We start from the raw sequence: 144,179 nt of genomic DNA, 5'->3' as shown, positions 1-144,179 counted from the left end.
AATTGCCTGTAATGGTGATGTCACCCCCTAGGGAGTCGACACCAGGATGGATGGCTTTGTTTATGGAATTACGGGATAGTGTCAGCACGCTACAAAAGTCGGTTGACGACATGAGACAGCCGGCAAACCAGTTAGTACCTGTCCAGGCGTCTCAGACACCGTCAGGGGCTGTAAAACGCCCTTTACCTCAGTCGGTCGACACAGACCCAGACACTGACACTGAATCCAGTGTCGACGGTGAAGAAACAAACGTATTTTCCAGTAGGGCCACACGTTATATGATCACGGCAATGAAGGAGGCTTTGCATATCTCTGATACTGCAAGTACCACAAAAAGGGGTATTATGTGGGGTGTGAAAAAACTACCGATAGTTTTTCCTGAATCAGAGGAACTGAATGAAGTGTGTGATGAAGCGTGGGTTACCCCAGATAGAAAACTGCTAATTTCAAAGAAGTTATTGGCATTATACCCTTTCCCGCCAGAGGTTAGGGCGCGCTGGGAAACACCTCCTAGGGTGGATAAGGCGCTCACACGCTTATCAAAGCAAGTGGCGTTACCGTCTCCTGATACGGCCGCCCTCAAGGATCCAGCTGATAGGAGGCTGGAGAATACATTAAAAAGTATATACACACATACGGGTGTTGTACTGAGACCAGCAATCGCCTCAGCCTGGATGTGCAGTGCTGGCGTGGCTTGGTCGGAGCCACTGTCTGAAAATATTGATACCCTGGATAGGGACAGTATTTTACTGACTATAGAGCAGTTAAAGGATGCATTTCTTTATATGCGAGATGCACAGAGAGATATTTGCACTCTGGCATCAAGAGTAAGTGCGATGTCCATATCTGCCAGAGCAGAAGCCCTCCCCGGCTTCTACAAAGGCGTCAGCATGACGCTGGGACCTTACAAGCAGACTCAGGGGCGGTGGGGGGTCGCCTCAAACATTTCAGCGCACAGTGGGCTCACTCGCAGGTGGACCCCTGGATCCTGCAGGTAGTATCTCAGGGTTACAGGTTGGAATTCGAGAAGTCTCCTCCTCGCCGTTTCCTAAAGTCTGCTTTGCCAACGTCTCCCTCCGACAGGGCGACGGTATTGGAGGCCATTCACAAGCTGTATTCTCAGCAGGTGATAGTCAAGGTACCCCTCCTACAACAGGGACAGGGGTATTACTCCACGCTATTTGTGGTACCGAAGCCGGACGGCTCGGTAAGACCGATTCTAAATCTAAAATCTCTGAACCTGTACATACAAAAATTCAAGTTCAAGATGGAGTCACTCAGAGCAGTGATAGCGAATCTGGAAGAAGGGAATTTTATGGTGTCCTTGGACATCAAGGATGCTTACCTTCATGTTCCAATTTGTCCTTCACACCAAGGGTACCTCAGGTTCGTGGTCCAAAACTGTCATTATCAGTTTCAGACGCTGCCGTTTGGATTGTCCACGGCACCCCGGGTCTTTACCAAGGTAATGGCCGAAATGATGATCCTTCTTCGAAGAGAAGGCGTCTTAATTATCCCTTACTTGGACGATCTCCTGATAAGGGCAAGATCCAGAGAACAGCTGGAGGTCGGAGTAGCACTAACCCAAGTAGTGCTCCAACAACACGGGTGGATTCTGAATTTTCCAAAATCCCAACTGATCCCGACGACACGTCTGTTGTTCCTAGGGATGATTCTGGACACTGTTCAGAAAAAGGTATTTCTTCCGGAGGAGAAAGCCAGGGAGTTATCCGATCTAGTCAGGAACCTCCTAAAACCAGGAAAAGTATCTGTGCATCAATGCACAAGAGTCCTGGGAAAAATGGTAGCTTCTTACGAAGCGATTCCATTCGGCAGATTCCATGCACGAACTTTTCAGTGGGATCTGCTGGACAAATGGTCCGGATCGCATCTGCAGATGCATCAGCGGATAAAATTGTCCACAAGGACAAGAGTGTCTCTGCTATGGTGGTTGCAGAGTGCTCATCTGTTAGAGGGCCGCAGATTCGGGATACAGAACTGGGTCCTAGTGACCACGGATGCCAGCCTGAGAGGCTGGGGAGCGGTCACACAGGGAAGAAACTTCCAGGGCGTGTGGTCAAGCCTGGAGACGTCTCTTCACATAAATATACTGGAGCTAAGAGCAATCTACAATGCTCTAAGCCTGGCAAAACCTCTGCTTCAGGGTCAGCCGGTGTTGATTCAGTCGGACAACATCACGGCAGTCGCCCACGTAAACAGACAGGGCGGCACAAGAAGCAGGAGGGCAATGGCAGAAGCTGCAAGGATTCTCCGCTGGGCAGAAAATCATGTGTTAGCACTGTCAGCTGTGTTCATCCCGGGAGTGGACAACTGGGAAGCAGACTTCCTCAGCAGACACGATCTGCACCCGGGAGAGTGGGGACTTCATCCAGAAGTCTTCCACATGATTGTGGTCCATTGGGAAAGACCAATGGTGGACATGATGGCGTCCCGCCTCAACAAAAAACTGGACAGGTATTGCGCCAGGTCAAGAGACCCTCAGGCAATAGCTGTAGACGCTCTGGTAACACCATGGGTGTACCAGTCAGTGTATGTGTTTCCTCCTCTGCCTCTCATACCAAAAGTACTGAGAATTATACGGCAAAGGGGAGTAAGAACGATACTCGTGGCTCCGGATTGGCCAAGAAGAACTTGGTACCCGGAACTTCAGGAGATGCTCACGGAAGATCCGTGGCCTCTACCTCTAAGACGGGACCTGCTTCAGCAGGGACCGTGTCTATTCCAAGACTTACCGCGGCTGCGTTTGATGGCATGGCGGTTGAACGCCGAATCCTAAGGGAAAAAGGCATTCCGGAAGAGGTCATCCCTACCCTGGTAAAAGCCAGGAAGGAGGTGACTGCACAACATTATCACCGCATTTGGAGAAAATATGTTGCGTGGTGTGAGGCCAGGAAGGCCCCGACGGAGGAATTTCAACTGGGTCGATTCCTACATTTCCTGCAAACAGGATTGTCTATGGGCCTCAAATTAGGGTCCATTAAGGTTCAAATTTCGGCCCTGTCAATTTTCTTCCAGAAAGAATTGGCTTCAGTTCCTGAAGTCCAGACTTTTGCAAAAGGAGTACTACATATACAGCCCCCGGTTGTGCCCCCAGTGGCTCCGTGGGATCTTAATGTAGTTTTGGATTTTCTCAAATCCCATTGGTTTGAGCCACTCAAATCGGTGGATTTGAAATATCTTACATGGAAAGTAACCATGCTACTGGCCCTGGCTTCAGCCAGGAGAGTGTCAGAATTGGCGGCTTTATCGTATAAAAGCCCATATCTGATTTTCCATTCGGACAGGGCAGAACTGCGGACGCGTCCTCAGTTTCTGCCTAAGGTGGTTTCAGCGTTTCACCTGAACCAGCCTATTGTGGTGCCTGCGGCTACTAGCGATTTGGAGGATTCCAAGTTGCTGGACGTTGTCAGGGCATTGAAAATATATATTTCAAGGACGGCTGGAGTCAGAAAATCTGACTCGCTGTTTATACTGTATGCACCCAACAAGCTGGGTGCTCCTGCTTCTAAGCAGACGATTGCTCGTTGGATTTGTAGCACAATTCAACTTGCACATTCTGTGGCAGGCCTGCCACAGCCTAAATCTATCAAGGCCCATTCCACAAGGAAGGTGGGCTCATCTTGGGCGGCTGCCCGAGGGGTCTCGGTATTACAACTCTGCCGAGCAGCTACGTGGTCGGGGGAGAACACGTTTGTAAAATTCTACAAATTTGATACCCTGGCTAAAGAGGACCTGGAGTTCTCTCATTCGGTGCTGCAGAGTCATCCGCACTCTCCCGCCCGTTTGGGAGCTTTGGTATAATCCCCATGGTCCTGACGGAGTCCCAGCATCCACTAGGACGTCAGAGAAAATAAGATTTTACTTACCGATAAATCTATTTCTCGTAGTCCGTAGTGGATGCTGGGCGCCCATCCCAAGTGCGGATTGTCTGCAATACTTGTACATAGTTATTGTTACAAAAAAATCGGGTTGTTATTGTTGTGAGCCGTCTGTTCAGAGGCTCCAACGTTTGTCATACTGTTAACTGGGTTCAGATCACAGGTTGTACGGTGTGATTGGTGTGGCTGGTATGAGTCTTACCCGGGATTCAAAATCCTTCCTTATTGTGTACGCTCGTCCGGGCACAGTATCCTAACTGAGGCTTGGAGGAGGGTCATAGGGGGAGGAGCCAGTGCACACCACCTAGTCCTAAAGCTTTTATTTTTGTGCCCTGTCTCCTGCGGAGCCGCTAATCCCCATGGTCCTGACGGAGTCCCAGCATCCACTACGGACTACGAGAAATAGATTTATCGGTAAGTAAAATCTCATTTTTTTCTACTTTTGCGGTAAATAAAAATACCTGAGGCTAAATGCACTAAACACCCTGGACTGCAGTGTCACTCTTTGGGCCCCTTTATTTCTAAGTTATACAGAGTAGTACAAAACTAAGTATGACATTAGAAAAATAAAATATCGGGGGGCGTGGCCTGGCAGCCATTACGAGTGGCAGCACGGAGAAGGAGCTCTCCCCAGCAAATCTATTTACCTGCTCCCTGCAGCCTCCCTGGTGGCCCTATTTACCTGCTCCACCGCCCCTGGTGCATCTAGACGGCCCGACAGCTGCTTGTACTCCTGGGACGTAACGCCTGTCCCCCCGCGGGCTGTGGCCTTGTGCGCGGGCCGGAGCCGGGGCCTTGATTTTCCCGGAAGTCCCCTCCGTCTACCTGCCGCTGTGAGAACGCCCGGTGGCTGTTCTTCTCCCCATCGCGGGTGCTGTGCGGCGCCGGGGGCCCCCTGCCTTCCTGCATTCTCACTGGCTCCGGATCCTCGTCCCGCCGGAAGCTGCCACTTGTCTCTCTCCTCATCTGGCCCTGGTGCAGTGCGGCCGGCGGCGCGGGGACCGGCAGGCGGTCTGCGGGCAGCTTTACCTCTGCCTGCCTGCCTCCCTATCTGAGTGGCGCTGGTTCCCCCTGTAAGGGGCTGGATCCGTACTGCCACACAGTTGTTACTTATATATAATCTCATCTGGCGCTGTGGATGTTAAAAGTAGAGATGAGCGCCTGAAATTTTTCGGGTTTTGTGTTTTGGTTTTGGGTTCGGTTCCGCGGCCGTGTTTTGGGTTCGAACGCGTTTTGGCAAAACCTCACCGAATTTTTTTTGTCGGATTCGGGTGTGTTTTGGATTCGGGTGTTTTTTTCAAAAAACACTAAAAAACAGCTTAAATCATAGAATTTGGTGGTCATTTTGATCCCAAAGTATTATTAACCTCAAAAACCATAATTTACACTCATTTTCAGTCTATTCTGAATACCTCACACCTCGCAATATTATTTTTAGTCCTAAAATTTGCACCGAGGTCGCTGTGTGAGTAAGATAAGCGACCCTAGTGGCCGACACAAACACCGGGCCCATCTAGGAGTGGCACTGCAGTGTCACGCAGGATGTCCCTTCCAAAAAACCCTCCCCAAACAGCACATGACGCAAAGAAAAAAAGAGGCGCAATGAGGTAGCTGTGTGAGTAAGATTAGCGACCCTAGTGGCCGACACAAACACCGGGCCCATCTAGGAGTGGCACTGCAGTGTCACGCAGGATGGCCCTTCCAAAAAACCCTCCCCAAACAGCACATGACGCAAAGAAAAAAAGAGGCGCAATGAGGTAGCTGTGTGAGTAAGATTAGCGACCCTAGTGGCCGACACAAACACCGGGCCCATCTAGGAGTGGCACTGCAGTGTCACGCAGGATGTCCCTTCCAAAAAACCCTCCCCAAACAGCACATGACGCAAAGAAAAAAAGAGGCGCAATGAGGTAGCTGTGTGAGTAAGATTAGCGACCCTAGTGTCCGACACAAACACCGGGCCCATCTAGGAGTGGCACTGCAGTGTCACGCAGGATGTCCCTTCCAAAAAACCCTCCCCAATCAGCACATGATGCAAAGAAAAAGAAAAGAAAAAAGAGGTGCAAGATGGAATTGTCCTTGGGCCCTCCCACCCACCCTTATGTTGTATAAACAAAACAGGACATGCACACTTTAACCAACCCATCATTTCAGTGACAGGGTCTGCCACACGACTGTGACTGATATGACGGGTTGGTTTGGACCCCCCCCAAAAAAGAAGCAATTAATCTCTCCTTGCACAAACTGGCTCTACAGAGGCAAGATGTCCACCTCATCTTCACCCTCCGATATATCACCGTGTACATCCCCCTCCTCACAGATTATCAATTCGTCCCCACTGGAATCCACCATCTCAGCTCCCTGTGTACTTTGTGGAGGCAATTGCTGCTGGTCAATGTCTCCGCGGAGGAATTGATTATAATTCATTTTAATGAACATCATCTTCTCCACATTTTCTGGATGTAACCTCGTACGCCGATTGCTGACAAGGTGAGCGGCGGCACTAAACACTCTTTCGGAGTACACACTTGTGGGAGGGCAACTTAGGTAGAATAAAGCCAGTTTGTGCAAGGGCCTCCAAATTGCCTCTTTTTCCTGCCAGTATAAGTACGGACTGTGTGACGTGCCTACTTGGATGCGGTCACTCATATAATCCTCCACCATTCTATCAATGTTGAGAGAATCATATGCAGTGACAGTAGACGACATGTCCGTAATCGTTGTCAGATCCTTCAGTCCGGACCAGATGTCAGCATCAGCAGTCGCTCCAGACTGCCCTGCATCACCGCCAGCGGGTGGGCTCGGAATTCTGAGCCTTTTCCTCGCACCCCCAGTTGCGGGAGAATGTGAAGGAGGAGATGTTGACAGGTCGCGTTCCGCTTGACTTGACAATTTTGTCACCAGCAGGTCTTTCAACCCCAGCAGACCTGTGTCTGCCGGAAAGAGAGATCCAAGGTAGGCTTTAAATCTAGGATCGAGCACGGTGGCCAAAATGTAGTGCTCTGATTTCAACAGATTGACCACCCGTGAATCCTTGTTAAGCGAATTAAGGGCTGCATCCACAAGTCCCACATGCCTAGCGGAATCGCTCCCTTTTAGCTCCTTCTTCAATGCCTCCAGCTTCTTCTGCAAAAGCCTGATGAGGGGAATGACCTGACTCAGGCTGGCAGTGTCTGAACTGACTTCACGTGTGGCAAGTTCAAAGGGCATCAGAACCTTGCACAACGTTGAAATCATTCTCCACTGCACTTGAGACAGGTGCATTCCACCTCCTATATCGTGCTCAATTGTATAGGCTTGAATGGCCTTTTGCTGCTCCTCCAACCTCTGAAGCATATAGAGGGTTGAATTCCACCTCGTTACCACTTCTTGCTTCAGATGATGGCAGGGCAGGTTCAGTAGTTTTTGGTGGTGCTCCAGTCTTCTGTACGTGGTGCCTGTACGCCGAAAGTGTCCCGCAATTTTTCTGGCCACCGACAGCATCTCTTGCACGCCCCTGTCGTTTTTTAAAAAATTCTGCACCACCAAATTCAAGGTATGTGCAAAACATGGGACGTGCTGGAATTTGCCCATATTTAATGCACACACAATATTGCTGGCGTTGTCCGATGCCACAAATCCACAGGAGAGTCCAATTGGGGTAAGCCATTCCGCGATGATCTTCCTCAGTTGCCGTAAGAGGTTTTCAGCTGTGTGCGTATTCTGGAAAGCGGTGATACAAAGCGTAGCCTGCCTAGGAAAGAGTTGGCGTTTGCGAGATGCTGCTACTGGTGCCGCCGCTGCTGTTCTTGCGGCGGGAGTCCATACATCTACCCAGTGGGCTGTCACAGTCATATAGTCCTGACCCTGCCCTGCTCCACTTGTCCACATGTCCGTGGTTAAGTGGACATTGGGTACAACTGCATTTTTTAGGACACTGGTGAGTCTTTTTCTGACGTCCGTGTACATTCTCGGTATCGCCTGCCTAGAGAAGTGGAACCTAGATGGTATTTGGTAACGGGGGCACACTGCCTCAATAAATTGTCTAGTTCCCTGTGAACTAACGGCGGATACCGGACGCACGTCTAACACCAACATAGTTGTCAAGGACTCAGTTATCCGCTTTGCAGTAGGATGACTGCTGTGATATTTCATCTTCCTCGCAAAGGACTGTTGAACAGTCAATTGCTTACTGGAAGTAGTACAAGTGGGCTTACGACTTCCCCTCTGGGATGACCATCGACTCCCAGCGGCAACAACAGCAGCGCCAGCAGCAGTAGGCGTTACACGCAAGGATGCATCGGAGGAATCCCAGGCAGGAGAGGACTCGTCAGAATTGCCAGTGACATGGCCTGCAGGACTATTGGCATTCCTGGGGAAGGAGGAAATTGACACTGAGGGAGTTGGTGGGGTGGTTTGCGTGAGCTTGGTTACAAGAGGAAGGGATTTACTGGTCAGTGGACTGCTTCCGCTGTCACCCAAAGTTTTTGAACTTGTCACTGACTTATTATGAATGCGCTGCAGGTGACGTATAAGGGAGGATGTTCCGAGGTGGTTAACGTCCTTACCCCTACTTATTACAGCTTGACAAAGGGAACACACGGCTTGACACCTGTTGTCCGCATTTCTGGTGAAATACCTCTACACCGAAGAGCTGATTTTTTTGGTATTTTCACCTGGCATGTCAACGGCCATATTCCTCCCACGGACAACAGGTGTCTCCCCGGGTGCCTGACTTAAACAAACCACCTCACCATCAGAATCCTCCTGGTCAATTTCCTCCCCAGCGCCAGCAACACCCATATCCTCCTCATCCTGGTGTACTTCAACACTGACATCTTCAATCTGACTATCAGGAACTGGACTGCGGGTGCTCCTTCCAGCACTTGCAGGGGGCGTGCAAATGGTGGAAGGCGCATGCTCTTCACGTCCAGTGTTGGGAAGGTCAGGCATCGCAACCGACACAATTGGACTCTCCTTGTGGATTTGGGATTTCGAAGAATGCACAGTTCTTTGCTGTGCTGCTTTTGCCAGCTTGAGTCTTTTCATTTTTCTAGCGAGAGGCTGAGTGCTTCCATCCTCATGTGAAGCTGAACCACTAGCCATGAACATAGGCCAGGGCCTCAGCCGTTCCTTGCCACTCCGTGTGGTAAATGGCATATTGGCAAGTTTACGCTTCTCCTCCGACAATTTTATTTTAGGTTTTGGAGTCCTTTTTTTACTGATATTTGGTGTTTTGGATTTGACATGCTCTGTACTATGACATTGGGCATCGGCCTTGGCAGACGACGTTGCTGGCATTTCATCGTCTCGGCCATGACTAGTGGCAGCAGCTTCAGCACGAGGTGGAAGTGGATCTTGATCTTTCCCTAATTTTGGAACCTCAACATTTTTGTTCTCCATATTTTAATAGGCACAACTAAAAGGCACCTCAGGTAAACAATGGAGATGGATGGATTGGATACTAGTATACAATTATGGACGGGCTGCCGAGTGCCGACACAGAGGTAGCCACAGCCGTGAACTACCGCACTGTACTGTGTCTGCTGCTAATATATAGACTGGTTGATAAAGAGATAGTATACTCGTAACTAGTATGTATGTATAAAGAAAGAAAAAAAAACCACGGTTAGGTGGTATATACAATTATGGACGGGCTGCCGAGTGCCGACACAGAGGTAGCCACAGCCGTGAACTACCGCACTGTACTGTGTCTGCTGCTAATATATAGACTGGTTGATAAAGAGATAGTATACTCGTAACTAGTATGTATGTATAAAGAAAGAAAAAAAAACCACGGTTAGGTGGTATATACAATTATGGACGGGCTGCCGAGTGCCGACACAGAGGTAGCCACAGCCGTGAACTACCGCACTGTACTGTGTCTGCTGCTAATATATAGACTGGTTGATAAAGAGATAGTATACTCGTAACTAGTATGTATGTATAAAGAAAGAAAAAAAAACCACGGTTAGGTGGTATATACAATTATGGACGGGCTGCCGAGTTCCGACACAGAGGTAGCCACAGCCGTGAACTACCGCACTGTACTGTGTCTGCTGCTAATATATAGACTGGTTGATAAAGAGATAGTATACTCGTAACTAGTATGTATGTATAAAGAAAGAAAAAAAAACCACGGTTAGGTGGTATATACAATTATGGACGGGCTGCCGAGTGCCGACACAGAGGTAGCCACAGCCGTGAACTACCGCACTGTACTGTGTCTGCTGCTAATATAGACTGGTTGATAAAGAGATAGTATACTCGTAACTAGTATGTATGTATAAAGAAAGAAAAAAAAACCACGGTTAGGTGGTATATACAATTATGGACGGGCTGCCGAGTGCCGACACAGAGGTAGCCACAGCCGTGAACTACCGCACTGTACTGTGTCTGCTGCTAATATATAGACTGGTTGATAAAGAGATAGTATACTCGTAACTAGTATGTATGTATAAAGAAAGAAAAAAAAACCACGGTTAGGTGGTATATACAATTATGGACGGGCTGCCGAGTGCCGACACAGAGGTAGCCACAGCCGTGAACTACCGCACTGTACTGTGTCTGCTGCTAATATAGACTGGTTGATAAAGAGATAGTATACTCGTAACTAGTATGTATGTATAAAGAAAGAAAAAAAAACCACGGTTAGGTGGCATATACAATTATGGACGGGCTGCCGAGTGCCGACACAGAGGTAGCCACAGCCGTGAACTACCGCACTGTACTGTGTCTGCTGCTAATATATAGACTGGTTGATAAAGAGATAGTATACTCGTAACTAGTATGTATGTATAAAGAAAGAAAAAAAAAACCACGGTTAGGTGGTATATACAATTATGGACGGGCTGCCGAGTGCCGACACAGAGGTAGCCACAGCCGTGAACTACCGCACTGTACTGTGTCTGCTGCTAATATAGACTGGTTGATAAAGAGATAGTATACTCGTAACTAGTATGTATGTATAAAGAAAGAAAAAAAAACCACGGTTAGGTGGTATATACAATTATGGACGGGCTGCCGAGTGCCGACACAGAGGTAGCCACAGCCGTGAACTACCGCACTGTACTGTGTCTGCTGCTAATATATAGACTGGTTGATAAAGAGATAGTATACTCGTAACTAGTATGTATGTATAAAGAAAAAAAAAAAACCACGGTTAGGTGGTATATACAATTATGGACGGGCTGCCGAGTGCCGACACAGAGGTAGCCACAGCCGTGAACTACCGCACTGTACTGTGTCTGCTGCTAATATAGACTGGTTGATAAAGAGATAGTATACTCGTAACTAGTATGTATGTATAAAGAAAGAAAAAAAAACCACGGTTAGGTGGTATATACAATTATGGACGGGCTGCCGAGTGCCGACACAGGGGTAGCCACAGCCGTGAACTACCGCACTGTACTGTGTCTGCTGCTAATATATAGACTGGTTGATAAAGAGATAGTATACTCGTAACTAGTATGTATGTATAAAGAAAGAAAAAAAAACCACGGTTAGGTGGTATATACAATTATGGACGGGCTGCCGAGTGCCGACACAGAGGTAGCCACAGCCGTGAACTACCGCACTGTACTGTGTCTGCTGCTAATATAGACTGGTTGATAAAGAGATAGTATACTCGTAACTAGTATGTATGTATAAAGAAAGAAAAAAAAACCACGGTTAGGTGGTATATACAATTATGGACGGGCTGCCGAGTGCCGACACAGAGGTAGCCACAGCCGTGAACTACCGCACTGTACTGTGTCTGCTGCTAATATATAGACTGGTTGATAAAGAGATAGTATACTCGTAACTAGTATGTATGTATAAAGCATGGGTCTTCAACCTGCGACCCTCCAGCTGCTGTGGAACTACACATCCCAGCATGCCCTGCCTCAGTTTTAGCATACCTTAATAGCAAAACTGTGGCAGGGCATGCTGGGATGTGTAGTTTCACAGCAGCTGGAGGGCCACAGGATGAAGACCCATGGTATAAAGAAAGAAAAAAAAACCACGGTTAGGTGGTATATACAATTATGGACGGGCTGCCGAGTGCCGACACAGAGGTAGCCACAGCCGTGAACTACCGCACTGTACTGTGTCTGCTGCTAATATAGACTGGTTGATAAAGAGATAGTATACTCGTAACTAGTATGTATGTATAAAGAAAGAAAAAAAAACCACGGTTAGGTGGTATATACAATTATGGACGGGCTGCCGAGTGCCGACACAGAGGTAGCCACAGCCGTGAACTACCGCACTGTACTGTGTCTGCTGCTAATATATAGACTGGTTGATAAAGAGATAGTATACTCGTAACTAGTATGTATGTATAAAGAAAGAAAAAAAAACCACGGTTAGGTGGTATATACAATTATGGACGGGCTGCCGAGTGCCGACACAGAGGTAGCCACAGCCGTGAACTACCGCACTGTACTGTGTCTGCTGCTAATATAGACTGGTTGATAAAGAGATAGTATACTCGTAACTAGTATATATGTATAAAGAAAGAAAAAAAAACCACGGTTAGGTGGTATATACAATTATGGACGGGCTGCCGAGTGCCGACACAGAGGTAGCCACAGCCGTGAACTACCGCACTGTACTGTGTCTGCTGCTAATATAGACTGGTTGATAAAGAGATAGTATACTACTAATATTATATATACTGGTGGTCAGGTCACTGGTCACTAGTCACACTGGCAGTGGCACTCCTGCAGCAAAAGTGTGCACTGTTTAATTTTAATATAATATTATGTACTCCTGGCTCCTGCTATAACCTATAACTGGCACTGCAGTAGTGCTCCCCAGTCTCCCCCACAATTATAAGCTGTGTGAGCTGAGCAGTCAGACAGATATATAATATATATAGATGATGCAGCACACTGGCCTGAGCCTGAGCAGTGCACACAGATATGGTATGTGACTGACTGAGTCACTGTGTGTATCGCTTTTTTCAGGCCGAGAACGGATATATTAAATAAACTGCACTGTGTGTCTGGTGGTCACTCACTATATAATATATTATGTACTCCTGGCTCCTGCTATAACCTATAACTGGCACTGCAGTAGTGCTCCCCAGTCTCCCCCACAATTATAAGCTGTGTGAGCTGAGAGTGAGCAGTCAGACAGATATATATAATATTATATATAGATAATAGATGATGCAGCACACTGGCCTGAGCCTGAGCAGTGCACACAGATATGGTATGTGACTGAGTCACTGTGTGCTGTGTATCGCTTTTTTCAGGCAGAGAACGGATTATAAAGTAAACTGCACTGTCCTCACTAGTAAACTCTCTCCACTCAGTCTCTACACTTCTACAGTAACAGTACTCCTCCTAGTCAGCTCCAGTAAATCTCTCTCAGTCTCTTATAATCTAAATGGAGAGGACGCCAGCCACGTCCTCTCCCTATCAATCTCAATGCACGTGTGAAAATGGCGGCGACGCGCGGCTCCTTATATAGAATCCGAGTCTCGCGATAGAATCCGAGCCTCGCGAGAATCCGACAGCGTCATGATGACGTTCGGGCGCGCTCGGGTTAACCGAGCAAGGCGGGAAGATCCGAGTCGCTCGGACCCGTGAAAAAAAACATGAAGTTCTGGCGGGTTCGGATTCAGAGAAACCGAACCCGCTCATCTCTAGTTAAAAGCAGCTCATTTGGAGGGAATTTCCTGAATCTAGTTGTAGAAAAACAGCTTAAACATTATACAATCCTTTTACACAGTTGTTAATACCCACTACTACTTACTGAGTGGTGCCACTGCACTGGCGCCTATCCCCCCTGTGCCCCGTTTCTCCACTTGGGCACCTTATTATACACTGGCCCCCTCTTCAGTGTAGCACCTGAGGGCTCACCTGGCTGTGAGGGGCGTCTGCACTCCTAGACGGCTGAAACCTACGGCTCTACACTGGTTACTCCGCTGTTGTGTGGACGCCTGCTACTCTGGACTCCCGGTGCTGCAGTTTGGTCCTACATGCATTGCACTCTCATGCAACTCTCGTTGTTTGGCCTGCTCTCTGCCTCTATGCTGCCCATGTGACGTCTCTCCTATGCACCCATGGAACCGCTAACGCTCCTCCTTGTCTGAAATAGAACCACAAACCTTTGCCATTTTGACATTTTTATTGCTGTTTATTATCACACTCCTCAGATGAGCAACATGCCTCCTAAAAGATCCAAAATATCCGCCCTTGCACCTCCTATTAAATTTGTCTCTAATCGTACCACTGATCCGGTGCCAAAGCGGAAGTCCAGTGCGATCTCCGCATCCACCGCTACACACTCTCCGCTTCCCGCTTCTGGATCGGACCTTGCCTCAGATGCGCCTCTTACAGTCCGTACGCTTCACCAGATGCTTCAGGCCTTATGAACGGACATCACCACTGACCTCCAGTCTTCTATTGCTCAACTCGCGGGCGAAGTGACCGATATCGACATCCGCACTAATAACTTAGAGGATAAAGTACAGGAGTTGGTCTCTTCCCACAACAAGCTTCTTACCTCTCACAACTCAGCCTTGGCGGAACTGTCGGCTGTTAAAGACAAGCTAGCCGTTCTCGAGGACAGATCCCGTAGAAACAACGTTAAAATCAGGGGGGTTCTGGAAACAGTATCGACCAACGACCTCCAAGATTTTGCCCTCTCCCTCTTTAAAAAATTACTACCCTCCGCTGACGCCCGAGATCTGCTGATTGACAGGATACATTGCTTGCCGAAGCCTCGTTCCGCTCCCAGTAGCTCTCCTCGAGACGTCCTCCTGCGTCTCCATTTTTTTCACATCAAAGACGACATTCTCAAGGCCACCCGTATGGCAGAGGACTTGGATGTCTTGGATAACTTACAAATATTTCCGGATCTGTCGCTCCACACTATAAATAAATGCAGATCCTTCCAACCTATCACGAAGGCCCTCCTCGACCAGGAGATACAGTATAGATTGGGCTCCCGGTTAAACTGCTGGTTCGAAGGGATGGCTCCACCTTCGTCATCTCATCGTTGGAAGCTGGTGTCAAAATCTTGACTGACTGGAACATCCCTGTCTCGGTCCCTCTGTCTTCTCAAGGCCCTCCGGTGCAATCGGACTGGTCCAAAGTGGGCTGACATTCTGCCGACTTGATTCCTCTACCGTTTCTAGTTCTTGCTGATTGGATTCAAAACACCTGACGCTGGGACAATTTTTGCTCTTTGGTCCTGATGTCCCTCTATGTTGCTATGGACTGTCCCTGACATGGGTTTTCGTTTTTGAAGGGACTTTTGTTGCTGTATTTTCTGGACTGGCGCTGGGTCCTGATGTTGCACTCGCAAGTATTATTTATTTCTAGTATCTGTATATGATATCTGACGTATTCTCTATGCTCCCATGCTTAGTTTATATGCATATCCTTTGTGTTCTTACATGTGTTATGTATAAGGTTCCATGGGTGGGGCTCGCAATGGCCTCCCCCCACAAGTTAACTATGTTGCCACCTCTTTTTTTGCGGCACCTACTGTGGCCCGATATACTGGGCCTTTTGGGTTCTTTTTGTGTTTTTCTGATTTTTCTCACCCTTTTTTTTCTCTCCCTTTTGTTCCTTTCCCCTTTTTCATGTTCCCCTGACAGGTACCTCCATGGCATCCATATGTGCTTTTGCTTTTCTGTTCAGTGATGGTTAAGGTTATTTTGTCTCAATGTCAAAGGCCTCAACTCCCCTCATAAGCGTAGACTGGCTCTTTCTACATTTCATAACTATAGAGCTGACATTGTGGCCATACAAGAGACACATTTTTCTTCTTCACCCCCTCCCCCTGTTTTTCGAGACCATAGGTACCCCACCTTTTATACTGCTAATGGCCCCACTAAACGCAACGGAGTGGCTATTCTGTTCCATAGACACACTCCTTTTATCCTACAGCAACAGATCCAGGATAAGAACGGCCGTTATCTTATCCTTATTGGTACTATCGACAACACCTTAGTGAGCCTTGTATCTCTATATGCCCCTAACTCCCGTCAAATCCCGTTCCTGCGGGAACTCCTTGAGGAATTATATAAGATTAGGCAGGGGGCGCTTATACTATTAGGAGATTTTAATCTAGTCCTAGATCCTAAGGTGGATAGGTCTTCCCCGCAAGGTCCTAGCCCCTCTCCCCGAGATGTGGGCCCATCCCTTGCTTTTAAGAAGCTACTCACCGAGTTCGACTTGTATGATGCCTGGCGCGTCTTTTACCCTATAGAGAGAGATTATACTTTCTCTGACGTCCTAGTGGATGCTGGGACTCCGTCAGGACCATGGGGAATAGCGGCTCCGCAGGAGACAGGGCACAAAATTTAAAAGTTTGACCACTAGGTGGTGTGTACTGGCTCCTCCCCCTATGACCCTCCTCCAAGCCTCAGTTAGGTTTTTGTGCCCGTCCGAGCAGGGTGCAATCTAGGTGGCTCTCCTAAAGAGCTGCTTAGAAAAAGTTTGTTAGGTTTTTTATTTTCAGTGAGTCCTGCTGGCAACAGGCTCACTGCAACGAGGGACTTAGGGGAGAAGAAGTGAACTCACCTGCGTGCAGGATGGATTTGCTTCTTAGGCTACTGGACACTAGCTCCAGAGGGACGATCACAGGTACAGCCTGGATGGGTCACCGGAGCCGCGCCGCCGACCCCCTTGCAGATGCCGAATAGAGAAGAGGTCCAGAAACCGGCGGCAGAAGACGTCTCAGTCTTCATGAGGTAGCGCACAGCACTGCAGCTGTGCGCCATTGCTCTCCGCACACTTCACACCAGCGGTCACTGAGGGTGCAGGGCGCTGGGGGGGGCGCCCTGGGCAGCAATGTAATATACCTATTCTGGCTAAAATATATCACATATAGCCCCTGGGGCTATATGGATGTATTTAACCCCTGCCAGGTTCCAAAAAAAACGGGAGAAGAAGCCCGCCGAAAAGGGGGCGGGGCCTATTCTCCTCAGCACACAGCGCCATTTTCCTGCCCAGCTCCGCTGCGAGGAAGGCTCCCAGGACTCTCCCCTGCACTGCACTACAGAAACAGGGTAAAAACAGAGAGGGGGGGCACTTATTGGCGATATTTATAATATTTGAGCTGCTATAAAGGGAACACACTTATTAAGGTTGTCCCTATATATATTTATAGCGCTTGGGTGTGTGCTGGCAAACTCTCCCTCTGTCTCCCCAAAGGGCTAGTGGGGTCCTGTCTTCTATCAGAGCATTCCCTGTGTGTCTGCTGTGTGTCGGTACGTGTGTGTCGACATGTATGAGGACGATGTTGGCGTGGAGGCGGAGCAATTGCCTGTAATGGTGATGTCACCCCCTAGGGAGTCGACACCAGAATGGATGGCTTTGTTTATGGAATTACGGGATAGTGTCAGCACGCTACAAAAGTCGGTTGACGACATGAGACAGCCGGCAAACCAGTTAGTACCTGTCCAGGCGTCTCAGACACCGTCAGGGGCTGTAAAACGCCCTTTACCTCAGTCGGTCGACACAGACCCAGACACTGACACTGAATCCAGTGTCGACGGTGAAGAAACAAACGTATTTTCCAGTAGGGCCACACGTTATATGATCACGGCAATGAAGGAGGCTTTGCATATCTCTGATACTGCAAGTACCACAAAAAGGGGTATTATGTGGGGTGTGAAAAAACTACCGATAGTTTTTCCTGAATCAGAGGAACTGAATGAAGTGTGTGATGAAGCGTGGGTTACCCCAGATAGAAAACTGCTAATTTCAAAGAAGTTATTGGCATTATACCCTTTCCCGCCAGAGGTTAGGGCGCGCTGGGAAACACCTCCTAGGGTGGATAAGGCGCTCACACGCTTATCAAAGCAAGTAACGTTACCGTCTCCTGATACGGCCGCCCTCAAGGATCCAGCTGATAGGAGGCTGGAGAATACATTAAAAAGTATATACACACATACGGGTGTTGTACTGAGACCAGCAATCGCCTCAGCCTGGATGTGCAGTGCTGGCGTGGCTTGGTCGGAGCCACTGTCTGAAAATATTGATACCCTGGATAGGGACAGTATTTTACTGACTATAGAGCAGTTAAAGGATGCATTTCTTTATATGCGAGATGCACAGAGAGATATTTGCACTCTGGCATCAAGAGTAAGTGCGATGTCCATATCTGCCAGAGCAGAAGCCCTCCCCGGCTTCTACAAAGGCGTCAGCATGACGCTGGGACCTTACAAGCAGACTCAGGGGCGGTGGGGGGTCGCCTCAAACATTTCAGCGCACAGTGGGCTCACTCGCAGGTGGACCCCTGGATCCTGCAGGTAGTATCTCAGGGTTACAGGTTGGAATTCGAGAAGTCTCCTCCTCGCCGTTTCCTAAAGTCTGCTTTGCCAACGTCTCCCTCCGACAGGGCGACGGTATTGGAGGCCATTCACAAGCTGTATTCTCAGCAGGTGATAGTCAAGGTACCCCTCCTACAACAGGGACAGGGGTATTACTCCACGCTATTTGTGGTACCGAAGCCGGACGGCTCGGTAAGACCGATTCTAAATCTAAAATCTCTGAACCTGTACATACAAAAATTCAAGTTCAAGATGGAGTCACTCAGAGCAGTGATAGCGAATCTGGAAGAAGGGGATTTTATGGTGTCCGTGGACATCAAGGATGCTTACCTTCATGTTCCAATTTGTCCTTCACACCAAGGGTACCTCAGGTTCGTGGTCCAAAACTGTCATTATCAGTTTCAGACGCTGCCGTTTGGATTGTCCACGGCACCCCGGGTCTTTACCAAGGTAATGGCCGAAATGATGATCCTTCTTCGAAGAGAAGGCGTCTTAATTATCCCTTACTTGGACGATCTCCTGATAAGGGCAAGATCCAGAGAACAGCTGGAGGTCGGAGTAGCACTAACCCAAGTAGTGCTCCAACAACACGGGTGGATTCTGAATTTTCCAAAATCCCAACTGATCCCGACGACACGTCTGTTGTTCCTAGGGATGATTCTGGACACTGTTCAGAAAAAGGTATTTCTTCCGGAGGAGAAAGCCAGGGAGTTATCCGATCTAGTCAGGAACCTCCTAAAACCAGGAAAAGTATCTGTGCATCAATGCACAAGAGTCCTGGGAAAAATGGTGGCTTCTTACGAAGCGATTCCATTCGGCAGATTCCATGCACGAACTTTTCAGCGGGATCTGCTGGACAAATGGTCCGGATCGCATCTGCAGATGCATCAGCGGATAAAATTGTCCACAAGGACAAGAGTGTCTCTGCTATGGTGGTTGCAGAGTGCTCATCTGTTAGAGGGCCGCAGATTCGGCATACAGAACTGGGTCCTAGTGACCACGGATGCCAGCCTGAGAGGCTGGGGAGCGGTCACACAGGGAAGAAACTTCCAGGGCGTGTGGTCAAGCCTGGAGACGTCTCTTCACATAAATATACTGGAGCTAAGAGCAATCTACAATGCTCTAAGCCTGGCAAAACCTCTGCTTCAGGGTCAGCCGGTGTTGATTCAGTCGGACAACATCACGGCAGTCGCCCACGTAAACAGACAGGGCGGCACAAGAAGCAGGAGGGCAATGGCAGAAGCTGCAAGGATTCTCCGTTGGGCAGAAAATCATGTGTTAGCACTGTCAGCTGTGTTCATCCCGGGAGTGGACAACTGGGAAGCAGACTTCCTCAGCAGACACGATCTGCACCCGGGAGAGTGGGGACTTCATCCAGAAGTCTTCCACATGATTGTGGTCCATTGGGAAAGACCAATGGTGGACATGATGGCGTCCCGCCTCAACAAAAAACTGGACAGGTATTGCGCCAGGTCAAGAGACCCTCAGGCAATAGCTGTAGACGCTCTGGTAACACCATGGGTGTACCAGTCAGTGTATGTGTTTCCTCCTCTGCCTCTCATACCAAAAGTACTGAGAATTATACGGCAAAGGGGAGTAAGAACGATACTCGTGGCTCCGGATTGGCCAAGAAGAACTTGGTACCCGGAACTTCAGGAGATGCTCACGGAAGATCCGTGGCCTCTACCTCTAAGACGGGACCTGCTTCAGCAGGGACCGTGTCTATTCCAAGACTTACCGCGGCTGCGTTTGACGGCATGGCGGTTGAACGCCGAATCCTAAGGGAAAAAGGCATTCCGGAAGAGGTCATCCCTACCCTGGTAAAAGCCAGGAAGGAGGTGACTGCACAACATTATCACCGCATTTGGAGAAAATATGTTGCGTGGTGTGAGGCCAGGAAGGCCCCGACGGAGGAATTTCAACTGGGTCGATTCCTACATTTCCTGCAAACAGGATTGTCTATGGGCCTCAAATTAGGGTCCATTAAGGTTCAAATTTCGGCCCTGTCGATTTTCTTCCAGAAAGAATTGGCTTCAGTTCCTGAAGTCCAGACTTTTGTAAAAGGAGTACTACATATACAGCCCCCGGTTGTGCCCCCAGTGGCACCGTGGGATCTTAATGTAGTTTTGGATTTTCTCAAATCCCATTGGTTTGAGCCACTCAAATCGGTGGATTTGAAATATCTTACATGGAAAGTAACCATGCTACTGGCCCTGGCTTCAGCCAGGAGAGTGTCAGAATTGGCGGCTTTATCGTATAAAAGCCCATATCTGATTTTCCATTCGGACAGGGCAGAACTGCGGACGCGTCCTCACTTTCTGCCTAAGGTGGTTTCAGCGTTTCACCTGAACCAGCCTATTGTGGTGCCTGCGGCTACTAGCGATTTGGAGGATTCCAAGTTGCTGGACGTTGTCAGAGCATTGAAAATATATATTTCAAGGACGGCTGGAGTCAGAAAATCTGACTCGCTGTTTATACTGTATGCACCCAACAAGCTGGGTGCTCCTGCTTCTAAGCAGACGATTGCTCGTTGGATTTGTAGCACAATTCAACTTGCACATTCTGTGGCAGGCCTGCCACAGCTTAAATCTGTCAAGGCCCATTCCACAAGGAAGGTGGGCTCATCTTGGGCGGCTGCCCGAGGGGTCTCGGCATTACAACTCTGCCGAGCAGCTACGTGGTCAGGGGAGAACACGTTTGTAAAATTCTACAAATTTGATACCCTGGCTAAGGAGGACCTGGAGTTCTCTCATTCGGTGCTGCAGAGTCATCCGCACTCTCCCGCCCGTTTGGGAGCTTTGGTATAATCCCCATGGTCCTGACGGAGTCCCAGCATCCACTAGGACGTCAGAGAAAATAAGATTTTACTTACCGATAAATCTATTTCTCGTAGTCCGTAGTGGATGCTGGGCGCCCATCCCAAGTGCGGATTGTCTGCAATACTTGTACATAGTTATTGTTACAAAAAAATCGGGTTGTTATTGTTGTGAGCCGTCTGTTCAGAGGCTCCTACGTTTGTCATACTGTTAACTGGGTTCAGATCACAAGTTGTACGGTGTGATTGGTGTGGCTGGTATGAGTCTTACCCGGGATTCAAAATCCTTCCTTATTGTGTACGCTCGTCCGGGCACAGTATCCTAACTGAGGCTTGGAGGAGGGTCATAGGGGGAGGAGCCAGTACACACCACCTAGTGGTCAAACTTTTAAATTTTGTGCCCTGTCTCCTGCGGAGCCGCTATTCCCCATGGTCCTGACGGAGTCCCAGCATCCACTACGGACTACGAGAAATAGATTTATCGGTAAGTAAAATCTTATTTTTTTTTCTGCTGTTCATAACAGTTACTCTAGGATCGACCTTATTCTTCTAGACAAGACTACTAGACATTACTTGGTCGGATCACGCCCCTATACTGTGGTCCTGGGACATAGGTTCGCCTCTCCCCCCCGCCCTAGTGACTCCCAGAATATCAATTGACGAATCCTGAGACTCTGAAGGCCCTTACTGACTCTCTGTCAATGTATATGCAGACCAATGCCCCTGAGGATACTTCTATCTTCACGTATTGGTGTGCTCTGAAAGCCGTGCTCCATGGCACGTCCATCCAAAAAGGGGCTCAGCTCAAGGCTCACTCTAAGAAAACGCAGGCCGACTTGGAGTTGTCTCTACGGTCTTTGGAGTCCCAGAATCAAACACACCCTACTCGGGCTTTACGTAAACAACTTCAAGAGGTGCAAACCCAACTCCAGAAGCTTTTCATGCTTCGTATGCACGGCCCTAGCTCACTTTCGCAGCAACTTCTATATGGCTGGAAACAAGGCCACCCGTTTGTTAGCGCGTAAACTTCGTAGCCACCAGGCCCGTAATCGTATCAAATGCCTCATTGCCCCTTCAGGCAAGCCATGTCTTAATCCCCTTGATATTGCTAATTTATTCTCTAACTTTTATGCCAAATTATATAGCCTGCGTGAAGATTTTACTATACCTCAGCCCTCTGCAGCTTCTATCTCCGCCTTTTTAGATGGCCATCGTCCCCCCTCATTAGATGACGACACCCTGACATCCCTGAATGCCCCTTGGTCTCTGGAAGAGATACAACTTGTAATTCGGCAATTGCCAAAAGACAAAGCCCCCAGGCCTGATGGCTTTATTAACTCCTTTTACTCCACGTTCAGTGAGGTACTCTCCCCTCTCCTCCTGCAGCTCTACTCCCAGGTCTCCAATACAGGGTCCTTCCCGGCGGAAATGGTTGAAGCTCAAATCGTAACCATCCCGAAGCCAGGTAAAGACCCTTCTGACTGTGAGAACTACCGACCTATTGCTCTTCTTAACACCGATTTAAAAATATATGCTAAGCTAATAGCCAATTGCTTGAATCCTTTACTCCCATGTCTCATACACCCAGACCAAGTTGGTTTTGTCCTTGGCCATCAGGCCCCCGACAACACCCGGAGAGTCCTCGATCTGGTTGAGTGGTCTTCCCGCACTAAATTGTTTCTCTTACTCTCTCTCGATGCCGAAAAGGCGTTTGATCGCCTCCATTGGGGTTATATGCGTCAGGTGTTATCCAGGTTTGGTCTCCACGGGGACATCCTCCGCTCTATTTTAGCTCTTTATGATGGCCCTTCTGGTAGAATATTTAGTAATGGTTTTCTTTCCTCCCCGTTTCATATTTCCAATGATACCAGACAGGGGTACCCACTTTCCCCGCTGATATTCGTGCTAGCTATTGAACCCCTCACCCAAATGATTTGACTATCTCCGAAATTCCCAGGTCTTACTGTATGTGACACTTCTCATAAGCTCTGCCTTTTCGCAGATGATTTTATTTTTCCTTAATTATCAATATTTCCTAAAAACACATTATATATTTATAGTGCCGGCCGGCAATACACAAAATCAATAAAATATCCCAATAAAATCAATACTTATTCTCTAAATGATTAATTTCATATGCACATGTGAGTTATAACTATCCACACAAAATGAAATTCCCTTATTTACTAAGCAACTCTGGCTTATAATATCTCTCTAGTGAGACAGATATTATGTACATAACATGTATCAAACTATGTAACTCTTATACTCAAATACATTGTAAATAAGTTTCCCAAATTCACAGTGGACCATGTACCTTTGTAGCAATGTTATATAGTACTTATGTCCATATGTCCGTTAATATGATTAGTAGAACACGCGTTAGTGGCAATGAGTTGAGCAGTCTTACTATCAGCTTATTAGTAGTATTTAAAGCAGTTCATGCAAAAGCTGATTGTAAATGATAGTCACTGTCCCGCAGTGATATATAATAGATTTGTGTACCGTACAATAGCCTCTGTTCAGTCACAATGCATGTGACGATCCTCCTAGCTGGTCTTTCACGGGTAGCCTTTTAACGGAGTGGAACATGCATCTGCTTTCTCCACGGTGTGATGCCTTTTTCCTCCCGGCCGGTGCAAGTACCCTCGACCTTATCCGGAGTCCGTGGGCAAGTGATTGAAGAGGCGTCTCCCTGCTACGGGAGTAAAACTCAGCTAGTCGGCTGATAGAAATTTTCCGCTGTAGTATGTAACCGGAGGTGATGACAGACGCGTTTCCCCGCCTACTCGCAAGCATCGGCGGCTTCCTCAGTGTCATGACACTGTACATGTATGTTTAATAAAATGTTACTATCAAGGTGTGTGTGTTTTGTTTTTATTTGGGTATTTTTTTTGTAATAGAACTACAGGTACCAGCGGGTCTGTTTCCCCCCGCATGCTGGTACTTGTGGTTCTCCAAGTACCAGCTTGCGGGGGAGGCTTGCTGGGACTTGTAGTACTGCTACAAAAAACAATATTATTTTTTTACACAAAAGGCTATCAGCCCCACATCCGCCACCCTTGGATGGGGGGGGACAGCATCGGGCTTCACCCCTGGCCCTTGGGTGGCTGGAGGGGGGACCCCTTGATTTAAGGGGACCCCACTCCTCCAGGGTACCCCAGCCAGGGGTGACTAGTTGATGATTTAATGCCAGGGCTGCAGGGACCAATATAAAAGTGTCCCCCGGCTGTGGCATTATCTCTCTGACTAGTGGAGCCCGGTGCTGGTGTTAAAAATATGGGGGACCCCTACGTCTTTTGTCCCCCATATTTTTTGCACCAGGACCAGGCGCAGAGCCCGGTGCTGGTTGTTGAAATATGGGGGAACCCCTGTCAATTTTTTCCCTGTATTTTTACAACCAGGACCGGCTCAAAGAGCCCGAGGCTGGTTGTGCTTAGGAGGGGAGACCCCACGCAATTTTTTTTATCTGATTTGTAACTCTTTCCCACCCCTTCCCACTGATAAACATGTACGGATCTCACAGATCCATGCATGCCTATCAGAACACGGTAAAAAAAGCAGGTCTATTTGAAAACTGCTTTTTTTTACGATTTGTTTTTTGTCACGCCAGTGTTTGGCTATTGCCGTCAGTGATTGGGAATACGAATTTTTAGTAAATTACAGAGTTGTATAAAATAACAGGCATATTTGACTGATGGTGTATTCAGTCGTATTTTTTTCGTGGACTTCCAAAAAAATACGAATGCCCTCATCACTGCCAAGATTTCAGTTTAGTAAATTCCCGAGATGACACTTTGATGAAAAAACACCAAATCGGTCAAAATCGGGAGCTTAGTAAATATACCCCAGTGTTGGGTGAATATCATCTTTAGAATGACTCATAGAGGAGAATTCAATTGTTTGAAAAGTCGGTTGTGTGTCTGTTCTTTCCTGTCTATTAGATCGGAACAGACACCCAACTGACTTTTCAAACAACTGAATACCCCCTTGTACTGTAGGGACATGGTATCAGGGAAGTACAAGTCCCAAATATAGGGGGGTATTCAATTGTTTGAAAAGTCAGTTGGGTGTCTGTTTTTTTCCGATCTAATAGACAGGAAAAAACAGACACCCAACCAACTCATTTTTTTTCAGGATCCTCAGTCAGACGTTCTGCTATGCAAGAATTTAAAGTGATGTCCAAGTAGGCACCAACGTGTTTCGGCTAAACATCATGTTTCATCAAGGGGGAAGTCTGATGTCTAAATGAAACACAAAGGACCATTTTCTTACTTATACTTCTTTTTATACTTTGCATAGAGTCAATTGACAGTGTTATTGGATAAAAAAGATAACCACATACATTCAAGTAGTCCCCCCGATTTTTATAATGTCAAACATACAAGTCGTCAGTCTTTTGATTTGTAAATTCGCTTGTAAACTCACACAATTAAATATGTGCCTCCGGCCAGTGAAATTTCTCAAACTGCATGCATTTTATGCTATCTGTCCATTCAGAAAATAACAAAGAGCTACATTAAACATACAGATGAGTCCTAGCTCATCTTTGCCGCTAACAGGAGCACATGGGTGCATACGCTCCCGCAAACAGGTCGCACGCGGGCGTGGCAAGTTGCAATCGCGATGCAGATGCACCAGTGTCCCATTCTGAACAATCACCAGCAAGGGCACATCTGTATGCATTACGTTTGTCAATACTGAATGGGGCTGTAACTTGGGTGGTGCAGCCAGTGCCATCGCACAGAGCGCAGATGCCCTGTGGCCCCAACCAGCAGCCGCCGCAGTCTGTTATGTTTATTACTAATATACATCTCAGTTCACCATCCTGGCTGAAGCTGAGCTGAATGAGTTCTGCATCCCCGACTCCTACAGTCAAAGGGAGAGACGTCATGACATTGAGACATCTCTCAAGAGTGACTGCTACCAGGCACGATGAACAGAGGAACTGTTCCTTGGCTGGATGCAACAAAAAGGTAAGCAGGAGAGGGGGGGGGTGATAATGAGGAGGAATGATGAGTAGGAGGAATGATGATGATGAGGATGATGATGATGAGGAGGAAGAATTATGATGATGATGAGGGTCTACTCTTTACTGTGGTGTAATGTGTATAAGGGGCTCTAATGTGTTGTGTAATGTGTATAAGGTGCTATTCTGTGTGGCTTTTAACGTGTATAAGGGGCTCTACTGTGTGGCGTAACATGTATAACGGGCTTTACTGTGGCATAATGTGTATAAGGGGCTCTACTGCGTAGCATAACAAGTATAAGTGGTACTACTGTGGAGTAACATGTATAAGGGACTCTCATACTTTGGCATAATGTGTATACATGTCTTTACTGTGTGTCATAATGTGCATACGTGGCTGTACTTTGTGGCATAATGTGTAACGGGCACTGCTGTGTGGTAATGTGTATTAGGGCCTCTCATGTATGGCATAACATGTTTAAGGGGTATTACAGTGTGGCGTGTATAAGGGTTACTTCTGTGTAGTGTAACAGGTATAAGGTGCACTACAGTGTGGCGTAATATCTACATGGGGGTACTACTGTGTGGTGTAATGTGAATAACAAGCACTACAGTGCAGTCTAATGTGAATTGTAATTATTCTGTGGGAACTCTCTTCCCCCACAATGCCACGCCCATTGATTTTTGCTGCCATCCCTATTTCAAATATGGGGGGAAGGGAGGGGGGGCACCCATTCTCTTTCTGGAACAGGGCACCAAAATGTCTAATTATGGCTGTGATACTTAAAGGGCCCCAGAAAATAATACTGTAGATATCTTGATGGGTCATACTTATTTAATAATTTATTTTTGAGGCAATATTGTTAAAAAATAAGAACATTTTAAATATGAAGACATTACGATTTGTATGTCAATAGTGGCCATCATAATTAATAATATAAGTAGATCCATGTTGGCACTTGTAGTGCCACAAGTGTGTAATCCAATTGGTAGTTTTATAATGAATGGATTCATTATTAATGTGTGTCAATTTTAAACTTTATAATTTTTACACTTTATTGCACCCATTAATAACATATTTAAATACTTATGGATCATCAATCATTTGAGTATTAATGAGTACAAATGAATACATATGTTTAATGTGGCTCTTTATTAGGTTCTGTCCAGACAGATAGCTCAGAATGCATGTACTGTCGTTTGATCAATCTCTCTGGCCAGAGGCATTTTTGGTGAGTTTTCAGTGAGTTTCTGGCAGGTTTGTCCTTTATATCTGCCAAAAATTGCTGAAACTTGCTGTCGATTTTCATTCTAAGCCACAAAATTGCCTTCCATTACGTCTGTTGACTTTGAGGACAAAGTCGTTGAAATCTCAATGCACGTTCTGGTGACTTCAAACTCATCAATATACCACAATCTATTACATTTGGCCCAATGTGCGAATTTCTTATGAAGAGCATTGAAAGGACAAAACTGCGATTGGTCAAGTGCAGGGATAACACAAAACTAAAGATTAACACATGTGCAAACATAGGGCCTAATTCAGACTCGTCGCTGATGAGCGTAAATCTATATGCGCCGGTACGCACATGTGCAAGGTCCTAAACTGGGTTCTCTGCAGAACGCAGTTTAAGACCTGGAGGGGGGTGGGAATGGGGTGTTGCCGCCAAGTTTTGTGGGCGCTGACGCTCCATTTAAGGGGCACGGTCCGGGCAACACAGACGGTCCGGACCATTGCTGGGGCTGGTAACGGTGGCTGCATGACATCATTGCGATCCAAAACATGGCGGGTAGCCATCTGACTTCGCAGCTAGACTGCGTAGGCAGAGGGCTACTCAACCCATGCAAAAGTATCGCCGCTGTGCGATGCTTTTGCATGTCTAGGAGGGGGCTGCAGGACTTGGCATGCGGAGCGGACTTGCCCTGTGCTGGGCGTCCCTACTCATGTCAGAGAAAATGGTTGTACAGTGCATCCGGAAAGTATTCACAGCGCTTCACTTTTTCCACATTTTGTTATGTTACAGCCTTATTCAAAAATTTAATAAATTCATTTTTGTCCTCAAAATTCTACACACAATGCCCCATAATGACAATGTGAAAAAAATATTTTTTTAGATTTTTGCTAATTTATTAAAAATAAAAGACTAAGAAATCACATGTAGATAATGTAAGTCTTTTCACAGCCTTTGCCATGAAGCTCATAATTGAGCTCAGGTGCATCCTGTTTCCACTGATCATTCTCAAGATGTTACTACAGCTTAATTGGAGTCCACCTGTGGTAAATTATGTTGATTGGTCATGATTTGGAAAGGTACACATTTGTCTGTATAAGGTCCCACACTTGACAGTGCATGTCTGAGCACAAACCAAGCATGAAGTCAAATGAATTGCCTGTAGACCTCCAAGACCGGATTGTCTCTGGGCACAAATCTGGGGAAGGATACAGGATGCTGCTTTGAACGTCCCAATGAGCACAGTGGCCTCCATCATTCGTAAATGGAAGAAATTCGGAACCACCAGGACTCTTCCTAGAGTTGGCCGGCCATCTAAACTGAGCGATCGGGGGACAAGGGCCTGAGTCATGGAGGTGACCAAGAACCCGAAGGTCACTCTGTCAGAGCTACAGCATTCCTCTGTGGAGAGAGGAGAAACTTCCAGAAGGACAACCATCTCTGCAGCAATCCACCAATCAGGCCTGTATAGTCGAGTGGCCAGACGGAAGCCACTCCTTAGTAAAAAGCACATGGTAGCCCACCTGGAGTTTGCCAAAATGCACCTGAAGGACTCTCAGACCATGAGAAACAAAAGTCTCTGGTCTGATGAGACAAAGATTGAACTCTTTGGCGTGAATGGCTGGCGTCATGTTTGGAGTAAACCAGGCACCGCTCATCACCAGGTCAATACCATCCCTACAGTGAAGCATGATGGTGGCAGCATCATATTGTGGGGATGATTTTCAGCGGCAGGGACTGGGAGACTAGTCAGGATAGAGGGAAAGATGAATGCAGCAATGTACAGAGACATCCTGGATGAAAACCTGCTCCAGACCGTTCTTGACCTCAGACTGGGGCGACGGTTTATCTTTCAGTGGGACAAAAAAACCCTAAGCACACATCCAAGATATCAAAGGACTGGCTTCAGGATAACTCTGTGAATGTCCTTGAGTGGCCCAGCCAGAGCCCAGTCTTGAATCCGATTGAACATCTCTGGAGAGATCAGAAAATGGCTGTGCACCGATGCTTCCCATCCAACCTGATGGAGCTTGAGAGGTGCTGCAAAGAGGAATGGGCGAAACTGCCCAAAGATAGGTGTGCCAAGCTTGTGGCATCATATTCAAAAATACTTGAGGCTATAATTGCTGCCAAAGGTGCATCAACAAAGTATTGAGCAAAGACTGTGAATACTTATGTACATGTGATTTCTTAGTTTTTTTATTTTTAATACATTTGCAAAATTGTCAAAAAACTTTTTTCACATTGTCATTATGGAGGATTATATGTAGAATTTTAGGGAAAAAAATTAATGTATTCTATTTTGGAATAACGCTGTAACATAACAAAATGTGGAAAAAGTCAAGCGTTATGAATACTTTCCGATTGCACTGTATATGTGCGTTTGTTTATAGAGAATGTAGATGCGGTCTGCGGGTGATGTGTAGAGATGGGCAAATCAATCTGTACAATTCTCACATTCAGTGGGTCTACATTCTCTAATCAGTTTTCATAGTGAAGACAATCAGCAATGATATGTTGCCTAGGCAGCTGCAGAACTAGATAGAGTAATAATATACAGTATACAAGACATGCGAAACATCAGGTTTATCAAATACTGTTTACATAAGTACCGAGCACTTTGTTATGTCAGACACTGAAGTGGTCATTCCGAGTTGATCGCAGCCAGCAACTTTTTGCTGCTGCTGCTGCGATCAACTAGTCCACACCTATGGGGGAGTGTATTTTAGCTTAGCAGGGCTGCGATCGCTTGTGCAGCCCTGCTAAGCTAAAAATATTTAATGCAGAACAAGACTAGCCCTGGACATACTTAACCTGTGCGACGATCTTAGCGATGCTGAGGCCGGCTTTGACGTCAGACATCCGCCCTTCGTTCTCCTGGACACGCCTGCGTTTTCTTCTCCGCTCCCGGAAAACGTCAGGCAACAGTCTGGTGACACCCAGGAACACCTTCTTTCTGTCAATCTTCTTGCGGTCGTCTCTGCGACCGCTTTCTTCGTTGTCAGTGCCGTAACCCGGCGACCCCTGTCACCGGGCAACGGCGCGTGTGCGCAGTACGGCCGCCGCGCATGCGCATTCCAGACCCGTTCGCACTGCAGTGACAAACCGCTGCGTGCGAACGGGTCGGAATGACCCCCTGTGATCCAAGAAACTGTTTACACACCACACACAATATAAAAGTAACTTTATAGCAGTTCTTCCTCGATAATGTTTTTGGAAAGGGAAACTGAGCAAAGTCATGGAAGACTAACCGACAAGTAACTGGAGAATGAATGTGAATTGTTGCTGACTTCAGGAGCAACACACAGAACTCAAAGCACCAGAGTAGAAGGTGGAGATGAGTAAGAATACAGAAAATCATATGGGTCAATTCAATTACGCGTGACTAAGTCGCTCCCGCGAGTAAGGCTGCATAGAAAAATCTAAGAGTCCGGGGCGAGAACGGGCTGTGAGGGGTCGAGTCTTTCTACGCCCCCCTCATTCCTAAGTGACTTGACCTCATCATTTGAGAAATCCCTGTAGGCTATCAAAAACATCCAGAGTCAAATCCAGAGTGTCAGGGGCAGATACTGCAATACGTAAAGTGAGCACTTAATTAGAAGCACAGAGTCTCCCAATAACTGTTTGTATATTCTATTGGGATGCTGTTCTATCACAGCAAAAACTACGATCGTTCTACTCACATGCTGGGGGCCACTCAGCACAGGGCAAAGGTCGCACAGTATGTGTTGCACCTCCCCGCGATACGATCGCAATCGACCGCAAAAACCTCAAATAGAGGTTAACCTCTGCTCACTCAGCACGGCTGCAAAGGCATGGGCACCGTCGGCATGTTTCCCCTTGCAGGAAACACACACGACGTCATGGGCTGGCCCCGAAAACTGCCATGACACTCTTGCGTTTCCTGCTCTCACCTCCTCCCCCCCCCCCAATGCCACGTTGCAGCCCTCAGACGCCAATTCCCTGTCAATCAATATGCAATCGCATGCTTCAGGCATGCAATCACATAGTGAAGGGTCCCGGAGGCGCACTACAGCTGCTGCGCATGCACAGACCCTTTGGATGTGGCCTTGCGTGCAAACACATCGACTGTGTCCAGGTCTGAATAAGGTCCTAAGCCTGGAGAAGTGATAAAGCGTAAAGGTGATAACGCATCAGCCAATCGGCTCCTAACTGTCATTTTTCAAACCCAGCCTGTAATTTAACAGGAGCTGATTGGCTGGTGCGTTATCACCTTCCACTTTATCACTTCTCCAGGCTTAAGACATCTGCCTCCAAGTGTGGTATAAAAGATCTACCATGTCTAGGTCGACAGTCATTAGGTCAACACTGACAAAAAGGTCGACATGATAGGTCAACAGTGACAAAAGGTCAACACAGGAAAGGTTAACAGGTACAAAAGGGCAACACAGGAAAAGGATAACACTGTAAATGGTTGATGCAAGGTTGACAGAGCCGTTTCTTGTGGCGAGCGAGGTGTGCCGTCGCACGTGGTGTCTGCTGCGGCTCTTGGTGGCTCTGTTGGTGCTCCCACTCCTCCCCGTCATTACCAGTCCGCTCCAGGGGCGGAGTTTCGTGTAATGACGACGCAAACGCGTCATTGCACAAAACTCTGCTCCCAGATCAGAGTAGTAATGACGTGGAGGTGTGGGAGCCAGGACACTCACAAACGGACGGACGGGCGGGAACAAATGTGTGGGTGGCACAAAGTAATTCTCTTTGCATTTACTGGCACATAGGGGGTCATTCCGAGTTGTTCGCTCGCAAGGCGATTTTAGCAGAGTTGCTCACGCTAAGCCGCCGCCTACTGGGAGTGAATCTTAGCATCTTAAAATTGCGAACGAAGTAATCGCAATATTGCGATTACACACCTCGTAGCAGTTTCTGAGTAGCTTCAGACTTACTCGGCATCTGCGATCAGTTCAGTGCTTGTCGTCCCTGGTTTGACGTCACAAACACACCCAGCGTTCGCCCAGACACTCCTCCGTTTCTCCGGCCACTCCTGCGTTTTTTCCGGAAACGGTAGCGTTTTTTCCCACACGCCCATAAAACGGCCTGTTTCCGCCCAGTAACAGCCATTTCCTGTCAATCACATTACGATCGCCAGAACGATGAAAAAGCCGTGAGTAAAATTACTAAGTGCATAGCAAATTTACTTGGCGCAGTCGCAGTGCGGACATTGCGCATGCGCATTAAGCGGAAAATCGCTGCGATGCGAAGATTTTTACCGAGCGAACAACTCGGAATGAGGGCCATAGTTTTGTAAATTCCCAGAAACGAACTGGGGGGTAATCTAACATGAAAAAATCATCTCCTTTGAAATATGTGGCAGTGATGAGAAGAACAAAAAAAATAAAAATAAAGTATAACCCCCCCAAAATCTGCTTGCTTGTCGTCACCGGTCTACAGTCCTTGTTTTTTTTATTGGCTGCCACCATATGTGAAAACAAGGTCAGCTCGCTGCGAGTTTCAAGGTTACAATAAGGCAACTTTTTGTACTGTTTGCTTTATCATTTCCTAGTATAACGTTAAAGGGAAAGTCAACAAGCATGACACCCGTCCCAGAGCATGAAACCTCTGGAAACCAGCATGAATTCCAGAGCATGAAACCCCTGGCAACCAGCATGGATCACAGAACATGAAACCCCTGGCTGTGATGTTAGTGTATTAGAATGCTTAATATTTGTAGACACTCCCTTACTAATCTGTGTAAGCCTGAATCTTCAGTGATGGTCCCTGGGACCAGGGGGATGCTGGGAAGTGGGTGGTCCAGTGTGCAGTGTGCCTGGAGTTGGCGATGGAATAAACAGCACAGCAGTGAACTCACATGTCTCTGTGTCCTGATGACTGGATTTACAAACAACAAGTCGAGCCACTGAGTCCTCACACAATGCCAGAGAGACCGTACCAGAAAGTTGGCGCAGATTTGTTTGATTGTAATGGGAAAACGTACATTGGCATGACTGATTATTACTCTAACTACCCTGAGGTGAAGACACTACATACAAATACTAGTAAAGCCGTAATCAATTGCATGAAGTCAATCTTTGCAAGGCATGGTGTTCCTATGGAAGTGTTCACTGACAATGGTCCTCAGTTTTCCAGTGCTGAATTTAGACAATTTGCTGATGAGTGGGAATTTGTCCATACTACGTCAAGTCCCCACTATCCACGCTCAAATGGGTTGGTGGAAAGTTCAGTAAAAACTGTAAAGAGTCTCATGAAAAAAGCTCAAGAAGGTAAAGAAGATTTCTACAAAAGTATTTTAATCTACCGCAGTACACCTTTACAGAATGGACTTTCTCCTGCACAAATGCTGATGGGAAGGAGGATTAGAGCAAATCTCCCGATACATGATGAACTGCTTAATACACATAACTCAGCGTTGATCAGACTGAGTAAGGAACGTCAACAGGCGAAACAGAAACTGTTCCATGACAGGCGAACAAAAAGCTTATCTGATCTAAAATCGGGTGACCAAGTCCGTCTCAGAGATCACGAGAAAGGTATTTGGGTGCAGAAAGTTATTGTGCAAGCACAAGTAGCACCAAGATCTTATACTATACGTACAGAGCGTGGAACGGAAGTAAGAAGAAATCGGGTGGATTTAAGATCTCAACCTAACCATAATGAAGACAACTTGACTGAAAAATACCCTTCATCTGACATGTATGATGATCCTGATAATGGTGAACAAACCAAGATTCTAGAAAGGTCCAACATGGTCGATGAAACACAGACTGTGTATGAAAGACCCAAAAGGGAAATACGCAGACCTGAGAGACTCATTGAAACGTGTTAGATGATGTTCTTAATATGACGTTGTTAATTGTTGCATTGAAGTGTACTGGGCTTATCTTTAAAGAAAAGAGGATCTGATGTTAGTGTATTAGAATGCTTAATATTTGTAGACACTCCCTTACTAATCTGTGTAAGCCTGAATCTTCAGTGATGGTCCCTGGGACCAAGGGGATGCTGGGAGGTGGGTGGTCCAGTGTGCAGTATGTCTGGAGTTGGTGATAGAATAAACAGCACAGCAGTGAACTCGAATGTTTCTGTGTCCTGATGACTGGATTTACAAACATATGAACAAAACACTGGCAACTAGCATGGATTCCAGAGCATGAAACCCCTGCCAACCAGCATGGATCCCTGAGCATGAATCCCCTGGCAACCAGCATGACACCCAGTGCGTGCAACCCTTGGCAACAAGCAGGTAATTTAAAAGTAATTAGAAGCTTTACTGTAGGGAATAATGTATCACGGCATTGTGGTGTGTGACATAATATGGTGTAGGGGGCATTACTGTGGTTGGCTTATAATATGGTGGATTTTTTTTTCTACTGTGTTGGCTGTGATCTGTTGGTGCAGGGTCAAAAACTGGAGTGTAAGGTGGTCTTTTCAGGCAAAACCACGCCCATTTTAGTGAGGCGGCGCAGGTTTACATCTCGCACTGGGAGCCAAATTGGCAAGAAATAGCCCTGAAGGTTGACACAACATTTTTTTTACACTTTGGTGACATTTTCACCGTCAGAGCACAGGGAACCCCAATTAGTGCACCATGTCCCCTTGGATGGCTCGTTTTGCTCGCCATGCTGCGGGCAAGGTTACTATTCCCAATTGTAGTCTACGTGGATGGTAATGTATGAAAAAGTTGTATGAAATGCATAAAAACCTTCAAAAGTTGTGTCGCCATGTGTTGACCATATGTGTGTCGACTATTCCCATACCGACCATTTGAACCTGTCTATCTTTTCCAGTGTCAACCTTTTGTCAGTGGCGACCTTTTGGGGTTGACCTAGACATTGTGTGTCTATACATCGGAACCCCAGGAGACCAACGCCAGAATGCCAACAGTCTGCATCCTGACTGTAAGTATAGCGGGTGGGTTAGGGTTAGGGCCGGGGGAAGGGAGGGTAGGTTACGTGCCACCTGGGGAGGTTAGGGTTAGGCTGTGGATATGGTGGGGGAGTAGGGTTAGGCTATGGGGAGGGGGGTTACGTTTAGGCACCACCGGGGGGAAGTTAGGGTTATGCACTAATGGGGGAGGTTAGAGTTAGGTTGCGGAAAGGAAGGGTTAGGGGGTAGGAGATAGCATACTTACCTCGCCCTGTCAGGATTTTAAAGATTGGGATACCGGCGTCGGTATTGCATTCTATCAGTATACATTATTTTCTTATTGCTAATTACACAAAGTCTCAGGTACATCAGGAGTTACATTTAAAGTGACCACGTTGAATATGACTAAAAATCTAGTCTATACTCATATTGGTCAACACACACAAAATAACATACCCGATTAAGCATTATCCCTTAGAAAGTTACATCATTACTATAGACACAAGTATTGAAGTTACCATTACACATGGAAAACTCATGCAGGCCAGGCTATTAAGACCTACGGCACGTCTACATTCCCTTCTTGGTTAGTAATGTGGTTGCATGAGGCTTTTTCACAATCAGTTCTACCTTCAGGATAAACTGAACAGGAAGAATAACAAGTAGAATCAGAGGTGAATTTAGACCTCATGGGGCCCTAAGCAAGACACCAATTTGGGGCCCCCCTTCCTCAAACAATCCTCAGTGTGCCCCCCGCCCCACCAATTGTAGCAGACAGGTCCTGCTGCCCCCAGTCAGTGTATGCTCCCCGATCTGCCTATAGCCGATTATAGCAGGCGGATGGCAGTTGTACTAGTGTATTGATCATGATTTATTGCCAGTTATTTATATAGCGCACACACAGTGGCGTAGCTACTGCCCCCGCAGCCCTCGCGGTGGCTTGAGGGCGAGGGGCTGCGGGGGCGCCACTGATTTAGCGCAGATTGACATGCAGACGAGCGTCCGCATGTCAATCTGCGGTCTCCTTCCCTCTGCTGCTGTAAGGAGGGACACGGAGGGCACAGCGCGCTCCTCTCCCGTGTCCCTCCTGGGTCTCCGGCGGGTCTAATAAAGGAAGTGCCGTTCGTGAGCTCTGATTGGCTCACGAACCGGCACTTCCTTTAACAGACCCGCCGGAGACCCAGGAGGGACACAGGAGAGGCGCGCTGTGCCCTCCGTGTCCCTCCAACACAAAGGAGTGAGGGGGGGAGAGCGGGGGAGCGCGGCATTGGGGGAGCATATGTGGCAGGCACTGAGGGGGCATATGTGGCACTGGGGGGGGTATATTTAGCACTGGGGCACGTGAGTACCTGGCACTGTGGGGGAATATCTGACTCTGGGGGCATATGTGGCACTGGGGGGGTATATTTGGCACTGGGGGCACGTGAGTACCTGGCACTGTGGGGGAATATCTGGCACTGGGGGGGTATATTTGGCACTGGGGGCACGTGAGTACCTGGCACTGTGGGGGAATATCTGGCACTGGGGCATATGTGGCACTGGGGGGTATATTTAGCACTGGGGGCATGTGAGTACTTGGCACTGTGGGGGAATATTTGGCACTGGGGGCATATGTGGCACTGGGGGGGGGGGGTATATTTGGCACTGGGGGCACGTGAGTACCTGGCACTGTGGGGGAATATCTGGCACTGGGGGCATATGTGGCACTGGGGGGGTATATTTGGCACTGGGGGCACATGAGTACCTGGCACTGTGGGGGAATATCTGGCACTGGGGGCATATTTGGCACTGGGGGGTATATGTGTACCTGGCACATGGGGGGGGGCTATATTTGGCACTGGGGGCATGTGAGTACCTGGCACTGTAGGGGAATACCTGGCACTGGGGGCATATGTGACACTGGGAGCACGGCCCTAGCAACAAGCACTACCCCCTAGCAACGAGCATGACACCCAGTGCATGAAACCCCTGGCAACGAGCATGACACCCTGAGCATGAAAATCCCTGGCACCGTGCATGGAACCAAGAGCATGAAACCCCTGGCAACGAGCAGGTAATTTAAAAGTAATTAGAAGCCTTACTGTAGAACTTAATGTGTAATGGGCATTACGGTGTGTGGCATAATGTATCACGGACATTGCGGTGTGTGTCATAATGTGTCACAGGCATTACACTGTAGCATACTATATCACGGGCATAGTGGTATGTGGTATAATGTCTCAGGGGCATTGCAGTGTGGCATAATGTATAACGGGCATTGCGGTATGTGGCATAGGGTATAACGGGCATTGCGGTATGTGTCATAGGCATTACGGTGTATGGTATACTATATCACGGGCATTGTGATATGTGGTATAATGTCTCAGGGTTATTGCGGTGTGTGGCATAATGTATCAAGGACATTGCGGTGTGTGTCATAATGTGTCAGGCATTACGGTGTGTTGTATACTATATCACGGGCATTGTGGTATGTGGTATAATGTCTCAGGATCATTGTGGTGTGTGTCATACTGTGTCACAGACATTGTATGTGCTATAATGTATCAGGGGCATTGCAGTGTGTAGCATAATGTATAACGGGCATTGCGATTCCTGTCATAATGTGTCACAGGCATTACGGTGTGTGGCATAATGTATCACGGACATTGCGGTGTGTGTCATAATGTGTCAGGCATTACGGTGTGTTGTATACTATATCACGGGCATTGTGGTATGTGGTATAATGTCTCAGGATCATTGTGGTGTGTGTCATACTGTGTCACAGACATTGTATGTGCTATAATGTATCAGGGGCATTGCAGTGTGTAGCATAATGTATAACGGGCATTGCGATTCCTGTCATAATGTGTCACAGGCATTACGGTGTGTGGCATAATGTGTCGGGGGCATTACGGTGTGTGCATATTGTGTCATGTGCATTATTGTGTGTGGCATAATGTCTAAGGGCCATTGCAGTATGTGGCATAATGTATACTGGGCATTACTATTAGGAGGAAAAATGACAAAAAATGTAAGGGGCATGAATCAGGATTATTTTTCTTTCCTGTGGTGGCTAACGTCTGGGCGTGCAGGTTGCAAAACTGGGGTATAAGGTAGTCTTTTCCGGCAATGCCACACCCCTTTATGCAAAGCCACGCCGATTCAAATGAAGCCACGCCCCCTTTTTGGTGGCGCGCACATGTTTGTCCCTTTACTAGTGCCAATTATGGGGGATATGGGGGGGGGGGGGGGGGCGCCGAAGAATTTTTTGGCTTGGGGGAGAAAAATTTCTAGTTACGCCACTGCACACACATATTCCGCAGCGCTTTACAGAGAATATTTGGCCATTCACATCAGTCCCTGCCCCGGTGGAGCTTACAATCTATATTCCCTACCACATGTATATATTCACGCTAGGGTTAATTTTATTGGGAGCCAATTAACAAAATCAGTATATGTTTGGATTGTGGGAGGAAACCGGAGTACCCAGAGGAAACCCACGCAAGTACAGAGAGACTATACAATCTCCACACAGTTAAGGCCATTTGGGAATTAAACCCATGACCTCAGTGCTATGAGGCAGTAATGCTAACCATTACACCATCCGTACTGCCCTTAAAATCACACCTGGCAGGTGTCTAGTCACTGACAGCCTGCCGGGAGTATTCAGCCAGCCCAGCAGTCGGACATTTTTGGCGGAAATCAGAAATGCCCTCCCGACTCCATGATCTGTTGGCGAGCCCCCCTGGGACCCGCCAGGCCCTTGCGGCTGGTTTGGTTGCCTACTGGTACATCCGCTACTGCATGGTAACCAGTTCGCTAACTTAATTGTCTCATACCTTGTATAATGGAGTCACACTAAAGTCACTGATATATATAGTCAATACAGTCACAGTCACTGAGGGGTGCAATAATGGATATTACAAGGTATGGGGGGACCTGCTAATAGGTGATGGGTAAGTGCTACAATCAGTATGTGTGTATGTGTGTGTGGGGGGGGCATTGATATATAATGCAGGCACCCATCCCTTATAATACTTGTTATTACACATTAGTGTTGACTGCATTATAGTGCCCCCCCCCCCCTACTGATTGTAGCAGCCTAGCAGGTCCCCCATCCCATATAATTAGGGATGAGCGGGATCGGTTCACCCTACCGGACTCCATGCTCTGAGCCCGGTTCCGAGTCAGGCTCGGGTTTTCCTGCCTGATTCGGAAACCCGAATGAGGCAAAACGTCATCATCCCGCTGTCGGATTATCGCTCGATTTGGATTCCATATAAGGAGCCGCGCGTCGCGGCCATTTTCACTCCAGTCTCGGAGAGTGTAGTGAGAGGACGTGTCTCCGTCCTCAGTGTCTGTGTGGGGGCGGGAAAGTGGGGTGGCGAGTCTTGTGCTGTGTTGTGCTGCTCAGTCCAGTCCAGTGTAGTCAGTGTATTATGCTGCATCAGTCCAGCCTGTCACAGTGTTGGTGTCCTCTGCTGCTATATGTCCCCAGTGCTGCTGGCTGCTGTATAAATCCCTTGCAGTTTTGCTGTGTTGTCTTGCATCAGACCAGGGGTAGTGTCTCTCTTGTGCAGCATCAGTCCAGTGACCAGTCACAGTGGTGGTGTCCTCTGCTGCCATATATCCAGTGTTACTGCTGTATAAATCCCTATCAGTGGTGCTGTGTTGTCCTGAATTAGACCAGGGGTAGTGTCTTGTGCAGCATCAATCCAGTGACCAGTCACAGTGGTGGTGTCCTCTGCTGCCATATATCCAGTGTAGCTGTATAAGTCCCTTTCAGTGGTGCCTTGTTGTCCTGCATAAGACTAGGTGATGTGTCTTGTGCAGCATCAGTCCAGTGACCAGTCACAGTGGTGGTGTCCTCTGCTGCCATATATCCAGTGTTACTGCTGTATAAGTCCCTTTCAGTGGTGCCTTGTTGTCCTGCATTAGACTAGGTGATGTGTCTTGTGCAGCATCAGTCCAGTGACCAGTCACAGTGGTGGTGTCCTCTACTGCCATATATATAGTGTTACTGCCATATAATTAGTTTACCCTGATACTGGTGTATAATTCCTGTGATATTGCTGTATAATTCCTGTGATATTGCTGTATAATTCCTGAAATACTGGCGTATAATTCCTGTGATACTGGCGTATAATTCCTGTGATTTTGCCGTATAATTTTAGTGATATTGCCATATAATTCCCGTGATACTGGAGTATAAATCCTGTGATATTGCCTTATAATTCTCTGAATACTGGCGTATAATTCCTGTGACATTGCTGTATAATTCTCGGAATACTGGGGTATAATTCCTATGATATTGCTGTATAATTCCTGTGATATTGCCTTATAATTCTCGGAATACTGGCGTATAATGTCACGATCCAGGTAATTCCCTATCAGTATTTACCTTCCAAATGCCTCCTGAGACTGTCCCAGTGTTCCAAGCCTGGATTCCATCTGCACTGTCTGTGTGCAGCACGCTGCATCTCATTGTCTCTAATCTCGTTACTGTGATTCTGGCAGCTTCATGGTTAAAGCTCACATACAAGTTACAAACAATCTTTCCCTCCAAAAGCAAACATGGGCGCAGCCATGTTTGCTTTCATCACATGTTTCTTTTCAGCCTATCAGCTGCACTTTGGTTTCTACCTAATTACCCAGCAGCTGCACTCTAGACTCTGCTTAATCAGCCAGCCAATCCCTGTTTCCCAGCTGGTATAAATATCTTGTTCCTGGGCTGGAAAGATGGTCAGTGCTTCAATTGTCTTCAGTGATCCCAGTGTGCAGTCCTCCCATGGACTTTCTCTGCAGTATAGCCTGACTCTGCAGTGTCTCATCATTGCATCCTGTGACTGGCAGTTACCCGAGACCGGCTTCCAGCTTCTATCTTCCAGCGGTGCTCTGCCCTGCCAGTAACATCGGTGTTCCGCCATCGATCCCAAGTCTCCATCGGTGTTCCGCCATCGATCCCAAGTCTTCGATCCCAAGTCTCCATCGGTGTTCCGCCATCGATCCCAAGTCACCATCGGTGTTCCGCCACCGATCCCAAGTCTCCATCGGTGTTCCGCCATCGATCCCAAGTCTCCATCGGTGTTCCGCCATCGATCCCAAGTCTCCATCGGTTTTCCGCCATCGATCCCAAGTCACCATCGGTGTTCCGCCATCGATCCCAAGTCACCATCGGTGTTCCGCCATCGATCCCCAGTAACCATCGGTGTTCCGTCATCGATCCCAAAGTAACCATCGGTGTTCCGCCATCGATTCCAAATCACCATCGGTGTTCCGTCATCGATCCCAAGTATTTCCCTGAACTGTGTTTCCTATTACCAGTACCAAGTCACAAGTATTCCTCTGAACTGAGTTTCAATAAAACCTTTGAACTTTCCTTCGTTGTCTTGGTCACGCCTTCGGGCATTTGTTCTAAAGGTACCCTGTATGTCCAAGAACCCTGTACTGCCTCCCAGGTACACATATACCTCAGCCCCTACAACTGAGGCTTCCCCCTGGTCAGCATCAGCCCTCAGTTGTGACATATAATTCCTGTGACATTGCTGTATAATTCTCGGAATACTGGCGTATAATTCCTGTGATATTGCCGTATAATTCTCGGAATACTGGCGTATAATTCCCGTGATACTGGCGTATAATTCCTGTGACATTGCTGTATAATTCTCGGAATACTGGCGTATAATTCCTGTGATATTGCCGTATAATTCTCGGAATACTGGCGTATAATTCCTGTGATATTGCTGTATAATTCTCGGAATACTGGCGTATAATTTGTGTGATATTGCCGTATCATTCTCGGAATACTGGCGTATAATTCCTGTGACATTGCTGTATAATTCTCGGAATACTGGCGTATAATTCCTGTAATATTGCCGTATAATTCTCGGAATACTGGCGTATAATTTCTGTGATATTGCTGTATAATTCTTGGAATACTGGTGTATAATTCCTGTGATACTGCCATATAATTCCCGTGAAACTGTCGTATAATTCCTGTGATACTGCCATATAATTCCCGTGAAACTGTCGTATAATTCCTGTGACATTGCCGTATAATTCCTGTGATATTGCCATATAATTCTAGGAATACTGGCGTATAATTCCCGTGATACTGGTGTATAATTCCTGCGATATTGCCATATAATTCTCGGAATACTGGCGTATAATTCCCGTGATACTGGTGTATAATTCCTGTGATATTGCCACATAATTCTCGGAATACTATTGTATAATTCCCGTGATACTGGTGTATAATTCCTGTGATATTGCCGTATAATTCCTGTGATATTGCCATATAATTCTCGAAATACTGGCGTATAATTCCTGTGATACTGCCATATAATTCCCGTGATACCGGTGTATAATTCCTGTGACATTGCCGTATAATTCCTGTGATATTGCCATATAATTCTCGGAATACTGGCGTATAATTCCCGTAATACTGGCATATAATTCCTGTGGTATTGCCGTATAATTCCCATGATACAGCCGTATAATTCCAGTAATCCTGTCGTATAATTCCATATAAATCCATATAATTCCGTATAAATCCAGTACAGTGGGGCTGCCATATAAATTCAGTGGTGCTGTCCTGTGCTGTATATTATTTACTCCAAATAAAGGGGTTATTAATATTTAATCCAAATAATTTTTACAGGGTTTGCCCTGTGAGGTGTAGGGGTACGCTCGCTTGAGCCGCATATTGTGTTATATAACTCCAGAAAAATAATGGAGAACAAACATTTGGAGGATAAAATAGGGAAAGATCAAAAACCACTTCCTCCTATTGATGAAGCTGCTGCCACTAGCCATGACATAGACAATGAAATGCCATCAACGTCGTCTGCCAAGGCCGAAGCCCAATGTGATAGTAGAGGGCATGTAAAATCCAAAAAGCCAAAGTTCAGTAAAAATACCCAATAAAGGAAATTTAAATGGTCTGAGGAGAAACGTAAACTTGCCAATATGCCATTTATGACACGGAGTGGCAAGGAACGGCTGAGGCCATGGCCTATGTTCATGACTAGTGGTTCAGCTTCACATGACGATGGAAGCCCTCATAACTGAGGCCTTGACACTTATGTTGGTGTTAGACGTGCGTCCGGTATCCACCATTAGTGCAGTGGGATTTAGACAATTGATGGAGGTACTGGCCCTCATTCCGAGTTGTTCGCTCGCTAGCTGCTTTTAGCAGCAGTGCAAACGCTAAGCCGCCGCCCTCTGGGAGTGTATCTTAGCTTAGCAGAAGTGCAAAAGAAAGGATCGCAGCGCTGCTACAAAAAAAATTGTGCAGTTTCAGAGTAGCTGCAGACCTACTTCTACCTTGCGATCACTTCAGACTATTTAGTTCCTGTTTTGACGTCACAAACACGCCCTGCGTTCGGCCAGCCACTCCTGCGTTTTTATCTGGCTCGCCTGCGTTTTTACACACACTCCCCAAAAACGGTCAGTTACCACCCAGAAACACCCACTTCCTGTCAATCACTCAACGATCAGCAGTGTGACTGAAAAGCGTTGCTAGAGCTTGTGTAAAACTGCATCAGCTTTTGTGAAAGTACGTCGGGCGTGCGCAGTGCGCACCATACGCATGTGCAGAAGTGCCGGTTTTCAGCCTGATCACTGCGTTGTGAACAATGGCAGCTAGCGATCAACTTGGAATGACCCCCATTGTGTCCCCGGTACCAAATCCCATCTAGATTCCACTTCACTAGTCAGGCGATACCGAGATTTTGCCATTTAATTCCAGTGATTTGGACATATAATTATTAATTACAGTGATTTTGCCAATGAACTCCAGTGATTTGGACGTATAATTACGTGATTTTGCCAATTAATTCCAGTGATTTGGACGTATAATTATTAATTACAGTGATTTTGCTAATTAATTCCAGTGATTTGGACGTATAATTACAGTGATTTTGCAGTATAATTCCAGTGATTTGGACATATAATTATTAATTACAGTGATTTTGCCAATTAATTCCAGTGATTTGGACGTATAATTACAGTGATATTGCAGTATAATTCCATTGATTTGGATGTATAATTATTAATTACAGTGATTTTGCCAATTAATTCCAGTGATTTGGACGTATAATTATTAATTACAGTGATTTTGCTAATTAATTCCAGTGATTTGGACATATAATTACAGTGATTTTGCAGTATAATTACAGTGATTTGGACGTATAATTATTAATTATAGTGATTTTGCAGTATAATTCCAGTGATTTGGATGTATAATTATTAATTACAGTGATTTTGCCAATTAATTCTAGTGATTTGGACGTATAATTCCAGTTGGAATTGTTTGTGTCGCTTGGCTTAGTCATACAGCTACCTCATTGCACCTCTTCGACATCTTTGCATGAGGTGCTGTTTGGGGCCTAGTTTTTGAAAAGTGCCATCCTGTCTGACACTGCAGTGCCACTCCTAGATGGGCCAGGTGTTTGTGCCGCACACTTGTGTCGCTTGGCTTAGTCATACAGCAGCCTCGGTGCACCTCTTTTTCTTCTTTGCATCATGTGCTGTTTGGGGACTAGTTTTTTAATAGTGCTATCTTGTCTGCAACTGCACTGCCACTCCTAGATGGGCCAGGTGTTTGTGCCGCACACTTGTGTCGCTTAGCTTGGTCATACAGCCACATTGGTGCAACTTTTAGGCCTAAAAACAATATTGTGAGGTGTGAGGTGTTCAGAATAGACTTGAAATGAGTGGAAATGAATGTTATTGAGGTTAATAATACCGTAGGAGCAAAATTGCCCCCAAATTCTGAGATTTTAACTGTTTTTATGTTTTTTTCAAAAATCATCCAGATCCAAAACCAAAACCTGAAAGGGTGGTTTTGGCAAAACCAAAACACGAAAGTGGAATTACAGCCAAAACCAAATCACAAAACACGAAAAGTGCCAGCTCATCTCTACTTAAAATACAGTGTTATAGCAGTGTATGGGATCAGTACGAGATCCCGGCAGTCAGGATGCCTACGGTCAGGAGACTGTTGCCGGGAGCCCGACAGCCGAGATCCTGGTGGCGAGCGCAGTATGACGCCTCACGGGCTCACTGTGCTCACCACGCTTCGGGCACGGTGGCAACTTTCGGTCGCACAGGGTTCTATTCCCCTCCGGGTGGTGGCATGGACTACCACCCAAGAGGGGTAACCATTTCAGCTGGTTTCGGGATTCCAGCATTGGTATCCTGACCGCAGGGATCCCGACAGGCGGTAAATTGACTGCCTCCCATTGATATATCACCAGTCATGACTGTTGCATCAGATGTTAGACACTGTGTTTAAAATAACACTGTCTACTCCCCATCACATCATTCCACCCCCCCCACCCCCCCATCATCCCCACTCATGCCTAATTAATTGGAATTTGAAGTAGGCGGTGGATGTTATATAAAATGTAAAAAATACTCTAATAAAGTACACTGGCAGAACTCGTTTTTTTTTCTGTGCACATCCCGGCTCCTCTCTCTAAGCCTCTGACGTCATACACACGTGTGTCATGACAGGTCACATGCACAGTACTGCAGGACTGGAGACACAGGTGTGCACTGGAGCCGGGACCCAACAGCTGTCTAATCATTGATAACCTGCTGGGAGCATTCAGCAAGCTCAGTTCTCGGACAATTTTGGTGAAGCTCGTGGTCTGCAAGAAATGCCCTTTATACATCCTTGTCAGCGGGCCCCTTGGGAACAACAGGGCCCTCTGAGACCAACAGGGCCCTAAGCAGCTGCTTTGGTTGCCTTGTTGTAAATCCTCCTCTGAGTAGAATACTAAGATGTTGATGAGGTATGCTACTTGGCTGTGTTAGCAGTACTATCTGAAGGTAAGGACAGAATGTGAGTCAGCCTGTATAAAACACACTAGTGGTATGTGCCATCTACAAATGAATAATGAGTGACGACTGTAGGTAGACAGAGGAACTGCACACATGTAAATGCAGATTGTATCTGGGACTTGATAGTGTAGGAGCTTCCGCAGTATAGCAAATATATATTGAGTCACGCTTTTTCGCATTTATTAAGATATTTACTGTATGCACAAAATGGGTTCATGTGTCCTTAAGAAAAATATTGCAGAGTTGGTAATATCTTGTCCTAAAACATGACTTGTACAAAGACAAAAGCAACATTAAATGTATCCAAGGCGGACAAAGCAACACCAGATATATCCAAGGCTAATTGAGAAGAATGCTGAAAGAAATCTACTGAGTTTATGTCCGAAAGACTGATAAACGAAACAATAACCATTTTCAAGGCTGTTCTAGTTGCCACTTGGAACATTGTATGACAATCGATGTATTTCAAGACATACATGATGTATTCTGATTGGCTAAATGTATTGGCAAACATGAATCCTTTGTTTTCAAGCTATAAATAATAAAGCTATGACGGCCCCTAGCAGCTCATTTTATGATTTGCTTCGGTTACACATGAACTTGTGTCATCTTATCATTCATTGACCTCCAACCGGTTGCTAATGGAACAGAATTCTGACTGATGACTGCAGAGAGTTTATAGACCAGACCTAAAGAGGTTAACATACCCTAACAGACTGCACACATGTAAATGTGGATTACCCGCTCATCACTAGTAAATAAGTGATATTTTATTATATTAGGTAATCTACACTGTCAATTTTTATATCATAAGCTATATTGTATTCCAGGATGATACTTTATTTCAACTTTGAAATAGTTGGTGAACTCCTATCTCAGTGTCAGAGGCATAACTAGGGTTTTCGGAGCCCAGGGCAAAATGAAGAGTGGCGCCCCCCCAAAAACACACACACACACACACACACACAAAAAGAAGTATGTGCGCGCTCCGGAAAAATGGGCGTGGACACACTCCAGAAGGGGTGTGGCCACGCACCAGAAGGGGTATGGCCACTGAAAATGGGGATTGCCAACATGACTATCACCTACGCCCTGTGTCGCCTCTCAGCACACTATCACATACTGTACCTCCCAACTGTCCCGATTTTCGCGGGACAGTCCCGTTTTTTGAGGACTGTCCCGCTGTCCCACCCGCGGGCCGCAGTTTCCCGCGGTGGTGGGGGGGGGGCAGTTGGGAGTCTCTGTCTGCCCTGCTTAGCAGAGCAGCGGTGAATAGACGCTGTGCGCATGCGCACAGCGTCTATTCACCGGAGTCAGAGGGAGAGGGGGCATGCCAGCGGCTTACAGAGCGCTGGCCATGCCCCCTCAGTGATGAAAATGGGGGAGTGGCTCGCGATCACGGGTCCTCCGCGAAACCACGCCCCCTTTTTCTTAGGCCACGTCCCTTTTTGGGAGCGCGTGCGGCTTCTCCGCGCGTGTCTCCCTCTTTGAAGGAATCAAAAGTTGGGAGGTATGCTATCACCTACCCCTTGTGTCGTCTCTCAGCACACCTTCATTCAATTTTTGCACAGTACGCATGCAGAGTCCCCTTTTTACTAGAGATGAGCGGATTCGGTTTTACTCGGATTTACTCGGTTCTCAAAACGGCATCTGATTGGCTATCCAAAACATGTGACATCCGTGAGCCAATAAGATGCCGTTTTGAGGACCGAGTAAATCCGAGAAAAAACGAATCCGCTCATCTCTACTTTTTACACAGTGCCAGATAGACAATTGCCCCACAGTGCCAGATACACAGTGCCCCACAATGCCAGATACACAGTGCCCCACAGTGTCAGATCCACAGTGACAGATACAGTGCCCCACAGTGCCAGATACAATGCCCGATACAATGCCCCACAGTGCCAGTTACATGCCCCACAGTGCCAGATACATGCCCCACAGTGCCAGTTACATGCCCCACAGTGCCAGTTACAATGCCCCACAGTGCCAGTTACAATGCCCCACAGTGCCAGATACATGCTCCACAGTGCTTGTTACATGCCCCACAGTGCCAGTTACATGCCCTACAGTGCCAGATACAATGCCCCACAGTGCCAGATATAATGTCCCACAGTGCCAGTTACATGCCCCACAGTGCCAGATACATGCCCCACAGTGCCAGTTACATTGCCCCACAGTGTCAGTTACAATGCCCCACAGTGTCAGTTACAATGCCCCCACAGTGTCAGTTACAATGCCCCACAGTGCCAGTTACATGCTCCACAGTGCCAGTTACATGCCCCACAGTGCCAGTTACAATGCCCCACAGTGCCATACATGCCCCACAGTGCCAGATACATGCCCCACAGTGCCATTTACATTGCCCCACACTGCCAGATACAATGCCCCACAGTGCCAGATACATGCCCCACAGTACCAGATACATGCCCCACAGTGCCAGATACAATGCCCCACAGTGCCAGATACAATGCCCCACAGTGCCAGTTACATGCCCCACAGTGCCAGATACATGCCCCACAGTGCCAGTTACATGCCCCACAGTGCCAGATATAAGTCACCCCCCTCTCCACGGCACTCACCGCTTCCCTCTGCTATGTGAGGGGAGGAGAGCGCAGCGCCTCTCCTGCCCCTCAAAGCTCCAGGTCTCCGGCTATCTTAAATGTGGTGCCGGTTCGTTAGCCAATCAGAGCTCGTGGACCGGCAGCCAATCAGGAGCCGGTCCGCAAGCTCTGATTGGCTAACGCCGCCGGAGACTGGACACACACACAGCGCCGCCGGCAGCGCCGCGCGGCTGTTAGCACATTGAGGGGCAGGAGAGACGCGGCGCTCTCCTCCCCTCACATTGCAGCTTGACGGGGGGTGCTGGGCCTGCCAAGGTGCCCAGGGCACGTGCCCCACTTGCCCTGCCTTAGTTACGCCTCTGCTCAGTGTTTGTTCTAGTTAAGTTTTATTGCATGCTCTGTATCTGGGGGTGGGGTGTTAGGCCTTGATTGCAATTATCAGACACACATGGATACTTACCATTCTGAAAGGAAAGATGCTAAGCTGAACAGCCTTGCTGAACAGGGTTGTCTTAGAAGGGTTGTTTTAAAAGGGTTAAGAAAATATTACGATATAGACTAACCCAGGACTTAAACAGGATGAAAACAGACAGAAACATCCAACCAACATTGCAACAAAACAACCACCCTTTCTTTCATCCTCAATCAAAATCAACTGTGCATTTAAACGTATGTATATATCTTTCAAACTATAGTCCTCATGACCTCTAAGAACAGAATGCAACCAATTTTGTATAAAACCAGTTATATTGTGATTTGCATGTGACTGTACATACCTGTGTTTGTCATTTTTCTCTGTCATGCTCAGTTAACAACATACAGCGAAACAACACCAGTAAGCAGGCACTTGAACTTGAACTTTAACAAGTGAAACCTTACACTCTAAGCCTAGAAAACTTTGCTGTAATCTCAAACTAACCATGTAACATACTGTACATTGATTTTCTGAATTGTACTTCATGCAGTATTCATAAAGGCCCTTACATCATTCAATCTCCCAGCAACTCACCCCTCTGTACATGTTGCCCCCTCAATTATTCACTCCCCTCTTGTTAACACTTATGAGCTTTTTATGTTTCTTTATTCATTGACAACAACATCTACAACCTCTCACCATAGAAAACTTTCACAAACCTCTGACACCCACATTTATCTCTCTCTTCTGCTTCTGATAGCTGGTGACATTTCACCAAATCCAGGACCCAACCACTTGCATCACTCATATTCACCTGATTCACAGCAACATAGAAATCCAGCTAACCCCATAAACATCACATGTCTTCCATCACCCTCCAGATCACTAAAATGTGCCTTATGGAATGCACACTCTGTAACAAATTAAAATCCATCCATGACCTCTTCATATCTATCAACTTCAATCTGCTGGCTATAACAGAAACATGGCTCACACAATCAGACATGTCCTCCCCTGCAGCACTGTCACATGGTGGTCTCCACTTCACACATACCTCCAGGCCTTGTAACCGTAAAGGAGGTGGGGTTGGATTATTACTTTCTCAATCTTTCTCATACACTGTTCTACCACAGGTTCCATCACTCACATTTACATAATTTGAAGTATATTCCATCAGGGTTTACTCTCCTTTCTCTCTGCGTGTTGCAGCTATCTATCGCCCACCTGAGAATCCCAAACAATTTCTGGAAGATTTTTCTGCCTGGCTCCCTCACTTCCTATTCATTGACATCTCCACCATCATCATGGGTGATTCCAATATTGCTATTGATTGTCCAAAATCTGCTGCTCATGCCTCCAAACTACTCTCTCTAACCTCCTCTCTCGTCCTCTCCCAATGGACTGACTCCTCTACTCATAAGGAGGACCACTGCCTTGATCTAGTATTCACCAGACTATTCTCTGTTTCTGAACTGACTAAAACTCCTTTCCCCCTCTCAGATCACAACCTTATCACCTGCATGCTCTCCTCCATTAATTCAAACTCTGTGTTGCTGAAGTCCTCCAATCCTCCTCAAACCCGCAGAAATATTAACACAGTTAATCTTCAAGAACTTTCCACTTCACTCCAACAACTGCTTTCACCTATTTCTGCATTCACCTCTCCTGAGATGGCTGTATCACACCTGAATCAGACTCTACAAATAGCCCCTGATGAAGTGGCTCCAGCTACTCATCACACTCCACGTAGGCCTAGATGTCAATCATTGCACTCTAAATTAATAAGACATCCATAAAAACTCACACGTAAACTTGTAAATCTCATATTTCAAGCGACTTCCTCACATATAAGACTGTCTACCACTCTTATAGAAATGTCCTGGACACTTCCAAACAAACATATTTCCAAACTCTCATCTCTGCTCAAGCCTCTAACCCCAAATGACTCTTTAATACATTTAAATGATTTCTGAATCCTCCCTCACCTACCCCACCAGCCACTATCAAGGCACAAGATCTTGCTTCCTACTTCAAGGAGAAGATTGATAAGATCCAAGATGAAATGGTATGCTCTTCGTCAGCCAGTGACCTGCTCAGTTCTTTGCCTGAACCCTCTGGCACTCTGATCCCACAAATGAAGATGAAGTATCATCACTCTTCTCATCATTCTTCTCTGCTACCTCTCCTCTTGATCCTTTACCCTCACAAATAAGTAAAGCTCTGTCTCCGGTACTCATCCCTACCTTAATTAACATCAGTAATCTCTCTCTCTCTACTGGTATTTTCCCTTCACTGTTCAAGCATGCAGTGATTACTCCCATTTTGAAAAAACAAAATTCTGACCCTAACTCTCTCTCAAACAAAGCCTTATCTCTCAGCTCCCTTGTCTCTCTAAGCTACTTGTGAGACTTGCCTACACTCGACTCACGCACTTTCTTAACTCACACAACTTATTGGACCCACTTCAGTCAGGCTTCCGTTCCCAACACTGCACAGAGACAGCACTGACTAAAGTGGTTAATGATTTGGTCACTACGAAGTCTAAAGGCCACTACTCACTACTTATTCTTCTAGATCTATCTGCTGCCTTTGACACTTTTGACCACTCTCTTCTCATACAAACACTACAATCCCTAGGTCTTAAAGACACAGCCCTATCCTACCTATCTAATCGCTCCTTCAGTGTTCGCTTCTCTGAATCCTCTCCGCTACCTCATTCAGTTGGAGTACCGCAAGGCTCAGTTTTAGGTCCTCTGCTTTTCTCAATCTATACCTCATCTCTTGGTAAACTAATCAACTCTTTTGGATTTCAGTATCATCTGTACGTGGATGATACTCAAATCTACCTATCCACCCCTGATTTGTCTCTATCTGTACTGGGCCGTGTCACTTAGTGGGCAAAGAAAGCCGGACTCCGGCCCACTAAGTTGGGGGGTATAGATATAGGAACCATTGCCCTTATGGGCATGAAAAGAAGTGTGAATGCTCTTCTCACTAGTCACAGAGCCCGTTGGTGCTACACTATTTTCCTCATTACAGAAGCATCTGACTTTCAAAGCCTGAAAAATTCAAGAAAAAGAAAAGTAACCATCCGCAGGGCACACAAATATTTAGCTGAGAGAATGGCTCTCTTATCAGCGCACACTTCTCTATTCTTAGTAATTGTACCAGTCTCGTGTATATATCAGGAGCTGAACTTAACTTGACCATCTTGAATATAATAGGTACAGTATATTCTCCAGACACAAGATAGTGCATCTGATTAAGACTAAACCCTTAGACAACAACATAATTTCCAAACACATAAATATTGAGGTAATGAACAAATGTACAGAAATCCCTTTAACTCATGAAGATCTGACTCTTACCCAGGGGCAAACACAGGATTTAGCGAGGGGGGGTTTCCGTGGCTGGGTGTGTATGTATATGTGTATGTATGTGTAATATATTATATATACATATTTATTATATATATTATATATATATATATATACATATATATATATATCTATACACACACACACATACATATATATGGAGACGGAACGGCACTCATAGAGACTGGTAAACCATAGAAAATCAGCACAGCATGCTGTAGCTAATTGTCGACGTTTCAGAGTCTACAGTAACTCTGAAACGTTGTCAAACAGCTACAGCATCCTGTGCTGATTTTCTATGATTTACCAGTCTCTATGAGTGCCGTCCTGTATCTGATTCTGCGGTATTAGTCAGGAGTGCTACTCATCATATATATATAGTCCCGGACAATCTGCACTCCATCCATACATAAATAAATACCCAGGTGTCAGCTAGAATACAGTTCAGATATGCGGGTGGCACTCTCAGGATGTAATTTACAGCCAAATAAATCCAGTAAACGGCAGTGCTTACTCCAACGTTTCAGTTTATTTTCAAATCGTTTTCATACAAAAAATGCAACCATACATGTTCTTACCTCTATAGGATAACACCCAGTGATCTCTGACGTCGTCGGGAGTGGACGGCGTTTGCAGGGACAGTGGCATAGAGATCACTGGATGTTATCCTATAGAGGTAAGAACATGTATGGTTGTTTTTTTGTATCTTTGAAAACAGTTTGAAAATAGTAAGCACCGCCGTCTACTGGATCTATTTTGCTGCAGATTGAGTCCCGATATCACCACTTACATATCTGAACTGTATATGTGTATATATGTGTCTATATATATATATATATATATATATAAATATCCAGAATAAACGGCACTCAGGGACTGTCATATATGCAAAAGGTGTATTGAAATTAGATCATTTGATCTAATTTCAATACACCTTTTGCATATATGACAGTCCCTGAGTGCCGTTTATTCTGGATATTTATGGAAGTTTTGTGAACTGGGCACCGGGCTTATTCTTCATTATGTGAGTGCCGGCTGAGTTGGAGTTTTATATATATATATATATACACACACATATAACACACATATATACATAAACAAACATATAATCAAACAAACACATACATACATACATACACAAGCACAAACAAACCCACACACATACTGTACATACCATACAAATACACACAGAAACAAAGTAAAACTTACATATACAGTAAAACTTACATATAGTGTACACAGTGGGCTGGGAGCAGAGGGGCGGACGTGTGAGGACGGAGGGAGCCGCCGGCCCCCGGGACATTCATGACTGTAAGCAGAGAGCTGCATCGGGCGTGAGTACTGGCCTTTAGCTTTCTGTAGTTGCTGCAGCTCCGCACCCGCGATCGTGGCTTTTTTTTTTCTTTTCAGCTGTGCCTCCGTCTCACAAAGATAACTCGGCTCATCAGCGGGGCTTCCAGGTACTCGGAAACCCCCCCTGCGTGCGCCACTGTTACCACCTAAGTTCAGGGAGTAAGGAGACAATAAAGGGGGGTACACACGTAGCAATGTGTGCTTAAATTCTAAGCAATCTGACTAGATCGCTTAGAAATGAAGCATACGTTGCTCCGTGTGTATGCCCCATAGCGCGGCCCCGCACGCCGCTATCGCTGACTCTAGATTGGCCTGCATGCAGGCACAATCTAGTTAGACCGCTCACTTCACCGATGGGTGAAGTGAGCGCCCCCCCTCCCCATTGCTCAGCACACATCGCGCTGTGTGCTGAGTGGGGGAAGAGATGTGTGCTGAGCGTTCTGTGCTAGATCGCTCAGCACACATCGGCGTGTACCCCCCTTTAATGAGTTGTCAATTGTACAAATAGCCCACACCCCCAATTATTTGACATCTCAACTGGTGAATTTTATTTGCAACACAGTAACGGGCTTAAAAAGCGTATTTTATCCCTGCACTTGTCATCATCAGTAGTCAGTCACTAGTCAGTCAGCCCATCCTGACCCTAAGGCAGAACCCAGAAGTGTCTTCAGTTTTACTCTGTTCAATACTCCTCTTCCACTACAAAGGGGCAGATTCAATTACCTGCAGAAGCCACCAGAACAAAAGTAATCTAAGGTTGAAAAAAAACCAAAGGAATATAATTCTCAGGGAACCTAATGCAAACCTACTGTGGCATGTACTCTCAGGGGCCGAATCAGACTCTGACTCAGATGAGCTAAAATCGCTATGAAGCGATTTCTGCGCATCTGCGCGTGCGTGTATGCCAGTACGCGCATATGCAAGGTCTCTTCAGAACGATGTTTAAGACCTGGAGAGAAGGGGGAATGGGGAATCGATGCCGTGTTTTGGGGATGCAGTCTGGACAATGCAACCGCGTCCGGACCGTTTGTGGGGTGGGCCGCGACGGCTGTGTGATGTCACACGCAGCCGCTGCGACCCTTAATATGGCGGGTAGCCACCTGCCTTCGCGCAGGCAGAGGGCTACTCCAAACATGCGAAAGGATCGCAGCCATACGATGCCCTCACATGTCTGCGGTGGGGTGGGGAATGGATTCGGCATGCAGGGAGGACTTGCCCTGTATTGGGCGTCCCCCTGCATGTCAAAGAAATTGATCGTAGATGTGCGTTTTCTCACACTTGGGTGACCGAGTGACAGGTTTACACCACTTACATGGTGCATTATTCCAAGGGGAGGGTATGTATCCCGACAGCGGCATCCCACCCACCAGAATGCCGTCAGCGGGGCGAGCACTACAGGGCACTATGGTCAGCTAGCAGTCTGGGAATGGCCTCTAATGTATGGTGCTCTACACGGATGTGTACCCGGTGAAATGGTCGAGCTGGCCCTGCCTAGACTCCAAACACCGGGGCCCATATCGCCACCCAACCCTACATTCCCAGGCCAGTTTTCCCACCCATCCATCCACCCACCAAACTCATCAAATTTACATCAGTCACCTGTCCCCCTGGTCCATTTGCCCCCCCACCCCCACACACCCTCCCTGTCATCCTTAACATTTCTACCACACACCTTCAGACACATCTCACCTTTTTGTAATTTACTTATTTTACCCACCCCCAGTAGACATTGCCCTGCCCAACACCACCCAACAAATGATACTTTTGAAACAGTCTTCTGATTGGTCCATTGAGTATTACAGTAGTACCACCAACTCCTCCCACACACATCCCCCATCCATTTCCCTTATTCACATGACCCACCCCGTGTCCCCGACATTACATACACACACAGCCATTTACTAATTTTATTGTCCACCTTATACAGTATAGGCACTGCCTTATCTCCTGCCCAATATCCACATGTCCATGTTCTTGCACACTTAGATATCCATCCTGTTGGCACACTGCTTATTGCCTAAAGGAGCCCACCACAGACACACCTCCTCTGTGCACTCCTGAGGAAGTTCCATGTTCCTTACATGGATAACCAATACAGTCATCACATCATTTAACCGTTGACATTTGTCCATCAAACTGACTTACAGTATCAGGGGAGGAACTAACATTGGTGTAGCAGGTGCATTGCACCAGGGACCCGGAGGACTAAGGGGCCCACTGCTGCCCACACTAGCAATGAGTTATCCCCTGGCCCTCCCGCAGACCATTTTGAGTAATGTCAGATGACTGGCTCAGTTCAGAGGGCAGGGTGGGCCCCACTGACTGATGGACCTGCCCCTTACCTTAGGAGAGCAGCATTACTGCTGACCAATGAGAGTGGTCCCTGGTCCACCTGAATGACAGAGGCTCATTAACATGCAGGAGTGGGAGGCGGTTGCACAGGCTCAGACTGGAAGTGCCTGCTGTGCTTAAATGTCCGTGCGCTATAGTTACGGCAGCACGGAACAGCCTAATGGCTTGCCAGCCCAAATCAGCTGCGGCACCCCTGTAAGTGCGAGTGTGGCGCCACACAGTTTAAGAAATGCTGTATTATAGTAATTTACTAGAAAGTGACTTTGTGATTACCCAATGGACAGTTTAGGTAAAGCTAGATAGACACATACCTACACATGTAATACCTACATGCTGTGTAGGCAGGGGTCAACCTCTATTCGAGATTTTTTGGATGCGATCGCAATTGAATTGCGATTGCATCACAGGGGTGGGGCCACACATGCTGGCTGGATTTTCCCTGTGCTAGGCGGCCCCCAGCACGTGATTTTAGTGGTCACGGATTTTGCTAAGATTGCAAAATCTACGACCAACTCTGAATAACCCCCTATGCATTGGTGTTTCTATAATGGGTGCAATGTGTGCGGTGCACATGGGCCCCTAAGTCCAGAAGGGGACCCACACGGCACACATTGCACCCATTTAAATACTTACCTTACCGGAGTTCAGCGGCGGGCACAACGTTTGTGGCGGCATGCGCGGTAACCAAATTGGTCTCCGGATCATGGTGGGCGCCATGTTTCCGTAGACCTGCACGTGCGCAGTAGACTCCGGCGCAATGCCGGAGTCTACAGCGCCGTTCAGAGGAGGGGGCCCACCCGGAGGTGCACACGGGCCCCCTCCTCTGTAGAAACGCCCCTGCCCCTATGACTTGAATATTAAGCCCGAGCTGTCCTGGTGGAAACATACAATTTGCTTGTGTAGAGTAGAATTTTTTTTTTATAAAAAAAGCGTCGAAGACTGTGAGACGTTGAGGGGCTATGTTGGGGTACAAAATGTGTCCCATACCTCTTGCAGTGAAAAGGTTAAACAAAAAAGAAATGCGTGCGTAGGACAGATGAAGTAAACAAATGCTAAAAGCTAAGTGGCCGTCATTACTTTAGTCATACCGATAATATTGATTCAGCTTCGTGCTAGTTAAAAAAAAAACCAATCAATGTGAACAATGCGCTGTTCCGCCTCTCCTGAAAGGTCCAGTGGAGATGAAGCGGCGTCATTTTCTATCTTGTATGCATAAAGTTTAAATGCCTTTGGAAAGAAGTTGTCAACAAAAAGGGGGAATAATGGAAATATTCAGAAGAAGCTGAAATGATGGGAAATGGGTGTCTGTGGTGTGTCAGGTTTCATTCACACAATAGGCTGATGCCATTACCCTTTCCAATGATTTTGCTTCTATTCTCTAAAAATCAAAGAGATGCTCTGCGTTTGTAGTGACATTTCATCCTTGGGGATTGCATTCAAGTCTCTTCTAAACTTCCTCTCCTCCTTTATTTTTATTGCTCTGTTCTAGCGCAGATGTGGATCCTATGAGGACAGTAAGATGAAAGAATAATATTATTTCTTTAAAGTGGTCTAAAAGCAAATGGTTTATTTATCTAGCAGAATATATCTGAATAATAATAAAAATGCTGAAGAATATGATACACAATGCTGTGTAAATACAATAGGTTAGGTGACAGTCAATAGAGTCAGCTGGCGCGACTGTTATTTGGGAGTGAACGAGAACAATTCTTTAAGAGCACAGTTTTCGTTCTGATGTTTGAAATGTAAGTAAATCTTGGAACGGTAATCTACTGTATACTGTACATTGCTATTTGTGTACTAACACTGTCGCAGCTGGTGACGGGAGTCTGGTCAATTTCAGTTCTTCTGCTGCCTATACCCCTGCTCTGCAATTCTGTATACAGTATGTGCAGACTTTAGCACATGTGGAACCCATGTTGGTAGTGGCGATTCACGAGTGCAGACTCAGTCCGGGGCCTCTCCTCTGTAGTCGACTGCGCTGTAGACTCTGGGTACTAGGGTCACTAGTGAACCCTAGCGCTGTCCCAGACTCTATGAACATGCACAAGTCTCCAGGAAAATGGCACGGCAGCTATTTTCACAGTGATTTTCTTACTGCGCAATGTTCAAAACACCAGGAAAAGGGGCGCTGCCCTATTTTCCTCGTGATTCCTGCACCGCTGCTTCTGCCGACGTGGGACTCTGGAGGGTAAGTATTGAAGATACTCGGTCCAGGGAGTACCACACCGCACACCCTACAAATGATCACAAGGGCAGAGATTCTGACAGCTGTGGACAGGACACTCATCTCCCACCCCTTCTGACCGTTGCTGGGACAGTCCGGCTGCAGAAGGGATCACTGAAGCCGTGGCCACCCACATCCCTGCGGAAAGTCCGCACCCCCCTCCCCCCCCCGGCTGGCATCTTGTGTCAACGCTGCAACCCCCCCCCCCCCCCCGCACCTTATTAATGAGACCACGGTCCCCCTCCCACCCTTGGCTGGCAGCTTGTGTCCGCGCTGCAAAGCCCCTGCATCTTATTCATGTGTCCGCGGTCCCCCTCCCGACTCCGTCTGGAACCTTGTGTCCGCGCTGCAACCCTCCCCCTGCACCTTATTCATATGTCCGCGGTCCCCCTCCCGCCCCCAGCCATCACCTTGTGCCCCCCCTGCTCCTTATTCAGGTGTTCGCAGGCATCGCTGCCGGGGCTGCTGGAAGGATGGGGCTCTGTGCTTGTGTGAGGCTTGATGGGCTATATCTTCCCCTCCTACCCTCCCTCTGCTGCCGACACCTTATTACCAGGGGGTGCCCGGATGCAGAGATCGCGCTGCAGCCACGGCCCCTCTCCTCCACCTGCCCACGCCGCTGCACAAGCTGCCATGTCAACAGCATCTTGTGCAGAGATGCTGAGGCTGTTCGCTATCTCAAGATGGCGAACAGATTTTCACGCAAACTACAAAAATGAAGCATTTTCGGAGTTTGATGAATGTCACAATTTTTACATCCCCTGGGGAATGTAGAAATTGTGTCATTTTACGGATGATGAATATACCCCATAAACATGGAACCTCCTACACCAGTGGTTCCCAAACTTTTTTGAATCATGGTGCCCTAGAGTAACAGACTTGTTTTCATGGCACACCTAGGTCAAAAGTTTCTTATTGAGAAATTTAGAAAGAAATATAAAATTAAGTACATTGTGTTTATATGTCATCCTTAGGGTCAGTTGTGTGGTGAGGGACAAGATTTGCTTCTGTTTGTCCACATATTGCATGATTGACAGCCACCAGCACTGGTTTTGCCTACTATATTGATGATTAATAACTTGAATTGGTCTTGAACCACCAATCCAAGGCACCAGGGGCGTCGGAATGGGGGGGGGGGGGCAAGGGGGCAGCTCGCTCCCCCCAAACATGAGAGAGGCGCCATACAACCTCTTCTGCCTGTGCATGCCGCCGCCACCACCTGCTGCAGCAGAGCACGCTGTGTGTTGCTAATAAATAGCGCGGGCAGTGCCAGAGCCGGCTCCAGAATGTACTTAGCCTCTGCGTTCTGCCATACGGGAACCGGGAGGGTGCCGCTGCGCAGCGCGCATGGAAAGAGGAGGACGTACCACCGATCCCCACATATAAGTGATCACCAGCAAGTACATGTGTGCCCGGGGGCGGGGCGGAACGGAACGGGGAGCCGCGAGTGCTGTCAGAGCAGTGTACTAGCAGTAGTGGCTCTAGCAGTGTACACTGCTTCCTCTCCCCTCTCTTTCTCCTCAACGCTGCAGGTCATCAGAAATGATGGTGGAGCCGATGGAAGCACCTTTATTCAGGATCTGCAGCTCTGATCTGCTGCATCCTGTGTGCTGCCTGAGCTCCTCCTCCGCTGGGTGCAGTTCATTCACAATCTGAGGTGAGCAATGCTGCGCTGCGCCATCATCTATCACTGTAGCTAAAGCCTTTGTATGTGTGCCCCCATATCCCTCACCCCCCCCCCAGTATGTGCATCCCCATATCTCTCACCCGGCCCCACTATGTGTGTCCCCGTATCCCTCACCCGCCCCACTGTATGTATACCCCCATGTCCCTCACCCGGCCCCACTGTGTGTGTCATAAATATCCCTCACCCGGCCCCACTGTGTGCTTCCACATATCCCTCACCCGGCCCCACTGTGTGTCCCCGTAACCCTCACCCACCCCCCTGTATGTGTACCCCCATGTCCCCCACTGGGTCCCCACTATGTGTGTCCCCATATCCCTCACCTACCCACCACTGTGTGCGTCCCCATATCTCTCACCCAGCCCCACTGTGTGCGTCCCCATATCCCTCACCCGGCCCCACTGTGTATGTCCCCATATCCCTCACCCGGCCCCACTGTGTGCGTCCCCATATCCCTCACCCGGCCCCACTATGTGCGTCCCCATATCCCTCACCCGGCCCCACTGTGTGCGTCCCCATATCCCTCATCCGGCCCCACTGTGTGCGTCCCCATATCCCTCACCCGGCCCCACTGTGTGCATCCCCATATCCCTCACGCGGCCCCACTGTGTGCGTCCACATATCCCTCACCCGGCCCCACTATGTGTGTCCCCGTAACCCTCACCCACCCCCCTGTATGTGTACCCCCATGTCCCTCACCGTTCCCCCACTATGTGTGTCCCCATATCCCTCACCTGGCCCCACTATGTGTGTCCCCGTAACCCTCACCCAGCCCCTGTATGTGTTACAAGTCTTTCAGGTGTGAATATGGTTTCAGGTGTAGATGTCGGTGGTCGTACCTGGAGTTTTCACCCGGGATCTTGTCTTAAACCGGATCAGCTGCTGGAACCCTAAGCAGAGGAACAAGGAACCCCAACCCTAAACACAAGTCACCACACGTTTGGACCGGTGACTAGGAATTTTATTATGCTGGTTCAGAAGGAGTGGTCACCGCTATTAATTTCAACTTAGATATAAAGAGATAACAACATTCACAATTCCGGTATAAGCAATAAATTCAGTACATAGGTAACATTAGTCAGAAAAATTAATATTTGCATGACATTTACCAACATTTTTCTCCATTGGCACTATAAAGTCTACGCTACACAGTTTTGCTCTGCGTAAGGCTATTGCGATATAAAAGATAACTACCTTAGTACAGGTTATACCATATAACAGTTAAACTTAAAATGGCGACCAATTAGTTAATTAGTTAATTAATCAGCTTTAGCATAGGCTGTATCTAAACTTTGAGTGTCTCTCAAGCAAAGTCAGAGGTGCATTATAAAGAAAACGGGTTACAGTTCAAAGCGAGCAGATTAGTGGGAGTAGTAGGAAACGGGAATGCAGAAATAGTTGACAGGAATTCCTTGGCATGCAAATAGCAGATGTTAGTTACAGTGCACACGATGACTGGTTATATGCCAATATCTTTGCAAAGCAAGCAAATGGAAATGGAAAGATGACGAAAGAGATACATCCCCTTTTAGCAATCTGCCATAAGCTGGACTCTTTATCCTATTTGTCAGTCTGAGCTATCTAAGGAAAAGCTTGCTCCTGGTTCACTGTCTTTCCCTGTTTTCGGGCTGGAGTACATAAAAGAATTACGCTTTCCCTCTGTCTCTCCTTTAGCGGCTGTAATATTTGTATGGAGAAGTTTAAACAATCTGGATGCTGACTATCTCTGACAGGAAAGGTGAGGAGTATTGAGGTGAAAAGTTCTTGAATACTGCCTTTTCTGACTCTCAGGGTGACCCACTTGACTTTACCCCTCTTGCTCCCTCAGATCAATAGGCAGAAGTGAAGTTGCTTTTACTAGCTATGTGCGGCCGGCAGCTTAAGGCTCCCTAATCACTGGCCGGTTTACAGTTCCCTCACTGCGGCTCTCCTTTAGCGGCAACACTCAGTGGCTCTCACCTCAATGATGGCTCTATCCCCACAGCGCCCGACGGCTCCCTTTTCTACCTTGTAGCGCTGGCTGGCAGGTTACTGCTGGGGCAGCTCCGTCTCCCTCCGACAACGATCACTGTGTCTCCTTCACGGCGGATGGCGGGGCCCCTTTTGGCAGCGGCTGGTGAGTTCTCTTTGGCGGCGGCTGGCGGGTCTCGTTGTCAGCGGCTGATGAGTATTCTTTAGCGGCGGCTGGCGGGTCTCGTTGTCTGTCACGGCCCCAGTCTCTCCTCAGCGTCGTCGCCTCTTCTCCTCACAGCAGCGCGATCCTTCTCTGTCAGCAGCTCCGTCTCTTCTCCTCAGCTCAGAAGTCTCCTCAGCACTGCACTCGACTCCTCGCGGCCCGCTTTAAAAACCCGTTACATTCAAAGTCCCGGATGCTTCCCGCTCTGTGCAGCGGCGATCGAGAGTCCCCAGGTCCTTGTGCCCCCCATGTTTTATTGGGCTGCAGCTCACATCCTCCGGGGACCAAAAGAGAGGGTACTAACCCCTTCTGTGTTGCTGGGCTCATTAGGGGCCAATGGGGAGATATATTTAGATTTACATATATATCAGAGTATCACATATCTCCCTGCTAAAAAAAACATGCGTGTCCTCACGCAAGGTCGTCAAGGGCAAATTTCTGAGCAACAGTTCATACATTACATACATTTCCAGTGGTCGTTATTTACAGGTATATATACTTATATATAACAACATTAGATATGAAACCATGTTATGTTAACACCTTTCAGTCACGGTACCGAAGAGGTAACATACCTCTGGTACTACGTTCGGGCCTCTTAGGAATTGGGGTATGCTCCCCTTTGGCCGGTTCAGGGACAATACAAGTGGTGTCATTATTTTCGATAAATTTCTCTTCTCTGGGTCTTGGGACAATTGGGTTCACAGAACTCGGGATCGAGCTATTCATGAATAGTAAGAGTTCAATGGGATCATGGAATGGAATGCCCACTGGGGTTCCCCGCTCCTCTGCCAAAGGTGAGTCTCTCTCTGCTGTCGGGACTTCAACGGTGCAAAGCTTCAATTGGTCACGAGGGACGATAGTCAGATGTCCATCAGGCCTTTGGATCTGGTATGCATAAAGTCCATCAGCGGGGATTTTGACAATCTCATAAGGAACATCCTCCCACATGGCATCGAGTTTACTCGTCCGTTGGTTTTTCTTTTTCCACACCTTATCTCCAATCTTTAGGGGTGTTGGATGGGCATTTAAATTATAATTTTTCTCTTGGCGGCGATGTACCATCTCCATCCGTTGTTCCACCAGTTGTCGGGCAGCTTCAATCCGTTGCTGATGCTCTTGTATCCAGTCGTTCTGCAGGAGATTAGACTCATCTGACATTATTGACAATTCTAGGTCTTTTGGAAGTTTGCCCTGCCTCCCAAACATCAAATAAAATGGAGTGAATCCTGTAGAGCAATGTTCAACGTTGTTATAGAGGTATGTCAGTTCAGACAAAAGAGTGGGCCACTGCGTTCTTCTCTCTGCCGATAAACTCCGAAGCATCCCAATCACGGTTCGGTTGGACCGTTCGCATAAACCATTGCCCTGGGGGTGGTAGGCAGTAGTTCGCAGCTTCTTACACCCATATAAAGAACAGAGTTCCTGAAATAATTGGGATTCGAATGCTGGACCCTGGTCAGTTAGAACTTGCTCCGGATAGCCGTAAGGACGGACAAAGTGTTTGAGGAACAGCTCAGCAGTTGTTTTCGCTGTCAAGTCACGGGCCGGTACCACCACCAAGAACTTGCTATAGTGATCCGTGATAGTCAGAGCATACTGGAACCCAGTGGAGCTATGCTCGAGTTTTACATGGTCCAGAGCCACAAGCTCGAGTGGTCGAGTACTTTGAATTGGATGCAGTGGATCTTTTTGGGTAGAATCAACTGGCCTTTTTAGACTGCATGTTACACAATTCCTGCACCACTTTTCGACATCAGATCTCATGCCAATCCAGAAGAATCTCTGTCTAAGTACTGCTTCTGTCTTTTGGGTGCCAAAATGTCCCGACTGGTCATGATAGGCAGATAATAACAGATCAGCCTGCTGTCTGGGCACTATAATCTGAGAGATAGACTGATGAGTACCGGGATCAAGGCTGGTGCGGATGACAAGATCTCCTTGGAGGCTAATTCGGTCTCGATGGCGTAATAATTTGACCAATTCCGGGTCAGCATTGGTTCTTTGTGTCTTGGTTAGCTGTTTCTTTTGTTGAATAAGATCAATCAGACGCTGTACCACTGGGCTGGCTTTCTGTACTTGTGCCCAGTCACCTTTTGGGAAAGCGCTCACAGACTGGTCAGTTCCACTGTTTCTAGTGGCAGTGACAGGATCCGAATGGATGACTTGTTGCTGTGTACTCAGAGGCCTGAACACGGGCGTCTCAATGTCTTCAGCCCAGTCTCGCTCCTCTTCCGCAAGGTCCGTGGTCGGTAAGCGAGACAAGGCATCAGCATTTCCATTCGCCTTGCCGCTCCGATAGGACACCGTATATCTGAAATTTGCCAACCGTGCCATCCATCTTTGCTCCAGAGCTCCAAGGCGGGCGGAAGATAAGTGTGCCAGCGGATTATTGTCTGTAACGATCACGAAAGGTGTGGCAGTCAAGTAATTCTTAAATTTTTCGGTGACAGCCCATATGAGGGCAAGGAGTTCCAATTTGAAGGTGCTGTAATTCTCATTGTTCCTTTCGGTTTTCCTTAAACCTCTGCTGGCATAGGCTATAACCCTCTCCTGACCGTCCTGCAGCTGGGAAAGTACAGCTCCTAATCCGCGATGGCTGGCGTCAGTGTGCACCTGAAATGGTTTTTCGTAATCAGGGTAGGCGAGGATTGGAGCCTCCGTTAGAACTGACTTTAGTTGCTCGAAAGCATTCTGTTGTTCCTGTGTCCATGCGACCAGGGCAGTACTCCTTCTTTCTTGTCCTGACCTGCCTCGAAGTAATTCATGAAGCGGAGCAGCTATTTTTGCGAAGTGCTGAATGAAACGGCGGTAATATCCCACGAAACCAAGGAAACTGCGAACATCTTTAACAGTACGAGGAACAGGCCAACTCCGCACCACTCGTATCTTTTCGGGATCGGGCTTTACTCCTCTGGAACTAACGATGTGACCCAGGTATTGCACACTTGGTTTTAATAGGTGGCACTTAGATGGTTTTAACTTTAGACCGCATTTAGTCAATTGGGTGAAGACCTCTTCCAGATGTTCTAGGTGCTCGTCATAAGATTTTGAAAATATGATAACATCATCCAGATAGAGCAAGACCATCTCGAAGTTTCTGTGTCCCAAACAATGCTCCATGACCCGCTGGAAGGTGGCCGGAGCATTGCACAACCCGAACGGCATCCGATCGAATTCAAACAGGCCCATAGGAGTCGTAAAGGCCGTTTTCTCCCTGTCTTCTGGAGCCATTGGGATTTGCCAGTACCCGCTTGTTAGGTCAAGAGTTGAAAAATATCGAGCCGTTTTTAATGCTGTCAGTGATTCCTCTATTCGAGGTAGAGGATAGGCATCTTTATGTGTGGCAGCATTCAATTTTCTATAATCGACGCAGAATCTGAGACTGCCATCTTTCTTCCGCACAATTACCAATGGGGCCGCCCATGGACTATGGCTTTCCCTGATTACACCAGCTTCTTTCATGTCGTTAATCATGGTCCTCACGGGTTGATACATAGCCGGAGGTAAAGGCCTGTGTCTCTCCTTGACTGGGGGATGGGTTCCAGTGGGTATGTGGTGCTGGACCCCTTCAGCTTTTCCGAAGTCTGATGGAAATTGACTGAACGCTTTGGCATTCTTGCGCACCACCTGCAGTACACCTTCTTGTTGACCCTCTGTAGTATCTGGACCGCCGATCTGGATGTCGCTCCACCAGGGAGTCTCACCGGTGGTCATGCTGGTTTGGCTGGCTGCAGCTCCCTCTGAAACTCTGGGTAGAGCCTCACCGATGACATCTTGAAAGTCGACCAACACCACACTAGCCACGGGACAATGCCGAAACAGACGAATTGGATAACTATGAGGGTTCAATATCCTGACAGGTACTCTGCCTCTTGTTACGGTGGCAAGGGTTCGAGCCACCGCGAACAGCTGCTGTCCATCGAAGTCACAGGGTTCCAGGATTGCCTCGTAATCTCTTCCCCCAGGACCTATCCGCGCCTTGCACCACACCACGTGCTCAGAATTGGGTCTACGGATGATATGCTGACGATCGGCGATCCTTGCCTTTCCAATTTCTCTCTTTACATTAGTGAACCTCTTGTGCCCTTCGAGCAACCGGACCATTTGCTGGAGAGTCTTTTGCTCCTTCGGGGTAACAGATTGCATTTCCAGTTTAAGGGCTTCTACTACTTCATCTGGGCAATTTTGTAGAACGTTCATTCCGAGGATGACCGGAGGAAGATGCTGGTTGTATGTAGTAGTGACCAAACACCCTTGTCGTTCCAGATTAGCGTTACCGATAGTGAGATTAGCTTCCCAATAGCCGCGGAACTTGATTGGCTGTCCATTACTGGCCAATAGATGTAACCAAGTGTTTGGTGGGTTCACTATCTCAGATTCTGCCCAATGTTTCCGGAATTCGGCCAAATGGATTGTGGTCACCTGTGATCCAATATCTAGAAGAGCGGATACTTCTACCCCATTAATTCGGATCTTCAGGTGGGGGCACTCGCCAACATATTGAGGCCACCACCCTGGCTTCGGTGGACCTATTGACGCATCTCCTCCCGAGAGTCGGTCCCTTGCCTCGGGGTCGAGTCGTTTAAAGGAACATTAGGACATCGCCGTTCAATGTGGCCACTTTGATTACATCTTCTACATATAGGCCTTCCTTGATCATCAAATTGGTCTGTGGGGCGCCGCCCCGATTCTCGTGGCACCTCCCATCGTGACCGCCCTCTTCTACCTTGATCCCGACGCCAACCTTGGTGCTTAGCTTCCGCTTGCTCCAGCCGTATCTCTTTCAGCTCCTTCATCATTTCATTAACAATGCTGGTGAGAGCTCCCATTTGGTCTTGACCATCCTGTGATTGCTGACTGACGGTCCCTTTATAAATAAAGGATTCAGCCATAGGGCTTAGTTGAGACTCCCTAGGCACTCTTCCCTCAGATGGTCCCATCACCGCCACGTATTCTCCATCTGCGTTATGGTTTAGACCTAAGATGTCCATCATATCCTCCTTAAATTCAGAGAAAGTGCAAAGAGGGTTCTGACGCCTCCACATCCGCAACTGTGCTTTTGTCGCTTCTCCTCTTGCTCCTTCAATGAGTAAATTAATCATAGTCTCCTCTGTTTGTTCAGTTTCTCGAGGGTCTCTGGCCTGTATTGCTCGCCTCGCTTCTTGTAGGCCCAGGGCAAACTCCCGGAGATTCTCATTTGTTTGCTGCTTCCGAGCGTATAGGCGCCCCTTTAATTCTGCAATGGTCTGTGCATTGTAGATACCAGCCAACTTTCCCAGGATACCTTCAGCTGTTTTCCGTTCTTCATCTGACCACGATCTGACTTCACGTAATGCTTCCTCTTTAAGTTGTCCGATAACTACCTCCATTTTTTGCTCCTCATTCAGGGGATAAAGCTTGAACATTGATCTTATTTTGTCCCGGAATTCTTTAAACGGACTAGTGCCCATTGTCTTCAAATCTCCCGAATATACGGGAAGCCATGGGGCTCCAAAATAATAGGGCATCGTAATCGGTGCAGCCGGTGTTGCCGCAGCTGGTGACGACTGACCTGGCGAGGCGGGCAACTTCCTTCTAACTGCAGTAGATGTGGGCGTCTGAAGTTCCTGTGCTTCCGACATCCTGTATCCTGATCCTGTTCGTGGACGCCAAGAATTGTTACAAGTCTTTCAGGTGTGAATATGGTTTCAGGTGTAGATGTCGGTGGTCGTACCTGGAGTTTTCACCCGGGATCTTGTCTTAAACCGGATCAGCTGCTGGAACCCTAAGCAGAGGAACAAGGAACCCCAACCCTAAACACAAGTCACCACACGTTTGGACGGTGACTAGGAATTTTATTATGCTGGTTCAGAAGGAGTGGTCACCGCTATTAATTTCAACTTAGATATAAAGAGATAACAACATTCACAATTCCGGTATAAGCAATAAATTCAGTACATAGGTAACATTAGTCAGAAAAATTAATATTTGCATGACATTTACCAACATTTTTCTCCATTGGCACTATAAAGTCTACGCTACACAGTTTTGCTCTGCGTAAGGCTATTGCGATATAAAAGATAACTACCTTAGTACAGGTTATACCATATAACAGTTAAACTTAAAATGGCGACCAATTAGTTAATTAGTTAATTAATCAGCTTTAGCATAGGCTGTATCTAAACTTTGAGTGTCTCTCAAGCAAAGTCAGTGATAAAGCTGAATATTTATCGTATATAAAACCCTTTATGAGGTCTAAGAACAATGTACGCTATTTACGTATGTAGTACCGTAAGGGTACGCTAGTTGCGTATCGATCGCTTAGCCGTGATCTAGACGCTCAAGCGTCACGTTCACTCACGGCCAAGAGATCACAGGCAGACACGTTATTGGCTGTTGACTATCGTAATGATTCGCTATAGCGTAGCGGCGCTCGGGACCACGAGGAGATCACCAGCGATGCAGACGCTCACAACGTTAAACCTTTATATCTATACCTCTAACAATGAAATACACAGTAAACCTTAGTGTAGAGACAAAGTGTAAGTGCAACCTTGTGTAACCTGATTAACTACAAAGCTGCTTTAGCGTCACCGACGCTCTGTGAACACTTAACACTATAAGGAATACACAGATACCTGGGTTTAGGGTCCGAAACCTATTATATGTATTATGACTATTATACTTGCAAAAAGAATCACAGTACAAAGCATACACTACAATATAACATAAACCAACTAACCAGATAACTATACAGGAAATACAATACAATACTATTAAGGGAAAATACGAGAGAAAGAGAAAGGAGAGAGAGAAATGGCTCACAGTAAGACAATATGATTACGGAGAAAACTTACGCACAAGGGGAAACGATCGCATGCGCCTCGATATCCAGCTCCCGGTTATCAGCAATGAGAACCGTTGATGAGAGTGCCCTGGATATGGTCGGCTTGTCTATTTATGCCCCACACACAATACAATTCAATGGTCCCAACAATCTCATTGTTCATTAGACACAGGAATTCGGCTTCGCATTATAACAAAAGGTCATAGGTTGATTCATACAGGTGGGCTGTCTTGTATCAGTGGCCTTGGTTATGCAAAACAAAGGGTGATGACTAACACATTCCTGTCTTCTGGAGAGCTATTGTTTGGCGAATACAAAACAAAACCCTGTCTCTGGGTTTTGTTCAATATTCATGATGTCCACTTTCAGTTGAGACAATGACATCTCAGCCATCATTCTCCTGGATACAAACCCTAACCCATTCGTAAACACAGGTGTTGGCCCTCCTCATTGAGTCTCAAAGCTCAGCGTAATTAAAGGCTATTGTACTCCGTCTGCGGGAAAGATACTGATTTGGAGTACAATTAATCTTCAATTACTATTCCTGTGCTTACCTTATGCATGTGAAGATGTGAGGCCCTCCCAACATGCAAACTATTGTTTGGGGGATCTCTAAGGTCAAAGAGCCATTTGAGACCCACTGATACCTGTTTCCAACTGTTACTAAGTAAGAACAAATAATAGTAAATGGACATAACTTCTTATGTCCATAACTATTCGCACGAGCGATTAATCCGCTCCAAACCAACACCGGAATATTGCTATTTAAATACTCTTCCGATGGGTACCAAACACCACTGTATGACCCCTGTTAGACCCTTCGCACAATACAAAGAGGAATCTCTCTGTTCAGGAACATGCTATATTAACCAAACTTTCAGAATCTATCAAAGGGACCATGATCTACAAAATACATTATTACTGAAAATATGTAACGATTGAGTCGCACGCTACGACTACACAAACTTTACCGTAAATACGCATACCGTGCACCAGCGGGTGCACGCAACTGCGGGTATGCGCCTTCACGGGAGAGCGCACGCATGCGCAGCGCGGACCAGTGTGAGGTGCAAATATGGCAGTGTGCATAGAGATATTTTTCTGACTTTGACAGTCTACCCTTTGGCAGTCAATAATAACTGCCACCTTCTAAAACATTTCAAAAGGAGAAAAATATATGTCAGGGGTTAATTCATTTCTATGGTTGGGTAAGGGAGGAGAGAGGAGAAGGTGTGAAGAGGGTATGACCTAGTGAGATAGCAGAAGCATGTGTGTATGAGTCCATGTTTGGGGGGTCATGTATCATCGTGCCGTACGTGTTGTAAATCAAGCTTCGAGGTATTGCGAAGTATACATTTGAATTCCTTCTTATCCCGTATTAAGGGTCTGTGGATGGGCTGTCAAACTCTACCGAGCTCATTTTGGCTTTCAGTTGTAACAAAATGGGGATGCACATTTTAGTTGATGATACATGAATGGGGGAGGTATGTGGTTGCTGATATCTGTGTCTGTATTCCCTATCGACTATGTGTGTTATTACCTGAGGGTTGCAGAGATGAAGATAAAGAACACTTATGGAAAATGCAGTGGTATTCTATGTCAGGTTAATGTACATCTGTCGGTTGAAGTTTTGTTCGGTATCAGTTGAAAGCCGTCTTCTTTGCGCTGTTTTGCTCATTAGGCGTGAGCAATAAGCTTTGTCAATGCCATTAGATTTACAAAAAATGTTGGGCTAGCGTAATTTTAAGAATTCTAGGGAAACTGGGGATCCATGGCAAAGTTCATCAAATGTCCATATCTCAAGTGGTCAAAACTTCTTCTTTGGTCAATCCGTTGTCTGTATAGCGTCTGGTCAACTTCCTCGTCCAAGGGGGTCTTGTTATCTTGGAGAAAAAACAGAAAAACAGGTGAAAGAAACGGACCGTATAATCGCATTTTCATCACATCATTGTTTCTATCGTTGGGTCGTAAATCAAATCCAGGTTAATTACAGTTTCCTCACTCCTCAAACTCATCACTCTGGTACTTTGTTTGCACCTCATTAAAGCCTGCCCGCATCTAAATATCAATCCAATCGATATAACAACACCTAAGATACATAGTAGAAACTTCCCAACATCCATTATGACTCCTTGAGCCCAGTCTCCTAAACCAGAGAACCAATTTCGCGGGTTCAACCATGACACCCAACCAGTCAGCTCATTACCTACAGCAGCAAGAGTGAGATTGTGTTTTCGGCGAAATTCCCACTTTAATTGGAGAATATCGTCCATCTTTTGGTCTATGACCTCTACCGGATCCTCGGTGCTATTTGTGATATACGTGCAACACTTCACGCCGTACTGTGTTGCCAATGTAACACAATATCCGCCTGTCACTGCTGTGAGGTAGAGAACCATTCTATGCTGTACCAGTTCTGTTTTATAAGCTTGAAGTTCTCTTCCAGTGTATCTAAACGTGTCATCATACATTTCAGTGATATTATCTAACAAATTGGCGAGTGCGGAAATGTATCTATAATTCATCACTCCTCGAGCGGTGCGAGTGAAATCTAACGCCACCAGAACCTGAATCCCGGTGGATTCATGGATCAGATCAGAGGCCGGATGCTCTAACCTTTCTGACAGTTGTCTTTTAACGAGGTGCTCGTAATGAGTGTGAGTATAAGGAGCTTGGGCACCACGGTGTATGTCTTTCATTTTATCATGAGTTACAGTCATTACTTCAGGCAATACTCTTCCAATATAACACAATCCTTCAGAGTTTGGGGCAAGCCACTTGTACGCCTTTCTCCCGCATATGAAATATGCATCATCGGGGTGAACATATGGGACGGAGAAAGACATTACCATATTACACACCTTCCAGGTGAAATCTCCTAGCCCTAATTCTTCCATCTGCTTAATGCACGTATCAGGTTGTACGATATGTGCACAGTATCCTGGTGATACTTCTCCAACTCTAGTAATCCTATTTCCTAAGGTGCATCTATACCGGAAAGATTTTCCTCTACTGGCTATGTGGCGTACAAGCTCTGTATCTGTAGGCATTCTATCTGCTCTATGTGAAAAGGTCATGGTGTGGTTACTCCATGATACTTCCCAATTTCCCGGCTTTCTGGGATTGGAGATGTTAAAACATAATAGGGACCTATCCACGTGGTATTGGTGGAGCTTCAAACTAGGAGGGCTGGAGATATTAAACCTCCGGTCCACCGGTCTCCCACCATTTAACTCAAGTACCTCCCCTATCGTTAAAGGAAATGGTACTAGCCCTGATTTGCTATGACCTTGAGGTACTTGAGAGCATACCCAACAATCTGTTTTATTTAACACATTACCCACTAAGGAGTGATAGTCACTCAATGGATGCTGGTCCATATGGATATTAAAACTGGATTGGCATTTCTTAATGCACCCATCCTTGATGACATTGTTACAGAGCCTACAGATACAGTTTTCTTTTTAAACTAACAATCCTTCAAAACGTTTGCAAATAACAAGGTTGTTAGATCGTGCCCGGTACTCGCCTTTGCTTGGTGATTGGGTTGCTATTGGAAATTTACACCTCCGTCTCAGTCATTAGAACCTTTCTGGATCCTTTCTCGACCTCACTGGTACTTTCACCGAAACAGACTGCTCTGGTCAACATCATGGTCAACAGGAAAATCCAGATCACAGTCTCTTGGGGCAAGTCCATCTTACAGGAGGAGAAAAGAAGAAATTTGTAATGGGGGTATAAGAAAACAGTTTGTGGGGGAGAGAACTTGTTACGATAATAAGTTCTCTCGTCTTGTTGTTCTTCTTGTTCTGCTGTCCTCTCAAAAGGTGCTGTCTCTTCAGTCTTCCAACTGAACATTCTGGTGATGCAATATTCCTTCCTAACCAGCGATCTTTCTGTAAGGAGCAAAAATCTGGCATTACCATTGGTCCAACTGAGGGGTGACATACCATCTTTAAACCATGAAAACATGAATGAGAAGAGAGAGAGAGTCAAAAAAAACAAAAGAGAGAGAGAACACTTCATGTGCATATATATATTACATAACTCAACAACAAACAACAATAGGAAACGAGAAGCAAAGCATTTTTATCAAACATTTTTCAACATTAAGAAAACATTGGTAGCATTATCAAGCTGTCATATCTACGTGTCTAATGGTCTCCTTGAGCAGTCCCTCCCCACCAGCACCTGCATTACTCCACTGTTTGTATCTGGCCAGAAATACATTGTGGCGGATAGGTCATGCTGGGGTTTGGTAGACTTCTGCAAGGACCAAGTGGATATGCAATGTGTGAATTCTTACCAATAATCGTCAGAGATGGGGATAGAGAGAGAGAGAAAAACATTTTTCTTCACAAATACATTTACAACGTTTCACCTGGTCATTCCTGTGTCTTCAGTGAATGACCTCCCAATTTATTAACCGTTACCTCAGGCTTACCATCAGTCCTAATGATCACCTTTCCTGCCTATGTGATCCCTGATTATAATCGTGTGTGTTATAATTCTGCTCATTTCTTGGTCTAGGGGGTCTGACTTTATGTGGGTTATTACAGGTGCTGGCATAATGCCCTTCTCTTCTACAATGGTAACAAATCCTTGGCTTTCTCCATGTGCTAGGGGCCTGGGGTTCTGGTCGACTTGAAGCATCCTCTAGTGCTTGGATGTTCAGTGTCATCAACCGCTCTCCCTGCGCTTCCCTGGTTCTTTGGATATTTCGGTCATGCTCGATAGCGGACTCTCTTAATGCCGCAACCGAGATACCTCTCCAATGAGGTATTGAGGTTTGTACCCTAATTTTTAGTGTGTCTTTTAAGTTGTTCATTAATACGGACACAGCTACCTCTCTGTGGTGTACGTTAGTTTCAATGTCATCTATACCAGTGTACCTAGCCATATCCTGCAGAGCCCGGTGAAAATACTCTTCTGCGGATTCACCTTCTTTTTGTTTTATTGTAAAGATTTTATTCCACTTTACTACTGCAGGAAAATATTCTTTCAACTGTAGATTGATTCTTTTTACATTATCTTGGTTATACTCGTTTGTTAGTGGCACTTCCTCATCTAGCTTACAATCAGCGATAAATTTCAATGAATCAACATCGGGGGGTAAACATGCCCTCAAGACTGTCCTCCAATATTTGTTATTTGGCTCTGCAGTGTGTCCTAGCACTCTAATGTATCTTTGACAAGCAACTAAGTCTTTCCTGGGATCAGGAAATTCAGACAGGATTGTTCTTAATTCTGTTCGGGAAAAGGGGCAGTACATGGCGATGTTCCTGACAGGAGTGATTCCTGAAGAGTCAGTTTCCCCATTTGGTACTGCAATTACCCTAACAGGATTAAGTCCAGTAATGTCATTCTGAATTGATTCTACGATATAAGGTACATTTGTTTGTGCGTGATGTATAATACCATACGTACCTGTGGACACGACCTCACCTGACCCTCCATTAGGGGGTTTGATTACAGTCTTTACCGATTGGGTCGCGTCCACCTGGATGTCTTGTGTGATGGCTTCTGGAAGAGGTGCCGACATCGTTCTGGGTTCATTTTCTTGTTGGTGTTCCTGAGGAAAGTTTAGCATGGGGTGCGACTTGCATGGGTTAATAGTTGTACATTCAACAGTATTACAATTATCTTTGTTATATTTATTACACTTATTCTTATTATCTATACTACTGTTGCTAAGAGCGTTTTTTATTGTTCACCCTTGTGCTTTTCTCCGCAACCACAATCCCCTCCATTGTCATGTCTCTCCTCTCAAGATGAAAGTTAGGTGAGTAAGTTACATTTCTCTGCATTTCACTCTCCTGTTGCCATATCTGTAAACAATCATAATGCTTGATTCGTCTCTTTGCTGATTTAATGAGACATATCCTTCGCCTTAAATTATGCAACACCTCTGAGTTAAAACTACCTATCCCGGGAAATGGTACCTTATCCCCCGCAGTCATTCGTGTCCATTCATCACAAAAGGTCTCAGAGTGGGGACCATATTTCCCCCACATTACTAACCGAGCAGACCCTCGGGGTCTGCAAGCCTCTGGAGTCTGAATCCTGACCTCCGACCGTCTCTGTATTGTGCACTTGGCTGCCATTGTGGACCTTTTTAACACAGAAAAACTTCCTAAAATGCACCAAACACAGAACTTCGTTGGAAATCCTTAAAGCTCTTCCACTGAACTTCTTCTGCTCCGGGTATCTCCGTTCCGCCTTCTAGCAGACACGTGTAGCCGTTGCAGGCCCTATCTCTAGAGATTTTCCTGAGAAAATTCCCTTCCTTTTTCTTTTACACAAATCACGCTTGCATGTGCTCCCTACAACACGTATGAGGGCAAAATTTACGCATGGATATACGACCTCATATCACGTTGCGTTATTGGTCACACATACAACCGTGCGGTCCAATCGTACCACTTATAGACACTTGTTGCCCATAAATGGTAGGATCATTGGAGTCTCCCTACTGTGCTCCAAAACAGCCAGAGCGTAATACAACGAAAACTTTATCACACTCTGTTGCACGTTTTCACTTCAGACCGTGCTCATAGATCACACAGCTTCACAAAGTCCACAAAGCGGGGTTCAATACCGTTTTATCACACAGATCACAAAGTCCACAAAGCGGGATTCAATACACTCATACCGTTTTCAACCCACTATCATTCTTATAGTTTTCTGATCAGAAAAATCATTTCCCGTAGTCTGATAGCTCTCCCCAGAGGTGTTACAGTAAAGTAAGGTATTTAAACTAAGTTTTGGAAAGCTGAAATCAATTTGTGCTATTTACCGCGTTGCGCTATTTATCGCGTTGCGCTATTTATCGCCTGTTAAAGTCAACTTGTGGTTTGAGTTACGTGGGCGTACACAGACGCTCCGTTGCGTAATATACGCAGCGTGCGTCGGCCTTTGGATTGTGTACGCAAGTCTTTGTTAGAGACACGTGTACGCAAAGCAAAGATCCACCGTAACACAATTTATACTTTTATCAATGTAGATGATCCTTGATCATCTACCGCGCACCACACTGACAAGCTGTGTGTTTGTCTATACTTTAACTATATTACCTTTACTCAAACTATTGAAATAGCGGCAAATCTCTCTCAGCACGTTTATCAATTATAAAAAGCAAACAGGAAGGTGATATACAAAAATACACAAATGAAAAAGAAATGCAGATATATATATATATGTGTGTGCGTGCGTGTGTACGCAAGACAGAAAAATAAACAGTTTTAAAAGACACTAGCGTTTTGTTCTTACCTCCGGTTCCCGGATTCCTTCAGCACTCTTTACCTAAGCGAAGCAGACGCTTATCCCGTCAGCACTACGAGGGATACAACCTCCCGCCCTTTGCTGATGGATAATGTCTGCTGATTCTACCTAGTGCAGATATGTGAAGGACTGGACGGCCCCCAATTGATAAAGCTGAATATTTATCGTATATAAAACCCTTTATGAGGTCTAAGAACAATGTACGCTATTTACGTATGTAGTACCGTAAGGGTACACTAGTTGCGTATCGATCGCTTAGCCGTGATCTAGACGCTCAAGCGTCACGTTCACTCACGGCCAAGAGATCACAGGCAGACACGTTATTGGCTGTTGACTATCGTAATGATTCGCTATAGCGTAGCGGCGCTCGGGACCACGAGGAGATCACCAGCGATGCAGACGCTCACAACGTTAAACCTTTATATCTATACCTCTAACAATGAAATACACAGTAAACCTTAGTGTAGAGACAAAGTGTAAGTGCAACCTTGTGTAACCTGATTAACTACAAAGCTGCTTTAGCGTCACCGACGCTCTGTGAACACTTAACACTATAAGGAATACACAGATACCTGGGTTTAGGGTCCGAAACCTATTATATGTATTATGACTATTATATTTGCAAAAAGAATCACAGTACAAAGCATACACTACAATATAACATAAACCAACTAACCAGATAACTATACAGGAAATACAATACAATACTATTAAGGGAAAATACGAGAGAAAGAGAAAGGAGAGAGAGAAATGGCTCACAGTAAGACAATATGATTACGGAGAAAACTTACGCACAAGGGGAAACGATCGCATGCGCCTCGATATCCAGCTCCCGGTTATCAGCAATGAGAACCGTTGATGAGAGTGCCCTGGATATGGTCGGCTTGTCTATTTATGCCCCACACACAATACAATTCAATGGTCCCAACAATCTCATTGTTCATTAGACACAGGAATTCGGCTTCGCATTATAACAAAAGGTCATAGGTTGATTCATACAGGTGGGCTGTCTTGTATCAGTGGCCTTGGTTATGCAAAACAAAGGGTGATGACTAACACATTCCTGTCTTCTGGAGAGCTATTGTTTGGCGAATACAAAACAAAACCCTGTCTCTGGGTTTTGTTCAATATTCATGATGTCCACTTTCAGTTGAGACAATGACATCTCAGCCATCATTCTCCTGGATACAAACCCTAACCCATTCGTAAACACAGGTGTTGGCCCTCCTCATTGAGTCTCAAAGCTCAGCGTAATTAAAGGCTATTGTACTCCGTCTGCGGGAAAGATACTGATTTGGAGTACAATTAATCTTCAATTACTATTCCTGTGCTTACCTTATGCATGTGAAGATGTGAGGCCCTCCCAACATGCAAACTATTGTTTGGGGGATCTCTAAGGTCAAAGAGCCATTTGAGACCCACTGATACCTGTTTCCAACTGTTACTAAGTAAGAACAAATAATAGTAAATGGACATAACTTCTTATGTCCATAACTATTCGCACGAGCGATTAATCCGCTCCAAACCAACACCGGAATATTGCTATTTAAATACTCTTCCGATGGGTACCAAACACCACTGTATGACCCCTGTTAGACCCTTCGCACAATACAAAGAGGAATCTCTCTGTTCAGGAACATGCTATATTAACCAAACTTTCAGAATCTATCAAAGGGACCATGATCTACAAAATACATTATTACTGAAAATATGTAACGATTGAGTCGCACGCTACGACTACACAAACTTTACCGTAAATACGCATACCGTGCACCAGCGGGTGCACGCAACTGCGGGTATGCGCCTTCACGGGAGAGCGCACGCATGCGCAGCGCGGACCAGTGTGAGGTGCAAATATGGCAGTGTGCATAGAGATATTTTTCTGACTTTGACATCAGAGGTGCATTATAAAGAAAACGGGTTACAGTTCAAAGCGAGCAGATTAGTGGGAGTAGTAGGAAACGGGAATGCAGAAATAGTTGACAGGAATTCCTTGGCATGCAAATAGCAGATGTTAGTTACAGTGCACACGATGACTGGTTATATGCCAATATCTTTGCAAAGCAAGCAAATGGAAATGGAAAGATGACGAAAGAGATACATCCCCTTTTAGCTTCCTGCCATAAGCTGGACTCTTTATCCTATTTGTCAGTCTGAGCTATCTAAGGAAAAGCTTGCTCCTGGTTCACTGTCTTTCCCTGTTTTCGGGCTGGAGTACATAAAAGAATTACGCTTTCCCTCTGTCTCTCCTTTAGCGGCTGTAATATTTGTATGGAGAAGTTTAAACAATCTGGATGCTGACTATCTCTGACAGGAAAGGTGAGGAGTATTGAGGTGAAAAGTTCTTGAATACTGCCTTTTCTGACTCTCAGGGTGACCCACTTGACTTTACCCCTCTTGCTCCCTCAGATCAATAGGCAGAAGTGAAGTTGCTTTTACTAGCTATGTGCGGCCGGCAGCTTAAGGCTCCCTAATCACTGGCCGGTTTACAGTTCCCTCACTGCGGCTCTCCTTTAGCGGCAACACTCAGTGGCTCTCACCTCAATGATGGCTCTATCCCCACAGCGCCCGACGGCTCCCTTTTCTACCTTGTAGCGCTGGCTGGCAGGTTTCTGCTGGGGCAGCTCCGTCTCCCTCCGACAACGATCACTGTGTCTCCTTCACGGCGGATGGCGGGGCCCCTTTTGGCAGCGGCTGGTGAGTTCTCTTTGGCGGCGGCTGGCGGGTCTCGTTGTCAGCGGCTGATGAGTATTCTTTAGTGGCGGCTGGCGGGTCTCGTTGTCTGTCACGGCCCCAGTCTCTCCTCAGCGTCGTCGCCTCTTCTCCTCACAGCAGCGCGATCCTTCTCTGTCAGCAGCTCCGTCTCTTCTCCTCAGCGTAGCTCCGTCCAGCTCAGAAGTCTCCTCAGCACTGCACTCGACTCCTCGCTGCCCGCTTTAAAAACCCGTTACATTCAAAGTCCCGGATGCTTCCCGCTCTGTGCAGCGGCGATCGAGAGTCCCCAGGTCCTTGTGCCCCCCATGTTTTATTGGGCTGCAGCTCACATCCTCCGGGGACCAAAAGAGAGGGTACTAACCCCTTCTGTGTTGCTGGGCTCATTAGGGGCCAATGGGGAGATATATTTAGATTTACATATATATCAGAGTATCACATATGTGTACCCCCATGTCCCCCACCGAGTCCCCAGTATGTGTGTCCCCATATCCCTCACCTGGCCCCACTATGTGTGTCCCCATATCCCTCACCCGGCTCCACTATGTGTGTCCCCGTAACCCTCACCCACCCCTGTATGTGTACCCCCATGTCCCCACCGGGCCCCCAGTATGTGTGTCCCCATATCCCTCACCCGGCTGCAGGTGACAGTGACAGAGGGGCAGGTGACAGACTCACTCATCCCGCTGTTAGCAAACATGACACTTGGCTTTTGAACCTGTTTATTGTGTATTTGCTTAGTGCCAGAGAACACAAAGAGGAGATGCACTTTATGGCCCCTAGCAGAACTGGCTTCAATGGCTGTAAATTTTCATTGTTTCTGAATGAGCCCTCACTCACTGAGCCTGCAGAGTTCTCATTCTGACTGGGGCCCAGATTTATCAAACCTTGGAGAGTGATAAATAGCACGGAGATAAAGTGCCAACCAACCAGCTCCTAACTGTCATCTTACAGTCTGTGTTTGAAAAATGACAGGTGCTGATTGGTTGTTACGTTATCATGTGCAATTCATCACTCTCTAAGGCTTTCTAAATCTGGGCCTAAGTGGCTCTGCCAGGCAAAATGTGTGCAAATGTGTAATGAGCTCTACCTGGCATAATGTGTATAAGGGGCTTCCTGGTATAATGGGCTCTACCTGGCGTAATGTGTATAAGGAGCTACCTTGTATAATGTGTATAATGAGCTCTACCTGGCGTAATGTGTATAAGCGGTTCTACCTGGCATAATGTGTATATCTACCTGGCGTAATGTTTATAAGGGGCTACCTGGTATAATAGACTCTACCTGGCGTAATGTGTATAAGGGGCTACCTGGTATAATAGGCTCTACCTGGCTTAATGTGTATAAGTGGCTCTACCTGACATAATCTGTATAAGAGGTTACCTGACATATTGTGTATAATGAGCTCTACCTGGCCTAATGTGTATAAGGGGTTACCTGGCATCATGTGTATAATGGGCTTTACCTGGAGTAATGTGTATAAGTGGCTCTACCTGGCATAGGGGGTCATTCCGAGTTGATCACTCGCGAGCTAGTTTTAGCAGCCGTGCAAATGCTGTGCCGCTGCCCACTGGGGAGTGTATTTTAGCTTAGCAGAAGTGCGAACACTTGTGCAGCCGAGCTCTGCAAAAAAAGTTTGTGCAGTTTCAGAGTAGCTCTGAATCTACTCAGCGCTTGTGATCACTTCAGCCTATTCATGTCCGGATTTGACGTCATACACACACCCAGCCACGCCTGCGTTTTTGCAAACACTCCCTGAAAATGGTCAGTTGACACCCAATAGCGCCCATTTTCTGTCAATCTTCTTGCGGCCGTCAGTGCGAAGAAAAACTTTGCTAGAACCTGTGCACAACCACAACGGTCTTTGTACCCGTACGACGCGCGTGCGCATTGCGGCCCATACGCATAAATGCAGTTTTTTTCACCTGATCGCTGCGCTGCGAAAATCGCCAGCTAGCGATCAACTCGGAATGACTCCCATAATGTGTATAATGGGCTCTACCTGGCGTAATGTGTACAAGTGGCTCTATCTGGCATAATGTGTACAAGGGGACACTCACTCCCAGCTACTCCATAGAGTTCAGTACAGGTACAAGTGTCCTGTCTAAGGTGGTCAGAAGTTAGGGGCGCCAAACTGAGATTTCATCTTGCCCCCCCCAACCAAAAAACGTTCTGACACCCCTGCAAGGCACCCCTGCAAGTGTCCTGAGGCACCCCAAGGTGCCATGGAACACAGCTTGAGAACCACTACCCTACACAATAGTCATACATTTAACTCATGAGTTATCGGCCATTGTGTGATTAATGGGCCACTAGTGATTGAGTAAAATTCCCCTGTATTTAAAGCACACATTGCTCAGCATGCTATAATAATCAGGACTTGAACTCTCAACCTGCAGTCAGATACCTACTGTAATGGCCCATACACACTATGCAATATCGTTCACAATCTGAACGATATTGTTCAGTCCTAAATGATATTGCATAATGTGTATGCATGATCCGACGTACGATGCGTGCTCCTGCGGGTCGCCGGCGACATTGTACATCGGACTGCATGCAGTCTTGATGAGGTGATATTGTGTGCTTTTGTACTCCACTGATGACTTTGTTTCTAGACGTCGTTTGACATCGTTTGTAGTGTGTACACACGATCCGATCCGATATGATATCGTATACAATATCGGCCCTCATTCCGAGTTGTTCGCTCGCAAGCGGATTTTAGCAGATTTGCTCATGCTAAGCCGCCGCCTACTGGGAGTGAATCTTAGCATCTTAAAATTGCGAACGATGTATTCGCAATATTGCGATTACACACCTCGTAGCAGTTTCTGAGTAGCTCCAGACTTACTCGGCATCTGCGATCAGTTCAGTGCTTGTCGTTCCTGGTTTGACATCACAAACACACCCAGCGTTCGGCCAGACACTCCTCCGTTCCTCCGGCCACTCCTGCGTTTTTTCCGGAAACGGTAGCGTTTTTTCCCACACGCCCATAAAACGGCCTGTTTCCGCCCAGTAACACCCATTTCCTGTCAATCACATTACGATCGCCAGAACGATGAAAAAGCCGTGAGTAAAAATCCTAACTACATAGCAAATTTACTTGGCGCAGTCGCAGTGCGGACATTGCGCATGCGCATTAAGCGGAAAATCACTGCGATGCGAAGATTTTTACCGAGCGAACAACTCGGAATGAGGGCCATCATACGATATCGTATGGTATGGGATTGCATAATGTGTACATAGCATAACACATGTAGCTATTTCCTGCAACCTAAGCAATTCTAAGTACTGTATATGAAGCTCCAGATGTGTCCCTTTACAGCATTGCTGCTATGCATATGGACGGGCACACTCATCGTGGCAGCGCTATTACCCACAAGGCTGCGAGTAGTTGCAGCTGAGGGTCTGCAATGCAAAGTGTATGGGAAGCGGGAGCGTGCGTACACACGACTGCCGATGTTGCTGGGACATGTATGTTGCGATGCATACGCATTGCAGCAATAATGCAAAAGGACACATCTGTGGTTGTAATTGTTGGTTTAAAGTAACTATTGAGGATAACCAGATTTATGTAGTGTGCAGACACACACTACATACAACCACACATGACATAGATCTGCTTAGGTGCAATGATTTAAACTGATAATTTCAACTAGCTTACTGTATATATAGTTAAAATTACAAGGCTTCTTATGGAGGAGCATATAGCCCCATGTATTAGGTGTCTGACTGGCTTACTGTATATATAGTTAAAATTACAAGGCTTCTTATGTAGGAGCATATAGCCCCATGTGTCAGGTGTCTGACTTTATTACATGAGGTTGGAAGTTCGAGTCCTGGATATAAATAATTTGTGTTTTCTCTGACGTCCTAGTGGATGCTGGGGACTCAGTCAGGAGCATGGGGATTAGCGGCTCCGCAGGAGACAGGGCACAAAAATAAAGCTTTAGGATCAGGTGGTGTGCACTGGCTCCTCCCCCTATGACCCTCCTCCAAGCCTCAGTTAGGTTTTTGTGCCCGTCCGAGCAGGGTGCAATCTAGGTGGCTCTCCTAAAGAGCTGCTTAGAAAAAGTTTTTAGGTTTTTTATTTTACAGTGAGTCCTGCTGGCAACAGGCTCACTGCAACGAGGGACTTAGGGGAGAAGAAGTGAACTCACCTGCGTGCAGGATGGATTGGCTTCTTAGGCTACTGGACACCATTAGCTCCAGAGGGATCGAACACAGGCCCAGCCATGGAGTCCGGTCCCGGAGCCGCGCCACCGACCCCCTTGCAGATGCCGAAAAGTGAAGAGGTCCAGAAACCGGCGGCAGAAGACTTTTCAGTCTTCATGAGGTAGCGCACAGCACTGCAGCTGTGCGCCATTGTTGTCACACACTTCACACCAGCGGTCACTGAGGGTGCAGGGCGCTGTGGGGGGCACCCTGGGCAGCAATGAAATACCTATACTGGCTAAAAGATACATCACATATAGCCCCTGGGGCTATATGGATGTATTTAACCCCTGCCAGGTCTCAGAAAAACGGGAGAAGAAGCCCGCCGAAAAGGGGGCGGGGCCTATTCTCCTCAGCACACAGCGCCATTTTCCCTCACAGAAATGCTGGTGGGAAGGCTCCCAGGCTCTCCCCTGCACTGCACTACAGAAACAGGGTTAAAACAGAGAGGGGGGGCACTTATTTGGCGATATGATTATATATATTAAGATGCTATAAGGGAAAAACACTTATATAAAGGTTGTCCCTGTATAATTATAGCGTTTTGGTGTGTGCTGGCAAACTCTCCCTCTGTCTCTCCAAAGGGCTAGTGGGGTCCTGTCCTCTATCAGAGCATTCCCTGTGTGTGTGCTGTGTGTCGGTACGTGTGTGTCGACATGTATGAGGACGATGTTGGTGAGGAGGCGGAGCAATTGCCTGTAATGGTGATGTCACTCTCTAGGGAGTTGACACCGGAATGGATGGCTTATTTAAGGAATTACGTGATAATGTCAACACGCTGCAAGGTCGGTTGACGACATGAGACGGCCGGCAAACCAATTAGTACCTGTCCAGGCGTCTCAAACACCGTCAGGGGCGTTAAAACGTCTTTTTACCTCAGTCGGTCGACACAGACACAGACACGGACACTGACTCCAGTGTCGACGGTGAAGAAACAAACGTATTTTTCTTTTAGGGCCACACGTTACTTGTTAAGGGCAATGAAGGAGGTGTTACATATTTCTGATACTACAAGTACCACAAAAAAGGGTATTTTGTGGAGTGTGAAAAAACTACCTGTAGTTTTTCCTGAATCAGATAAATTAAATGAAGTGTGTGATGATGCGTGGGTTTCCCCCGATAGAAAATTATTGGCGGTATACCCTTTCCCGCCAGAAGTTAGGGCGCGTTGGGAAACACCCCTTAGGGTGGATAAGGCGCTCACACGCTTATCAAAACAAGTGGCGGTACCGTCTCCAGATAGGGCCGCCCTCAAGGAGCCAGCTGATAGGAGGCTGGAAAATATCCTAAAAAGTATATACACACATACTGGTGTTATACTGCGACCAGCGATCGCCTCAGCCTGGATGTGCAGCGCTGGGGTGGCTTGGTCGGATTCCCTGACTGAAAATATTGATACCCTTGACAGGGACAGTATTTTATTGACTATAGAGCATTTAAAGGATGCATTTCTATATATGCGAGATGCACAGAGGGATATTTGCACTCTGGCATCAAGAGTAAGTGCGATGTCCACATCTGCCAGAAGTTGTTTATGGACACGACAGTGGTCAGGTGATGCAGATTCCAAACGGCACATGGAAGTATTGCCGTATAAAGGAGAAAAAGACAACGTCTTTTCAGCCTCAGTCCTTTCGTCCCCATAAGGGCAAGCAGGCAAAAGGCCAGTCATATCTGCCCAGGGATAGAGGAAAGGGAAGAAGACTGCAGCAGGCAGCCCATTCCCAGGAACAGAAGCCCTCCACCGCTTCTGCCAAGTCCTCAGCATGACGCTGGGGCCGTACAAGCGGACTCAGGTGCGGTGGGGGGTCGTCTCAAGAGTTTCAGCACGCAGTGGGCTCACTCGCAAGTGGACCCCTGGATCCTACAAGTAGTATCCCAGGGGTACAGATTGGAAATTCGAGACGTCTCCCCCTCGCAGGTTCCTGAAGTCTGCTTTACCAACGTCTCCCTCCGACAGGGAGGCAGTAGTGGAAACAATTCACAAGCTGTATTCCCAGCAGGTGATAATCAAAGTACCCCTCCTACAACAAGGAAAGGGGTATTATTCCACACTATATTGTGGTACTGAAGCCAGACGGCTCGGTGAGACCTATTCTAAATCTGAAATATTTGAACACTTACATACAAAGGTTCAAATCAAGATGGAGTCACTCAGAGCAGTGATAGCGAACCAGGAAAAAGGGGACTATATGGTGTCCCGGGACAGATGCTTACCTCCATGTCCCTATTTGCCCTTCTCACCAAGGGTACCTCAGGTTCGTGGTACAGAACTGTCACTATCAGTTTCAGACGCTGCCGGTTGGATTGTCCACGGCACCCCGGGTCCTTACCAAGGTAATGGCCGAAATGATGATTCTTCTTCAAAGAAAATGGACGATCTCCTGATAAGGGCAAGGTCCAGAGAACAGTTGGAGGTCGGAGTAGCACTATCTCAAGTAGTTCTACGACAGCACGGGTGGATTCTAAATATTCCAAAACCGCAGCTGTTTCCGACGACACGTCTGCTGTTCCTAGGGATGATTCTGGACACAGTCCAGAAAAACACAGGAAAGGTTTTGTTCTGAACTATTTATTCGTATGGCGCACTGCAGCCCGTCCACTATAAAAACCAGTGTAAAAATCACCTAGTTTTAAAAAAAAAACAATCTATAGTACAAATATGGGGTGGTATTTATCGATGTACAGGGCGCATGTATTAAATATAAAACATTAAATACATCCCTTAGGTTACTGGAGAGGTGGTGAATCCTTAGTGTGATAGCTTGATGGATTATTCTGGTGTTTTCTTCCTCCTCTCATACAATCATGTAAGGATCCAAATGTTCATAAAAAACAGAAAGTAGAGAGAGAAATGTGTAGGACAGTTTTTCCACCAATCGATTATTTCCACAACCTTAGGAACAGAAAGGCGTACCCCACTCACACAGAAACAAGTGAGTGGAAACCCATAAAGGTATCTTTACATCAGTAGGAGTGTTAGAGATTAATTTGCAGGGGCGTACCCAGAACTCACACAGGTGAAGTGATGGAAATTCCCATAAGGGTATCTTTAGTAAACCTTCAAATATTCATCAGATGCGTACCCCAACTTACACAGACAATGGTTAGGACATGTGCATAAAGGTATCTTTCAAATATTCAACCAGCAAGCAAGATGCGTACCACAACTCACTAGATATGAAGATGTTCAACTCCTATAATGGTATCTTTATCCACGGGCTTAAGCAGTTTTTCCACACAGGATACACAGAAAAGACCAGGAAAAAAGTTCCACTTTCTCAGTTTAAAATGAAGGGTTTATTTCCCAATGATATTAAAATGTGATAATACAATTATCACAAAAATAAACAAAAATTCAAACACTAAAAAGACAGGTCCGATTTTTTTTAAAAACGTCCCAGGTTACTCACAGTACTAATTGTTCAACGCGTTTCGGTCTTTCAAGAGGACCTTTTTCAAGAACTGTTTGTACTGTGTGGAATCTGGATATTTATGCTATAGACATCCAATGGGTGAGTAGCAGGAAATTACATCATTAATTGATTACTAAATTACATCACTTCAAAACTTCAGCAAAATATATAAATGCTTTATACAGAGTAAACCTCCCATGTATTAAATACTATTTTAGTTATTTGATATAAATTATAGGGCCTTAAAAGGTCTTAATTCGACCTTAAAGTACAGAACCGCTAGGAATCATGGGTGATGTAGTACGAATGGGCGAAAGTGCATGCCCATATAAGGAAATCCGCCGGATGTTCAAGGTTCTAATAGATAGGGAGAGAAGGGCTATAACAGTGAAAACAACCTAACTATTAGATAAGGTGCCTTAGCTGTCTAGATCCATTGTATAAGATAACAGGTACAGTTCATTTTTTTGTCCGTTTTCGTGTAAAGCCGCTATGACTTATGGGGGATGTAGTTTCCATATAGAGTTCTGATTTCCTTATAAGGAGATCCGCCGGAAGTCAGGTGACGGGTCCTCCAGTGCGTCCTCCATTATCCCCTCATATAGGTTCCGTTTGTGTGCGCGGACCGGAAGTGACGTTCCGCAAATCTTAGAGGTTTCCCAGGAGAATCATGGGATATGTAGTTTAGCGGCCAGATATGTACGGACTCCAGAGATGTTAACTAAATATTCAGCAAAGTATAGAAACAGAAGTTAATGGACATATTACATGGAAAGAAGTTATTCTAAGATGTTAGCATTATGATTAAACAGAAAACGGACTATAATAAAGAAAACAGATTACACTGAAAAATGTCATTTTGTTTCTCCTCTCACAGAAACCACTTAAGCTCGAAATCGCAATTTAAGCCGTGTGGATTCAGGGTCCCATATGTAAAAATACACTGCATCTCTGACTTTGCAAGCTGTGAAGCCAGATCTTTCCTACGTTTATTTTCTTGAACGTGTTTAATACCATAAAAACCCACTACCTCTGTAATAGAGCAATTGTGTTTAGTCTGAAAATGAGCAGAAAGTGAGTGGGTAGCTAACCCCTTTTTTATGTTTCTTATATGCTCGCCTAAACGAATTTTTAATGGCCTACTGGTACGTCCTATATAAAAGAGATTGCAGCTGCATTTTATGGCTTAAACGACATTTTTACTGTCACATGTTATAAAATCCTTGATAACATGATTTTTTTCATTTATTTCAATATTCTCAATTTTATTTTTATTTTTTTTTATTTTTTTTTCCCTTCACTTTTAATAGATCTACATCCGATGCAATTTCCGCATCTATAAAAGCCTTTCGAAGTTATCCTATGTGAAGGTTTATTAGATGGCAACATGCTGGAAACCAGCTTATTTCTTAGGTTTGGAGCTTTTCTATAGATGTGAGTGGGTTTCAAAGGGACTAAAGGTCCGATGACCGGATCCTTTTTCACCAAGTCCCAATGTTTCCTCAAGATGTTTTCTATTTCCCTGTGTTGTTGGTTAAATTCCGTAATAAATGCCCATTCATATGTATTTTTTTTTATGGTCACTTTGCTTATTTTTTTCACTATGAAGCAAATCATTACGGTCAGTATTTTTTGCCTTTATAAGGGCCCTTTCAACTATATTTTTGTTATATCCACATGCAGTGAATTTTTTACTCATTGTTTCTGCTTGGGACTCAAAAACATTAGGCTCCGTGCAGTTTCTTTTCACCCTTTTTAATTGACTCAATGGAATTGAGTCAAGCCAGTTGTTATGATGGCAGCTACTGGTGGATATATATGATCCGGAGTCAGTAGGTTTTGAGTAAGTCTTTGTGTGTAATTGACCCTCCTTCACATATACTGTTATATCCAAGAAATTTACTGTCTCGGTGCTCTTTTCAAACGTCAAAGCAATATTTTTATCGTTTGTATTGAGGGAGACACAAAAACTTTCTAACACAGTGACATCCCCCCTCCAGAGAAAGAATATGTCATCTATATAACGGGCGTAGGACACCAGATTCGCTCCGTATGGATTGTTAGTCCAAATGGTGTTGAGTTCCCATAGCCCTAGGAACAAATTTGCATAACTCGGAGCGAATCTGGTGCCCATAGCCGTCCCAGTCTTTTGAATGAAAAACTGGTCCTGAAAAAGGAAAAAATTATTATTGAGAATAAATTTGATACCCTCTATAAGCATTTCTTTGAGATCCTTACTGTAGTCCGACCCTTCCAAGAAATGGGTGATCGCCTCTACACCATCATCATGGTTGATGATGGTGTAGAGGGAACTAACATCTGCAGTCACCAGGATGTCTCCATCCTCCCACTGTATAGAATCCAAGAGTCTAAGGAAGTCCTTGGTATCCTTTAGATGGGACTTGTTTTGGATTACCAAGGGCTGTAGAAGATAATCAATGAATCTGGACAAATTGGAGGATAACGATTGTACACCCGATATTATCGGTCGTCCAGGGGGATTTGTGGTGCTTTTGTGTACCTTAGGCAACACGTATATGACTGGCACCACAGGTTCATCAATCAAAATAAATTTGGCCTCTTTAGGGCTAATAGTGCCCATCTTTTCATATTTATCAATATAATCCTTCAATTTTGATAAAATGATATTGGAGGGATCAGATCTTAATCTTTTATATGTCATTGTGTCATTCAGCTGTCGGAAGACTTCTTTTTCATAATCGATCAAATCCATCAGGACCACTCCCCCCCCTTTATCGGAGGGTTTGATCACTACTTCCTTAAGTTGTTTTAGGTCTTTCAAGGCCTTTCTTTCTTTAAAAGTGAAGTTTTGGGGTTTCTTGGATTTAATTTGCAATTTTTCCAGATCTCCTAGAATCATAGCACCAAAGCTTTCAATGAAAGGGCCTTGTATGTGTTTGGGATAGAATATAGACCTGGGTTTAAAAGGGGTAACTGTGGGTATACTCCTATCCATATTTTCTTCTTGATTAGCAAAAAATTTTTTAATTGTAAGCTTTCTCAAATATCTTTGTACATCTAGGTAGATTTCAAAAGCATTTACTGGGTTAGTCGGGGCATATTTTAACCCCTTTCGTAGAACCGATGTTTCACTATCTGATAATGTATGCGAACTAAGATTAAAAATCTTAGTTGAACAAACATCATTTATTTCCTTTGTAGGTGGGATTTCTCCCTCCCTATTAGTTTCACCCTTTTTTGTTCTACGTTTTCTTTTTCGTTTTCCTCTGTGGGGTTTGGAGATCCCTCCTCTCTTACCCCTCCTAACTTTATGCGATATCATCTGCGGCGGTTTTGGTGATAACGGTTCTCTAAAAAATGTTGTTCCACATCCGCAGCTCTACCCAGTGGAGAATAACGGTCCTCTATCCATCTATGGGCTTTCTCCCTGTTAATAAACCCATAGTTTCTTTCCCTTGGTGGGGGACCTCTCCATTCAGGTGTATTTTCCCTATAGTTTCCGTATGTATTTCTCTTATCACGTGATCTCCCAAAATTAGATGGTGGTCGATTATTCCTCTCTTTCTCTTTTTCTTTTTTTACATCAAAGAGATGCAGTGTATTTTTACATATGGGACCCTGAATCCACACGGCTTAAATTGCGATTTCGAGCTTAAGTGGTTTCTGTGAGAGGAGAAACAAAATGACATTTTTCAGTGTAATCTGTTTTCTTTATTATAGTCCGTTTTCTGTTTAATCATAATGCTAACATCTTAGAATAACTTCTTTCCATGTAATATGTCCATTAACTTCTGTTTCTATACTTTGCTGAATATTTAGTTAACATCTCTGGAGTCCGTACATATCTGGCCGCTAAACTACATATCCCATGATTCTCCTGGGAAACCTCTAAGATTTGCGGAACGTCACTTCCGGTCCGCGCACACAAACGGAACCTATATGAGGGGATAATGGAGGACGCACTGGAGGACCCGTCACCTGACTTCCGGCGGATCTCCTTATAACCCCACAGAGGAAAACGAAAAAGAAAACGTAGAACAAAAAAGGGTGAAACTAATAGGGAGGGAGAAATCCCACCTACAAAGGAAATAAATGATGTTTGTTCAACTAAGATTTTTAATCTTAGTTCGCATACATTATCAGATAGTGAAACATCGGTTCTACGAAAGGGGTTAAAATATGCCCCGACTAACCCAGTAAATGCTTTTGAAATCTACCTAGATGTACAAAGATATTTGAGAAAGCTTACAATTAAAAATTTTTTTGCTAATCAAGAAGAAAATATGGATAGGAGTATACCCACAGTTACCCCTTTTAAACCCAGATCTATATTCTATCCCAAACACATACAAGGCCCTTTCATTGAAAGCTTTGGTGCTATGATTCTAGGAGATCTGGAAAAATTGCAAATTAAATCCAAGAAACCCCAAAACTTCACTTTTAAAGAAAGAAAGGCCTTGAAAGACCTAAAACAACTTAAGGAAGTAGTGATCAAACCCTCCGATAAAGGGGGGGGAGTGGTCCTGATGGATTTGATCGATTATGAAAAAGAAGTCTTCCGACAGCTGAATGACACAATGACATATAAAAGATTAAGATCTGATCCCTCCAATATCATTTTATCAAAATTGAAGGATTATATTGATAAATATGAAAAGATGGGCACTATTAGCCCTAAAGAGGCCAAATTTATTTTGATTGATGAACCTGTGGTGCCAGTCATATACGTGTTGCCTAAGGTACACAAAAGCACCACAAATCCCCCTGGACGACCGATAATATCGGGTGTACAATCGTTATCCTCCAATTTGTCCAGATTCATTGATTATCTTCTACAGCCCTTGGTAATCCAAAACAAGTCCCATCTAAAGGATACCAAGGACTTCCTTAGACTCTTGGATTCTATACAGTGGGAGGATGGAGACATCCTGGTGACTGCAGATGTTAGTTCCCTCTACACCATCATCAACCATGATGATGGTGTAGAGGCGATCACCCATTTCTTGGAAGGGTCGGACTACAGTAAGGATCTCAAAGAAATGCTTATAGAGGGTATCAAATTTATTCTCAATAATAATTTTTTCCTTTTTCAGGACCAGTTTTTCATTCAAAAGACTGGGACGGCTATGGGCACCAGATTCGCTCCGAGTTATGCAAATTTGTTCCTAGGGCTATGGGAACTCAACACCATTTGGACTAACAATCCATACGGAGCGAATCTGGTGTCCTACGCCCGTTATATAGATGACATATTCTTTCTCTGGAGGGGGGATGTCACTGTGTTAGAAAGTTTTTGTGTCTCCCTCAATACAAACGATAAAAATATTGCTTTGACGTTTGAAAAGAGCACCGAGACAGTAAATTTCTTGGATATAACAGTATATGTGAAGGAGGGTCAATTACACACAAAGACTTACTCAAAACCTACTGACTCCGGATCATATATATCCACCAGTAGCTGCCATCATAACAACTGGCTTGACTCAATTCCATTGAGTCAATTAAAAAGGGTGAAAAGAAACTGCACGGAGCCTAATGTTTTTGAGTCCCAAGCAGAAACAATGAGTAAAAAATTCACTGCATGTGGATATAACAAAAATATAGTTGAAAGGGCCCTTATAAAGGCAAAAAATACTGACCGTAATGATTTGCTTCATAGTGAAAAAAATAAGCAAAGTGACCATAAAAAAATAATAATAAAAAAAATAAAAAAAAATACATATGAATGGGCATTTATTACGGAATTTAACCAACAACACAGGGAAATAGAAAACATCTTGAGGAAACATTGGGACTTGGTGAAAAAGGATCCGGTCATCGGACCTTTAGTCCCTTTGAAACCCACTCACATCTATAGAAAAGCTCCAAACCTAAGAAATAAGCTGGTTTCCAGCATGTTGCCATCTAATAAACCTTCACATAGGATAACTTCGAAAGGCTTTTATAGATGCGGAAATTGCATCGGATGTAGATCTATTAAAAGTGAAGGGAAAAATAAAATTGAGAATATTGAAATAAATGAAAAAAATCATGTTATCAAGGATTTTATAACATGTGACAGTAAAAATGTCGTTTATGCCATAAAATGCAGCTGCAATCTCTTTTATATAGGACGTACCAGTAGGCCATTAAAAATTCGTTTAGGCGAGCATATAAGAAACATAAAAAAGGGGTTAGCTACCCACTCACTTTCTGCTCATTTTCAGACTAAACACAATTGCTCTATTACAGAGGTAGTGGGTTTTTATGGTATTAAACATGTTCAAGAAAATAAACGTAGGAAAGATCTGGCTTCACAGCTTGCAAAGTCAGAGATGCAGTGTATTTTTACATATGGGACCCTGAATCCACACGGCTTAAATTGCGATTTCGAGCTTAAGTGGTTTCTGTGAGAGGAGAAACAAAATGACATTTTTCAGTGTAATCTGTTTTCTTTATTATAGTCCGTTTTCTGTTTAATCATAATGCTAACATCTTAGAATAACTTCTTTCCATGTAATATGTCCATTAACTTCTGTTTCTATACTTTGCTGAATATTTAGTTAACATCTCTGGAGTCCGTACATATCTGGCCGCTAAACTACATATCCCATGATTCTCCTGGGAAACCTCTAAGATTTGCGGAACGTCACTTCCGGTCCGCGCACACAAACGGAACCTATATGAGGGGATAATGGAGGACGCACTGGAGGACCCGTCACCTGACTTCCGGCGGATCTCCTTATAAGGAAATCAGAACTCTATATGGAAACTACATCCCCCATAAGTCATAGCGGCTTTACACGAAAACGGACAAAAAAATGAACTGTACCTGTTATCTTATACAATGGATCTAGACAGCTAAGGCACCTTATCTAATAGTTAGGTTGTTTTCACTGTTATAGCCCTTCTCTCCCTATCTATTAGAACCTTGAACATCCGGCGGATTTCCTTATATGGGCATGCACTTTCGCCCATTCGTACTACATCACCCATGATTCCTAGCGGTTCTGTACTTTAAGGTCGAATTAAGACCTTTTAAGGCCCTATAATTTATATCAAATAACTAAAATAGTATTTAATACATGGGAGGTTTACTCTGTATAAAGCATTTATATATTTTGCTGAAGTTTTGAAGTGATGTAATTTAGTAATCAATTAATGATGTAATTTCCTGCTACTCACCCATTGGATGTCTATAGCATAAATATCCAGATTCCACACAGTACAAACAGTTCTTGAAAAAGGTCCTCTTGAAAGACCGAAACGCGTTGAACAATTAGTACTGTGAGTAACCTGGGACGTTTTTAAAAAAAATCGGACCTGTCTTTTTAGTGTTTGAATTTTTGTTTATTTTTGTGATAATTGTATTATCACATTTTAATATCATTGGGAAATAAACCCTTCATTTTAAACTGAGAAAGTGGAACTTTTTTCCTGGTCTTTTCTGTGTATCCTGTGTGGAAAAACTGCTTAAGCCCGTGGATAAAGATACCATTATAGGAGTTGAACATCTTCATATCTAGTGAGTTGTGGTACGCATCTTGCTTGCTGGTTGAATATTTGAAAGATACCTTTATGCACATGTCCTAACCATTGTCTGTGTAAGTTGGGGTACGCATCTGATGAATATTTGAAGGTTTACTAAAGATACCCTTATGGGAATTTCCATCACTTCACCTGTGTGAGTTCTGGGTACGCCCCTGCAAATTAATCTCTAACACTCCTACTGATGTAAAGATACCTTTATGGGTTTCCACTCACTTGTTTCTGTGTGAGTGGGGTACGCCTTTCTGTTCCTAAGGTTGTGGAAATAATCGATTGGTGGAAAAACTGTCCTACACATTTCTCTCTCTACTTTCTGTTTTTTATGAACATTTGGATCCTTACATGATTGTATGAGAGGAGGAAGAAAACACCAGAATAATCCATCAAGCTATCACACTAAGGATTCACCACCTCTCCAGTAACCTAAGGGATGTATTTAATGTTTTATATTTAATACATGCGCCCTGTACATCGATAAATACCACCCCATATTTGTACTACAGTCCAGAAAAAGGTGTTTCTCCCGGAGAAGAAAGCCAGGGAGTTATCCGAGCTAGTCAGGAACCTCCTAAAACCAGGAAAAGTGTCAGTGCATCATTGCACAAGGGTCCTGGGAAAAATGGTGGCTTCTTACGAAGCGATTCCATTCGGCAGATTTCACGCAAGAACTTTTCAGTGGGATCTGCTGGACAAATGGTCCGGATCGCATCTGCAGATGCATCAGCGGATAACCTTATCGCCACGGACAAGGGTGTCTCTTCTGTGGTTGTTGCAGAGTGCTCATCTGTTAGAGGGCCGCAGATTCGGCATACAGGACTGGGTCCTGGTGACCACGGATGCCAGTCTGAGAGGCTGGGGAGCGGTCACACAGGGAAGAAACTTCCAGGGAGTATGGTCAAGCCTGGAGATGTCTCTTCACATAAATATACTGGAGCTAAGAGCGATTTACAATGCTCTAAGCCTGGCAAAACCCCTGCTTCAGGGTCAGCCGGTGTTGATCCAGTCGGACAACATCACGGCAGTCGCCCACGTAAACAGACAGGGCGGCACAAGAAGCAGGAGAGCAATGGCAGAAGCTGCAAGGATTCTTCGCTGGGCGGAAGATCATGTGATAGCACTGTCAGCAGTGTTCATTCCGGGAGTGGACAACTGGGAAGCAGACTTCCTCAGCAGACACGATCTACACCCGGGAGAGTGGGGACTTCATCCAGAAGTCTTCCACATGATTGTGAACCGTTGGGAAAAACCAAAGGTGGATATGATGGCGTCTCGCCTCAACAAAAAACTGGACAGGTATTGCGCCAGGTCAAGAGACCCTCAGGCAATAGCTGTGGACGCTCTGGTAACACCGTGGGTGTTCCAGTCAGTGTATGTGTTTCCTCCTCTGCCTCTCATACCAAAAGTACTGAGAATTATACGGCAAAGGGGAGTAAGAACGATACTCGTGGCTCCGGATTGGCCAAGAAGAACTTGGTACCCGGATCATCAGGAGATGCTCACGGAAGATCCGTGGCCTCTACCTCTAAGACGGGACCTGCTTCAGCATGGACCGTGTCTATTCCAAGACTTACCGCGGCTGCGTTTGACGGCATGGCGGTTGAACGCCGAATTCTAAGGGAAAAAGGCATTCCGGAAGAGGTCATTCCTACACTGGTAAAAGCCAGGAAGGAGGTGACTGCACAACATTATCACCGCATTTGGAGAAAATATGTTGCGTGGTGTGAGGCCAGGAAGGCCCCCACGGAGGAATTTCAATTGGGTCGATTCCTACATTTCCTGCAAACAGGATTGTCTATGGGCCTCAAATTGGGGTCCATTAAGGTTCAAATTTCGGCCCTGTCGATTTTCTTCCAGAAAGAATTGGCTTCAGTTCCTGAAGTCCAGACTTTTGTAAAAGGAGTACTACATATACAGCCCCCGGTTGTGCCCCCAGTGGCTCCGTGGGACCTTAATGTAGTTTTGGATTTTCTCAAATCCCATTGGTTTGAGCCACTCAAATCGGTGGATTTGAAATATCTTACATGGAAAGTAACCATGCTACTGGCCCTGGCTTCAGCCAGGAGAGTGTCAGAATTGGCGGCTTTATCGTATAAAAGCCCATATCTGATTTTCCATTCGGACAGGGCAGAACTGCGGACGCGTCCTCAGTTTCTGCCTAAGGTGGTGTCAGCGTTTCACCTGAACCAGCCTATTGTGGTGCCTGCGGCTACTAGCGATTTGGAGGATTCCAAGTTGCTGGACGTTGTCAGGGCATTGAAAATATATATTTCAAGGACGGCTGGAGTCAGAAAATCTGACTCGCTGTTTATACTGTATGCACCCAATAAGCTGGGTGCTCCTGCTTCTAAGCAGACGATTGCTCGTTGGATTTGTAGCACAATTCAACTTGCACATTCTGTGGCAGGCCTGCCACAGCCTAAATCTGTCAAGGCCCATTCCACAAGGAAGGTGGGCTCATCCTGGGCGGCTGCCCGAGGGGTCTCGGCATTACAACTCTGCCGAGCAGCTACGTGGTCGGGGGAGAACACGTTTGTAAAATTCTACAAATTTGATACCCTGGCTAAAGAGGACCTGGAGTTCTCTCATTCGGTGCTGCAGAGTCATCCGCACTCTCCCGCCCGTTTGGGAGCTTTGGTATAATCCCCATGGTCCTTACGGAGTCCCCAGCATCCACTAGGACGTCAGAGAAAATAAGATTTTACTTACCGATAAATCTATTTCTCGTAGTCCGTAGTGGATGCTGGGCGCCCATCCCAAGTGCGGATTGTCTGCAATACTTGTACATAGTTATTGTTACAAAAAAATCGGGTTGTTATTGTTGTGAGCCGTCTGTTCAGAGGCTCCTACGTTTGTCATACTGTTAACTGGGTTCAGATCACAAGTTGTACGGTGTGATTGGTGTGGCTGGTATGAGTCTTACCCGGGATTCAAAATCCTTCCTTATTGTGTACGCTCGTCCGGGCACAGTATCCTAACTGAGGCTTGGAGGAGGGTCATAGGGGGAGGAGCCAGTGCACACCACCTGATCCTAAAGCTTTATTTTTGTGCCCTGTCTCCTGCGGAGCCGCTAATCCCCATGGTCCTGACGGAGTCCCCAGCATCCACTACGGACTACGAGAAATAGATTTATCGGTAAGTAAAATCTTATTTTAAATACAGAAGAATTTAACTGAAGGTGCACATATCCTTTATATACAAGACCCAATCAAAGAACCTGCCTGCCTCTTGCCCCCAAAACTGTACATCAGCAGAACACTAAAAATAAAACTTGCAATGGTTAAGAGTTATCATTGCAGAGATAACCATCAGCCATCAGAACTAGTCTACTGATGGTCCCAATAAAACATAATTCTGATTTGCCTATTTTACAGTGTGGTGCACAGATGTTTTTAGTAGTATCCAATTAAAAGTATGGTTATGGTCCCTGAGATTTGGTCTGTTCTCAGCTGATGTTCACAGAGTTCAGCAATTGTTTTTAACTTTGCATGTGTCTAAATCACACTGCGCACGCGGCCCAATTGTGTTCATGCAGAGTTACGGTTGCAAATTCGGAGGCACGCACAGTAGAGGGTGGACCATGACTGTGAAAACACCCTTACACATAGGATATGGGAGTGAATTAAAACTAGGGTATGTCATCAGTATGGCGGGCATCTTGAAGTCAGCCATCTTGGATGCAACTCATTTTTTAATTGGTAGTGACATTAATGACCATGGCACTAACACAAACAGAACATGTTGAGAATTTCTTGACATTAAAACTCGAGAATTTCTTATGAAATTCTGCATCTGTTTAGATATGTCACATGACTACCTCACCAATTAAAAAAATCAGACTTCAAGATGGCCGCCATACTGAGGACATACCCTAGAAAGTTTTCACCCTCTTCCATATCATATGTGTAGACACTGGATTAAAATTTCCTTACTCATTTCCTTTTTATAAGAGTATTTCCACAATTATGGACCAACCTGTACATTATAAAAGTATTGGGCATCACTGGGTAGTGACTGGGAAGTAGCTACTCCAGGGTTACCGACTGTCTGGCTGCCCCCTCCAGGAGAGGGCAGCCAGTTTGGCACAGCAGGAGAAGGGCGTGGGTGATGCGACATAGGGCATAACAGGGCGTGGCTACAAATTGGAGACAGCACATTGGGCATGACAGTCAAGGTCGTGTCATCGTGGCCACGCCCTGCTATACAATGCCGCTATGCCATAAACTTGAATGGGAGCCGGCGTGCGCATGCACCCTCCTCACATTCACTTGTACAAGACCCAGCAGTGATGCGAAAGAGCACGGTATGCTGCCCTACGTTTGCATTGCGGTCCCGCTACAGCACATTGCTATAAGCAGCAAAGCTGTTGCAGGACACATCTGTATGTTCATGCAGAATGGCCATGGAAACTGAGATGCTGGGATTGAGGTGTTTTCTGCATTCCAGATTGCGGTCATAGGCTGAGGCACACCCCAAAAATGGTCACAACAAGTCTGCATTTTTGCCAAAACTCCCCGTTGCCTCCCCCCAAAAAAAGATTCCCGACTGTCAATCACATTGCATATAAAATCTCACTGCGAGCAACAGCACTAAGTTACTTTGACGCATGCACAGCGGAACTGTGATGTGTGTGCAGTGGGTTGGTATTCTCGCAACTCCGTAAATATCACCATTGCATACAACTCTGACTCAGGCTCTTCATTGCATTATACAAAGTACCATAGAATATATTTTAAAAGGGCCCCATGTGATACCTAGGTAAGTATTAGGTTTGAATGTAAGGGTAAGTATGTATCTAGATGTTGGGGAAATTACCTTTCCTCTGTCTTCTAGACTTTATCGTTTGTAGAATCTTCGCAGAGTGGGGAGGCTGACGAATTCCAAAGAATAACTGTCACCTTTAGTTTGCGTTAAAACTAATTATCAATTTATTAGCTACAGTCCCGGCTGTGCGGCCAGCTCCAACTCCCCTCCATGAGGGGGAACGTATAAGCAGTCACCCTTCCCTCTGTGAGGGATCCAACGTTACATTTCCCTCTGTGAGGGATCTAAAGTTGCATTTCCCACAGTGAGGGATTCGACAGTTAAAACACATTTTATAGTTAAATTTATCATACAGTGTACCATAAATTAGTTTATTACTAGCAAGACAATATATTTTTAATATATTGGGGTGTTACATATATATTCCCCCTAAAAGGGTGCGTGTCCTCATGCATAACAATTTTATCCAACCATGTTAAAACAGTCACATAAATTAGCGCCTTAGTATATTTATCGGAGAGATAGGACACCTTTTGTACTCCTTTCTGACCTCAGAACAGAAGGGAAATCTATTGTGTTGTGATCAGTTTCTACTACAGTACATTCGGATACATCAGAGAGCATAACATCAGGCTCAGGTACATTATTACTGTCAACTTCAACTAGACCAGACAATGTGCTTTATGTTACATTAGCAGATTTCCGACTAACAGGACTTCCTACACTAGCAAATACTGGCCAAAACAGACTCATGGGATTGCTCCAGAAGTCATTGTAAGCTGACTCCCCTGATGAACTCAACCTCTCTGCCTTTTCCTGGGCATCGTAGTTCTGTGGAGGCATCAAACATTTCTTAAGCTGATTTCAGTGAACCACTAAGGAGTGTTCTCCATTGTCCTTAGATATTTTGTATACATCAACCTCCGGTCGTGGAATCTCAGTAATAATGTAAGGAGTCATCTCCCAGTGTCCATCCAACTTGCTTGGCACTGATTATTTATTTTCCAAACTATGTCGCCTACATTGAACAGTTAAGCTAGGGCAGTCTCATTGTAGTGTTTGGATTGTTGCTGCCACACCCGGTCCATTTTCTGATTAACTACCGTCTGTGATGCTTTCAGTCTCTTTTGATGCTTTTTTACCCATTCTGTTTGTGGAATGGTCTCTTAAGCAATTTCTCGAGGTACCTCCAGAAGCAGATCAACTTGTAACTTGCTTTCTTGACCAAACAGTAGGTAATAAGGGGTATACCCCGTAGAACTGTGCTCTGTATTATTATACAAGAAAGTGATTTCTGGAAGTAGTGAGGGCCATTCCTGATGTTCCGGGAGTGGAATAGCTGTCAACAGATTGATTAAGGACTGGCTCATTCTCTCACAGAGTCCGTTGCATTGCGGGTGATATGCAGTGGTCCTTAATTTCTTCCATCCATACAGGTCACATAACTCATGAAATAACCTTGACTCGAAGGCGGATCCCTGGTCAGTAAGTATGTTTTCTGGATAACCATAAGGTTGGAAAAATGCTCTCCATAGTAACTCAGCAGTGGTTTTGGCTGACAAGTCTCGGATCGGGAGAGCCACTGCAAATTTGGAGTAGTGATCGATGATAGTAAGGGCATATTGGTAGCCTGTCCGACTGGGTTCTAATTTCACATGATCAATAGACACTATATACAAAGGATGATGACTTATAATAGGATGCAATGGTGCTTTTTGATCAGACTGCGCTCTTCGTCGAATAGTGCAATTAAGACATTTCTTACACCAGTTGTCAATGACCCTCATTCCGAGTTGATCGCTCGCTGCAGTTTTTCGCAGCATAGCGATCAGGCAAAAAACGGCTGTTCTGTGCATGCTTATGGGCCGCAAGGCGCATGCACCAAGTAATTTCACACAAAACTATGCAATTTTACACAGGGGCGAGCAATGCTTTTCAGTCGCTCTGCTGAACGGTGAATGATTGACAGGAAGTGGGTGTTTCTGGGCAGAAACTGACCGTTTTCTGGGAGTGTGCTAAAAAACGCAGGCGTGTCAGGCTAAAACGCAGGAGTGGCTGGAGAAACGGGGGAGTGGCTGGCCGAACGAAGGGCATGCTTGTGACGTCAAACCAGGAACTAAACAGTCTGCAGTGATCGCAATCTAGGAGTAGGTCTGGAGCTACTCAGAAACTGCAGGAAAAGATTTTCGAGCAATTCTGCTAATCTTTCGTTCGCACTTCTGCTAAGCTAAGATACACTCCCAGAGGGAGGCGGCTTAGCGTTTTTACTGCTGCTAAAAGCAGCTAGCAAGCAATCAACTCGGAATGAGGGCCAATATCTTCTCGCATGCCAATCCAAAAGAATAATTTCCGTACATTTGCTTCTAACTTTTGAGTGCCAAAATGAACTGAATGGTCATGGTAAGCCTGAAGAATACAGTCATGGACCCCTCTGGATAGAACAATTTGCTTGACGGGACAGTTAGTCCTGGGTTTAATTCCACATCGAATCAGGAGACCTTTCTAAATTCTTCATCGATCTCGATGTCTCCACAGTTTTAGAAGTTCAGGATCAGCTTCATGTCTTTCCTGTTTGTTCAAAGTCTTCCCAGACAGTAACAAAGCCTTTAGCTGAGACAATAGCGGACTCTCCCCCTCCATACATTTCCACTTCTCACCATATTCCCCCTCCGGATCATCCCGAATATTGTCATCACAGGTGGGATGAGTTCTTGCTGTCATGGCATGTTGTACTAAGAATGAATGGAAAGCTGGCATTTCCACATCCTCCCACTGGTCGTCTTCAATTTCTTGTCTAGGTTGTATAGGTTGGTATGATAAAGCATCAGCGTTAGTATTGCTCTTTCCACTTCGGTATTTGATGGTAAACTGATAATTGGCTAATCTGGTAGACCAACGTTGTTCAAATGCGCCTAAATGAGCAGTGGGTAAATGGGACAGAGGATTTTTATCTGTGAATGCGATAAATGGAGTGGCTGCCAAGTAATTCTTAAATTTTTCTGTCACGGCCCACACTACAGCCAACAATTATAATTTAAAGGCGCTGTAATTGGCATCATTACGTTCAGTTTTTTTCAAGCTCCGACTAGCATACGCAATTACTCGTTCATGACCTTGTTGTTTTTGGGATAGGACGGCTCCCAAGCCTTGATTACTGGCATCTGTATACAAGTGGAAAATCTGACTGTAATCGGGGTACGCAAGTACAGGCTCATCAGTCAATGCAGCCTGTTGAGTTTGAGTCCATCTTGTAGGGATATTTTTATCATGACAGGTTTTTGGGACCCCACGAAGCAGTTCGTACAATGGGGCCGCAATTTGTGCGAACCTCTTCACAAATCTCCGGTAATACCCCGCAAACCCTAAGAATCTACGTACTTCCTTAAGGGGCCCTGATTGTGTATGGATCAGGCAAAAGGAGAGCTGTAAACACTTATTTCTCATCAAAGAAATGCTGCATTTCTTTTATCTTTATAAATTGAAAATAGCACTACAACTCCAACCGCAATTGTCCACTTCACAACAATATATTCCTTACTTGGACTTCTAGGCTTGTCTCCAGATGAGTGTAGATGGATTCACTTTACATAGTATGCCCAGCTCCTCCACCAATGCGTTTCACTGTGTGTCACAGCTTTTTCAAGATGAAAAAGCTGTGACACACAGCGAAACGCGTTGGTGGAGGAGCTGGGCACAAAATATAAAGTGAATTCATCTACATATTGTTGCACAGTGAGCAATTGCGGTTGGACCGGAGCTTTAACTAGGACTATGTGGAGTCCTTAATCAAGCTGCAAGAGGTCTCGCATCTTCCAATACAGTTGGTAACAATACCTTTCCAATATCTGCATTTCCTAGGACTGTGGCTATACTCATGAGATGAACTACAAGTCCCAACTCAAGTGTTGTTTTTACAAATCATTCCAATTATAAGCAGTGCTCTGATATGCCCGTAATACTTCTGTATGTGATTTTTAAATATGTTGCAACAATAATCATGTGGAATATGTAATACATTTTTATCTTTTTTAAACATATCCAGCTCATTAGCGCTAATTGTATTTGTTTCTGTATTGTTTTGTATTGGGACTAACTACCCCTATGTTAATTAGCTGCTTACAGCAGAGCTAGCCTATAATCAGCGCCAGACCAATTACTTGGTAATTTTTTTCCCCGGAAACTATTCTGACCTATTCAATCTCCCTGCTGTTTTTCTGACAAATCGCAAATTCCGACTTGTTAAACACGTGGATCGGCGGAATAGCCGTGGATCCACGTGTTTTGTCGGAAGCCTGGCCAAATCCGACAGGTTTTAGCCTTGTTTCCGACAATGTCAATCCAACTTTAAAAAAGTCAGATTGGCATTGTTGGGAACGGCCGAATCCTGTCGGATTTGGCCTCTCATTGAATACTGAGATGTTGGATCCTTTCCATCGGAAAGGATCCGACATCAATTGAATATACCTTTATGTTTATAAAATAGAAATGTATAGATTATCAGTAGGCTATATTACCTGTAATTTCACTGTGCAGGGGCATATTCAGAGAGGAGTCAGCCCGTGTGCAGTCTCTGTCTGAACCCCTTCCTCTCTAGCCGGCACTAGGGTCAGTGGGAGACCCTAGTGCTGTACCAGAGTCCAGTGCAGATGCGCAGGAGTCCAGGGCATATGCGTGGTGGCCATTTTAGTGGTAATTTTCCTACTGCGCATGTGCAAAACCCCCAAAAAACTGCTGCCATTTTCCAGGTGATTTGTGCAGTGCTGCTGCCGCCGGTGCAGGACTCTGTATGGGTAAGTAATCAAGAAATGGGAGCACACCTTGAACACATTATAGACTAGCTATTCTACCCATTCTTCACACGGGAGTTTCTGATTTTCACGGTGCATATAAATGAGTGTTTAAAAATTTGTTAAGTCTATAGAGATGAAAATTTGAGATGTCTTCTACACACGGGTGGTGCAATCCAAATTTTGATCCGATTGTCCGTTTAGGCGTTATCGTTCACGCAACGCAAGCCACGCATCTGTAATGATGTCATTAGGTCAACCCCATTTTTGTCCCCATAGGGGAGGTTGATTAAAATTCTAATTGTGTAGTTTTCCTATTTCCCACCTGAAGAATACCTATGTTACATTTCATCTTCCTAACGTATCGGGAAAAAAGAGAATTAGTGATGAGTGAGTGAGGGGTTTCGCATATATATATATAAATATATAACCCCTGCACGCCTATGTGTGGTTGAATATATGTATTATATGGAGTATTACCTGCATTCCTACTGTTGTTAGTGGTTAAATATTGCACAATGTAAGGGCATCAGATGGTGAAGGGGGCGTTGCCTCTTGCAATGGCGTGAACAGCGCCTGCAGGCCATGATGCAGAGAATGTAGCTGGTGTGGGGGGGACCGTGGATGGGGGAGGGTGTCTGTAGATGCTGCGGGTGGAGAGGCGGATGGGGGAGGGGGTTGGGAGGTGCTGCAGGTGGGGATGGGCAGGGTAGTGGGGTCCGGAGGTGCTATGGGTGGGGGAAGGGCGGGGGTGCCGCCGGTGGGGGAAGGGCAGGTGTGGTGCGGTGAATGGCTGAGGGTTTCCTGAGGCACTGCGGGGGTTGGGGTGCTGTGTGTGGTGTAGGGACATGGTGGCCCCCGGTTGGGGGAGGGTGTGTGTATATTCTGCGCGTGGAGGGGGGGCGGATGGGGAGGGGGATCAGGAGGTGCTGCGGGCCGGGGAAGGGGCTTGGGGCAGAGGATGGGGTAGGGGGTCCAGAGGTGGTTCGGGTGGGGGAGGGACGGGAGTGGGGCTGTTGAGGATGGGGGGAGGGGTTCCGAAGGCGTTGTGGGTGGGAAAGGGTCTGGTTGTGGGGGTTTGGTGGGGGCCCGGAGATGCTGTGGAGGGGGGATGTCAGGGATGGGGGAGGGGGGGTGATGCGGGTGGGGTAGGGGGTTGGGAGGTACCATGTGTGGGGGAGGAGCATGGGTGCCGTGGGTGTGAGAGGGGCAGGTGCGATCGTGTGACGGATGGGGTCAGGAGGCGCCGCAGGTGGTGAAGGGATGGTCGCGGGGGTTGCCGCGGGTGGGGGACGGGGTCCAAGGGCAGTAGGGGAGGGGCAGTTGTGGGGGTGCCGAGGGTGGGAGAGGGGTGGGTGGCGCGGGCGGGTAAGGGACAGTTGCGGGGGTTGCTGTGGCGTGGGGGAGGGTGTCTGTAGATGGTACATGGGGAGGGGGTGTGCGGATGGGTGAGGGGTTTGGGAGGTGCTGGTGAGAGGAGGGTTTTGGGCGGGGGAGGGGCAGGTGCAGGGCTGTTGGGGGTGAGGGATGGGGGATCTGAAGGCGCTGTGGGTGGAGAAGGGGATGGTTGCGGGGGTGCGGTGGATGGGGGAGTGGGTGCGGAGGTGCTGCAGGTGGATGGAGGGGCAGGTTCGGGGGTGTGTGGATGCCAAGGGCGGGAGTGCTGCAGGTGGGGTAGGGGGCTGAGAGGTGCCATGTGGGGGAAGGAGCATCATGGGTGCTGCGGGTGGGAGAGGGGCAGCAGGTGCAATGGTGTTGCAGATGGGGTCCGGAGGCGAGTGGTGGAGGGGTGGTTGTGGGAGATGCCGTGGGCTGGGGACGGGGCCCGAGGGCGGTAGGGGAGGGGCGGTTGTGGGGGTGCCGAGGGTGGGGGAGGGGTGGGTGGCGCGGGTGGGGAAGGGATGGGTGCGGGTGTTGCTGCAGTGTGGGGGAGGGTGCCTGTAGATGCTACGGGTGGAGGCGGGTTGATGTAGGGGGGTACGCAGATGGGTGAGGGGGTCAGGAGGTGCTAGGGGGGTGCGAATGAGGGAGGGGGTCCGGAGGCGGTGCGAATAGTGGAGGGGATGGGGTGCGGCAGGTGAGGGAGGGTCAGGTACAGGGCTGTTGGGGATGGGGGAGGCGTTCCGAAGTCGCTGCAGATGGAGAAGGGGCTGGTTGTGAGGGTACGGTGGATGGAGGAGGGGGTGTGGAGGTTCTGCGGGTGATGGAGGGGTAGGTGCAGGGGTGCATGGGGGAGGGGGTGCTGCAGGTGGGGTAGGGGGTTGGGAGGTGCCGTGTGAGGTGGAGGAGCATGGGTGGTGTGGGTGGAAGAGGGGCAGGTGCGGTGGTGTGGTGGATGGGTTAGGGGGTCAGGAGGTGCTGCGGGTGGTGGAGGGGCTGCTGCGGGGGTTGCCGCGGGTGGGGGGCGTGGTCCTATACACACAGCATGCATTGCACATATGCACACACATACTGGTCTGTACATGGACATATACAGACACAGCGACTGCAATCCTGTCCGCACTCACCACTTGCGTCTGTGCTGCGCCCAGGTATTTCCATGGCCCGTCACTCGCCCACACAGCTGTGGTATGATCGACACCGCCGCCACCTCCTCCTCTGCTCCTCGGTATCCACAGAAGGCTCTGAGAGAGTGTCACTTACTCACGCAGCAGCAGCAGCAGCATGTTCGGCTCCGCCGCCGCTGCCTCCTCTGCTCCCCGGCATCTCCGTCAGGTGGACAGTGGCCCGGCATCCCCGAGCCCGTCACTTCCCCACACAGCTGCAGCATGCTCTGCTCCACCGCTGGAGCCTCCTCCGATCCCAGTCAAGCAAAAAGTAAGTGAAGCGGGAGCATGCCACCTTCCAGTGGCAGGCGACCATAGGCAGCTGCCTAATGGTGGCGCCGGCCCTGATCCCCGAGTCACACAGCTGAGCAGTCCCCTATGCAGCATGGTGCAGAGATGGGCTGCGCCTGGAGAGGTATGCCCCGGGGCTGACCGCCGGACAGGGAGAGCGCTGGGACACTAGAGAAAGTGAATCCTGGGCTGGCTGTTTCTTTTCCCTCTCCTATTTAATTGGCCAGATCTGTGACTATGACTCCGCTCATCGCTGTGACTCCGCCCAGCATTAGAGGCCCAGGCACAGAGTCACAGATTTGGGATATTAAATAGGATATATATATATATATATATATATATATATATATATATATAAAACCATGGGATTGGCACTCCAATATGTTGTAGCATTCAGCTACGTGCGCATGCACAATTAGTTATATAATCCCAGGGAGTGAAGATGGTAGTATGTATATAACAAGATCATTTTATTCCATAGGTCTTCCTGATGACGTGGTACAGTTGACCCTGAAACATCGATATGGAATAAATGTATCTTGTTTTATATATATATATATATCTCCTATATAATAGCCCAGATCTGTGACTTTGTGATTCATTTGCTAACGCTGGGCGGAGTCACAACAGTGGGCGGAGTTAGTCAAATGAGTCACAGATCTGGCCAAATCTACAGGAGACTAGGAGCAGAAGCAGATAGTATGGGCATGGCACAGGCAGGGGTGCATACCTCCCAGATTTCTGCAGGAGCTTTCTTCAGACAGAAGGAGGGACACACACTCGGCGAAAAGGGGGCGTGGCTTCACGGGAGGGCCCCGTTTTCGTCAATGAGGCATGCCCAGCGCTCTGTGAGCTGCTGGCATGCCCCCAGGGGCTGATCATGAGTCCGGGGGGGCCAGGGCACTTGAGACAGGGGAGCCCTATCTCATTGCTGTGCCTGCTGTGGGTTGGGGGCGTGGCCTAATCGCGGGACGCGAGGCCACGCCCCCTTACACAAATTCCTTTTTTTTTTTTTTTATGGGATTTTGGCCCCTCAGCTAGGGGTAAATCCAGAGGAGGTGGTCGCTCCCACCTACACACCCGCACAGGCAGAAGAAAGCAGGGAGACTGCTGCCTCCCTGCAACACCACAGACCTGCCAACACGCAGCAGCGTGTGCTGACAGTAGCACAATGCTGCCGTTGTTGCTGGCAGGACGGGGGGGGGGGGGCTTCTGAGCTGGGACAGAGCTACTCGAGCCCCCTAAAACTGTGGGGCCAACGGTACGTACCCCCTGCCCCCCCCCCCCTTAATCCGGCTCTGCTGCTGGAACACCCCCTTAATTCATACCCCCTGATGCCCCCTCTCCCTCTGTCTCCACTATTCACCGCTGCTCTGCTAAGCGAGTACAGGAGCTTTCCAACTGACCCCCCCGTTACCGCGGGACACTGCGACCCGCGGGTGGGACAGCGGGACAGACCCAAAAAAATGGGACTGTCCCGCGAAAATCGGGACATTTGGGAGGTATGGGGGTGTGTGAGTGGGTATGCCGTACAGATAGACGGGCACCGGCTCACTGTGTGCTTGACCCCCCCCCCCTCTCTGGCGCGGAGGAGCGTCACTTTCTGGCACACTCCACGCTTCTTAGCTGCAGTTTTGAGGGGCACCTGCCGCTGTGCAGGTTCCGTACTGCCTCTGTTATCTCCAGCCCCGGCAACCCCACCGCTAGCTGCAGCGCTGCCACCCACAGTGAGGTGCGCCCAGCTCCTTCACACACTTTAGCCGGCGGGTAACGCTGCAGAAGTCCGAGCTGCTTGCAGGCTACGACCCCCTCCTCCCTCCAGCCGCAGCATCTCCTGGGGGCTAACCAGTCACTCCCAGTCTCCCCTTACCACAGTGCCCGGCAGCTGCGCGAGGTCTGCGGTGTGTGACTGAGGAGGGGGGGAGGGATGCGGACGGGCAGAGGAAGCAGGACTCCAGCCTAAGAGAGTCAGCCATGCCAAGTCTCCACCAGCAGCAGATCCCAACAGGTTGGAGTGGAACAGCAGCAGCCAGCAGCAGTGACTCCGGTAAGACACATCTGTCTGTCACCACTGTTTTGTCCCTAATACCAATCTCTCCCGTGCCCTGTGTTCTGTCATGTCCCTGTCACCCCTGGCCTTGCCCTGCCACCATTATCCTGGCCCTTTCACCCTTATCCTGGCCCTGTCACCCTTATCCTGGCCCTGTCACCCTTATCCTGGCCCTTTCACCCTTATCCTGGCCCTTTCACCCTTATGCTGGCCCTGTCACCCTTATGCTGGCCCTGTTTCCCCTAATGCTGGCCCTGTTACCCCTATCCTCTCCCTGTTACCCCTGTGCTTGCCCTGTCAACCCTATACTGGCCCTGTCACCCCTGTCCTGTTCCTGCCACCCCTACCCTGGCCTGTCACCCCTATCCTGTCCCTGTCATTTCTGTCCTGGCCCCGTCGCCCCTGTCCTGGCCCCGTCACCCCTTTTCTGACCCTGTCACCCCTGTCCTGGCCCCGTCAACCCTGTTCTGACCCTGTCACCCCTGTCCTGGCCCTGTTACTGCATACCCTCCAACTACCTTTTTGGCAGGTACAGTACCCGCAGCGCCTCCAGACCTCTCCCCAATGCACCACACCTCCGCACCTTCCCCTCCACCCCTCCCCCACACGCTGTGCCTCCAGACCCCCTACACCACCCGCGGCTCCCACTCCTCCACCCCTTCACCACCCACTGCACCTCCAGGCCCCCTCCACCATCCACCCCCTTTATATGTCTCCCCCCCACACCTGCCCCCCTCCACCCGCAGCATCTGCAGACACCCTCCTCCATCCGCGGTCCCCCCTCCCCCACCCCTCCCCCACCAATGGCACCACCGCACCTGCCCCTCCACCACCAGCAGCACCTTCGGACCTCCTTCCCTATGTGCCGCACCACCCGTACCTGCCCCTCCCCTACCCATGGCGCCTGCGGACCCCTACCCCACCCCCGGCACTCCCGCCCCTTCCCATCCCACAGCACCTCCGGAACCCTTCACCCATCCACAACATCCCCACACCTGCCCCTCTCCCACCCATGGCACCCCTGCCCCTCCCCCACCTGCAGTGCCTCCGGACCCCTCCCCAATCTGCATCCCCCACTCCTCTGCCCCTTCCCCACCCGCAGCACCTCCCGACTCTTCCCCATCCGGGCCCCACCCCCACTTCTGCCCCCCCTCCACCTGCAGCATCTACAGACACCATCCGCAGTCCCCCCCGCACCCGCTACTTTCTGTACATCGTGCCCTGCAGGTGCTGTTTACGCCGTCGCAAGGGGCTGCGCCTCCTTCACCATCGCACGCCCTTTCATTGTGCAATATTTAACTACTAACAAAGGAATGCAGGTAATACTTTATATAATACAAATATTGAACCCCAGAAAGGCATGCAAGGGTTAAGGGGGCGTAGCCCCTTGCGACGGTGTGAAGAGCGCCCATAGGGCGCGATGATGCACCTAGTATATATATATATATGCTGCAGTTCTGTGCTGGGGTGTTTACTACTGTCTCCACTCCCTGGGATTATATATATAGAAAAGAATCTTTGTCACGTGCTAGTTGTTAAAGATGCAGCACCTCACAGTAGGGTTTAGGTATGTGTGACCGGCGGACAATAACGACGTTGTGATCCCGGCTGTTAGATGGCCGGCGGTGGGAGGGTAGGGGTCGAGCGCAATGAAGCCCCATGCGGACTCGCAGCGCTTGCCACACAGCGGTCTCGGTGGCTCACTTTGCCTGCCACGGGTTCTATTCCCACTCTATGGGTCTTGTGGTCACCTACGAGTGGCAATAGTCCCATGCCGACCAACAGGGATGGTGAGGGTTCAGGATGTAGGTGCCGGTATTGTGACCGATGGTTACATAACTACATCCCCACAGTAGAATCCCTGCTAGCGGGAGCCAAACAAACAATAAAATACAAGAACTAGAGAGCGCAGGGACCTTAAAGAATAATTGTCTTTTTAGTGGACAACTATTCTTTAAGGTCCCTGTGCCCTCTAGTTCCTGTATTTTTTTATATATATATATATATATATATATATATATATATTTATTTATAAAGCTTTGCAAGCAAATTGGAAGGCTTTAGGGCCCCCCGTTATAAGTGCCCCGGGCTCCCCTAAACCTTAATCCGGCTCTGCTGCCGGGATTTCATACCCAACCCCTCTGCTCCTCAATCTCCATCCTTAGAAATGTTTATTATATTGCTTTTTTTTTATGTTAACAATTAACTTTATAGTGTACAATTCCCAGTATTTTAAGCCTCCATTAAAGGCATCATTGTTTTTTTTTTTTTTTTTTTCATATACAATAATAATGCAAGAATCAAAATGATCTTTTAGTTTATCTTTTTTGCAGTTCCGATCATGTCAAGAATTCATTTTATTCTAGAGAGAAAGCTCTTTTTTGGGGTCTGGAAGTGACATTGCAACAGCTGACTCACGTGATAAATGACACCATATAATGATGACAAAGTCACAACATGCTTGGAACATCTGGGTAATGAATGTCTTTTAAGAGTACTGTATTTGAACATGAAGTAAGGGATATCAGAACAGCGGAAGTGCAGTGTGCAGTACAGATCCCCATGACTACACAAACATTATAAACTCGGCAGAATTTAACTAAAATCTTTTTTTGTTTCTTGTGGGTTTAACAATGCTGCATTGCCTGGTGCCTTTGTGAGCAGATTATAAAACAGCACATGACCTTCCCCCCCCCCCCCCCCCCCCCAAATAAAAAAAAAAAAAAAAAAAATCTTAATTTTGACTGTGTCCCCAAAAAATAACTAATACCTCTTTTCCACCAAATAATCTGGGTTATTGCGGGGCAGCCCGGGTCTACGATCAATGTAAAAAGGTATACGTAACGGTGCAAAAAGCTCGGAGTTACAGGATTTTGCACGAGAATGCCCATATTTTTTAAGCGCCAATCATTTACAAGGCAAAACCAATCTGGTTTTGCCTTGTAAATGATTGCCACATTAAAACTGTGGGCATTCTCGCCCAGAAGTCCCACACCTTGGGCAAATCGGACTCTATGACATTTACCACAATATCGGCTCCAGGGGCCGGAAGAGGGAAGACCCGTCACTAACCTTTGGTGTAAACACGGTTTTAAGCTGCTGTGACACGACTTGGAACCGTGTTCAATAACCCAGGACGGACTCGAGTTTCTGGTAGAAAAGGGGTAGAAATAAATACAGAATTGAAGTAACAAGGACATGAGATCATTAGTGGGGTGTAGTCTCTTTGAGAACAATTTCTTATGTCCACGTAGATTAGATCAGATCAAGATGGTTCCACAGATTTTGTATTAGAGACTTACAGTACAGCTAAAAAGTATGGGGGTAATAATCACACAAATAATACTACAGACAGTCACTATTTATTATACTAAATATACAGAGATTATTTTTTATACTAAGAGGAACAATTATTTATTGACTAAATAATAATAATAATAATAATTAATAATAATTTTATTTATATAGCGCTCTTTCTCCAATAGGACTCAAGGCGCTTAACAGATCCATAGCATAATATAGTACAGAAAATAATGAAGTACAGAACAGCTTTTCATAAAATACAGAAGCATGTAGAGACTAAAGGGACATTATGGAAATGCTTGAGTAAACAGGAAAGTCTTGAGTCTACTTTTGAAGTATTCTATAGTTGGGGCCTCTCGCACTGTGCGGGGAAGTGAGTTCCATAGAGTCGGAGCTGCATGACTAAAAGCTCGACCCCCAGATGAATTACGGGAGATTCTAGTTACTGCTAAAAGTCCTTCATCTACAGATCGCAGTAATCCAACATGACCCTCTCCAGGAGGGACAAAATGTTCTGCTTCTGAATTTTCTTCTTAATGTATGATTGCCATCACCTGTTTTGAATAGGTTAATGGATAAGCAAGGTGTTCAGCACAGGTGATGGCAATCCTAAATTAAGAGAGAAGTCCAGGAGAAGAGCATTGTGTCCCTTCTGGAGAGGGTCGTGTTGGAAAGTATGCCATTGCCCCTTCTGGCGTTTCCCAGAAGTGCCAGGTGGGCAGTCCGGCCTTCCCACTACAGACTTTACACAAAACAGGCATTGCATTCAGCTACCGTGTGTCTCTCAGATGCTACGCTTTGTAAAGCGGAAAAGACGGAGGTCCAGGTGAGCCACAAATGCTTCACTCCACATACTGTTGTGCTTAATCAGCAAATATGCACCAATCTAACTAATCCTAGTGCCTAGTACACTATAAGAGCCTAGTACACTATAAGAGACCGTGTATGCGGCCACAATGCAAAGAAGACTTTAGATTTAGGAAAAGTATGAAAGTCCGGGAAGCGTTATGGGTAGCGAAGCGTACAAGTCGCTACATGCACCATACAGGGCAAAATGCTTACAGCAGGTGCATGAGGACACATCTGTATTCAACTGATTCTCTCCCGGATAATAATGATGCTCTGCTGTCCCTTAGGATGAGTTATTTCATGCTCATTATCTTTGATTTCTCTGACGTCCTAGTGGATGCTGGGGACTCCGTAAGGACCATGGGGAATAGACGGCTCCGCAGGAGACTGGGCACATCTAAAGAAAGATTTAGGACTATCTGGTGTGCACTGGCTCCTCCCCCTATGATCCTCCTCCAAGCCTCAGTTAGATTTCTGTGCCCGGCTGAGCTGGATGCACACTAGGGGCTCACCTGAGCTCCTAGAAGAAAGTATATTTTAGGTTTTTTATTTTCAGTGAGACCTGCTGGCAACAGGCTCACTGCAACGAGGGACTAAGGGGAGAAGAAGCGAACCTACCTAAGTGGTGGTAGCTTGGGCTTCTTAGGCTACTGGACACCATTAGCTCCAGAGGGATCGTACACAGAACCCGACCTCGTCGTCCGTTCCCTGAGCCGCGCCGCCGTCCCCCTTACAGAGCCAGAAGCAAGAAGAGGTCCGGAAAATCGGCGGCTGAAGACTTCTGTCTTCTCCAAGGTAGCGCACAGCACTGCAGCTGTGCGCCATTGCTCCTCATGCACACCACACACTGCGGTCACTGATGGGTGCAGGGCGCTGGTGGGGGGCGCCCTGAGCAGCAATAATAACACCTTGGCTGGCAAAACTAACACCATATATAACCCCAGAGGCTATATAGGTGTATATTAACCCCTGCCAGAAACGATAAAATAGCGGGAGAAAGCCCGACGAAAAAGGGGCGGAGCCAACTCCCTCAGCACACTGGCGCCATTATTCCCTCACAGCTTCGCTGGAAGGAAGCTCCCTGGCTCTCCCCTGCAGTCCTGCACTACAGAAAGGGTAAAAAAGAGAGGGGGGGGCACAATTTAGGCGCAGTATATATATATATATATATATATATATAATATATAGGCAGCTATAGGGGAAAACACTCTGTATAGTGATATCCCTGTGTTATATAGCGCCCTGGTGTGTGCTGGCATACTCTCCCTCTGTCTCCCCAAAGGGCTTTGTGGGGTCCTGTCCTCTGTAAGAGCATTCCCTGTGTGTCTGCTGTGTGTCGGTACTGCTGTGTCGACATGTATGATGAGGATAATGATGTGGAGGCGGAGCAAATGCCTGTGAATGTGATGTCACCCCCTGCGGGGTCGACACCAGTGTGGATGGACTTATGGAAGGAATTACGTGACAGTGTCAGCTCCTTACATAAAAGGTTTGACGACATAGGACAGCCGGCTACTCAGCTTGTGCCTGTCCAAGCGTCTCAAATGTCATCAGGGGCTATAAAACGCCCGCTACCTCAGATGACAGATACAGATGTCGACACGGATACCGACTCCAGTGTCGACGATGATGAGACGAGTGTACCCTCCAATAGATCCACCCGTTATATGATTGAGGCTATGAAAAATGTATTACACATTTCTGATGATACCCCAGGTACCACAAAAAAGGGTATTATGTTTGGTGAGAAAAAACTACCAGTAGTTTTTCCTGCATCTGACGAATTAAATGAGGTGTGTGAGGAAGCGTGGTCTTCCCCAGATAAGAAATTGATCATTTCTAAACGGTTAATGGCTGCGTACCCTTTCCCGCCAGAGGATAGGTCACGCTGGGAAACTCCCCCTAGGGTAGATAAAGCGCTGACACGCTTATCAAAGAAGGTGGCACTACCGTCTCCGGATACGGCCGCCCTAAAAGAACCTGCTGAGAGAAAGCAGGAAAGTACCCTAAAAGCTATATACACACACACGGGCATTATATTGAGACCCGCTATTGCATCAGCTTGGATGTGCAGTGCTGCTGCTGCGTGGTCAGACTCCCTGTCGGAAAACATTGATACCATGGATAGGGACAATATTTTGCTAACGATTGACCATATTAAAGACGCGGTCTTATACATGCGTGATGCACAGAGGGATATTTGCCGGCTGGCATCAAAAATAAGCGCTATGTCCATTGCCGCCAGACGGGGGTTATGGACTAGACAATGGTCAGGTGATGCCGACTCCAAGCGGCACATGGAAGTTTTACCCTATAAAGGGGTGGAACTTTTTGGGGAAGGTCTTTCAGACCTCGTTTCCACAGCTACTGCTGGGAAATCGACTTTTTTGCCACAGGCTACCCCACAGCAAAAGAAAGCACCGTATTATCAGGTACAGTCCTTTCGGCCCCAGAAAAATAAGCGGGCTAGAGGCTCATCCTTTCTGCCGAGGGGCAGAGGAAGGGGGAAAAAGCTGCAGCTAGTTCCCAGGAGCAGAAGTCCTCCCCTGCGTCCGGTAAGTCCACAGCATGACGCTGGGGCTGCTCAGGCGGAATCGGGAACGGTGGGGGCGCGTCTCAGGTTTTTCAGCACACAGTGGGCTCTCTCACAAGTGGATCCCTGGGTCCTTCAAGTAGTATCTCAGGGGTACAGGCTGGAATTCGAGACGTCTCCCCCCCGCCGTTTCCTAAAATCTGCCTTGCCGGCAACTCCCTCTGCCAGGGAGGCAGTGTTGGTGGCTATTCAAAAACTGTATTCACAGAAAGTGATCGTCAAGGTACCCCTCCTTCAACAAGGAAAGGGTTACTACTCCACAATGTTTGTGGTACCGAAACCGGACGGTTCGGTGAGACCCATCTTAAATTTAAAAGCCTTGAACACTTATATCAAAAGGTTCAAGTTCAAGATGGAATCGCTCAGGGCGGTTATTGCGAGCCTGGAGGAGGGGGATTACATGGTATCCCTGGACATCAAGGATGCATACCTGCATGTCCCCATTTACCCTCCGCACCAGGAGTACCTCAGATTTGTGGTACAGGACTGTCACTATCAGTTCCAGACGCTGCCGTTTGGGTTATCCACGGCACCGAGGGTCTTTACCAAGGTAATGGCCGAAATGATGATACTCCTTCGCAAGAAGGGAGTTTTAATTATCCCGTACTTGGACGATCTCCTGATAAAGGCGAGGTCCAAAGAACAGTTGATAGGGGGGGTGGCACTTTCTCAGGAAGTGCTACAACAGCAAGGCTGGATTCTAAACATTCCAAAGTCACAGCTGGTCCCGACGACACGTCTTCTGTTCCTGGGAATGATTCTGGACACAGACCAGAAAAGAGTGTTTCTTCCACTGGAAAAAGCCGAGGAATTGTCATCTCTGGTCAGAGACATCCTAAAACCAGGAAAAGTGTCGGTACATCAATGCACACGAGTCCTGGGAAAAATGGTAGCTTCGTACGAAGCAATTCCATTCGGAAGGTTCCACGCAAGGACGTTCCAGTGGGACCTGTTGGACAAATGGTCCGGGTCCCATCTCCAGATGCAACAGCGGATAACCCTATCGGCCAGAACCAGGGTGTCGCTGCTGTGGTGGCTGCAGAGGGCTCATCTACTAGAGGGCCGCAGATTCGGAATACAGGACTGGGTCCTGGTGACCACGGATGCCAGCCTTCGGGGCTGGGGGGCAGTCACAAAGGGAAGAAATTTCCAGGGACTGTGGTCAAATCAGGAGATTTCTCTTCACATAAATATCCTGGAGTTAAGGGCCATTTACAATGCCCTAAGCCAGGCAAGACCCCTGCTTCAAAACCAGCCGGTACTGATCCAGTCAGACAACATCACGGCGGTCGCCCATGTAAACAGACAGGGCGGCACAAGAAGCAGGATGGCGATGGCAGAAGCCACAAGGATTCTCAGATGGGCAGAGAATCATGTGTTAGCACTGACGGCAGTGTTCATTCCGGGAGTGGACAACTGGGAAGCAGACTTCCTCAGCAGACACGACCTTCACCCGGGAGAATGGGGACTTCATCCAGAAGTTTTCCAAATGCTGGTCAACCGGTGGGAAAAACCACAGGTAGACATGATGGCGTCCCGCCTCAACAAGAAGTTGAAAAGATATTGCGCCCGGTCAAGAGACCCTCAGGCGATAGCGGTGGACGCTCTAGTGACACCATGGGTGTACCAGTCGGTTTATGTGTTTCCTCCTCTACCTCTCATACCCAAGGTACTGAGAATAATAAGAAGGCGAGGAGTGAAAACCATACTCGTGGTTCCGGATTGGTCAAGAAGAGCTTGGTACCCGGAACTTCAAGAGATGCTTACAGAGGACCCTTGGCCTCTGCCGCTCAGACAAGACCTGCTGCAGCAGGGACCCTGTCTGTTCCAAGACTTACCGCGGCTGCGTTTGACGGCATGGCGGTTGAACACCGGATCCTGAAGGAAAAGGGTATTCCGGAGGAAGTCATCCCTACCCTGATCAAAGCCAGGAAGGATGTCACCGCAAAACATTATCACCGCATTTGGCGAAAATATGTTGCTTGGTGTGAGGCCATGAAGGCCCCGACGGAGGAATTTCAACTGGGTCGATTCCTGCACTTCCTGCAAGCAGGGGTGACGTTGGGCCTCAAATTGGGGTCCATAAAGGTCCAGATTTCGGCTCTGTCGATTTTCTTCCAAAAAGAACTGGCTTCACTGCCCGAAGTTCAGACTTTTGTCAAAGGAGTTCTGCATATTCAGCCTCCTTTTGTGCCCCCAGTGGCACCTTGGGATCTCAATGTGGTTTTGGCATTCCTGAAATCACATTGGTTCGAACCACTTAAGACTGTGGATTTAAAATATCTCACGTGGAAAGTGGTCATGCTGTTGGCCTTGGCGTCGGCCAGGCGGGTTTCAGAATTGGCGGCTTTGTCTTGTAAAAGCCCTTATCTGATTTTCCATATGGATAGGGCAGAATTGAGGACTCGTCCTCAGTTTCTCCCAAAGGTGGTCTCAGCTTTTCACTTGAACCAACCTATTGTGGTGCCTGCGGCTACTAGGGACTTGGAGGATTCCAAGTTGCTGGACGTAGTCAGGGCCCTAAAAATTTATATTTCCAGGACGGCTGGAGTCAGAAAGACTGACTCGCTGTTTATCCTGTATGCACCCACCAAGCTGGGTGCTCCTGCTTCTAAGCAGTCTATTGCGCGCTGGATTTGTAGCACTATTCAGTTGGCGCATTCTGCGGTAGGCTTACCGCAGCCTAAATCTGTAAAAGCCCATTCCACACGGAAGGTGGGCTCATCTTGGGCGGCTGCCCGAGGGGTCTCGGCTTTACAACTTTGCCGAGCAGCTACTTGGTCGGGGGCAAACACGTTTGCAAAATTCTACAAATTTGATACCCTTGCTGAGGAGGACCTGGAATTCTCTCATTCGGTGCTGCAGAGTCATCCGCACTCTCCCGCCCGTTTGGGAGCTTTGGTATAATCCCCATGGTCCTTACGGAGTCCCCAGCATCCACTAGGACGTCAGAGAAAATAAGATTTTACTCACCGGTAAATCTATTTCTCGTAGTCCGTAGTGGATGCTGGGCGCCCGTCCCAAGTGCGGATTGTCTGCAATACTTGTACATAGTTATTGTTACAAAAATCGGGTTTTGTTGTGAGCCATCTCTTCAGAGGCTCCAATTGTTATCATACTGTTAACCGGGGTTCCTATCACGTGTTATATGGTGTGATTGGTGTGGCTGGTATGAGTCTTACCCGGGATTCAAAATCCTTCCTTATTGTGTCAGCTCTTCCGGGCACAGTTCCTAACTGAGGCTTGGAGGAGGGTCATAGGGGGAGGAGCCAGTGCACACCAGATAGTCCTAAATCTTTCTTTAGATGTGCCCAGTCTCCTGCGGAGCCGTCTATTCCCCATGGTCCTTACGGAGTCCCCAGCATCCACTACGGACTGCGAGAAATAGATTTACCGGTGAGTAAAATCTTATTTTTAATACAAATATTTTTGTTTCACATCAAATATCGGGAATCAGTAATCCAGATTTCATATTTCTAATGAGTCCCTGTACTATGACCTTTAAATATCTTTGAGGTTATTGTTTTTACATCCCGCATACAGTACCTCCCGTATTTTTAGGGACTGTCCCGCTGTCCCACCAGGGCCGGCAACAGAAATCTTGGGGCCCGGTACACTGACATCTCCGGGGCCCCCGTCAACACACATATATATATACAATATATAGACAAAAGTATTTGGCCATACCTGTTATTTATTGAATTCAGGTGTATCAATCAGCTCCTTTGCCACAGGTGTATAAAATCAAGCACCTAGCCATGCAGTCTCCATTTGCAAACATTTGTGATACAAAATGGGTCATTCTGAAGAGCTCAGTGACTTTCAGCGTGGTACTGTGATAGGATGCCACATTGCAGGAAGACGGTCCGTGACATTTTATCACTGCTGGATATTCCACAGTCAACTGTACGGAACAACAGCTCAGCCATGAAGCAAAAGACCACGTAACATCACAGAGCAGGGTCTTCAACTGCTAAGGCGCATGGTGAGTAAAAGTTATATATATACATAAAGACAGAATTTGCGCTTCCATTTGTGAGTGTACAGTAGTGGTTGAATGTGAAATTTATAAGCTGCCAAAGGGGCATATTTACCGATAATCTGGCTTCCCCCTCCGGGAGGAGGCAGCCAGGTCGGAGTAGCAGGGATGTGTGGCTAGGATGGAGAATTACATTTAGAGGCGGGATTGGGGGCGTGACTGCATGATCTCGTCACCGTGGCCTCGCCCCCTGTCTAGCAATCCTAATAATACTGGCATAGCAAGGCAGGGGGTTGAGCCAGGAAACACGAATCGCGTCATCTGACCCCCCAGACCGCCCACTTTGAACTACGCCGTTGCGGAGGTTGCTAGGGGATATAGAGGGGGTGGGGGGTTTGCGGGTGGCTGGCACTCGGCCGGGAGACTTGCCCACTCTTCCGGGGGCCTGGGAGCGCCCCCCGATTTTCGGGAGCCTACCACGCAAATAAGTGATATAAGTATAACACCGGCGCATAAGTGAGTGAAGTAATGATGAGTCTGGACTCTGGTGCTAATTTGAATTAAAAAAAAGAAGCATTTAACTTAAAACATAAAAACTTGCTGTTTAAAATACACAGGTACTGCGACAAAGAAAATGATTTATATCAAATAGTGTATACACACTGGGATCAATATGGACTCCAGAAAAAATGTAAAAATAAATAGAAAATAGAAATAAAAATAAAGACCAAGGGGTATATTTACTAACATTCGTAATTCTCCCGATTTGGTGGGAGAATAATCACGAATGACATCGAAAGTGTAAAACTGCAACTTTTTGAATTTATTACGACTAATTTACTAAGCTGTCGTATTCTGCATTTTCTTTTGTTCCGATGTCGATGTCATTCGTGTTTTTTTTTAGTTTTTTACGGCAGTGATTAGCAAAACACTGCCGACTTTTTCTAAATGAATCTCGGCCGGATCTGTGTGATCCGTGCTGGGGTTCATTTTTTTTTTTTTTTTTTAAATAAGCACTGTAAAACTGTTAAAAAAATGGCGTGGGGTCCCCCCTCCTAAGCATAACCAGCCTCGGGCTCTTTGAGCCGATCCTGGTTGCAGAAATATGGGAAAGAAAATGACAGGGGTTCCCCCATATTTAAGCAACCAGCATCGGGTTCTGCGCCTGGTCCTGGTTCCAAAAATACGGGGGACAAAAAGCGTAGGGGTCCCCCGTATTTTTAAAACCAGCACCGGGCTCCACTAGCTGGACAGATAATGCCACAGCCGGGGGTCACTTTTATATAGTGCCCTGCGGCCGTGGCATCAAATATCCAACTAGTCACCCCTGGCCGGGGTACCCTGGGGGAGTGGGGACCCCTTCAATCAAGGGGTCCCCCCCCAACCACCCAAGGGCCAGGGGTGAAGCCCGAGGCTGTCCCCCCCATCCAATGGGCTGCGGATGGGGGGCTGATAGCCTTTTTGTAAAAGTGTAAGATATTGTTTTTAGTAGCAGTACTACAAGGCCCAGCAAGCCTCCCCGCATGCTGGTACTTGGAGAACCACAAGTACCAGCATGCGGCGGAAAAACGGGCCCGCTGGTACCTGTAGTACTACTACTAAAAAAATACCAAAAAAAAGACAATACACACACACCTTGAAAGTAAAGTTTTATTACATCCATCCACACAAACATACATACATACTTACCTTATGTTTACACGCAGGTCGGTCCTCTTGTCCAGTAGAATCCATGGGGTACCTGTTGAATAAATTATACTCACCAGATCCATGGTACCAGGCTCCTCGGATAATCCTTTTGTAATCCACGTACTTGATTAAAAAAATAAAACGGAGACCCGAGCCACGCACTGAAAGGGGCCCCATGTTTTCACATGGGTCCCCTTTCCCCGAATGCCAGAAACCCACTCTGACTTCTGTCTAAGTGGGTTTCTTCAGCCAATCAGGGAGCGCCACGTTGTGGCACCCTCCTGATCGGCTGTGTGCTCCTGTACTGACTGACAGGCAACACGCGGCAGTGTTACAATGTAGCGCCTATGCGCTCCATTGTAACCAATGGTGGGAACTTTCTGCTCAGCGGTTGACCGAAAGTGACCTCACCGCTGAGCAGAAAGTTCCCACCATTGGTTACAATGGAGCGCATAGGCGCTACATTGTAACACTGCCGTGTGCCGCCTGTCAGACAGTACAGGAGCACACAGCCGATCAGGAGGGTGCCACAACGTGGCGCTCCCTGATTGGCTGAAGAAACCCACTTAGACATCAATCAGAGTGGGTTTCTGGCATTCGGGGAAAGGGGGCCCATGTGAAAACATGGGTCCCCTTTCAGTGCGTGGCTCGGGTCTCCGTTTTATTTTTTTAATCAAGTACGTGGATTACAAAAGGATTATCCGAGGAGCCTGGTACCCTGGATCTGGTGAGTATAATTTATTCAACAGGTACCCCATGGATTCTACTGGACAAGAGGACCGACCTGCGTGTGAACATAAGGTAAGTATGTATGTATGTTTGTGTGGATGGATGTAATAAAACTTTACTTTCAAGGTGTGTGTGTATTGTCTTTTTTTTGGGTATTTTTTTAGTAGTAGTACTACAGGTACCAGCGGGCCCGTTTTTCCGCCGCATGCTGGTACTTGTGGTTGTCCAAGTACCAGCATGCGGGGGAGGCTTGCTGGGCCTTGTAGTACTGCTACTAAAAACAATATCTTACACTTTTACAAAAAGGCTATCAGCCCCCCATCCGCAGCCCATTGGATGGGGGGGACAGCCTCGGGCTTCACCCCTGGCCCTTGGGTGGCTGGGGGGGGGACCCCTTGATTGAAGGGGTCCCCACTCCCCCAGGGTACCCCGGCCAGGGGTGACTAGTTGGATATTTGATGCCACGGCCGCAGGGCACTGTATAAAAGTGACCCCCGGCTGTGGCATTATCTGTCCAGCTAGTGGAGCCCGGTGCTGGTTTTAAAAATACGGGGGACCCCAACGCTTTTTGTCCCCCGTATTTTTAGAACCAGGACCAGGCGCAGAGCCCGATGCTGGTTGCTTAAATATGGGGGAACCCCTGTCATTTTCTTTCCCATATTTCTGCAACCAGGATCGGCTCAAAGAGCCCGAGGCTGGTTATGCTTAGGAGGGGGGACCCCACGCAATTTTTTTTCAAAAAATTAACACTTTCCCACCCCTTCTCACTGATATACATGCACGGATCTCATGGATCCGTGCATGCCTGTCCAATCACGGCTCAAAAAAGCAGGTCTGGTTTTTTTTAGCACTTTTTTACGAGTTGTATTTTTTCACGGCAGTGTTTTTTTTTTTTTGGCTTTGCACTTCTTAGTAAATGACCGAGATTCATACTTAAACAGCCGCGTTTTGACCGATGGTGTATTCATTCGTATTTTTTTTGTTGGACTTCAAAAAAAATACGAATGCCCTCATCACTGCCGAGATTTGAGTTTAGTAAATGACCGAGATGACACTTTGAAGAAAAAACGGCATCTCGGTCAAAATCGGGACCTTAGTAAATATACCCCCAAGAGTGTTATTACAAATTACACAAAAAAATATGGCGATCTGCTCTTTTGATTAACAGTAGGAGTGTGCAGCCAGTTTATACTGTACCATCTCATTTGAAGTCACAGTCCTGCTGCCGCAGTGGTTAAGACTTGTGAAGTGCAGTTCCTATGTGTGTTCTAAGTGGAACTGAGCATTTATGTTGGGTAACTTGCTGCTGCTTTGAACTCCGTGACCCCTCTTTGATGCAATCAGAGGTGGGTGCTTGTGCTCCGAAGTTCAATTTGCTACAGCTGATGGTCGGGCTGTGCTCCTACAGTACTTGCTCTCAATACAGGTTCCCTCCTGCAGGGCCGGTGCTGACTCCTGTCATTGAGCTGGTTGGTTGTTCCTCGGCAGCTGCGGCGCCGGCAAGAGACGGACAGGGTGGGAAGCGCCAGTGCAGCATTAAGACGGGGGCCGGACCAGGTGACAGGGTAGGGAGGGGGAGGTCGATGCAGCCAGGGTCATTTTAGGTAATTGGTGGGCGTTAGTAATTAGTGATGTAACCCTGTATTTTGTTTGCTTGATCCGCGGGGCCCCTGTGACCCTTTGGGGCCCGTCACGGATGCCCCCTTTGACCCCCCCTGTATCCAGGCATGTGTGCCACCTGTGGGCGTGCAGCATCTATTCATGGGAGAGAGAGGGACTTGGGGACGTCCAGCAACTCACAGAGCATTGGTCATGCCCTGACAGTGACCAAAAACAGGGGCGTGACTCACAATCACAGCATTCCCAGTGAGGCCACAGCATTGCCAGTGAGTCATTAGGTCACGCCCCCTAATTTCAGGTGCACGTAGGTGTCCCTCTTCCCTGGCCACCGAAGTTGGGAGGTATGCATCCAGTAGGACAACTGTTAGTACCCTGAATGAAGTATTCAACTGCAGTTAATGAAAAGTCTTATATTATGTTCTTATATGGTTAAGACACTAGAAATATTTAATTACTTGCCCATTAATTGACACGTTATATAATGACAACCTCGATGACAAACTTTCTCTGCAGTGTGTTTATGTCACTTACCTGTGGGATTAGTCACAATGGATATTTTCACGTACAGTAATAGGGGGTAAAAATAGATTTAAAGTCAATCACCCTCCAATAAATTACATCTGTTGCTTGGGTAATCTAGAACCTCTCTAAGGACAATTTCCTAATGTCAATTAAATTCTATTTCAATGTGCTGCCTAGAATAACTATAATTGGCATTAAAGGGATGATTTAGGATCGGTATGGCATTAAAATGTTTAATCAAAGTAGTTTTAGTAATATCCTTTTTACACGACTGTAATTATCTCTATATAAGTTCAAGGCCCTTCTTTAATCATCTTGCAAATGGTTGTCATAGTAACCGCTATCAATAAATATCTGTGTACTATAGGGATTTTGAATAGATGTTTATACAGTTTTATAGGGTAACAATTTTAGATTACTTAGACTTACTTCATTAACTGCCATTGACCCGTTGTGTAGCCAATGCTAACTTGACCTCTCTGCTTTAAAACACCGTATTTGCTGTAAATTGCGAACCATCCCATTAGATTTTTCCCTATCTTAAGGAAAGCACGCTTTGGACAAATAGCAAATTCTGAGCCATTATACTATTACAGTTTCTAGAACATATTTTATTCAGTGTCTGCATGCATGGTGTGGCGTTCCGGTTACAAATTAGTTCAGTTGCTTGATACTATGTAACATTATTTGATGGAATAATGTTTCATATCTTTTATTGAGTTACGTGCTGTACTTGAACTTTTCTATTTACCAATGTGATAAGAAGCTGTGTAGTGGAAGCACGCAATGGCTCTGGACTTTGATGACCGCAGACCAGTAACCATTACACAGTAAATGTTCATGGCCCTTTCACTTACTGAGATCTACTCCCTAGTCACTGGCCAGCTTTCCCGGCATCAGTCTTCCTCATAAATCCCGCCCAGACAGCCTTTTATACCTCAGAATCCTCCTCCCCTTCCCAGACTGACAGGCAAAAGACACTCCCACCTTACCTATAAAAAGGGAGCTCTTCACAGCTGCTCTGGTTGATTAAACACATGCTTTCAGTTGCCCCAGGCTGAATAGAAGATCTGTATTGAAATTAATCAAGCAGATAAAACACATATTTCCTGTCTTCCAAATCCATAGGTTTCCTGAGCTTAACAGTTAAACACCCCTGGTCGCTTTGTAGTACACTGCCCTTATTGCCACAACATATTTTAATATTCTGGTACGAGTATTTCTTTTATTGTTTGCATTATTACATGGGCGTCACTTGGTTCAGTAACACCCAGTGCACCAATCCCTTCCCCCCTACACACACAATGCTGCACTTGACTCCTGTCACTGAGGGGCATGTTAAGTGTGCAGAGGGCCTTTAGTCTAAGTGATTCTGGACATTAGGCCCAGGTCTCTTTATGTGCCCTACAGTAGGAAAGCACTAGCCCAAGCCTCTGGTGAATAGCTGGGTATAAGGTCCAGTCCACTCTTTAGTAACAGATAGGTAAGGAGGGTCCTTACTGTGTAGAATAAAGTGCTATAAGGGGCACTACTGTGTAGAAAAAAGTGCAGAAAAAAGTGCTATAAGGGGCACTACTGTGTAGAATAAAGTGCTATAAGGGGCATTACTGTGCAGAATAAAGTGCTATAAGGGGCACTACTGTGTAGAATAAAGTGCTCTAAGGGGCACTACTGTGTAGAATAAAGTGCTATAAGGGGCATTACTGTGTAGAATAAAGTGCTATAAGGGGCATTACTGTGCAGAATAAAGTGCTATAAGGGGCACTACTATGTAGAAAAAAGTGCTATGAGGGGCACTACTGTGTAGAATAAAGTGCTACAAGGGGCACTACTGTGCAGAATAAAGTGCTATAAGGGGCACTACTGTGTAGAATAAAGTGCTATAAGGGGCACTACTGTGTCGAATAAAGTGCTATAAGGGGCACTACTGTGTAGAATAAAGTACTATAAGGGGCACTACTGTGTAGAATAAAGTGCTATAAGGGGCACTACTGTGTAGAATAAAGTGCTATAAGGGCATTACTGTGTAGAATAAAGTACTATAAGGGGCACTACTGTGTAGAATAAAGTGCTATAAGGGGCACTACTGTGCAGAATAAAGTGCTATAAGGGGCACTACTGTGTAGAATAAAGTGCTAAAAGGGGCACTACTGTATAGAATAAAGTACTCTAAGGGGCATTACTGTGTAGAATAAAGTGCTATAAGGGGTATTACTGTGCAGAATAAAGTACTATAAGGGGCACTACTGTGTAGAAAAAAGTACTATAAGGGGCACTACTGTGTAGAATAAAGTGCTATAAGGGGCATTACTGTGCAGAATAAAGTGCATAATGGGCACTACTGTGTAGAAAAAAGTGCTATAAGGGGCACTACTGTGTAGAATAAAGTGCTATAAGGGGCACTACTGTATAGAATAAAGTGCTATAAGGGGCACTACTGTGTAGAAAAAAGTGCTATAAGGGGCACTACTGTGTAGAATAAAGTGCTATAAGGGGCACTACTGTGTAGAATAAAGTGCTATAAGGGGCATTACTGTGCAGAATAAAGTGCTATAAGGGGCACTACTGTGTAGAATAAAGTACTATAAGGGGGACTACTGTGTAGAATAAAGTACTATAAGGGGCACTACTGTGTAGAATAAAGTACTATAAGGGGGACTACTGTGTAGAATAAAGTACTATAAGAGGCACTATTGTGTAGAATAATGTGCTATAAGGGGCACTACTGTGTAGAATAAAGTACTATAAGGGGCACTACTGTGTAGAATAAAGTACTATAAGGAGCACTACTGTGCAGAATAAAGTGCTATAAGGGGCACTACTATGTAGAATAAAGTGCTATAAGGGGCACTACTGTGTAGCATAAAGTACTATAATGAGCACTACTGTGCAGAATAAAGTGCTACAAGGGGCACTATTGTGTAGAATAAAGTACTATAAGGGGCACTACTGTGTAGAATAAAGTACTCTAAGGGGCACTACTGTGCAGAATAAAGTGCTATAAGGGGCACTACTATGTAGAATAAAGTACTATAATGAGCACTACTGTGCAGAATAAAGTGCTATAAGGGGGACTACTGTGTAGAATAAAGTGCTATAAGGGGCACTACTGTGTAGAATAAAGTACTATAAGGGGCACTACTGTGTAGAATAAAGTACTATAAGGGGCACTACTGCGCAGAATAAAGTGCTATAAGGGGCACTACTGTGTAGAATAAAGTGCTATAAGGGGCACTACTGTGTAGAATAAAGTACTATAAGGAGCACTACTGTGCAGAATAAAGTGCTATAAGGGGCACTACTATGTAGAATAAAGTGCTATAAGGGGCACTACTGTATGGCATAATGTGAATGAGTGGCACTACTTTGTGGCATAAATTTTGGGGGGCGTGGTTCTATTTTAAAAATTGGTGGCACCAATGCTCTTTCTGGCACAGAGTACCAAAACGTCTAGTTACGGATCTGGGGCAGAGTATTGGGTTATAAGGAAGGCTGATTAGCTTTTATGAAGAGGTGATCTTTAAGAACCAGTGTGAAGGCGTAGATACTGGAGTAGAGTCTGAGAGGACGAGGAAGTGAGTTCCAGAGCAGTGGGAGAAGTCTTGGATGCAGGAGTGACGGGAGGTGATCAGAGTAGAGGTGAGACAGTGGTCAGTGGATTAGGAAAGCAGGCAGTAGTTTCTTCTAAAACTCAATATTTTATATTTGAATTAAGTAATGTTACGAATTTTGATTTGAAGAGAGCATAAAAAATGGCAGAAGGGGGATACCAAGATTAATATAGATTGAATTTGGATTGTCAGGGAAAACTATTTTGAGTGACATTAAAAATTAGAGTTAATAATTGTGTCTGCTGTGACGTGAGTGATTTAAGATTTGAGGGAGCCACTGGTATATCTATAATGGGTGCAGTGTGTGCGGTGCACATGGGCCCCTGAGTCCAGAGGGGGCCCACACCACATACACTGCTTCCATTTCTTCTATTCTTACCTTTCCGGCGTACATTGGCGACTGTGTGTGGGCCCCCTCCTCTCCTGTAGCCGTCACCGCCGCTGCTAGCGCACTGAGCGCTAGAGACTCTGGCACAGTGCCAGAGTCTACAGCGCATGCGCAGGACTCCGGAAAGATGGAGCGGTGGCCATTTTTCGGAGTCCTGCGCATGCGCTGTAGACTTTGGCACTGTGCCAGAGTCTCAGCGCTGACAGCGGCGGTGGCGGCTACAGGAGAGGAGGGGGCCCACACACAGATTCTGCACATGGGTCCCCTTCTCTGTAGAAACGCCGCTGGAGGGAGCCCCTGTGGAAGGTCCCCCCTCCTTCTCAGTCACTTTTCCCTCCTATGTGGAGTCTTTGGCAGTCTACTATATTATGAAAAATACACGGGATGCAGTCAATTTACCTCCAATCAAAATCCCGACGGTCGAAATCCCGACAGCAATTGACCGACGGTCAAAATCCCAACAAGGTCAAAATCCCAACATGGACAAAATACCAACAGTCAAAATACCAACATATAAAATGCAGACAGGTCAAAATGCCGACATGAGTTTTTCATGATTTTTTCATTGAAACCGACTTGTTCATACTTTACCATCCCAGTGGACCTGGAGGGGGAATATAATAGTGAGGGGACGTGGTACACTTATATGGTGTCCATGTCGACCTATGTCGACATACACAAAAAACCAATGAAAAACGCGTCTGTATTTTGACCTGTCGGCATTTTTCATGTCGGTATTTTGACCTTGTCTGTATTTTAAATGTCGGTATTTTGTCCATGTCGGGATTTTGACCTTGTCGAGATTTTGACCGTCGGTCAATTGCTGTCGGGATTTCGACCGTCGGGATTTTGATTGGAGGTATTTCATACCGATCTCAAATACACAGATCTATTCACACGTGCCAAGAGCGTGGCCATTGTAATAATGCACAGGTTCATATAATCATTCTTATCTGCCAAATAGGAGACATATACTAAATTTGGGCACTTACACTCAGGATCTAAAATGCGGATGTACAGTACAGTAGCTACAAATATATCTGTGTGTAAGCCATTCACACACTATTCAGCACAGGTTCCACCTTGATATAAACTTTTCATGCACACATGAATGAGACCTACAATAAGATACATCGTCAAAGGTTATCTAGTGACACTTACCTAGGTATATACAAAATGCAGCAGTAATTATAGCCCCCCAAAAAACAGGCCACGCACATCATTTGAAACTGACATAAAACATGAAGCATCAATCTCCCTCTGTCTTTCTGTATTCCCGCATGTTGTGAAGCAGACACCTAGCTTTCTTATGTTTCTCAGTGTACATCGCTCTTCTCTGACAAAAAGTGATGAAAAATTCATAAAGATTATAGCTGTGAGCATGAGAAAAATGACAGACTCGCTAGCAAAAATAAAAAAAACACAAGATAAGACAATAAAAAGGTAGCGGGAGCTACACTTAAGGAAAACATCAACAGATATGTGACAGCCGCGTCTGTAAAATCAGGTCAGGAAATCTTTGTGAAGCCCTAAAATAAATCCATGGAAACCTATTGCAACTATCATATACCATTCTGACAGGTGCAGCCCCGGCACCAGGATAAATGTAGTGATTTGGTGTCAACCTGCATAAACTCACTATGATATTGTATAGCCCAAATGGGATGCTTATGCTTTTTGTCTGCAGGGTGCTTCAGATACATAATAATAATGCCCATCTTCATCTGTTGAATTATTTTTAAAATGGCAATGCCTTTAATATTTTGATTTAACCTTCTTGAGGACTGAGGTTGGGAAACACTGGACTGCGGCATTGTCTGTCAAACATAGGGGAGGAAGTGTGATGGTCTGGGGCTTTTATTCTGAATCCCGAGTCAGCGACTTGCATGAGTGACTGGAACCCTTAACCAAAAGGGCTACCCCAGCACAGATGGTGAGTAGCCCTCTCTTCGGGGAACCCCCCAATCGGAGTTTCTCCGACCCTATTCCATCGCTTCAGCAGCAATATATAAGGGGTGGGCATGATGAGTTGCTACTCTACTACTAGGAGAGCCTGAAGACTAGCAGCACTTCTGTCCCTGATTGCTCCCTTCCTCTGGTGGTGATGAGTAGACACGCTGCACTATTGAGACTGTTACTGGGAGATAAAGAATGCGCTGTGGAGCAGGAAGCTGGACTCTGCAGCTGCCTGCCTGACAATGCTGACTAGAACTCTGGGAAGTCTGAGCTAAACGAAGCCTATACCAGTCAACCGAGGTAAGAAAATCTATATATATATATATAAAAGGCAAAAAAGGAGACTGACCCACTGATTGACTCATCATGAAATCTCTTAAACACAAGGCCTACAATCTTGAAACTTGGCAGGTAGCTTCTCCTTAGGTCCCTGGTGCTTGCTAAGAGCCGGTTTTACAAATGTCACTGTCCATCCACGGAAATCCCCCAAAATGGATGTCTGTATGTATGAATGTGTATATGTATGTTCCAGCATAACTCTAGAATGCCTGCAGCAATTTACAACGAACTTGGTACATATATATTTTTTCTTTATAAGAGGTGGATATGAGGATGGAGAGAAAATCATTAATTATATTATATAAGGGTGTTACTATTTGCTGGGAGGGTGAGAGAAAATTATATATATATATATATATATATGTATATGTGACAACGCTGCCGGCCAATTCCACAAATATGCCAATTTGAGAACTGCCACATGCAACGTACGGGGTCACTTTTGACACACTGGATTACTTCAATACTTTCAGCTGCCACCAGCAAAGACTTTTCAACGTATTACAGATGTTGCAGGCGTCTTTAGCTTTACCTGTCACACACACACTGCAATACTTAGAAAAATAGGTAGGCGTGAGCCACACGCAGGCTTTGAGTTCATAAGAACAGAAATCAGAACTAAAATTAGGATTTTAATTTCAAGAATACTTCAGAGCTTTGGTTACAATAAGGTTACAAAGATTATTAAGAATATTTTAAAAACACACACAGAATACAGCAATCTCAATAAATGAAAATGAAATGAAAACTTACAGAAACCCTAATTCACTTAAGCAAATGAATATTGGATATTTCTGCTGTGGGGGACTTTACAGAATACCTCAGGTCATCTCCAGCATACTAGCGGTGTCCCCAAAAGATCACAACTTATCTTTTCATGAGAGGGGCAGATATAGTCTCCAGCTTCATCAGGCCCCCTCCCTTGGGATTTTTAACTACTTTCCTGCTGGACAAAACACCTACACCAGGTTTACATTTTGTTGGTGTTAGAATGGAGCACAGGAGAAGGGGAGGGGGTGTAGCCCAAAATGCATTGAAATCTCCTTCAAAGAGAGTGAGGTCTGGGAGGATTTGTACCTTGTCACCCCTGGACAGCTTTATGACTAGCCAGGAAGTTTCGGCTCCGTTATCTAAACATGTGGACTCCTTTTACTTCCATCAGGTAATTGATCTGGCCATCTCCCTCTTATCAGTATTTATAACCTCTGGTCTGGTCCTTGCACATGTCATCTCAAACTTTATGGTCTGCAGATCTCCCCCAGCCTGGATGGATTGAGGTTAAGTGCAGGACATTGCATGTCAGCCATTTTGTCACATCTAGGCTGAAATAATACAAAATAATATATATACATTCACTTGAAAACATTATTGGTGATTATTCCTGTAGGTAATCACCACCCCTTAGATCACATATAACTTGTGATCCTCCTTTCTGTATTTAGACGTGACAATATATATATATATATATATATATATATATATATATATAAATAAAAGGGAAGGAGTAGAGTTACAATTACTACACATGATAGAATGGTGTATGTAGATAGATAGATAGAGAGATAGATAGATAGATAGATAGATAGATAGATAGATAGATAGAAGAAAAATAGGCTATGCCCGCAGGTTGCGTTGCCCAAGAGGAGGTCCCAAGAGGAGGTCTTCAATGCGCCAGGCTCCAAAGGCTTAATCCGGGCCCTTAGTGTTGGGAAGAATTTCCAGAAGAATATTTGATTACCATTATAGAAAGAATTCCACAACTGTGTTCTGCGGTTATATCTGTAAAAAGATAACAACAAAATGATTCCATAATTACTTTTTATCTCCCATTGTTCATTTGCAGTATGCTGTAGTGAAATAGTTCATTAAGTCTAAATACTGAAAAATATTGGGGTGTTCTTAAACTTTGATGGGTAATGTGTCTTCTGGATCCCAGGAGGTTTCCCCCTTCCCCACATATGGCAGTCTCTCCCCCTGCCACAGCAGTATTCTCTCTCTGTGCCACAGCACCCATTTCAAAAAACAGGATGATATCTGATCTCCGCTGATTCTCAGCTGATGCAAAATTCCACTCCTTTCTCATATGTCCTAGAGGATACTGAGGACACTTCAAGAACCATGGGGTATAGATGGGATCCGCAGGAGACATGGGCACTTTAAGACTTTTAAGGGGTGTGAACTGGCTCCTCCCTCTATGCCCCTCCTCCAGACTCCAGTTTTAGAATTGTGCCCAGGCAGACTGGATGCACTTGGAGGAGCTCTACAAAGTTTCTCTGAAAAGACTTTATGTTAGGTTTTTTATTTTCAGGGAGCACTGCTGGCAACAGTCTCCCTGCATCGTGGGACTTAGGGGAGAGAAGTCAGACCTACTTCTAGTGAGTTTAAAGGCTATGCTTCTTGACTACAGGACACCATTAGCTCCTGAGGGTTTAGAACACTAGTTACGTCTAGGGGTTCACTCCCAGAGCCCGCCATCACCACCCTTGCAGAGCCAGAAGTCAGAAGACAGGTGAGGAGAAGAAGAAGAAAAGAAGACTTCTGTGACAGCTTCTGAGGTACCGCACAGCGATCGCACTGCGCGCCATGCTCCCACACAGTGGCACTACAGGGTGCAGGGCTATTAAAGGAATAGCGGTGCTGAAGCGCGCTCTCCTGAGCACCATTTTCTCTTCACTGAGCTGCAGAGACGCTGGTCCTTCCTCAACACTGCTGTACAAGTAACAGGGTGCAAATCGGGGGGGGGACTCAGTGATTTTGTGCAAATATAAGTATTATAAAAGCGCTACAGGTCTGAAGCTCTATATTATCGTTTCAGAACCGGGATTGTGCGCTGGGGTGTGAGCTGGCAAACTCCCTCTGTGTTTCTCTGACAGGCTTTACTGTGGGTCTGTTCCCTTTTTGCCCAGTGTGTCTGTGGGTGTCAGTACGCGTGTGTCGGCATGTCTGAGGAGGAGTGCTCTTCCCAGGAGGAGACTGTGTTAGGGACAGAAACGGCTGTGGGAGTGATCCTGTCGGCACCGCCGACTCCTGATTGGGTAAATGTGTTGAATGCTAATGTAGCTCTTATTAATAAGAGATTAGATAGATCTGATTCTCAGAACCAGGCATGGAAGAAATCTGTGGAGGATGTGTTATCACAGGTTTAGACCCCCTCGGGGTCACATAAACGTTAGTTTGCTCAGTTGGTAGACAAAGATACCGACACGGACACTGATTCCAGTGTCGACTATAGTGATGCCAGATTAGACCCAAAATTGTCAAAGAGCATTCAGTACATGATTGTGGCAATAAAAGACGTGTTACATATCACTGAAGACCCTGCGGTTCCTGATACTAGGGTCTGTATGTTTAAGGGAAAGAAACCTGAGGTAACATTTACTCCCTCTCATGAACTGAATACTCTGTTTGAAAAAATGTGGGAAAATCCTTACAAAAAGTTTCTGATTCCCAAAAGGATTCAGGTGGCGTATCCGTTCCCCTCTGGGGATAGAGAAAAGTGGGAGTCATCCTCCATTGTGGACAAGGCTCTATCACGGTTGTCTAAAAAGGTGGCTTTACCGTCTCCTGACACGGCAGCCCTTAAGGATCCTGCGGATCGTAGACAGGAAAATACGTTAAAATCCATTTACGTCACCACAGGTACACTGCTCAGACCAACCATTACATCTGCGTGGGTGAGTAGTGCTATCGAAAAGTGGGCAGAGACCTTGTCATCTGATATAGATACCCTGGATAAGGATAGCATCCTGTTAACTCTGAGTTATATCAGGGATGCTGCGGCTTTCCTAAAGGAGGTGGCGAGGGATATTGCCATTTTGGGATCAAAAGCCAATGCCATGGCGATTTCAGCTAGGAGGGCATTGTGGATTCATCAATGGAATGCTGATGCTGACTCTAAGAAAGCTATGGAGTCTCTCCCATATAAAGGTAGTGTTTTGTTTGGTGAGGGTCTCACTGATCTGGTATCTACGGCTACCGCGGGTAAGTCGTAATTTTTGCCTTATGTTCCTCCACAATAAATGAAAGCTCACCACTTTCAGATGCAGTCTTTTCGGCCAAATAAATACAAAAAAAGGCCGAGGTTATTCCTTCCCTACTAATAGGGGAAGAGGAAAAGGTAAAAGATCTCCAGCCGTGGCAGGTTCCCAGGAGCAGAAGTCCTCCCCAGCTTCCGCCAAATCCACCGCATGACGCTAGGGCTCCTTTGCGGGAGTCCGCACCGGTGGGGGCACGTCTCAAGCTCTTCAGTCAATTCTGGGCTCGTTTGGCCCTGGACCCATGGGTTTTAGAGATAGTGTCCCAGGGGAACAAACTGGAGTTTCATGATGTTCCCTCTCACCGATTTTTCAAATCGGCCTTACCAGCTTCTCTTCCGGACAGGAAGGTTGTATGCGATGCAATACAAAAGTTGTGTTTGAATCAAGTCATTATCAGGGTTCCCCCGTCACAACAGGGAGAATGCTTTTATTCAAGCCTGTTTTTGGTCCCGAAACCGGACAGCTCGGTCAGACCAATTCTGAACCTAAAGTCCCTCAATCTTTACCTAAGAAAATTCAAATTCAAGATGGAATCTCTCCGAGCAGTGATCTCCAGTCTGGAGGAAGGGGATTTCATGGTGTCGGTCGACATAAAGGATGCCTACTTACACGTCCCCATATATCCTCCGCATCAGGCTTACCTGAGGTTTGCTATTCAGGATTGTCATTACCAATTTCAGACGTTGCCGTTTGGTCTGTCCACGGCTCCGAGGATTTTCACCAAGGTAATGGCGGAAATTATGTTTCTCCTTAGCAAACAAGTAGTCACAATTATCCCTTACTTGGACGATCTCCTGATAAAGGCGAAATCTAAAGACAAGCTGGAGCAGGACATTGCACTCTCCCTGACAGTTCTGCACCAACATGATTGGCTCCTGAACTTGCCAAAGTCACAGTTAAATCTGACGAAATGGCTGTCGTTTTTGGGAATGATTCTGGACACGGAATTACAGAGAGTTTTTAATTCCAGAAGAGAAGGTTCTGGAAAATCAGAGTTTGGTCAAACAAATTCTGAAACCAGCAAGAGTATCAATCCATCAATGCACTCGATTGCTGCGGAAGATGGTGGCGGCCTACGAGGCCATTCAATTTGGCAGATTCCATGCCAGAGTGTTTCAGTGGGACCTATTGGACAAGTGGATCGGATCACATCTGCACATGCACCGGAAAATAATCCTGTCCTCCAAGACCAGAATCTCACTCCTGTGGTGGCTGCACAGCTCTCACCTCCTAGAGGGATGCAGGTTCGGGATCCAGGACTGGATCCTAGTAACCACGGATGCGAGTCTCCGAGGCTGGGGGGCAGTCACACAAAGCTGATTCTGATTCTGAGTTTAACAGTGCACCACCGCATCAAGATACAGTAGTAATGCGTTCTTACTCCACCAAACTTCTCCACCTGACTGTTGAAATTTCTGCTTGGCTACCTCATAAACCCTACAAACCCATTCACTGCGGGAGGAATCTAAGTAGACCAATGCAAATTGAGATGTGTGATGTCACAAAAGAGGATTGCTCGCCTTTGGCTTTTTCTTGTTGTGAGCGAGGCCCACTATCTTCTCCATGTTTTCTTCTTCAGTCCAAAATAATAATTTCTCTGAGCTTTTTAGGAAAGTTAGTACAGTTCTTACAATATATTAATAAGCGGAGGTTTTCTTTTTTTCCTATGAAATAAATATGCATTCTCATCTTTAAAAGCAAGACATTGCTCTGCCAGAATTTTTGCCGTCTTTGTAAATTCAGTCTGCGTTTTCTAATGTAAGTTATTCTATTAATTAAATTTTTTACCACTTTTATTAAATCCAATCAAAGTACTGCATCATTAAAACTCTGCGACTGTGTTATGGTGGCTATTAGAAATTTTAAAGCCCTGTTATTCACACCTAGTCCCGTAAAATGCAGATTCCCTTTGCTTTACTTTTTTTTTTTCTAACTCATTTGCTTGATTTAGCTTACAAACGCTGTGTCTCTCTATAGTATCCTTTTCCCTTCATGGGTTATACACTTCATAAAATAAGACTTTAAAAAAAAAAAATACTTAACTCTAAAAAAAATAATAATAATCACATTTACAGCCATTTAATTGATTTCTTTTTATTTTTCTATTTTATATTCGAAAATGTAAATCCCTAATAATAATATTATATTGTCGTGTAGGAAACGTTTATAGGGATGAGACAAATGTTTCATTTACAACGATGAATATCAATGTTTCAAAGATACCAAATTTTTTAATGCCGAAAATAATTTTGGCAGAAAAATATATTAATATGTCACTTTTGAGCAGCAAATAAAAAAAAAAAAGCAAAGATCTCAATGACTACAAATCCAATCAACTAATAAAAAAAACATCAATTGGAAAACATATATTAATGTGTCACTTTTGAGCAACAAATTTAAAAACAAAAAAAGCAAAGATCTCAATGACTACAAATCCAATCAACTAATAAAAAAAACATCATTTGGAAAACATAAAAGTTTTTGATCCCTGACTTCGTATATCTTATTATAATTCTTTATCGATATAATGTAGGGTATATTTTATAGTACTGTACAAAAAAGAAGGCACACGCTAATACAGGCCAACTTGACGGAGGTCCTGGGAATGAAACACAAATTCAAACAGCGGTTGAGTCAATATGCGTACAGTATGCACAATGAGGGTTGCATGGATTTGTGAAAAGATAGACAGGACGACCATTAGTTTTCTGGAAGCAATCTGTTCCTCAAAATCTTTGTTTTCATTTTTATTTCATATACTGTATCATGTACTTGGAGTGGGGGAAGGGGTGCATATCAGCCGATATCATTTTTCATTACTGGCAGAATATTTATTTATTAAATGTAGATATGATATACTGTACAGCAGATGCAGGCAGGGGAGTTCTGCAAGGCCAACTCTTAGCAAGGAGGAAGGGAATCAAGAGATAAATATCACAGTATAGACCATCCACGCAGCAAATACATGACTGGCAGGCATGCCTCTGGGTGCTGCAAATTTCTCCCACATGCCAAAGACTTACTGGTACGGTAGGTTATTAGGGGTCTTGCAGAATTAACCTGTATGTGGGTACGTCCTCGTGGTAGAAAATTTCAATTGCAAGCTCCACTGGTACAGAGATTGATCCCTATGATTAAATATTCTCTGTAAAGTGCTATCTATCTATCTATCTATCTATCTATCTATCTATCTATCTATCTATCTATCTATCTTAGCTGAATACCCATGCTTTGGAACGGGATGAGGATGGTGAATTAGCATTATAGTTGTTCGTTAATTTACATTGGTTGGAGATCTAGTATATAGGCATATCTTGCTTCCCTGATGCACTTTGTGTAGTGGCCGGAGCCCTTCTTGGTCCCCCAAGGGACCCTGCTCTTCCCACTATACAACTGTCAGTCTGTGGCTTCCTGCTGCCTCCATTCCCCTCCTCACATCATGTCACTGCCCCTGTCACATGCAGCCCTGTCCTTACTGACACATCACTCATCTCCTGATATACTCTGTGCTGCTGGGGACTCTGCTCCTTCCACTATATATCCCTCAGTCTGTGGCTTCCTGCTGCCTCCATTCCCCTCCTCACATCATATCACTGCCCCTGTGAGATTATCGATTTATTGACAGTTTCTTATATAGCGCAGCACATTATCTATCTCCTGATATACTCTGTGCTGCTGGGGGACCGTGCTACTTGCACTATATAACTCTCAGCCTGTTGCTTCCTGCTACCTACATTCCCCTCCTCACATTATGTCACTGCCCCTGTCACATGCAGCCCTGTCATCACTGGCATAGCATGCATGTCCTGATCTAGTCTGTGCTGCTGGCCCACCCCTAGGGGTGCTAGTGGTGTGTTACCCCCACAGTGTTTGTTCTCAGAGTGTAAGTCATATGTGTAGCAAGTTTGGTGTCATTTGCTCCAGGCATTCCAGAGCTATGCTGTCTGCAGAATAACTCCGTGCTGCTGTCTCACCCCTAGGCAGTGCCAGAATAAGGTCCGCATGGGCCTGGAGCTGACGTTTTTGAAGGGCCTGTTGTGTTCTGCCGCAGGGGGTGTGGAGGGTGTGGTGGGGGGCTACTGATATGGGTGCGGGACCAATGCTGTATTTTAGTATTTGTGTACAGTATGTGTGTGTTCAAAAAATAGAAAAATGTCTCTCTCTCTATATACATATCTATAGCAAGAAAAAGAGAGAGAGGGAGAGAGAGAGAGAGAGAGAGAGAGAGAGAGAAATAAAGGAGAAAGTCACTTGGGGATATTTAATTAATTTTTGTGCGCTTATACTGTAAGTAATGGGCTCCTGACGGAACTATTCAGTTGCCGTTATGGCAGCATGCCCAATAGTTTAGACGGGTTTAGTCACTTTATGCAGCTAAACCCAGTGCATTTGGGCGTGATAAGTAATGGACGCCAGCGACACTCACTTCCGTTTGCAATACAATCGAATAGCTCTGACGGGCAGCCATTACTTATGGACACACCAGAAACAATTGGATTCCCCGCACTATGTCCAAGGACACAGTGTATCTCATCTAGAATACATGTATGTGTGTGCACCATGTGTCCAAAAATCAGAGGCGGCACTCAGAGGCTAGTAAACAGGTGAAAAACTGTATTGAGGACGGGGAGGTGATCCCCGAAACGTTGACCTCACTTCAATACAGTTTTTCACCTGTTTACTAGCCTCTGAGTGCCGCCTCTGATTTTTGAACTTTAAGCATCAGGGACAAGTACCCTGGGGAAGGCACCTGAGCAAGGTACACCCTTGTGGGGAGGCCAGGAGTGCCGGAGTTTCTTTGTGGTATATATATATATATATATATATATATATATATATATATATATATATATAGACATATATATATATATATATATATATATATACACACATAGTATATATAGGGGTGTGGTCTTGTGACGTGGCCTTTTCCCTCCGATCCGCTCCTTCCGATGGTTTGCTCCGATTGTGTCCAGGCGCGCTGAAACTGGAGAACACCTGAAAGCGCGTGGTGCGACAGCAGACGGACCGATAGTGATAGCTGCTAATCTGAGGATTTGTGTATAAAGTCAACACCTGCTTGACTTATATATCTCAGACATCTGACTGGCGGTCAAAACACTGACAGACTTCCTGATAGTGAGAATCCTGACAGGGTCCTGATAAGTATATCACCTTCACCTCAAACCTACCTAACCCTCCCTGGTAGGGCCTAAACCTACCCCCCTCTCCGCACACCCTAATCACATGGGAGGATAACTATTTAAAATAGTAGAAGAGGACGCATCCACAGTGTAAAAGGTTTTATCTGACAAACACACAAGTGCAAAAGACAATACTGTATGTAGGATGTGCTTATACCAAGGTTATAACAGTGTGGGCTTAACATGATATTGTTAAAATATTCCACCGGCAACACCGAACATCCCCGTCATCCCCTATGATGGGGATGTTCGGTGTTGCCGGTGGAATATTTAAAAATATCATGTTAAGCCCACACTGTTATTACCTTGGTATAAGCACATCCTACATACAGTATTGTCTTTTGCACTTGTGTGTTTGTCAAATATAACTTTTTACACTGTGGATGCGTCCTCTTCTACTATTTTAAAAACATTATGCAGAATATATATATATATATATATATATATATATATATAATTAGTGCCTCAGTCATAATACAGTATTATATAGTTTTTGCAGGAGCCATGCTGGCAGCCAACAGGACTGACACCTCACCTCACAGGGGGATCAGTGACCAGCCAGTCTGCCATGCCCAGGCTACCTTCACAGAACGGCTTGTTCTCACCGGTGCAGTGGCGCTGCACTTGCTTCCTGGTGCGGTGGACGGTGGTGGCTGGGCGCCCTGACCTCACGTGGCTTAGAGGAGGAGCCGCGCGGCATCATTGTGTATGCGGCGCAGGGAGGGCTAGTGAAGCCTTCCGCTGCGCCGGCGGGTGTATAAAGGGTTTGCCTGCCTTACTCCGCTGGCGCTGATGCCAGAGGAGGGAGGGGGTTTTGCAGCCTACTGCATGGGGTCCGGGGGACCTCGAGCGATTGGGCAGGCTGCTGTAGCAGGAAAATATTTTTTTTCCTGTCTGCAGCAGATGCTATGGGCCTATTTTAATGGGGGGCCTGGAGCTGCAGCTCCATCCGCCCCATTGTTAATCCGGCCCTGCCCCTAGGGGTGCTAGGGGTGTCTTCCCCCAAAGTGTTTGTTTCCAGAGTGTAAGTCAGATGTGTACCAAGTTTGTTGTAAATTGCTGCCGGCATTCCAGAGTTATGCTGTCTGCTGAAATACTCAGTGCTGCTGCCTCACCCCTAGGGGTGCTAGTTGTGTCTTTCCCCCACAGTGTTAGTTCCCAGATTGGAAGGCATATGTGTAACAATTTTTGAGTACATTGCTCCAGCAATTCCGGAGTTATGCTGTCTCCTGATATACTCTTCTCCATGTTTTCTCTCTCTCTCTCTCTCTCTCTCTCTCTCTCTCTCTCTCTCTCTCTCTCTCTCTCTCTCTCTCTCTCTATATATATATATATATATATATATATATATATATATATATATTTTAAAAATTAACAGTAAATAATTTCGATTGCAAATTTTTTGATTTGCCTCGGCCGTGTTTTAATACACTTCTATGTAAAATTTCACGATCTTCGCTAGTAAACTGTGGATTTGTATAGAAAGACAGAAGGATAGTAGGACAAAATTTCGCTTTTATAGATATATATATATATATATATAGAAAGACAAGGGGTACCCTTAGGCGCTACGTGGAGCGGAACTGAGCTGCAACTTAGACGAACCCCCTGTTAGGTGGGGCCCTAAGATATCAAACCAACAAACTAGAGTCTAAGTGCGCTAATGGATAGTACTGTATATCATAAATAAACAGATTTAAAAGATTCAACTTTCAGTTTTTAATACATAAAAGCCACAATAGCATAAAACATCTGTGAGCATATAAACATCTTTTTACAGAATGTAAAGACAATGTATACAAACAGTTTCTGTCAGATGGAAAATTCAAGTGAAACTTGAGATTCGTGGTAAATCTTCCTTAGTAGTATAGAATACAGATGGAATACAGTACGTTGGGTTGTGTTCAAGTACTGTATTCCATCTGTATTCTATACTACTAAGGAAGATTTACCACGAATCTCAAGTTTCACTTGAATTTTCCATCTGACAGAAACTGTTTGTATACATTGTCTTTACATTCTGTAAAAAGATGTTTATATGCTCACAGATGTTTTAATGCTATTGTGGCTTTTATGTATTAAAAACTGAAAGTTGAATCTTTTAAATCTGTTTATTTATGATATACAGTACTATCCATTAGCGCACTTAGACTCTAGTTTGTTGATATATATATATAGATATATATATATTTTAGAGATGAGCGGGTTCGTTCTCAGAGAACCGAACCCTACCGGACTTTGACTTCCGAGCCCGAATCCGAGTCAGGCTTGGGTTTTCCCGCCTGACTCGTAAACCCGAACGAGGCAAAACGTCATCATCCCGCTGTTGGATTCTCGCGGGATTTGGATTCCATATACGGAGCCGAGCGGCCATTTTCACTCCAGTCTCAGAGAGTGTATTGAGAGGACATGTCCTCAGTGTTCAGTGTCTGTGTGGGGGCGGGAAAGTGGGGTGGCGAGTCTTGTGCTGTGTTGTGTTGTCCAGTCTAGTGTAGTCAGTGTATTGTGCTGCATCAGTCCAGCCAGTCACACTGTTGGTGTTCTCTGCTGCTATATGTCCCCAGTGCTGCTGGCTTGCATTTTTGCTGTGTTGTCCTGCATTAGACCAGGGGAAGTCTCTTGTGCATCAGTCCAGTGACCAATCACAGTGGTGGTGTCCTCTGCTGCCATATATCCAGAGTAGCTGTATAAGTCCCTTACAGTGTTGTTGTGTTGTGCTGCATCAGACCAGTGGTAGTGTCCTGTCCATCAGTCATTCCAGTGACCAGGCAGTCACAGTGGTATACGCTGCTGCTATAAGTCCACTGCTACAGTATTATAATAATAATTAACAACAATAACCACAAGTCCCTTACAGTGTTGTTGTGTTGGGATGCAGTCAATTTACCTCCAATCAAAATCTCAACGGTCAAAATCCCGACAAGGTTAAGATCCCGGCATGGATAAAATACCGACATTTAAGATACCGACTAGGTCAAAATACCAACATGTAAAATGCCGACAGGTCAAAATGATGACATGAGTTTTTCATTGAGACCGACTTGTTCATACTTTACCATCCCAGTGGACCTGGAGGGGGAATATAATAGTGTGCCGAGCGCAGCGAGCCATGTGAGGGGACGCGGTACACTTATATGGTGTCCATGTCAACCTATGTTGACATACACACACAAAAAACAATGAAAAACGCATGTCGGTATTTTGACCTGCTGGAATTTTACATGTCGGTATTTTGACCTTGTCGGTATTTTAAATGACGGTATTTTGTTCATGTCGGGATTTTGATCTTGTCGGGATTTTGACCGTCGGTCATTGCTGTCGGGATTTCGACCATCGGGATTTTGATTGGAGGTATTTCATACCGATCCCATTGTGTTGTGCTGCATCAGACCTGTGGTAGTGTCCTGTCCATCAGTCATTCCAGTGACGAGGCAGTCACAGTGGTATACGCTGCTGCTATATGTCCACTGTTACAGTATTATAATAATAATAACAACAACTACAAGTCCCTTACAGTGTTGTTGTGTTGTGCTGCATCAGACCAGTGATAGTGTCCTGTCCATCAGTCATTCCAGTGACAAGGCAATCACAGTGGTATACGCTGCTGCTATATGTCCACTGCTACAGTATTATAATAATAATAATAATAACAACAACAACAACAACCACAAGTCCCCTACAGTGTTGTTGTGTTGTGCTGCATCAGACCAGTGGTAGTGTCCTGTACATCAGTCATTCCAGTGACGAGGCAGTCACAGTGGTATACGCTGCTGCTATATGTCCACTGCTGACGTATTATAATAATAACAACAACCACAAGTTCCTTTAGGTGGGTACACACTAATAGATATATCTGCAGATCAATTGATCTGCAGATATATCTATGGACGGATCGGGCAGTGTGCTGTGCATACACACTGCTCGATCCGTCGGGGACTGACGTCATGAACTGGGCGGGCGTGTACACACGCCCGCCCAGTTCACCTGTCATTCGCCGCCGCTCGCCGCAGCATGTGTACGGGCGGTCGGCCGACCGCCCCGTACACACACTGCGACGCGCCAATATATCGGTAGATATATTGGCCGTCGACTGTGCTGCGCAGCCGACGCGATACGTCTGTGAACGACGGAGTTCACAGACGTATCGGCCGTACACACTGGCCGACGGTCCCGTGATATATCGGCCGTTCAGGAGAACGGCCGATATATCGACCAGTGTGTACGGGCCTTTACGGTGTTGTTGTGTTGTGCTGCATCAGACCAGTGGTAATGTCCTGGCCATCAGCCATCAGTCATTCCTGTGCCGCACATTTTGTTATATAACTCCAGAAACATAATAGAGAACAACAATTTTGAGGCTAAAATAGGGAAAGATCAAGAAGAACCACTTACTCCTAGTGCTGAAGCTGCTGCCACTAGCCATGACATAGACGATGAAATGCCATCAATGTCGTCTGCCAAGGCCGATGCCCAATGTGATAGTAGAAGACATGTAAAATTCAAAAAGCCAAAGTTCAGTAAAAAGAACCAAAAAAAGAAATTTAAATCATCTGAGGAGAAACGTAAACTTGCCAATATGCCATTTACGACACGGAGTGGCAAGGATTGGCTGAGGCCCTGGCCTATGTTCATGGCTAGTGGTTCAGCTTCACATGACGATGGAAGCCCTCATCCTCCCGTTAGAAAAATTAAGAGTTAAGCTGTAAAGAGCACAGAAAAGAACTGTGCGTTCTGAGATGGTATCACAAATCACAAATCCCCAAGGAGAGTCCAAGTGTGTCTGCGGTTGCGATGCCTGACCTTCCCAACACTGGATGGGAAGAGGTGGCTCCTTCCAACATTTGCACGCCCCTTGCAAGTGCTGGAAGGAGCACACATAGTCAGGTTCCAGATATTCAAATTGAAGATGTCACTGTTGAAGTGCACCAGGATGAGGATATGGGTGTTGCAGGCGCAGAGGAGGAAGTTGACAATGAGGAT

This window comes from Pseudophryne corroboree, chromosome 2 (genome assembly GCF_028390025.1).
Source record: "Pseudophryne corroboree isolate aPseCor3 chromosome 2, aPseCor3.hap2, whole genome shotgun sequence".
Lineage (NCBI taxonomy): Eukaryota > Metazoa > Chordata > Amphibia > Anura > Myobatrachidae > Pseudophryne > Pseudophryne corroboree.
This window is presented reverse-complemented; position numbering follows the sequence as displayed.